We start from the raw sequence: 142,529 nt of genomic DNA on the forward strand, positions 1-142,529 counted from the left end.
CTGAATGAACCAGTGAATATGCTTATAACTTTTATGTTTTCTATCTAAAAAATTACAGGTTTGAATCTTGTGTTTTTTGGGAGTAGGGAAAACCTTCCTCTCAAACTAATTATGAAAATAATTTGGTAAAATTATACATTATAAACAAAACAATTATATTTTCTCTCTATCTGACTCCTCCAGAAATTTGAAACTCTTAGGTTTCCAGTAAGTTTATCAAATGAGCTAGGAAGGTTATCTCACTAACAGGTACAAAAATCTCAAAAAATTTTTGAGACCTTAAAAAGAAAAGAGTTCACCTAGATTTGTTAGGCAAAATCTGTGATAAAGCCTTTGGTGTGAGTTTCCCAGCCCTGTTTTATATTAAAAATTCAGTTTGAGATTCTATAAGTGTTTCAGCAAAATAAAAAGTCTATAATCAATTATGATTATATAAATCATCAGACCAAAATTAGTGAGAACAGACCTATTTTGCAAACAAACTAGCCTTAATTTGGTTATATTTGATAAAAATGAGGGTAACTTTGGGGAGAAAGAGATATTTCAAAAAATGTTAAATCCCAGTTTGTTAATGGAGGTCTGCATGTAGTAAGACTCATTTCTTGGATAGTTCCTTGCTGTTATGTGATATTAATGCAAAATTTAACTGAATTCTTAAACACCCTAGGTTTGTTTCTGAAGCTTATCTCAGTAATCTATCTTTGGATGAAGATCAGATGCCTCATGACCTGCAACCAGGACTGGAAAAAGACATAATTTAAGGGACTGTCTCCAACCTGGATGGAAGGACTTTTTATCAGGTACTCTTAACTAGCTCATGCACAGTGAAACTGAAGGGAAATTAACTCTTAGATTAATTCCCACTTCCAAAGGCCCCTACACTGGATTGGTCTATAGAGAAGACAGCTGACCTGATCTCACCTTAAAATGATGCTCAAACAGGAGAAACTACACTACACCAGGATGAGAAGACAGCGACATCAGAGGTAGACAGCTTGCCCAAGATGCTGGACCTGATTTGTATGATCATTTATAATGTTTTCTTGACTTCTTAGACCTTTGCATATAAATCAAATGCTTTTCTATTATAGGCCTGATCCTATGCTAGTTTTAGAAATCAATGCAATTGTTGGGTTTGTGGCCAATTACCTGTATCTAGTTCTGGGTTACATTAGTAAATTTCTCTACTACAAGGCTCTAACTGGTTGGCCCTGAAAAAATTCACTTAAAAAAAAAATTATAGTCATATTCAGTCACTGTGATATTACTAGATGGGACCCCCTCACCGGTCCAATTAATAATGCCTGCTCTGACTCTGGCCATAAATTTGAGCTTTTTTTTCTATTACTCAAGCTCAATCAGAACGACAAGATAAGTTTCAGCAAAGGGAAAAGAAATCTCCCACAATTATGAGAAAGATTCATATAGATAACACCAGGCTATGATAATTTTGGTTTAACATCTCCTCTGTGTTGGAAACAATTAAATCATACTAAGGATAATCAGTCTAGTAACACTAGAAAACTGGGCTATGTGCCTTATAGACGGTGGTGTGAATGTATAATTTCCCTGAAAGATAAAGATTTGTACAGAGTAGACTAAGTCAGACGACCTGGGATATACTGGGCTACATCTAATGGAAGCTCTTAACTTAAGTCTTACTTGTGACTTTACTAATACTGCTGGCTGTGTTCTTTATATTTCACCTGTTTTACAAAATTGCTGTTTCTTACACTGCCAAATGTGTGACTGAGGCCTCTGATAGAATAATATATAGTTCCCTATGAGATCAATGATGATAACAGTGTAACTCTAGACATGAGAAAAAGCAACAAGAGGGAATGTTTTCCTGGACCAAGAGGCTAGTAAGACAGGTGGTCCAGAGAATTTTGGATACTGTTTTATGGCTTAGTCCAGTAACAGCACATTTTGTGGCCTGTCAACAAAATCTTTGCCAAACCTGAGAATGGACATTCTCAGCACCATGGGATAAAATGGTCATGAAAAGCCCCCCTCAAAATCATGGTCAAGTTTATGAGCAAAAAGGGGCTCTGCCAACTGAAGATTGACACTTGCCATCTACATCTACAGAGATTAAATCATGGCCACTGCAACTGCTGACTTTCAATGGCCCTGAAAGGAGTTCAGGGTGAAAATCAGGAATGAGGCACTCGGTGCTCTGAGAAAAGCTGGCAGAACAGGCCTCCAGATAGTTAGATCTTTTCAGGAGATTTTATGAGTCCCAATTCTTGCATCTTCTCATACCTAGAGAAACACTGACGTCATTAATGGTGACATCTGCTTTGGCTATTGAGGAAAATTTTACAACTAAAAGTCAAAATAGAGTACTCAGCTATGGTTCAGACACCCTGGGAAATAAACAGGTGTTACTATGGGTGTGATTTCAGATCAGACGTTGTACTGCTAAACACTGGAGTTTTCTGAGTCGTGTCAGGCTTAGATGCCACCATTCTCCAAACAATGTCTGCTGAAAGCTAGTAACTTAAATACCTTACTTTTTATAAAACTAGGCAACTGGCCACCTGGCTAAAAGTCTCCCCAAAATGCCAGGTCCAGACTGAGTTTCAGGCCTATTCTTCTAAAAAGGAAGAGATTTATTTTGTCTATTAAAATTCCAGTTATCCCTCCTCCAGCTACTTCTAATTGGGTCTATTACAACAAAATGGCAGACCAAGAGATTGAGATTTTAATCATACAAAGCTCAGATCTAGGACTTGGACCTCTAGAATACTTCCAACTCAGTGTCTCCTCTCCAAGCTGAGGCAGTCCTATGCCCCATTTTGACAGGAAGTTATCACAGTCATAGTTGCCCTGTTCCCTAAATTAAAACTGAGCAGGACTCTGTGGGGTGGCGACTCTGGAGTACAGATCTGCTGTGTGTTCTCCATTTCTCACCTGTAGGATATAGGCTTCATTCAGCCTCCTTGACCTTCCCTGAGCTCCAAAGGGTGGATTCAAACGATTGCTAATCAGGGAAGGGAGGGAATACAGAAACAGAGGAGAAACAATCAAATGGTGGTACAGCCTTGAGACAGGGTCCTGGTTCCTACCCAAAGAAATATGCATAACAATGTCTTTTGAGTTCTTCTACAGAACTGGAGCCCCCACCCAGGTGGAGGATGGTAACTTCAGACTAAACACAAGACTCCTGGAGCACAGCTCTGTTTCTTCACCACCAGCCAATCAAAAAAAAAAAAAAAAAAGTCACAAACCCTGCAGCCCTCACCCCAAATGTTGCCTCCTGTTTCTGGGGACCAGTGATGACCATCCTGTTAGGTCTCCTGTTTGGCCCCTGTCTATTTCTTCTCTGAGAGGCGCCAACAGTTTCAAACTAAATTGCTGTTACTACAAGAGCAAAAGCTGGTTTCAGATGTGGAACACCCCAACTTAGATCAGGTAGAGAGAGACTTCTCCTCTGCTAGGCAGGCCTACGCCCAGGCACAGCAGGAAGAAGTTACAGAAGAAAGAGACCTCCACCCCAATTCCCAAGAAACATCTTGAGTATGAAGTCTCTCAGGGGGGTAGTTGTTAGGGGAAGCACACTGATTGAAACCGCCCACCCTGGCCAGGCACCATAGTAACCATTTGCATGAGTTGTTTTATGACAGGAGATCCTGATAAGGAATACAGAACTAATAAGCCACCACCAACCAAAAGAGTTCAGGAAAGGTCAAAAGGAGACACCGCGTGGCTGTCCACTTCCCAGAATCCTCTTGCTAGCATCCATCTTGGCTGAGCGATGCGTGCACCACCAGGAAAGACTCTGAATTAGAATGATTGGCCAAAGACCACCTGGAAACTAATCCCATCACCATAAAACCCAAGACTGCGAGCCACACGGCAGAGCAGTTCTCCTGGGTTCCCTTACCCCCCTGCTCTCCACTCGGGTGCCCTTTCCCAATAAAACCTCTTGCTTTGTCAGCACATGTGTCCCCTCAGACAATTCATTTCCGAGTGTTAGACAAGAGCCCAGTTTCGGGCCCTGGAAGGGGTCCCCCTTCCTGCAACATTCCTACCTGCTTTACTATGATGAAACAAATTTTCACAAATTGAAGTGAAGTCATTCTGGGGAAGTCATTCTGACTTATATATAAGTTAAGTTGAATTTTCTTTTCTTACCAAATTAGACAAGGAATTTTTATGCTTACACCAAATGAGTCATCCAAAATAACATAATATGATGATGTTTTAAAACTTACAAAATAACTTATAGTACTATCAACACAATTCAATAGGAAATGTGAAAACACACCATATCTGACTAGGTCAAACATCTGCTATTTTGGTAAAGTGCCCACATTGAAAGCAGTTTAAAAAGCAGCCCCTGTTTTTCTAAAGTAAAGTGCATGCATGATAAGTTGCTTCAGTCATGTCCGATCCTTTGCGACCCTATGGACTGCGGCCTGCCAGTCTCCTCTGTCCATGGAACTCTCCAGGGAAGAATTCTGGAGTGTGTTGTAGTACCCTTCTCCAGGAGACCTTCCTAACCCAGGGATCAAACCCTTATATCTCCTGCCTTGGCTGGCGGGTTCTTTACCACTAGTGCCACCTGGGAAGCCCAAAGAAAAGTAATGACAGTGAATAACTCATCATATTCTTTGAATATTACACTGCTTTCACACAAATTCAGGAGAATGATACCCTGAACACAACTTATTTCACATTAGTGAACAAATCTAAAATTTTAATGAAGTTTTGACTTTTGGCCAGGAGATAAACTGTCTAACCTCTTAAACTCTAATTCTAAAAATGGCTCTATGACTTGTCTTTAAGTTTAAAAAAAAAAAGTATGAAAAGCATGAAACACACTTGTATTTATGTCTGAATTCAGAAACTAATGAGAAACTAGTTAACACAGGGAGCTCTACTGAAAGCTTTGTGGTGACCTAAATGGAAAGGAAAGCTAAAAAAGAGGGGATGATGTAGACATGCATTCTTAGTAGTATCCAACTCTTTGCAACCTCATGGACTGTAGCCTGCCAGGCTCCTCTGCCCTGTCCATGTCCTGTATGTATATATACATGTAACTGACTCACTTTGCTGTTACAGTAGAAACTAACACACCATTGTAAAGCAACTCTACCCTATAAAAATCAATTCCAATTTTATGCTAATTAAAATAGCCTGTTCAAGCATACATTGTACGTCTGCTTTAATTATTAAAGAAAAGGGCACACTGCCCAGAGGTAAAGAATGTCTGCCTTAAAAATAAAAATGAAATGTCTCCCTGGAATGCCAATACTGGTACTCCTTCTATGTAAGACTCCCTTCCCAAGTACTAAAGCCATACTGACTCACTATGGATGTGCTGATCTGTTTTTTTGAAAACCTGAAGGACTATATTCCTGACATGTTTGATGTTCTTTGTTCTCACAAGATATAAAACTGTCCTGTAAACCATGCTTCTCCGGAGTAGCTCCTCAGAGTTATCTGAGAATCTGTCATGGGGGCTGTGGACCTCAGTTTGGTGCAAATAAAATTCTTTTCTATTCCAATGACAATTTGCTTATTGATTATTTTTATTGACAAGAAAAATGCAAAAGGAGAGAAATGACTTATTGGTGTTAAAGTTCATAAAAAATGAAGTAGAGGATTTCCATGGTGGTCCGGTAGTTAGGAATCAATCTTGCCAGTGTGGAGGACAAGATTTCAATAGTTGCTCTGGAAAGATAGATCCCACATGCCACAGAGCAACTAAACTCACGTACCACAACTATTGAGTCTGCTCACTCAGGTACGATTCCTCCTGAGGCAAATTGCTCTCCAGCTGTGAGCCTGTGAAACCAACACACTATGTGCTGCCAAAATACAATGATGGGACAGGCATCGGATAGGCAGTCCCATTCCAAAAGGGAAAAATAGGAGTGAAGAAAGAACAGGTCCCACATAAGTGCTCAGCAGTCAGAGAAGCCACCGCAGTGAGTCGCCCGGGCAGATAGAGATAGCTTGTGTGGAGCAGCAAAGACCCAGAGCCGCCACATAAATAAATAAAAATTTTTAATTAAAAAAAAGTAAAACAGGAAGACTTGGAAAACTCTCAGCCTATTTATGTTGTGAAAAATGAGAAAGCAAGATTGAGACAGGCTAAGGGTATAACCCAAAGTGATTGTTTGTTAAGGCGACTGGTATCAGATCAACCATCTGGACAGAAGTCATTCTCGAAGAGAGCCAGAAGAATGAGCCTGAAGGCAGCTCAGAGATCTTTAGGGCCACCTGAACTCTCAGAAGGGCTGAGTACAAAGGCTCTGGAAGTGGAGCAATTTCACCAGGGGTGCCTCCTGCACCTACAGAACCTTGGCATGTTGGGCCCAGTGTGGCCTCACGTCTTAGGTTCACACCTTGCACTTTGGCACCACGCTCTTTGGCCACATTGGGTGTGGGTTCCAGCTGGCAGGGGTAGCTGCCACTCCAAAGGTAGCAAACTCTGGCAACAACTTTCTTCATCAGCAGAGTGCAAGGGCCCAGGGGCATGGCTGCCTCCACCTAGGTTTCAAAGGGCAGGGCCACCGCAGAGAGCCCTCTTCAGGGTCCAGGGGAGTGAGGGTGGGGCACTCCACTGACTTCACACTGGCAGCGTCACCTGCACTTGACCTCAACCAGGAAAAGAGACAGAGTTAGGACTGCAGCCCCGGAGGGCATGGAAGACAGGGCGTACAGCTGAAGAGGATTATTCTTTAGTCTCTAAGGCTTAGTTTTGTTTGATTCATTGGGTTTTAGACTTACCTGGGATCTGTTCTTTCTTCGTCCCTGTTTTTCCCTTTTGGAATGGGACTGTCTATCCTATGTATATATCCATTGTATTTTGGCAGCACATAGCATGTTGGTTTCACAGGCTCACAGCTGGAGAGCAATGTGCCAGAGGAGGAATCATACTTGAGTCTCACTCCTATCTTATTTCAATGGTATATATATGAGACTTTGGATTTTAGATTTCGTACTAAAATAAGTTAAGACTTTCGGCTGTTGGTATGCAATGAAGGTGTTTTTCATGTGAGAGGAACATGAATTGGGAGGGGGCAGGAGTGAAATGCTACAGACTGAATGTGTGTGATCTCTTACACATGACATCAAAAGAATAAACAAACAGAAATACACTTTATCAAAATTTAAAAAGCTTTTGTGCATCAAAGGACACTATCAAGCAAATGAAAAGACAACCCGAAGAATGAGAGAAAGTATTTGCAAATCATATATTGGATGAAAGTCCAGTGTTCAGGCTATATAAAAACTCTGACAGCTCAACAACTAAAAGACAAGTAACTCAATTTAAAAATGGCAAATGGGGACTTCTCTGATGGTCCTGTGACTGAGACTCTGCATTCCCAAAGCAGGTGGCCTGGTTTCAATCCCTGGTCAGGGAACAAGATACCATGTGCCACAACTAAGATCCAGTGCAGCCAAATAAATATTTTAAGATACATAATATACATGTAAATAGAAATGGTCAAAGAACCTTAAGAAAATATACACACACATACACAAAAAGAAAATATACAGATGGTCAATAAGCACAGGGTAGGGTGCTCAGTCATCATTATTAGGAAGTTGCAAATCAAAACCACAATGAGTTGTGGTATGTGAATTATATATTTATAAAGCTGTTAATAAACAAAACTTGTGGACATAAATTCCAGCCCCTCTGAACTTGTCAGCATTATCTTGGCAAGTTACTTGACTTCTCTGAACCTTCCTTTGTAAATTGTAAGTTTTTCTTTCCTTCTCATTTATTCAATGTTTATACACAGTACCCTTCTCAAGGGGGAACTAAAAAGTCAAAGATACACCACAGGCTACACTTGCAACCTAAAGCTATTGGTAAATGATCAAGTGGTTCCTGTTGATAGGGATAGAATAGGATAGTTATACAGGTAGTTGTAGAAATCTCAGTATGGGATTATAGATAGAGAGGGAAACTGAGGGAACTTTGGAAGACCCTTGTAAATTAATGTTTGCTCAAGAAAGCTGTCAGATTATCATGGAACAGTGCAGGCTTGCTTAACTATAATGCCATAAATAAAAGCATGAGATATGCCACATGTCATTAAGTGAAAGAAAAAAATGAAGCCTGATTGTAAAGCAATTATCCTTCAATAAAAAATAAATTAATTTTTAAAAAATGAAGCCTGAGTTATGCTGGTCGAGTTCAGCAAGGTAACAATCCTGAGGATCAAGAATAGAAATTTGAGGGAAAGGTGACATTCCAAAGTAGGAGACCCTCATTATACGGAAGTCTGAGATGATTTAACACACTTTAGTATAAATTACCACCCTTTTGCTAATTTGAATAAGTGCTATGACAGTCCTAGTTTGACCTCATAGGGGCAGACAGTCTCCTGCCCTGTAAGAAGAAGGAGCTAGTGATGTAAGCCTAACAATCTTTTCCTCCTCCCCCACTTATGTGGATTATCAAATTGCAGCCCACTTAATCCTGGGGTTTTGTAGCCCACTTAATCCTGACAGCTTCCCTAGTGGCTCAGATGGTAAAGCGTGTGCCTACAATGCGGGAGACATGGGTTCAATCCCTGGGTCAGGAAGATCTCCTGGAGAAGGAAATGACAACCCACTCCAGTATTCTTGCCTGGAAAATCCCATGGATGGAGGAACCTGGTAGGTTAAAGTCCATGGGGTCACAAAGAGTTGGACACGACTGAGTGACTTCACTTTAATCCTGGGGTAGAGCCCCTTTGCCTGCCTGCTTGCATCTTTCACAAGCATCCTCTATTAATAAATCTACATCTTGTTTACCACTTGGCCTCTCACTGAATTCCTTTTGCACTGAGACACAAAGAACCTGAGCCTCAGTAAGTCCAGACACCAGGTGAGTGATTCTGATTAAAAGACTGCGGGTTCAAGTCCCAATCTGAGTTTAGGCTGGGTGTGAGTCTGGGCATATAGGTTCAAGTCCAGATCGGAAGTGCATGGTTCACTGTCAAACTCTGAAGTATTTGGTTTAATTCAGATTTGACTACAACAGTGGTTTTCGGTTTTGTCTGAGACTCTCGGTCACATCCGCACAGCTTACTATGTACCAAACCCTATTCTGAGCATCTTATGAATACTATCTCATTGAATCTTCATAATAATCACAATAAGATAGATACCATTCTTTTTCCTTTACGGATGAGAACACCGAAACCAAATAGTTATATATCTTCCCCAAAGTGACAGATAGCAGTAAGTAATTAGTTGAGCCAGGATTGAACTTCAGGCCATCTGGCTCCAGAGTCTATTCTCTTAACACTTTGCTCTGCTGCCTCTCAAATAACCAAGTACAAGTAGGCCATACATCCACCACACACACACTCCTACACAGCATCTACCTGCCTACAGAAAACTGAAATAAAAGCTTCACTGGAATACTTACCCAGAAGAATGTCCTATAGTATTTGCTGTAAATAGCCCCTTCCCTGGTGGCACAGTAGTAAAAAAAATCTGCCTGCAATGCAGGAGACACAGCTTCGATCCCTGGGTCAGGAAGATCCCTCGCACAAGGAAATGGCAACCCACTCCAGTATTCTTTCCTGGGAAATCCCATGGACAGAGGAGCCTGGCAGGCTACAGTCAATGGCGTTGGAAAAGAGTCGGACTTCAAACAATTTGCTACAAATATTCTATATATAATATTTTAATGCTAACATGACCCTTTAAATTGATTAGACAACAAAATAACTCCTTGACTCACTAATAGATAGTGGTGCACAACTTATAAAACACAAGATTAGAATAGCAAAACTCTTCCCCAGTTGGTCAGAATTTCCTTTATTCTGCTAAGTTGCTGAAGAAGAAAGTAACCTTGATAACACTGAATGGATTTTAGAAAGTTTAATGATCTTAAACAAAATGGAGCTCACTATTTGAAAATGAGGGCTCTTCTTACATGGATCAACATAATTCTTTTTTCCTGAGTAGATTTAGGAGCAGGATTGAAATAGCCTGCTCCAGTAGCTGCCTGAGTCATACCCACTCTCAGGACAACACAACTCAAATCCAACTTTCTCATAAGTCTTTCTTAACCACTGAAATCAATCTCCCTCTCCCTTGGGGCTTCCCAGGAGGCTCGGTGGTAAAAGAATCCACCTGCCAATGCAGGAGACTCAAGAGATCCCTGGGTCAGGAAGAACCCCTGGGGTAGTAAATGGCACCCGCCCCCCCCAAGTATTCTTGCCTGGAAAATTTCATGGAGCCTGGTGGGCTACAGTCCATGGGGTCGCAAAGAGTCAGACATGACTGAACACACACGCACATGCAAATATTTGCTTCTTTCCTCCAGGGTAACTTACTGGTCTGACCTCTTACTTAGACTGTAGATTGCTAAGGAGATGCCTTTTTCTTTACTTCATATTCCTCACCAGGCCTTGCATATAGGATGTATAATAACATTTACTGAATTGGATTAAATAGAATTGATGTGCTGCGCTTAATTGCTCAGCCGTGTCTGACTCTTAGCAACCCCATGGACTGCCAGGCTCTTCTGTCCGTGGGGATTCTCCAGGCAGAATATGGGAGTGGGTTGCCATGCCCTCCTCCAGAAATAGAATTGATAGTAATTCCTTAATAGTATTTTAGTAGAAAGGAAAAAAGACACTAAAAGAGTCTGTAAAAGACAGCTAAATTGATTAGAAGCATTTGATCTGAGAAATAAAACAGGGTGGGAATTCCCTGGTGCAATGGTTAGGACTCAGCACTTCTCACTGTTGCAGGTCAAGTCCTGCAAGCCTCATAGCTGTGGCCAAAACAAGCAAAAACAAACAAACAAAAAAACCCACTAGCCCAAAACAGTGTAGGACTAGGGACTGTCTTTTTGTTATCTTTCCTGTTGAACCATTTCAAACCAGACATATTCATTACTTTGAATTCATAGATTCAATACTTACTAAAGAAAAAAGATCCAGTTGGATAAGCTAACATCTAAATTCCTCTAGCTCTAAAATTCAGACTTCAGAGCCAGGAGTGAAGGCTTCCATACCAGAATGACAAGATAACTATTGGAAGTACCTCCTTCATCACAACCTAGTCATCATTTCTGCACAGTCCTCCTCAGTAATCTTTAAAGTAACTGGGAACTTTCTTCACTGACCTGTGTAATTACTAAGTTTCATGGCCTTTTGTTTTGAATCCATTAGAACTACTTGAGAAATAGCTGGTATGAGAATACTCTCCTTTCTGTCTTACTGAAAGCAAGACATAAATCTCCCCAGTGAAAGGTACTGTACGATCATAAACTTGTATTTGGCAGCTACAAGAAAAAATCGCAGAGACTTCAGAATTTTCAGGAAATCTATAATGGAATTCTACATTGTGGAATTGTCACTTTATCCCCCATAACAGTGTAGGGGCTGTTTAAATAAGAGGGAGAAATGAATGTGAATTACTTGTGAACTTCCATTATCTGTGATCTCCCTGCCTCTTAAATATAAAGGGTGACCATTAGTGACCCACGTGACAGAAGTGTCTTTCCAAGCACCATAGTGTCTCACAAAAAGCCCCAGTTCATCTACAGTTAAGAACTGAATTGAGGGGCTTCTCTGGTGGCTCAGTGGTAAAGAATCCGTCTGCCAATGCAGGAGACACGGGTTTGATCCCTGATCGGGGAACATCCCACATGTCTCAGAGCAACTAAGCCAGTGTGCCGCAACTATTGCAGCTGTGCTTTATTTATTTTTATTTTTTTTGCAGCTGAGCTTTAGAGCCAGGAGCCGCAGCTACTGAAGCCCACTCACCCGAGAGCCCGTCCACAACAAGAGAAGCCGCACCAACAAGAAGCTCAAGCCCTGCCACTAGAGAAAAACCCACCCAGCAACGAAGACCCAGTGCAGCCAAGAACAAATAAATAAAAATTAATTTTTTTTTAGAAAAAAAGAACTGAAGTGATAGAGAACTAATGAGAACCTACTGTCTGGCTCAGAGAATCCCACTCCGTGCTCTGCGGTAACCTAAATGGGAAGGAAATCCAAAACAGAGCTTTGCTGTACAGTGGAAACCAACACAACATCGTAAAGCAAATGTTCTCCAATAAAAATTAATTTTTAAAAAAAGAACTGATTTTCTTTAAAATACATATAAGGGACATTTATTAAGCTCTTCCTTCACACGAGACCAGAGTTGGGTCCTTTATTTCAATAAACAATATGTAAGATTTTTGTTTACATCACCACTTATATATTGAATACTCACACACATCAGCTACTGAACAAGATTACATAGGTAATCTTTAGGCAAGGTGATCTTCTTCCCACTTTATTATTTATCTGGGGGGGCAATGATGTTTTTAACCTGGATAAAGATACAATAACTAAAGCATAATATATGTTTTTTGCAAGTTCTAATAGATGGAGTGAAAAAAAAAAACAAAAAACTTATCCAAATCCTGTTCTTTCTTGTGGAAACAGTCTCCCCGGATATGATCAGAATTTTCCTGGGGCTTGATTATTGCTGCCCTTGAAAGGACAAAACTTCCTCCTCCTCCAGAAACCATGCAGAGCTCAAACTGAAATCTGATATAGCGTCCTTTTCTCAGCCTGCTGGCCTTCTCCCGAGGTTCCTTTTATACAAGAAACTACATCCGCATCCCTTAACCAGGGTGGGGGAACCATCAAGTTTCAAGAAAGCCTCTGGACTGAGGACACTGCCAGTTAGCCTTGTAACTTTAAAAGGAATTGATCACATTTACCAAAACAAGTGGCAACTAACCCTCCAAGGTCGGCCCGCGAGACCATGAGAAAGTGAGGAAAAGATGAGCCCCGCAGCGCACCCTCAACTAGAAAGCTCCCCTCTCGGCTGGGTTTTTGTCCCTCCCAGATTTCTGAGCTGACGAGCAGTCGTTCCGCACTGCAGCCTGAGCCAATTGCCAAAGACCTAGCCAAGCCCAGCCCAGCGGAAGGAACGGTTTCGGGGTTGTTTGTTTCTCTGAGATAAAGGAGCCTTTCCTTGTTCTCGCTTTTATACTCGCCAGTCTTTGATGGAACAATCTCCCAGAAGCAATTTAGAGTGACTGGTTAAAACGAAATACACCCAAAGCTCGCAGCAACAAAAAAATGATGAAATTCCTTCTGTCCGTCTTCCTGCTTCTGCCCTTTTTGCTCGTCTGCATCGTAGAGTCTCTCCTGAAGCTTTTTATTCCTAAGAAGAGAAAATCAGTCACCGGAGAGATCGTCCTGATTACCGGAGCTGGACACGGAATTGGCAGGCAGACTGCCTACGAATTTGCCAAACTTAAGTGCAAGCTGGTCCTGTGGGATATAAATAAGGTAATAGTGCTTACTGCTTTTTACTTTCTAGTACCTTTCATCTGTGTTGCATTTTGCTGGCAACAGCCCCTTACAGCATCTCTGTTAAGTAAATAGGAAAAAAATTACTAGTATTGCCATTTTATAGAAGGGGGAAAAACATGCATCAATTAATGTGTTGGTGTTCACACTAGTGGCTCAGATGGTAAAGCGTCTGCCTACAATGCAGGAGACCTGGGTTCAACCCCTAGATCAGGAAGATCCCCTGGAGAAGGAAACAGCAACCCACTCCAGTACTCTTGCTTGGAAAATCCCATGGCCAGAGGAGCCTGGTAGGCTACAGTCCATGGGGTCGCAAAGAGTCAGGACACGACTGAGTGACTTCACTTTCACTTTTTTCACGTGATAAGGAACCTAGAGGATGTAAGATTTCCAGTTGTTGCTTATCACTAATTTGACATTGTAAATTTGTCTTCAGTTCAGTTCAGTTGCTCAGTCGTGTCCAGCTCTTTGAACCTGATTTCACTAATCCCTCTGGCTTCTATTTTTTGACTGCTGAGCAGCATGTGGGATCTTCCCCAATCAGGGATGAAACCTGTGCCCTCTACATCGGGAGGGTGGAGTCTTAAATCTTATCCTGTAGGAAAAGTCATGGCTTTAGCTAGAGTGTTAAAAAAGAGGTTTGCACCTATTAAGAGAAAAATCTTGCAGCTACTGAGATAAGTACATTTAAAAGATACCCAACAGAAAGCAACATTACTTTGTCATAGTAATTTCCAAGAGAAATTTTTAAATCACCTTTTAGTTAAAAACAATGGGGAAAAAAAAAAAAAAACAACTTTCAAAGTAATTCCCAGAATAGGTGTACCCTGAGGAAGGGAGAAGAACTTAGACTCTTACCTTTTATTATTTGACCAGTGTTGGATGGACAAAGGGGCTTGGGGGAGCCACACGATGCCAAGAAACACCATCCCTTACACAACATCCAATGCTATAAACAAGAATTCAGAGGGCTGAGGTTGGCTGAGAACTAACCTGGCTTCCCGGGTGACTCAGAGGGAAAGAATCCACCTGAAATGTAGTAGCCGCAGGAGATATGGGTTCAGTCCCTGAGTGGGGAATATCCCTTGGAGGAGGGCATGGCAACCCACCCCAATATTCTTGCCTAGAGAATTCCATGGACGGAGGAGCCTGGCAGGCTACAGTATTTAGGGTCGAAAAGAATCTAACACAACTGAAAGCAACTTAATACACATGTACCAGAGCTACCCAGTGGGTGATTGAGATGCCATCAACAGATACCATTCACTGTCTGTTGCCCAAATATTAAGAACACAGTGGCAAACAAGAGATAGCGTCCCCTGCTCTCAATCTCGTAGGGAAATAAGCATAAATAATTACATGTCAGTGAAAGGTAGAAACTAGGCCCAGCCTCCTCTGGACGTGGTCACAGCAGTAAGTGGCAGGCAGAGTGGTGTGGTCAGATGAACTCCGCACTTCATGGCTAACTTACTCAGCATCGTGGGTAGCTTCCTAGAGCCTTAGGTTCCTTTACTGCAAAATCAATAAGATAAGCATACTTTCCTTAGAGGGATGGGAAATAAATAACTCACCCAAAGCATGTAGTAGTATCTGCCATGTGGTAAACACACCAAGTGTTAGTTATCATTATTCCTTCACAAAATGAAGTTTAAGCTATATGAGTTTGGTTATGCAACTAGATTCGTGACTCCCAGAGCCCAATGCTAGTTTGTACAAACTTTTTTCTGATCTGGAGTGAAGTATATTTGGTGGTGGTGGTTTAGTTGCTAAGTCTTATCCGACTCTTTCGACCACACGGACTGTAGCCTGCCGGGCTCCTCTGTCCATGGGATTCTACAGGCAAGAATACTGGAGTGGGTTGCCATTTCCTTCTCCATTACTCAACAAATACTTATTGAGCACCAACTATCTGCCAGAAACTTCTAATGCAGAACTGAGGATACTGCAGTGAGGAAAACGTTATGAGCTAGGGACAATAAACAGTATATACTAAAATATGTAATTGTTGGATGTTTTTAAGTATAATTGAAAAATAAAACATGAAAGGGGATAGGGACTCTGCCTATACTGTGGGGATGGCAGAGGTGGGAGTATTGATCTTGTACAGAAGGCCTCACCAAGATGGAGGCAGTTGAGTCAAGGTCAGAAGAGGCTGAGGGTACAGTGAGTCTCTGGCTTATCTCTGCAGAGAGGGAGCCACAAAGGCAAAGCCTGGCGTAGAAGGGAGAGAAGTCAAAGAAAGCTCTGTGTTACTGTTGTTTGGGTGCAATAGTAGATATTAGCTACCAGCCACTTGTGGCTGTTTAGTGTTTGAAATGTGACTTGGCAGAATTAGAATGTGCTTGAGGTATGAATGGCTTCCCTGGTGGCTCAGATGGTAAAGAATCTGCCTGTAATACAGGAGACTAGGGTTTAATCCCTGGGTCGGGAAGATCCCCTGAAGAAGGAAATGGCAACCTGCTCCATTATTCTTGCCTGAAGAATTCCATGGACAGAGGAGCCTGGTGGGCTGCAATCTATGGGGTCGCAGAGTCAGACATGACTGAGCAATTAACACTTATGCTTGCTTATAGATATAAATACTCATGGGATTTCAAAGACTTTCTTATTAATTACTTTTACATGGATTGCATGTTGAAATGATTATATTTCCTAATAATAAATATATCAAAACAATAATATTTGGGGCATAATAAGTTATATAAAGGGGATCCCCTGGTGGCTCAGATGGTAAAAGCATCTGCCTGCATTGTGGGGGACCTGGGTTTGATCCCTGGGTCAGGAAGATCCCCTGGAGAAGGAAATGGCAACCCACTCCAGTACTCTTGCCTGAAAAATCCCATGGATGGAGGAGCCTGGTAGCCTACAGTTCATGGGGTGGCAAAGTTATATAAAATGTACTAAATTAAAAAAATTTTAATGTGCTACTAGAACAGTTAAAATTAAATATATGTGGCTCACAATATATTTCTGTGGGATGGCTCTGGCATAGAAACTGAAGGAACAGCAGCTTCAATTATGAAGGTTCCTGTAGGCTGTTTGTGCTTCAGCTTTTACTAAGGAAGCCATGGGAGGGTTTGGAACCAGTTTCTATGAAGAGGTTCCTCTGGCTACTGGGTTGCAGGGAAAGCAGATAGGAGACTATTGTGATAATCCAGGTAAGAGATGGGCTTGCCTGGTGGCTCAGCTGGTAAAGAATCCACCTGCAATGTAGGAGACCTGGGTTCGAGCCCCTGGGTTGGGAAGATGCCCTTGAGAAGGGAACCACTACTCATTCCAGTATTTTGGCCTGGAGAATTCCATGGACTACATAGTCCATGGGGTTGCAAAGAGTCGGACATGACTGAGCAACTTTCACTTCACTTCAGTAGATAACGTCGGCTTGTCAGACCCAGCTGGTAGTAGCAGAAGTGGTCAGAAAATTAAGGATAATATAGGGAGCATGTATTATGTGAAATTCATTTAATTTGAATAATTTATCTTTTACTTTGAGATGATGTTCTTCCTACTCTTTGGTGGATTATATATATAGATATAAATCTATTGTTCAGTTGCTCAGTCATGTCCAACTCTTTGCAACCCCATGGACTGCAGCACTCCAGGCCTCCCTATCCTTCACCATCTCCAGGGGCTTGCTCAAACTCATATCCATTGAGTCGAGGATGCCATCCAACCATCTCGTCCTCTGTCATCCCCTTCTATCTATATATATCTATGTATTTAATGAAATTACAGTGATAGTAAATATAAATAGCTGCTGTGTTAGTTTTTAACGTCTTTAATTGGCTAAATAAAAGTTTGGCAGTCCTAGTTCTGTATATTCACCCGTCTACTTTTCATGGAGCTTACAGATTGTAAAAAGTCTAAGAACCATTAAACCTGACTGGGGAAGAAGAATAGGTGGAAATTTCAACAGTCCAGGCGGCAGAACCTGAAGAGGTAAAACTGGACTGGTAGATCTGTGGAGAATGAGAAAGAATGTGAAGGAGAGCTTAAGATTGTTTTAGAACCCAATTGAAAGGGTAGGAAAGGGCCATATCAAATGCTTTTCACCTAGGGAACAAAGATTGCTCCCGGGGCAATTTCAAGGGTCAACTCAAGTGGCAAGGATAACAATCTCCAGCTCTCCAACAATCTCCAGCTCTCCAACAATCTCCAGCTCTCCAACAATCTCCAGCTCTCCAACAATATCCACCTCAGAATGTGAGGGACAGAGGTCTTCATATTCATCATGAAGTCTACAAAAGAATTTGAATTTAGGGAGGGATTGAGGATGTCTTCTTTTTTTATTCTACTGAGGCTAACGCTGTGATTGATTCGTTCTGTTTTATGCAGATAATCCCATATTTCTTTTTTTTCTTTTGACTGCGCTGCACAGCAAGTGGGATCTTAGTTCCCTGACCAGGGATCCAACCCGCGCTGCCTTAATTGGAAGGTGAAGAGTTTTAGCTAGACCACCAGGGAAGTCCCAATCCATTATTTCCTGACCATTCTCACCCCATGCTTGGTTAGGTGAGCTTGGAAAGATACATTTACAATAAGGAGTGAGCACATAGTATATATTAGACAGCGTATTAAAAAGCAGAGACATCACTTTGCCGACAAAGATCCTTATAGTCAAAACTATAGTTTTTCCAGTGGTCATATACTGATGTGAAAGTTGGACTGTAAAGAAGGTTGAGCACCAAAAAATTGATGCTTTCGAACTGTGGTCCTGGAGAAGACTGTTGAGAGTCCCTTGGACTGCAGTATTCTTGCCTGGAGAGCCCCATGGACAGAAGAGCCTGGCAGGCTACAATCCATGGGGTCACAAGTCAGACACGACTGAAGTGACTCAGTATGTACATGGAATACACACATACATAGAGTCACAGAGTATGACACAACTATGTAAAGCAACTATACTCCAGTAAAAATTAATTTTAAAAAAGTATGTGAAATTCATGAATACACGCTCAGTATTTTAAGACTTTTGTCTTCTTTTGAAAGCTTGCCTTCAATTCAGTTCCAAATAAGAGAAATTCGTTGTAGTACAGAGGGTGAAGTGTGCCTATATCCCTGTCAAAAATGCATTAGTTAAATTCTTGTCCAGTCCTAGACCAGAGAATCTCAATAACCCTTAGGTGTTTTCAGCTGTGTGTATAATCTGCTCATGTCGTTTATCTTGTTCTCCTTGCCCTTCTTGCTTTTTGCAGCATGGACTTGAGGAAACAGCCGCCGAATGCAAGAAACTGGGCGTGAAGGCTCATACGTTTGTGGTAGACTGCAGTAACCGAGAAGATATTTACAATTCTGCGAAGAAGGTAAAATTCTTTTAAATTTGGTTACAATCGTATTGTGCCAAAACTGGGGAGGATTTGGAGATGACCCAGCTATGATGTAGGCAAAGTAAACAGAAGTTCTGTGGTTCCTCCAAGGTTGTCCAGCTAGCCAGTGGCAGACCCTGAACCTGAAACTGAGGCTCCCAGACTGTAGTGTGTTCTGGAGTTTTCCGGGGAACTTGGTCAACTAATTAGCTTGTTAACTAATTACTGTAATGGTAGAAAGGTCGTTTGGACCTGGGAAAATTCTTTAAAATACACATGCCTGGACCTCACCTCTAGACACTCGATTCAATTAAACTCTCAGCCTGCTTTCATTATTAAGAAATGTGAAAGCCCTAGGGTGGGATATTATGTGATGATGAGGAGCTGAAGGATGAAGATAAGGTCAAGAGTGTCATTGGCAATATAAAGCAGTAATTTATATCTTGTCCCTGATGTGTACGTGTGCTCGGTCATGTCTGACTGGACGATGCTCTGGACTATAGCCTGCCAGGCTCCTCTGTCCATGAGATTTCCCAGGAGAGAATACTGGAGTGGGTTGCCATTTCCTTTTCCAAGGGCTCTTTCTGACCCAGGGATCAAACCTGGATCTCCTGCATTGCAAGCAGATTCTTTTTTTTTTTTTTTTTCTTTTTTTTGCAGGCAGATTCTTTACTGTCCAAGCCATGAGGGAAGTCATGAATTTTTATCTTGAGTCCTGTTACTTTGGAGGCATAATGGGCTTCATCAGTTCAACCACACAAAATATCCTCTTCCTATCAGGAACTTAGGGGCATTGTTCTGAACAACAGTTTTTAAATTGTGCTGGAGATGAGGATACAAGTACACAGAGTGTTTGTCAAGGGCCAGACCACTCAGCTTGACCACCCAGTAATTTACATACAACCTGATGAAATTCATTTCTGACTGCTGAGCGTTTAGCAGTGACACACTCATGCCCTTCTGAGTCGGAGCCTTCACTCCGACTTCCTTTCTGTCTGAAGTGGTATGTCTTGGGCTCTGAGGTCAGAGAATCTGGGAGAGTTTCATCTCCGTGTGACCCTAGATATACACGTGACCTTGGGTAAGAAACAGCCCTTCTGTGTTTCATGTTTCTGACCTTTTTAAAATGAGTGTATAAGAGTTACTACTTCATAGAATGGTGAGAATTAAATGGGATAAATAATGCAATCATGTAAAATGCATAGAATAGTGAAAGGCTTTAATGGGCTACATACCACCTCTCCTTCAGTCCCCCAGCTGCTGGGGGGGCTACTGGTCCATGACCTGTTAGGAACCAGGTTGCATAGGAGGTGAGCAGTGGTTGAGCAAGTGAAGCTTCATCTGTATTTACAGCTACTCCCCATTGCTTGCATGACCACCTGGACTCCGCCTCCTATCAGATCAGCAGTGGCATTAGATTCTCATTCTCATTAGATTCTCCCACTGTGAATTGTTGTTTATCTGTCACTGGTTAGGTTTTTGTTAGCCAGATGCCTCTTGGGTTCTAATCATTAGAGAGCAAAGTCAAGAGACTGAATTGCAGAAGAAAATTTCTACCAATTAGACTTACAGGTCGGACAGTTTTGAAATTAAGGACTTAAAAAAATTTTTTTTCCCCACTTGACACACAGGTTACAAAACTACTTTTTTTTCACGTCTAATAGAAAGAGTTATATTTCATTAACAGTTATTGCTTGCAGACCTATTCCCAGACCTCTAAATGTTGCAAATATTTTAATTTTATTTTTGAAGGTGAAGGCAGAAGTTGGAGATGTTAGTATTTTAGTAAATAATGCTGGTGTAGTCTACACATCAGATTTGTTTGCTACACAAGACCCTCAGATTGAAAAGACTTTTGAAGTTAATATCCTTGCACATTTCTGGGTAAGTATGATTTCTTTTACCAAAAACATTCCCTTTTGTGTAACCCAAGGATTAACTTTAAAGTGAAGCTTTCAGCAGACATAAGGTTGAATCAAATCAATTTTCTCCAGATACTGAGAATAGCATTATACAAAGAAATCATTTTACATCCTGTGACCAAATCCTATCAATCATTCTTCTCTTCCCTCAACAAATATGAATAATTTGAATTAATAATAAGAATAAACTAGGTGTTATATATGTTTTAATTCTAAGCTAGATTTTTACATTTCTGCGACTCCTGCTTTCTTTTGGTCTCCATTTGAAAAAAAATTTTTTTTCCAGCCCTTCACTTTTAGTCTGTATGTGTCCCTTGTTTTGAGGTGGGTCTCTTGCAGACAGCATATATAGGGGTCTTATTTTTGTATCCATTCTTCCAGTCTTTGTCTTTTGGTTGGGGCATTCAACCCATTCACATTTAAGGTAATTATTGATAGGTATGGTCCCGTTGCCATTTACTTTGTTGTTTTGGGTTCACATTTATACAACCTTTCTGTGTTTCCTGTCTAGAGAAGATACTTTAGCATTTGTTGAAGAGCTGGTTTGGTGGTGCTGAATTCTCTCAGCTTTTGCTTGTCTGTAAAGCTTTTGAATTCTCCTTCATATCTGAATGAGATCCTTGCTGGGTACAGTAATCTAGGTTGTAGGTTATTCTCTTTCATTACTTTCAGTACGTCCTGCCATTCCCTTCTGGCCTGGAGGGTTTCTATTGATAGATCAGCTGTTATCCTTATGGGAATCCCTTTGTGTGTTATTTGTTGTTTCTCCCTTGCTGCTTTTAAGATTTGTTCTTTGTGTTTGATCTTTGTTAATTTGATTAATATGTGTCTTGGGATGTTTCGCCTTGGGTTTATCCTGTTTGGGACTCTCTGGGTTTCTTGGACCTGTGTAACTATTTCCTTCTCCATTTTACGGAAATTTTCAGCTATTATCTCCTCGAGTATTTTCTCATGGCCTTTCTTTTTGTCTTCTTCTTCTGGGACTCCTATGATTCGAATGTTTGGGCGTTTCACATTGTCCCAGAGGCCCCTGAGGTTGTCCTCGTTTCTTTTGATTCTTTTTTCTTTTTTCCTCTCTGCTTCATTTATTTCCACCATTTTATCGTCTGCCTCACTTATCCTATCTTCTGTCTCCATTATTCTACTGTTGGTTCCCTCCAGAGTGTTTTTTATTTCATTTATTGCATTATTCATTTTTAATTGACTCTTTTTTATTTCTTCTAGGTCCTTATTAAACATTTCTTGCATCTTCTCAATCTTTGTCTCCAGGCTATTTATCTGTAACTCCATTTTGTTTTCAAGATTTTGGATCATTTTTATTATCATTATTCTAAATTCTTTTTCAGGTAGATTCCCTATCTCTTCCTCTTTTGTTTGACTTGGTGGGCATTTTTCATGTTCCTTTACCTGTTGGGTATTTCTCTGCCTTTTCATCTTGTTTAGATTGCTGTGTCTGGAGTGGGCTTTCTGTATTCTGGTGGTCTGTGGTTCTTTTTTATTGTGGAGGTTTCACCCAGTGGGTGGGGTTGGACAATTGGTTTGCCAAGGTTTCCTGGTTAGGGAAGCTTGCGTCGGTGTTCTGGTGCATGGAACTGGATTTCTTCTCTCTGGAGTGCAATGGAGTGTCTAGTAGTGAGTTTTGAGATGGGTCTATGTGTTAGGTATGACTTTGGGCAGCCTGTATGTTGACGCTCAGGGCTATGTTCCTGCGTTGCTGGAGAATTTGCGTGGTATGTCTTGCTCTGGAACTTACTGGCTCTTGGGTGGTGGTTAGTTTCAGTGTAGGTATGGAGGCTTTTGGATGGTCTCTTATTAATGTTCCATGTAGTCAGGAGTCTTCTGGTGTTCTCAGGTTTTGGGCTTAAGTCTCCTGCCTCTGGGTTTCAGTTTTATTCTTCCAGTAGTCTCAAGACTTCTCCAACTATACAGCACTGATAATAAAACTTCTAGGTTAATGGTGAAAAGATTCTCCACCATGAGGGACACCCAGAGAGGTTCACAGAGTTACATGAAGAAGAGGAGAGGGAGGAGGGAGATAGAGATGAGCAGGAGGAGAAAAAGGGGGACTCAAGAGAAGAGAGACAGATCTACGCAGTTGTCTGTTCCCAAAGGGTTCTCCGTAGCCCAGACGCCCACAGAGATTCACAGAATTGGATTGGGAAGAGAAGGGGAGAGGAGGAAATAGAGGTGATCTGAGGGAGAAAACGGAGAGTCAAAAGTGGGAGAGAGTAATCAACACACTCCTGAGTAAAAATGGGAACTGAATATTGGATTCTTAAATGTCCAAAATGGATATCAAATACTCCTTTTGAAGATGATGGGCTGCCTGATGTCTTTTGCTAGCGGTCAGAAGTTGTTTTGTGAAGTTTGCTCAGGGTTCAAATGTTCTTTCAATGAATTTGTAGGGGAGAAAGTGGTCTCCCCGTCCTTTTCCTCCGCCATCTTGGCCCCTCCCCCAGATTTTTACATTTCTGTGTGATCTGTTTAGAGATGAGGGAGGGATTAGAGATTATCTGAGTCATTTTCTGTGATTCTATAAAAGGTGAACCCAGTTTACCTGTTTACTTTCAGAGTCTCATAAGACTCAGGCCTTATATTATTTCCTGGTTCCAAAATTGCAAACTTTATTAGAAACTTCACCATTCAAGATCCATTTTTAAATGGTGAGAGAGAGAGAGAGAATGAGAGAGAGAATCTAAATGTTGGTCAAATAACCATTACATAAAAGAGCCCCTTAAAGATTTCTTGGATGTGAGTTTGGGATGAGTAATCTCAGAATATAAATTGGTATAGTCACTGTAGAAAATAGTATGTAACTGCCTTAAGAAACAAAAAGAGAGCTACCATATGACCCAGCCATCCCACTCCCAGGGACACTTGCAGAAAAAATGAAAACTCTAATTTGGAAAGGTACATACACCCCAGTGTTCATAGAAGCATCACTTACAATAGCCAAGACATGGAAACAACCAAAGTGCCCATCAACATATAATTGAGACTTAGAAGGTGTAGTAAATATGTATACAATGGAAATGTACTCAGCCATAGAAAGAATGAAATATTTCCATTTGCAACAACATGGATGGACCTAGAGAATATATTTAGTGAAGTAGATCAGATGGAGAGAGACAAATATATGATACCCTTTACATATGGAAAATGAAAAATGATACAAATTAATCTATATACAAAATGGAAACAGATGCACAGACACAGAAAAACTTACGGTTACCAAAGGGGAGAGGGAAGGGAAAGGGACAAATTAGGAGTCTGGGATTAACAAACTGCTAGGCATAGAACAGATAAACAACAAGGATCTACTGTATAGCACAGGGAATTATATTTAATACCTCATAATAACCCATAATGGAAAATAATATGAATATATATATGTATATATAAGACTGAATCACTTTGCTGTGTGCACCTGAAACTAATACAGTATTGTAAATCAACTTTACTTCAGTTTAAAAGAAGGGATTTTGGGGTTGATGAAAATGCAGTATTGTTTCATTTTATTAGCTCCAAGTTATTGACATCCACTTTTTATATTTTTATGCCTTAAAAGTTTGTCTTTCTGCCACTCTGAAAATGTATTTTTTTCTGAATCCGCAGCATAGAGTAGGTGCTCAATAAATATTTATTGTATAAAATCATTCAATGACTGTTGCAAGGTGTTTGTCACTTCAGTATTTTGATGACGTAACCAAACTCTTTTCTAACAATTTCACCTTAAATGTAAAATGTTCAATAATTCCAGATATTATACTTGTTCAATATATGAGATGAGAGAAGATGTCAATGATGGAAGGTGGAGGAACTGGAGACATAAGAAATTAACAATTTAATTGAGATGGATTCTCAAAGCTTTCAGTGTTCATTGTTTCACTGAGCTTTTCTAATCTGGGCATCCTAGCTGCATTGTGTTGCCACATTTGTTTTTTTTTCTTTTATGAAAATTAATCTAGGTTTTTTTCATTGATGAAATGTTATGAACAATGTTAACAAAATACACCTTCATTTTGAAATATTCCCACTGGGTTTGCAAATCAGAAATAATTTTTTTTCTCTTAATAAAAACATTTCTAGACTACAAAGGCATTTCTTCCCGAGATGATGAAGAATAATCATGGCCATATTGTCACTGTGGCTTCAGCAGCTGGGCATACTGGGGTCCCCTTCTTACTGGCTTACTGGTATGTAAACATGTGTTTTTTTCATTGGTTCCTGTGCTTAACTTGCATGTGATTTCTTGAGTGTAATGACTATTGTTAACAATGATAGGCTTTCCTGGTGTCTCAGATAAAGAATGCCTGCAGTGCAGGAGACCTGATTTCAATCTCTGGGTCGGGAAGATCCCTTGGAGAAGGGAATGGCAACCCACTCTAGTATTCTTGCCTGGAGAATTCCATGGACAGAGGAGCCTGGCAGTCTTCAGTCCATTGGGGTCGCAAAAGAGTCAGACACAACTGAGCAAGTAACACACAGACTTCCAGTGTTGCTGAAATAAGCAGAAGGAGTTGCAGAAAGTCTCTTGCACAACAGCCTTATCAATCATTAATCCTCTCCTAGGCTGATGATTTGAGAGGTGGCTACAGGGAAATTATGCAATAGGAAGCCAAGTGCTTCAAGCATTTCGCATCCCTTTTAGCAGCGAGGAATTAAAACGAGGGCAGGATTTTTGCAAGATGAGAAAAGTTAATATTAATCGTTTTAATAAAGTAATTTTGTGGAAACTAACCATTATAAAGAGAATATAATCTGGGATTCCAAATTTAAAACATCCAGACAATGAAATTGTTGTAAAAGTGAATTTTAATAGTTCTTCTAAAAACCCATGCTATTATAATAACTAAGAAGTTACTATAACAAGTAGGGCACAGTAATGGTGTGCTCCACCATGTGGAGAATTAATCAGTGAGGTCATCATAGCCATGGTCATCTACTGGTTGCAGGCACCCTGTTAGTTGTCAGCTGTTTCTGTATGTTAGCATCCAAGAAGAAGATATAACAATTATAAATATATATGCACCCAACATAGGAGCACCGCAATATGTACGGCAAACACTAACGAGTATGAAAGAGGAAATTAATAGTAACACAATAATAGTGGGAGACTTTAATACCCCACTCACAACTATGGATAGATCAACTAAACAGAAAATTAACAAGGAAACACAAACCTTAAATGACACAATGGACCAGCTAGACCTAATTGATATCTATAGGACATTTCACCCCAAAACAATCAACTTCACCTTTTTCTCAAGTGCACACGGAACCTTCTCCAGAATAGATCACATCCTGGGCCATAAATCTGGTCTTGGAAAATTCTGTATGTTAGCAAATTATCACCCTTTAATGTTGAATTATGACTATGCAGGTAAATAGATACTGCTCAAATTTGTTTTCGACCAAACAAATGTGCTCTTTTGGAATTAAGTATCTAAATTTTAGAAGTAACACAGATGTAGTTGTAAATGTAGCCATCGATATGTGTATAAATATGGGATTTCCCTGATAGCTCAGTTGGCAAAGAATCCACCTGCAATGCAGGAAACCCTGGTTCAATCCCTGGGTTGGGAAGATGCGATGGAGAAGGGCTAGGCTACCCACGCCAGTATTCTTGGGCTCCCCCTGTGGCTCAGCTGGTAAAGAATCCGCCCGCAATGCGGGAGACCTGGGTTCGATCCCTGAGTTGGGAAGATCCCCTGGAGAAGGAAAGGCTCCCCACTCCCTGGAGAATTTCAGGGACTGTGTAGTCCATGGGGTCACAAAGAGTCAGACACAACTGAACGACTTTCAATTCACTTCACTTCATGTTGGTCCTTTAATGGACCGGAACCTGGTGGTCCGGAGAGTAAGAGAGAGAAAGAGGCTGACATCCCCTGGTTTTTGCGGAAAGCCAATAGAGCCCTGTTCTCACGGCTCGCGCTGCTGCACGTGGGCACCGGGCGCCCTCTCGAGTGGGTGAAGGCACAGTGCGCCTTCTCGAGAGGGTCTTAGAAGCCCGGGCAAGAAAGTGAGCTCAGCGGGCCTCCGCGCTCCAAGGAATTAGCCAGAAATGGAGAGAGAGAGAGAGAGAGAGAAAGAAAGAAAGACAAGGGGACCCAAGCTCTGATGGAGCAAAGGTGTTTTAATCAACATGGCGTGGGCATATATACTGTAGTTATTCTCAGCAAAGACAAAGATTAAAATTCCAGACTTACAAAACATAAGATGTTCCCTATCAGAGAGTTGCAAACAATCACCTTTTACCATATGGCTCATAAAAAGGAAGAGAGTACTTATCGCCGTAATGAGAAATGCCAGGATTCCTCAGCCCCGGGAAAGGCGTGCCTCTCCTCTTAATTCCTGAATATTCAAGAATCAATAAGGGCCAGAGGGTTCCTGACAGATCCAAAACAGCACACAGGAAGCCTTTTGTTAAATGCTTCCTGACAACTTCAGGCTCTGGTGGATAACTTATTTTCTTATGACATATAAACATATGAGCCTAGGAGAAGAATCTGCTGCTTTCAGGTTCTGAAAGCAAGAGAGTGCTTATCTTTCATCAAGAGAGTGCTTATCTTTCATCAAGAGAGTGCTATACACACAAAAATCGAATTAGCGTTTAGGGGCTAATTACTTCAAGAGAGACAGTGTGCAGTCTAGGCACAATAGGTCTGTCCTGTGACTGCTTTAGCAGTATTTCATCTTTTTTTAAAAAACTCAAGTCAAGGTTATATTTATTTCTAAAACTATTAGAAAATAAATATATACCAAGAGAGAAAGAAAGAAAATGTAGGTGAACAAAAAGAACAAAATAAAAATCACTTCTCTTGCCATTACCTAAGAACAATCAACCAGTCTGTGGATGTGGTTAGACTAACTTTGCAAATTTGTTTGTTCTTTTTGTTCATCTGTAAACTCTAGCTGATATATTTTGTCAATTCAAATAGCCAATTTATAAGCATGAAAGTTACCAGTATGGGAAGACATGCCAAAATTGAGCACTAATCATTAGCTTGTAATGAAATGTTATCCAAAAGAATAATTTGGAATAAGAAAATATTAATTGAGGTTATTATTCAATTTAGTGGGCTTTCCTGCTAGCTCAGATGATGATAAAGAATCTGCCTGCAGTGCAGGAGACCTGGGTTCAATCCCTGGGTCAGGAAGATCCATTGGAGAAGGGAATGGCTACCCACTCCAGTATTCTTGCATGGAGAATTCCATGGACAGAGGAGCCTGGTGGGCTATAGTCCATGGGGTCGAAGAGTCAGACACGATTGAGCAAATAATGCTTTCACACACACAAAGTGCAGTAAAAAATCCACTCACATTAGCTTTGAGAGAGAGATATATATATCTAAAAACAAATTCACTCTGACGTTCAAAAATATAAAATTCCTTCAACACGCTCAAGATCATTAACTATGAGTTTTAATATTTATTTCTGCACTTTTGGTTCGCTTCAGAAAAATCAGAAAAAAACAGTTTAGTAGAAGAAAAAATAAGATTATTTATTGGTAATCTCACCACACAGAAATAACCATGATGAGCATTTCTTATCATTTTTTAGGACATTTTTAATGTAGAAATACAGTCATACCTTGAAAAAGATATGCATATATAATTTTTTTATTTAAAGTGAACATTTTGCATGTTAAATATATATATGCAACATCATTTTCAGTTTTTGTTGGGTAATTTATTTTTCCAGATTCTTTCAGTTGCAAGGAACACAAAACTTAAACTGCCTCAGACCAAAAGAGAAGTCTTAGGCAGGCTCTCTGTTGCCAAGATGGCTACCAGCCGTGCTGGAATAATATCTTCTCAACTCCCAAGTCTAGCAGCAGCGGGGAAAAGCCATACCTCCCAGTGTCCGAGTGGAGTTCACTCTTAACTAGACAAACTTGGATCCAACTCTTGTACTGGGGTATAAGCCAGCAAAACCAAAGCCATCTTAGCAAAATGAGGGAACATGAATGCTGACAGGGGCAAAAACAGCCTCTGTCCACTACAGACATTTTCAGCTCTTTCCAACTATTTGCCTTCATGAACTGGATACCCCAGGGACTATCCTTGACTATAAATCTTTAGAAACATGATTGATTATTTCCTTGGGATAAGAAATTAAAAGAAATTACTGGCTCTAAGACTATGCATAGATAGATACATAGATAGTTAGAATTTTTTTTTTTTTTTTTTTGGCTGTTATCTCATGGCATGTGGATCTTTGTTCCCCAGCAGGGGATCAAACCTGCACCCCATGCAGTGGAAGCACAGAGTCTTAACCACTGGACTACCAGAGAAGTCTCAAGCATGGCATATTTTTTTAATGAATTTTATACCTTTTGCCAAATTGTCTTCCAGAAAATGCTGCCAATTAACCTGTACTTTGGAAAACTGCCTATAACCTATACTTTGGAAATTCTGTTGAAAGTTCCCTCACTTTTTTTTTTTTTCCACTTTTTTTCCTTAAAGCTGAGGCATATGACTTAAAAAGATTGCTAGTCCAATTCTATAAAATGAAAGTATTTTGTACATTGAAAACAACTCAAACAAATAAAAACTTTCCTACTATCCTTACTGTTACTCCTAGGCACAACTTTTATCTTTTTTTATTTTGTATTTATATTAATTATCCCTGAAAAGATAAAACATTTCATATACATATATCTATTGGTATTTGGGGGCTTCCCAGATGGCACTAGTGATAAAGAACCTGCCTACCAGTGCAGGATATTTAAGAGATGCATTTGATCCCTGGAAAGATCCCTTGGAGCAGGGCATGACAATCCACTTCAGTATTCTTGCCTGGAGAATCCCCTGGACAGAGTAGCCTGGCAGGCTACAGTCCATAAGGTCACACAGAGTTGGACAGTCGACTGAAGTGACTTAGCACTCATACACATTGATATTTTTATTTTGTAAATTTTCTGCAAATGCCCTTAGGCATTTATCCATTAGAATATTGTCTTATTCATTTGACTTCCTCAGTGGCTCAGTGGTAAAGAACCCACCTGCCAATGCAGGAGATGTGGGTCGATCCCTGAGTTAGGGATCTTCCCCTGAAGGAAATGTCAACCCAATCCATATTCTTGCCTGGAAAATCCCATGGACAGAGGAGCCTGGCAGACTACAGTCCATGGGATCATAAAATGGGTCAGACCTGACTGAGATGTTCATTCATTTATAAAAATTGCCGTTTATTCACCTAATTCTTACGTCACCCTAATCTTTGTCCTATAAGTTTCAAATGCTTTACCCGTTTGTCATTTACCTCTTAACTTGGTTGTTGTTTTTGTTTAGTCACTGAGTCAATTTCCCAGGCAAGAATACTGGAGTGTGTTGTCATTTCCTTCTCCAGAGGGTCTTCCCCACCCAAGGGATCAAACCCGCGTCTCTTACATCTCCTGCATTGGCAGGCAGATTCGTTACCACCTGGGAAGCCCTTAACTTGGTTAGGAACTAATATAAGTTTCGACTATATCATATTAGAGGTCTGATTTGCCACCCAAATATAAAGCCTAATTCCACAATTTCGTTTTGTCTTTAGTCAAGTTCTATAATTCCACCTCTACCTAAGTTTCTTTTTTGGGAAATGGAGATCATAATAGTATCAGTTTCACAGAATTGTTGTAAGGAATTAAATCAAATAATGTATCTGAATAACTGAGGTCAGTGTCTGTCATATAGTAATCAATTTTAGATATAACTATTTTGTTTCTGTTGTGTACGGAAGATTTACATTTTATGTAATTGAATCTAGCAATCTTTCTTTTAAGACTTCAGTAAATGTCTAAACTTCAGGAAAAAAGGATAATAGAGAACTTTCCACAGCTTTCTGTTTTCCAAAGCACAGGTTAAGTAGCAAGAATTTACTTTGTATAATTGCTAATCTGTACAGGCTTAGAGAAAAGCAATCTATCTAGTAATTAATGGTACTGAACTATACACTTAAACATAATTAAAATAGTAAATTTTATATAAAAATATTTTGTATAATTTTTAAAATTAATAAAGTAATATTCTAAAACCTATTGAATTGTATTTCTAAGTGAGTGAATTATATGGTATGTGACTTTATATTTTTCAGTAATGCTACTTTCTCTAAAAGCCTAGTTGGGAAAGTAATGTCCAGTTAAAATATGGTTAATTTCCCTTCTCTTTCCAAATGAAGGCACTATGATGATAAGAATTGCTTTACATTTGATTTATTCACTTGAAAAATATTTACTGAGCACCTATTTTAGGCCAAGCACTGTGCCAGGCCTTGGGGCCTGGGATTCATTGGAGACCAAAACAGTCATAGAGATTATTATAGTGAAGGTATGGGGCCAGACGTTAAAAAAAATTCATCCAAATGAATATTTAATTACAAATTCAAGATGTGCTTCATGGAAAACTGAAGATTACTGTATACTGGGGAAATAATTTAGACTAGGGTTTTGGAAATGCATCTTTAAGGAAGTCAAGCTAAGACTTAAAGGAAGAACAGGACTTACCCAGGAGATTTTCCCAATAAATTCCATGACATGTTGTAGTAAATAATGAACAGCCTATAGTGACACTACATTTTTTAGGGAAACAGCAACAACAAAAATGAACACCCTACCAATTTTCTTAACAAGACATTTAAACCTACTCAGTTCTCTGATAATTGCTGAGATACAGTCAGTGCTTCTTAGACTTTGTTGTTATTTGTTGTTTTAGTTGCTAGTGGTGTCTGACTCTTTTGCAACCCCATGGACTATAGCCCACCAGGCTCCTCTGTCCATGGAATTTTCCAGGCAGGAATACTGGAGTGGGTTGCCATTTCCTTCTCCAGGGGATCTTCCCAACCCAGGGATCGAACCCACGTCTCTTGCATTGGCAGGCGAGTTCTTCAGTGCTGGGCCACCTGGGAAGCCCTCTGAGACTTTACTGTACCTGTCAGTTTGCCCGAGGGTCATCTAGAATGCAGATTCTAATTCAGCAGATCCTGGCCAGGCCTGAGATTCAGATGTGGCTTACGCTCTCTAGCAGAGCACCACACTTACCTAAGGGAAACAGTCTGGGTTAAGTAGATGTAGCTGCTTTCTTGAATTATTTTATGAACTCTGGTTATTTTCAGTTCAAGCAAGTTTGCTGCTGTTGGATTTCATAAAGCTCTGACTGAAGAATTGAGTGCCTTAGAAAGAACTGGAATCAAAACAACATGTCTCTGCCCTAATTTCGTAAACACTGGCTTCATCAAAAACCCAAGTACCAGGTAAGTTGAGGCAAAAAATGGAGACAGAAGGATTGGTGGTTGCTATGAATATCAACCATTCTATAGGTTTTCCTAAGTATTTTCATCCTTAAAACATCTCATATTCGAGGCCCTTAGCGCATCTCAGTTTCAGCTTCTTTAGACTGTGGGAATATATAGAGAGAGACAATGTATATAAACAGATATGAATGACACAGTGAAGTTGCTTAGCCTTCCTTTTTTCTTCCCTTAGGTGGTGGTTCTCAGACTCCAGTACATATACCTTTCTCTAGGAGTACTGGGAACCATGCAGGGGTCCCACCCCCAGAGTTGTGCATTTCTCATTTTGGTCAGGATAGAGTAATGGTGGGGAAGGTAGCCTGAAACTCTGTATATTTAACAAGCATCATAATTAGTTCTTTTTTAATTTTTTAAAAAATATTTATGCATTTGTTTGGCTGTGCTAGATCTTATTTGCGGCACATGGGATCTTCCTCCTTTGTTGCATCATGCCAACTCTTAGCTGCAGGATCTAGTTCCCTGATCCAGGCCCCCTGCATTGGGAATTCAGAGTCTTAGCCACTGGATCTCTAGGAAAGTCCCACATCATACGTAATTCTGATAGAGGTGACCAGTACCACAATGTAAAAAGAAAAAAAAAAACTTTCCTTTGGTAATCTAGAGATAATCCTTCAAATAAGTTCAGTTCAGTTGCTCACTCATGTCCGACTCTTTGGGACCCCATGGACCACAGCACATCAGGCTCCCTGTCCATCACCAACTCACAGAGTTTACTCAAACTCATGTCCATTGAGTCAGTGATGCCATCCAACCATCTCATCCTCTGTCGTCCCCTTCTCTTTCCTCCTTCAATCTTTCCCAGCATCAGGGTCTTTCCCAATGAGTCAGGTCTTCACATCAGGTGGCCAAAGTATTGGAAATTCAGCTTCAACATAGTCCTTCCAATGAATACCCAGGACTGATCTCCTTTAGGATGGACTGGTTGGATCTCCTTGCAGTCTAAGGGACTCTCAAAAGACTTCTCCAACACCACAGTTCAAAAGCATCAATTCTTCAGCGCTCAGCTTTCTTTATAGTCCAACTCTCACATCCATACATGACTACTAGAAAAACCATAGCATTGACTAGACAGACCTTTGTTGACAAAGTAATGGCTCTGCTTTTTAATATGCCATCTAGGTTGATCATAACTTTTCTTCTAAGGAGTAAGCGTGTTTTAATTTCATGGCTGCGGTCACCATCTGCAGGGATTTTGGAGCCCAGAAAAATAAAGTCTGCCTCTGTTTCCACTTTTCCCCATCTATTTGCCATGAAGTGATGGGACTGGATGCCATGATCTTAGTTTTCTGAATGATGAGCTTTAAGCCAACTTTTTCACTCTTCTCTATCATTTTAATCAAGAGGCTCTTTAGTTCTTCACTTTCTGCCATAAGGGTGGTGTCATCTGTATATCTGAGGTTGATATTTCTCCCAGCAATCTGGATTCCAGCTTGTGCATCATCCAGCCCAGCATTTCTCATGATGTACTCTGCATATAAGTTAAATAAGCAGGGTGGCAATGTACAGCCTTGACGTACTCCTTTTCCTATTTGGAAGCAGTCTGTTGTTCCATGTCCAATTCTAACTGTTGCTTCCTGACCTGCATACAGGTTTCTCAAGGGGCAGGTCAGGTGGTCTGGTATTCCCATCTCTTTCAGAATTTTCCACAGTTTATTATGATCCACACAGTCAAAGGATTGGCATAGTCAATAAAGCAGAAATAGATGTTTTTCTGGAACTCTCTTGCTTTTTCGATGATCCAACAGATGTTGGCAATTTGATCTCTGGTTCCTCTGCCTTTTCTAAAACCAGCTTGAACATCTGCAAGTTCACGGTTCACGTATTGCTGAAGCCTGGCTTGGAGAATTTTGAGCATTACTTTACTAGTGTGTGAGATGAGTTCAATTGTGCGGTAGTTTGAGCATTCTTTGGCATTGCCTTTCTTTGGGATTGGAATGAATACTGACCTTTTCCAGTCCTGTGGCCACTGCTGGGTTTTCCAAATTTGGTGACATATTGAGTGCAGCACTTTCACAGCATCATCTTTCAGGATTTGAAAGAGCTCAGTTGGAATTCCATCACCTCCACTAGCTTTGTTCATAGTGATGCTTCCTAAGGCCCACTTGACTTCACATTCCAGGATGTCTGGCTCTAGGTGAGTGATCACACCTTCATGATTATCTGGGTCATGAAGATCTTTTTTGTACAGTTCTTCCGTGTATTCTTGCCACCTCTTCTTAATATCTTCTGCTTCTGTTAGGTCCATACCACTTCTGTCCTTTATCGAACCCATCTTTGCATGAAATGTTCCCTTGGTATCTAAGTTTCTTGAAGAGATATCTAGTCTTTCCTATTCTATTGTTTTCCTCTATTTCTTTTGCAATGATCACTGAGGAAGGCTTTCTTATCTCTCCTTGCTATTCTTTGGAACTCTGCATTCAAATGGGTATATCTTTCCTTTTCTCCTTTGCTTTTTGCTTTTCTTCTTTTCACAGCTATTTGTAAGGCCTCCTCGGACAGCGATTTTGCTTTTTTGCATTTCTTTCTCCTGGGGATGGTCTTGATCCCTGTCTCCTGTACAGTGTCACAAACCTCCGTCCATAGTTCATCAGGCACTCTGTCTATCAGATCTAGTCCCTTAAATCTATTTCTCACTCCCACTGTGTAATTGTAAGGGATTTGATTTAGATCATACCTGAATGGTCTAGTGGTTTTCCTTACTTTCTTCAATTTAAGTCTGAATTTGGCAATAAGGAGTTCATGATCTGATATACAGTGAGCTCCTGGTCTTTTGCTGACTGTATAGAGCTTCTCAATCTTTGGCTGCAAAGAATATAATCAATCTGATTTAGGTGTTGGCCATCTGGTGACGTCTGTGTGTAAAGTCTTCTCTTGTGTTGTTGGAAGAGGGTGTTTGCTATGACCAGTGGGTTCTCTTGGCAAAACTCTACTAGCCTTTGCCCTGCTTCATTCTGTACTCCAAGGCCAAATTTGCCTGTTACTCCAGGTGTTTTTTTTTTTTCTTCTCCCCAGGTGTTTCTTGACTTCCTACTTTTTCATCCCAGTCCCCTATAAAGAAAAGGACATCTTTTTTGGGTGTTAGTTCTAAAAGGTCTTGAAGGCTCCCCTGGTAGCTCAGACCGTAAAGTATCTGCCTGCAATGCGGGAGACCTGGGTTCTATTCCTGGGTCAGGAAGATTCCCTGGAGAAGGAAATGGCAACCCACTCCAGTATTCTTGCCTGGACAATTCCATGGATGGATGAGCCTGGTGGGTTCCAGTCCATGGGGTTGCAAAGAGTCGGACACAACTGAGCGACTTCACTTTCTAAAAGGTCTTGTAGGTCTTCAGAGAACTGTTCAGCTTCAGCTTGTTCAGCATTACTGGTCAGGGCATATACTTGAATTACTGTGATATTAAATGGTTTGCCTTGAAAAGGAACAGAGATCATTCTGTCGTTTTTGAGATTGCATCCAAGTTTTGCATTTCGGACTCTTTTGTTGACCATGATGGCAGCTCAATTTCTTCCAAGGGACTCTTGCCCACAGTAGTAGATATAATGGTCCTCTGAGTTAAATTCACCTATTCCAGTCCATTTCAGTTTGTTGATTCCTAAAATGTCAACGTTCACGCTTGCCATCTCCTGTTTGACCACTTTCAGTTTGCCTTGATTCATGGACCTAACATTCCAGGTTCCTATGCAATATTGCTCTTTACAGCATCGAACCTTGCTTCTATCACCATCACATCCATAACTGGGTGTTGTTTTTGCTTTGGCTCCGTCTCTTCATTCTTTCTGCAATTATTTCTCCACTGATCTCCAGTAGCATATTGGGCACCTACTGACCTGGGGAGTTCATCTTTCAGTGTCCTCTCTTTCTGCCTTTTCATACTGTTCATGGGGTTCTCAAGGCAAGAATACTGAAGTGGTTTGCCATTCCCTTCTCCAGTGGACCAACACTTTGTCAGACCTCTCCACCATGACCCGTCCGTCTCGGGTGGCCCTATGGTCAATGTGATTAGATTGGTTAGTTTTCTGTGATTGTGGTTTCAGTGTTTCTGCCCTCTGATGCCCTCCCTCAGCGCCTACTGTCTTACTGGGGTTTCTCTTACCTTGGACGTGGGGTATCTCTTCATGGCTGCTCCTTACCTTGGACATGGGGTATCTCCTCGCGGCTGCCCCTCCTGACCTTGGATGTGGGGTATCCCCTTTTGGCCACTCCAGTGCTGCACAAAATTAGTAACAGATCAGAATCTTTTCTTGGTTAGAAAATAAAATTACAAAGGATTGGCACTGAGGTTAATTTTTAATGTTTACTGTCTTTGAGAATAGCTTTAATATTTTTGTAAACATGATGGGTACCTTAAAAAAAATTCCAAGATACAGAAAAATACAAATAAATTTTTTTTCCATTTCATTTAAACCCTCTATCCAGTGGAGACTATTTTTAACATTTTGAAGAATAGTCTTTTGGACATCTCTTTGAAAATGAAAGTGATGGTAACTCAGTCATGTCTGACTCTGTGATCCCATGGACTGTAGCCCACCGGGCTTCTTTGTCCATGGGATTCTCCAGGCAAGAATACTGGAGTGGGTTGCCATTTCCTTCTCTAGGGGGTCTTTCTGACACAGGGATTGAACCCAGGTCTTCTGCATTGCAGACAGATTCTTTACCATCTGAGCCACCAGGGAAGCCCAGACATCTCTTTTTGTACAGATTAAATGTCTAAATTTCATATAACTGGCATATATTACACATGAGATTCTAGAAGCAGTAAGTAAACTGTTTGTTCCCTCAGCATTATGATTATAGATGACAAGTTATTAGTGTTGTTTAGCCACTAATTCGTGTCCAACTCTTTGCGACCCCATGGACTGTAGCCTGCCAGGCTTCTTTGTCTATGGGATTCTCCAAGCAAGAATACTGGAGCAGGTTGCCTTTTCCTTCTCCAGGGGATCTCTCAGACCCAGGGATCAAATCCTCATCTCCTGCTTGGCAGGTGGATTCTTTACCACTGAGCCTCCCACGAAGCCCATAGGCAGCAATACTGTATTTAAAAAACTCAAAGTTGCTTAGAAGTTAGATTTAAAATGTTCCCATCACAGAACAGAAATAAATATGTAATGAGATAGAAGTGTTACCTAATGCTAAGGTGGCAGTCATGTGGCAATATATAAATATATAAAATCAACCAGTTGTACACAAATTTATATAATAGGTAAATTATATCTCAAAAGGAATTAATTTTTAAAAGTTCACTGAAACTGAAATGTATTCTCAAAGGAAGAGGAGAGTGTTTTCCCCAAGATAAAATTTGCCAATATTTAGATGATAAGATAATATATTTGAGTCAAGCTTATCACTTAGACTGTCTTTCAGCAGTTAAAAATAGACATTATATATATATATGTATTTATTTATATATATATATTTGTAATTAAATTTTTTACCCTTGCCCCCAGAATGAGCCCGAGGAAAGCTGACATTCATGATGGTAAGGGTGCCCTCTGCTGGCAAAACTCTGCTAGTACAATTAAAAAACAACTGGGGACACTTGCTGTAGAGGGTGGTGAGGGGAAGTCGACCTGACTCTAGCCTGATCAAGAATATAACCTGACTTAGGAAGGGTCTGGAGCTTGTCCTGACACAGGAACCCCTTTGAAGATAAGCTGATGTTAGAATGCCAAAGGTGAAGTTGGGTTTAATGTAGAAACTGAGTTCCAATTCAGTTCAGTTCAGTTCAGTTCAGTCACTCAGTCATGTCTGACTCTTTGCGATACATGGACTGCAGCAGCCAGGCCTCCCTGTCCATCACCAACTCCCAGAGCTTACCCAAATTCATGTCCATTGAGTCAGTGATGCCATCCAACCATCTCATCCTCAGTCATCCCCTTCTCTTCCCACCTTCAATCTTTCCCAGCATCAGGATCTTTTCAAATGAGTCAGTTCTTCCCATCAGGTGGCCAAAGTATTGGAGTTTCAGCTTCAACATCAGTCCTTCCAATGAACACCCAGGACTGATCTCCTTTAGGATGGCCTGGTTGGATATCCTTGCAGTCCAAGGGACTCTCAAGCATCTTCTCCAACACCACAGTTCAAAAGCATCAATTCTTCAGCGCTCAGCTTTCTTTATAGTCCAACTCTCACATCCATACGTGACTACTGGAAAAACCATAGCATTGACTAGACAGACCTTTGTTGACAAAGTAATGGCTCTGCTTTTTAATATGCTGTCTAGGTTGGTCATAACTTTCCTTCCAAGGAGTAAGTGTCTTTTAATTTCCTGGCTGCAGTCACCATCTGCAGGGATTTTGGAGCCCCCCAAAATAAAGTCTGCCACTGTTTCCACTGTTTCCCCATCTATCTGCCATGAAGTGATGGAACCGGATTCCATGAGCTTAGTTTTCTGGATGTTGAGCTTTAAGCCAACTTTTTCACTCTCCTCTTTCACTTTCATCAAGAGGCTCTTTAGTTCTTCACTTTCTGCCATAAGGGTGGTGTCATCTGCATATCTGAGGTTATTGATATTTCTCCTGGCAGTCTTGATTCCAGCTTGTGCATCATCCAGCCCAGCATTTCTCATGATGTACTCTGCATATAAGTTAAATAAGCAGGGTGGCAATGTACAGCCTTGACGTACTCCTTTTCCTATTTGGAAGCAGTCTGTTGTTCCATGTCCAGTTATAAGTGTTGCTTCCTGACCTGCATACAGGTTTCTCAAGAGGCAGGTCAGGTGGTCTGGTATTCCCATCTCTTTCAGAATTTTCCACAGTTTGTTGTGATCCACACAGTCAAAGGCTTTGGCATAGTCAATAAAGCAGAAATAGATGTTTTTCTGGAACTCTCTTGCTTTTTCAATTATCCAGCGCTCTTAATCTTGGCCATTATGATAGGAAGAAACAGTGCTTCTATGTGATAGGATATTTTTGATTATTAGAAAGGCTCACAGTCATCTTTTCATGTTTAATAACTCCTATTATCTTCTCTATTTCACTCTGGTTATACAGATCAGACTGCCTTGTACAAGTGCTTAGAAAAATAAGGTTAAGGAAGTTCCCTTATGTTCCTGGGTTGTTGAGTGATTTTTGTCATGAAAGAGTGTTAGATTTTGTTAAATGCTTATTCTGTGCATTGAGATGGTCTTGTGGGCTTATCCTTCCTTCTATTAATATGGCATATTACATTAACTTATTGCTATATTTGATTTGATGGTATTTTGTTGAGTATATTTGCATCTGTATTCAGAAGAGATTTTGGTAGTAGTTTTCTAGTGTTATCTTTCTCTGGCTTTAGTAACAGGGTTATTCTGGCCTCATAGAATGAGTTGAGAAGAGTTCTCTCCTCTTCTGTCTTTGGAAAGACTTTGAGAAGGACTGATGTTAATTCTTTAAACTCCAGTAGAGTTCATCATGAAGCCCTCTAGTCCTGGTCTTTGCTGGGAGTTTTTTGGTTACTAGTTGAATCTTTTGTTAAAGCGCGACTCAGGTTTTCTATTCCTTCTTGTGTTAGTTTTGGTGCTTTGTGTGTTCCTGGGAATTTGTACATCTAATCTAGCTTATCTAATCTTTGACATATAGTTATTCATCATATTTTCATAGTCCCTTTTATTTCTGTAAGATTAGTAGTAGTGAACTCAGTAATGAGCTCAGTTTTATTCTTGATTTCAGTGGTTTCTCTAATCTCTTTTTTTCTTGGTCAGCAAAAGGCTTGTCAGTCTTGATCTTTTCCAAAGAGCCAGCTTTCGGTTTTATTGACTCTATTGTTATCTGTTCTCTCATTATGTCTGCTTTAATCTTTATTATTTACTTTATTTTGCCTGCTTTAGAGTCAGTTCTTTTTTCTGGATTCTTCAGTTGGGAAGTTAGGTTATTGATTTGAGATTTTTTTTTTTAATTTTTGGCTGCACCCCATGGCTTGTAAGATCATAGTTCCTTGACCAGGGATAGAACCCAGGCCTCTGGCAGCGGAAGCACGGAGTCCCAACTTGCTGATCTTCTGTCCAGTTGTTCAAACCATTGTTGAAAGTCGGATTACTGTCTCCAGCTCTTATCTTTAAACTGTCCATATCTCTCTTCAATTATGTCACTTTTGCTTCATATATTTTGGGGCACTATTATTAGGTATATGAACACTTTTAAATTAAATGCATTTGCCTTAAATATCTTTTTCTTTTCCATTAGTGATATAAACAATGCCATATAATCTGGATTTATTTGTCAAGAATTTTAAAATGTTTTAAAATGTTTAGACATTGTTTTGAAATGTCTACTCTCCTGTGTGTAATATACATAACAAAATTTGTTTTCTCTAAAAATTTAGCTTTTGTGGGTTCCACAGAAAGATTGGGCTCTCCAGGTGGCACTAGTGGTAAAGAACCCGCCTGCCAATGCAGGAGACCTAAGAGACTCAGGTTCAATCCCTAGGTTAGGAAGATCCCCTGGAGGAGGGAATGGCAACCCATTCCAGTATTCTTGCCTGGAGAATCCCATGGCCAGAGGAACCTAGCAGGCTACGGTCCGTAGGGTTGGAAAGAGTCAGACACGACTAAAGCGACTTAGCACACACAGAAAAATAATTAGTTTTTCATTGGCTAGTACCATAAAAGGAGAAGGAAATGGCAACCCACTCCAGTACTCTTGCCTGGAAACTCCCATGGGTGGAGGAGCCTGGTAGGCTACAGTCCATGGGGTCGCAAAGAGTCAGACACAACTGAGCGACTTCAGTTTCACTTTTCACTTTCCTGCATTGAGAAGGAAATGGCAACCACTCCAGTATTCTTGCCGGGAGAATCCCAGGGACAGAGGAGCCTAGTAGGCTGCCGTCTATGGGGTCGCACAGAGTCAGACAGGACTGAAGCAACTTAGCAGCAGCAGCAGCAGTACCATAAAAAAGTTGTTATATAAGAAGGTGACAAGTAACATTTGTATGGTATAACTCTATAAGTATTTATTTGTACATTTTCCATTTAACCATCATATTACCCGTGGAGTGCTGAAGACAACTTATATTCCTTTGGTGACACCATGCTGGTAACTTGAAATTGGCTATGTTGGGAGTTTTCATATCATAGAATATGAAAATGCTACAAAACTGATAACTGTGTCCTTTGCAGAGTCAGTTGGTACCACTGCATTATCTCCTTTTTCCAATTAAGTACAAAACCAAAACATTTTGGAGAGTAGAGATGTCATCCCCCAAATGATTCAGCTACCTAAGTGGTGAAATTAGATAACCACTCAGGTAATTCTTCTACCTGAAAATACTTTCTCCCTAAGTATTCTTAAGATCCCACATGCATTCTTCTTCTCCACCCCAGCAGATAGGCCTGAAGTGTTTTTGAATAGTTTCAACAAAATCCATTATCTATATTTATTTAATAGGATTTGCAACTCTTGTTAACATTAGACTATCGAGGAAAAGGTATTTCCATATACTGACATTTTAATGATTTAGGTTTTATTTTGCCAAGAAACTGAATTTTTTTTGGAAGGCTTTTCTTACAGTCTTTTTAATATCATGCTATTAGACAGTCTTTAAATTCAGTGAAAATTCTTCTGGCAGAGGCTAAGACCTTAGGTAAAGAGATCAAGTAACTAAGAGAGGCTCAGTCAGTCCAACATCACTTGATTGGTAGGTTAGCAAGGCCACAGTGTGAATGAAGACGTGTGCTGTACTGTTCACATAGGTGTTTGTGGGATTTGATGGAGCTTGGGAATGTGGAAGCCTGGTAGCGATATGCTTGAATTTCCCTCTGAACACTTCAAAGCATAAACATCCTTCAGTTTCTAGAATCACCCTGCTTGGCACCGTTTACCTGCTAATCCCACAGGCTAAAGGACTGCTTGGTCTTCTTTAAGTTCTCATTGCTTTTCATTGGTGCCTCTATTGGGCCAAAATCCATCACTTTCATTATTACATTTCCTCTGCATTTCATATGTGATATTGTTGCACCAGGGTCCTGGGGTAAACCCAGGATTCTAATAAATGTCCTGAGAATGAACTTCCTGGTGGCTCAGTGGTAAAGAATCCATCTGCCAGTGCAGGAGACGTGAGTTCCATTCCTGGGTTGGGAAGGTCCCCTGGAGAAGGAAATGGCAACCCACTCCAGTATTCTTGCCTGGGAAATCCCAGGGATAGAGGAGCCCGGCAGGCTACAGTCCATGGGGTCACAAGAGTCTGGACACGACTGAGTGACTAAACAACAAAACAATGCTGAGAGTGAGAAATTATATCACATGTGATTTAAATTCTGTTTTCCTTGATGTATGCAGTTATCATGCTCACTTTTTTTTTTTTTTTTGGGCTGTGCTGGGTCTTTGTCGCTGTGTGAGGGCTTCTCTTGTTGCAGAGCACTGGCCCTAAAGCTCGGCAGCCTGATTGTGGTGTGCTGGCTGGGTTACTCAGAGGCATTTGAGATCTTAACACCCCTACCAGGGATTGAACTCACGTCCCCTGCATCGGAAGGTGGATTCTTAACCACTGGACCATCAGGGAAGTCCCCTCATGTTCACTTTTAAGTACATGCTACACTTTCCAGTTTCCCAGTCTTACTTTAGTGCATCTTCTTTCTGAATGAACTATTCTGTATTTGTTCCTAAAGAATCTCATTCAGTTTGTTTAATTTTGTCCCACTTAACTAGTCACACACATTTAAAATCTGTCCCCCTAAATGTTAGTCATCCAATTTGATGACATTAGCCAATTTAGTGAGTAAATTTGATTATGTATCTTTTTTTTCTAAGTCATTAATAAGATGTTAAAAACTCATGGCCAACTCTGGTGCAACTCCAGCCTAAGTGCACCTATTTTAACATCCAGATAACAGAGGTCACTTTTTAGGGACTACATGCTACTCGGTAGTACATATGCCAGGATGATTACACAGTAAAGATGTAACATGAACTAAGTAACAAAGCTGAAAATTAAAACAAGACTTAATAAATATAAAGATTCCATATGGAGATGAAGGACTTAGAGCTGGGCATAGTCCTATATTTTAATTTTTCTAATTCTTCAGAAATGGTTCACTAAACTGTCTTAATAGAATAATGAAACATATTATGGAATCTAACTTTTTTCCTAAGACTTCTAGAAATTTAAAAATGAAGTTTATCAGTCCTAGTCTAGTTAAATTAATTTGAGTCCTAGTTATTCCTATAGTTCTTATTTGCAGAATAAGGACTCCTAGTATCTCCCCTTTGTAGAGTTGTTGGAAAACTTTAGTGAGATGATCTGTGTAGAATCTTTAACATACTATGCAGAACGTCATAACCGCTGTCTCCCTCTTCACTGAAGCCAGGGTAGGCAAGGTGTGAGCTAGGAAGCTGGAAGAAGATGCGAGGAGCCTTAGGAACTGCAGACATGCTTTATTCCCTAACGGGTGACGCAGCAGCAAGACAGGCATGCTTATTCGCTAATGGCTGATGCAGCCGCTAGGGCTATTCAGATGGTGCTTATATAGATATACGGAACAACGGTGGCATGTGACCAAGCAAGTACATCGTGATGTGTGTGTGCATTGCTATAAATAATCTCAGCTGTTCCATAGCCACGCAGAGTCGTTGTTTACAGGATGTGGGTATGTGAGCAAGAGGGCGGGGAACAAGAGAGACTGACCATTGCCATCTTGGCTAATTGCTATTCCCTTATAAGCACTAAATAAGTGGTTTTGTTTTTGTTATTATTATTGCCAAAATAGATAGCATTTTTGAGCACCTGTGTTGGGCTGGATGCTAACTATAAGTCGGTTATGTAATGGTTTGTATGGTAACTTAACATACTCGTTTAACGCCAAACCAAAGCTGAAGCCTCAGTGAAATGTTTTGGTTCTGAAGACTACTTCTGTTTCAGTTTGGGACCTACCCTGGAACCTGAGGAAGTGGTAAACAAGCTGATAGATGGGATCCTGACTGAGCAGAAAATGATATTTGTTCCATATTCTCTCAGCTTTTTATCACTGGTGGAAAAGTAAGTGACAGTAATATTTGTCCCCATGATAAATTTTTCTATTACATGTTTTTATTCAGATTTAAAGCCAGGCATTTGGTAAAGCACAATTACATGGAATTAAGTTAATAAAGACAATAGGCTTAAGGAAGCCATCCATTTTTAAAACCACATTTGTTAATCATTCAAGCAAGATTGGTATGGGCTTCCCTGATAGCTCAGTTGGTAAAGAATCCACCTGCAATGCAGGAGACCCTGGTTCGATTCCTGGGTCAGGAAGATCCTCTGGAGAAGGGATAGGCTACCCACTCCAGCATTCTTAGGCTTCCCTTGTGACTCAGATGGTAAAGAATCCACTTGTAATGGGGGAGACCTGGGTTCGATCCCTGAGTTGGGAAGATCCCCTGGAGAAGGGAAAGGCTACCCACTCCAGTATTCTGGCCTGGAGAATTCCACAGACTGCATATTCATGGGGTCACAAAGAGTTGGACGTGACTGAGCGACTTTCACTTTCAAGATTGAAATAGCAATTAGGTAATTAATTTCTATAAGTTTTAAAAAAATGTTTTTTTAAGGAAAGAAGTTTGTATATTTTTGGAAGTCCTATCATAAATGAATGCATATGAAGGAGGGTAATTTTTAAGCATTATTACATAATGGAATTATGTGACATTGATATTGGAGGAGATCATAGTCAAGTTTTAGACATTTATTTTAAATATACAACAGATAATCACTGAGCTCTTACTTTGTGCAAAATTATACAGAAGCATATTGCTAAATAGTCTTTTATACTGAAGGAATTGCTGAATTATCTTATAATTTTAGAGACCCTTGAGACTTGCTACTTCAGATTTGACCCATGGACCAGTAGCCTCAGCATCACCTGGAAGTTTGTGTGCAATACAGAATCTCTTGATTCCCTGAATCAGAATTTGCATTTTAGTAAGACCCACAGATGATCTGTATGCATATTCAAATATGAGAAGCATTTCTTTGCAGCAGTAGCTTTCAACTTTGGTGCCATTGGAATTTACCTGGGAGTTTTAAAAAATGCCAACACCTGACACCTGCTCCCAAGATTTTGATCTAAATGGTCTGTAGTGTGGCCTGGTCTCTGAGAGATACAACCTTCCAGCGATTGTACAGTGTACAATTGTACAGTCAATGTACAGCCAAGATTGGAAACTGCTGGTTTAAAGAATGTCTCGTAACACACTGCCCGTTACTTTTCTGGGAAGGCTGTGTGTGATGAGGCTGGTTAAGGGGAAAGTGAAGACATGACTTAGGTCAGAGGGGGAAAAAAAACTCTCTTGCTGCCTGTCCCTAGAGTCAGGCTTCCGTGACAAAGATCACTTGGGAAGTTAGTTTCAAAAATAGATACCTAGATCTTACCTCTAGAGATTTTAATATAAGATGTTTCCGTTGGGATCCAGAAATCTCTTATTTCAACAGGCAGTTGTTGCAGGCATTTGGTTCAAAGATCATACACTGAGAGTTACTGACATAGAGTCAAAACAACAACAAAAAAAATCCACGAGATCAAAAGCACAAGTGGCTTGTGTCAGGTTTTTTGGCCCCTTCTACTAGGAACTATGGTTGAAGCTACCTTAAAGTTTAGGGAGTAAAGCTCAAGGGTCTCTTGATGAATAAATGAGTTAAAACCTGTGAAATGTCTCTCATTACACTTGTATTATGTAAGTGCTCAGTGATCAGTCCTTTAAAATGTAACTCTCTGAGAGAAGGAATTTTGCCTGGTTTTAATCACTGTTTCCTCACACTTTGAAGAGTTAATGGACACGTTTGTTGTTGTTTAACCGCTAGATCGTGTCTGACTCTTTTAAGACCCCATGGACTGCAGTCCTCCAGGCTCCTCTGTCCATGGAATTTCCCAGGCAAGAATACTGGAGTGGGTTGCCGTTTCCTACTCCGAGGATCTTCCCAGCCCAGAGATCGATCTCAAGTCTCTGGCGTCTCCTGCATTGGCAGACGGATTCTTGACCACTGAGCCATCAGAATTAACAAGACAGGTTGTCACATAGGAGGCACCAAAATGTCTGTTTATTGATTAAATAAATAAAGATTACCTAGACCTTTAGCATAGAGATTCACAGTTTGTGTTCTAGAGTTAGATGAAGCTTTGTGTTTATAACTTGCTCACTGCATGAACATGGGTGAGTTATCTAACTTTTTTGAAGCTCCATTTCTTCATCTGTCATATGGAGACAACAAGACTTTGCAGGGCTGTGAGGAATACAGAATAATGCATTTAAAATATCTAGTATATGATAAAAATACATATTTGTATATTGATGCTACTATCATTGTAATTATCACAGCTATTAATATTGCCCTGATTTTCTTCTGACTGTGAATATTTGGTACTCAATTTTCAAACCTTATTTTAATTCCATCTAAGCAGATGTCTGTATATAGTTGCACTGACTTACATATTCTGTTTAGTTTCTCTCAGACTCATTGGAATATGACAAGTTCCTCAGTATTCTTAAATGTAGGGTAGGGAAAAAAAAAATTAAACCTACCATGTGTCCATCACTGTTTAAAGATTGTTATATATATTTATTTTTAATTGGTGGATAATTGCTTGACAGTATTGTGTTGGTTTCTGCCATACACCAACATGAGCCAGCATTTTATGTTAACACATCAATTCTTTACAAGAACGCTGTGGCATAGGTGCTAATTCTTTTGTTTATATAGAAGGAATTTAAGCTCTTCTGTTAAATAAATTGTTCAGTACTATGTTCAAAACTAAGTACATTGTCTGCATTTTCTTTTAGCAATTCTGCTTCTTTGGTATCTTAGTGGAACATTTTAATAGTTTCTGAATTACAAAGTATAAAATTAGTTCCTATTCTTACTTCCTTTCCAATGTCAGGTTTCTTTTTTTAAGAGCCTTTAGCATCTGAACTATTCAGTTCTATATACCTTGTCTTATAGATATTTTTAAAAATATTCCAGTATATTTATTTTGAAGGCTAAATCTTTCAAGTCGCTCTTACCCTAAAGAAGCCTAAACCTCTTCTCTTTTCCTTTTCAAGAGGAATTGTATTTCTTTGGAAAGAACACATAATAGTGACTCAGAGTTAACGTTCTTCATCTTATTTAACATGGGCATGATATGTGATAAATATAAGTATTCTGGTTTTTTTAATATAAGTATTCTTAAAGATATTTTACAAATGTACTTAATATTAATTTCCTAATTATTTTTATGTATCTTTCTTTTAGGATGCTTCCTGAGCGTTTCCAGGCAATTTTAAGACGAAAGATTGATATTAGGTTTGATGCAGTTACTGGATATAAAATGAAAGGAAAATAAGTGCTTAAGTTTCTTAAAAACTGATTTACCAGGTTCAGGTTGATTTCATCTAATATTAGTCAGAATTTTAATGTTTTTAAAAGTATCTGCTTTTCCTAATTGACTTTTTTTTCTTCAATATCACCTTTTGAGGCTCTGGCAGGTCCTAATTTCATGTAATACACAGAAATATATTAGGAACTGATTTTGTGGGGAATTGGAGAAAAAGAGATACAGTTTTATAATAATTTCTAAGATTTTGTGACTCATTGAAGGCTTTGCAAGGTACGTAATGTGAATATTTAAGATATATTTTTATATTTAATTACATTCAACTTTTATATAATTCACATTCCCTTTTCTATTCTACATAAGAAACAGAAATTTCAAGCTTGCTAAATGTAATGAAGGACTGTATCTAATGGCATTTCATAATGAATTTCATGTGATGTAAGAAATACTGCCCAAACATTTTATCCTACACCTTACCACTCTGTTTTCTGAGAAATACCTCATATTCCCATGTCAGACATTTCAGCGCAGGGAAAATGGAGATAAATATGTGTTGCAAGTATAAAAGCATCATTGGGATTTGAGACAAAGAATTGGGAAAATGTATACATAAGTGGAAGCAATAATAAATGAATTGAACTCAGCTTTTGGTGTTTCTGTCTTTTTATTTTGAGCAGAACACAGCTTAACCATCAAATGAAAGGAAAATGGATTATGTAATCACAGTCTTTTATTTATTTTTTTCCTCTTTTTAGTATCTGGGAATTTGTTTAAGGAAAGTTGGAGTGGGTTGCCATTTCCTTCTCCACTAACACACACATACTATAGGTTCTATAACATATAAGGAAATTTCAACTGAGGTATCATTTCTACAATAAATTTCTCCCCCTTTCTCATCAACCAACTTCTTTGAATACAGAGAATCAAAACACAATTACTGTCAAACTATATTTAAAGTATGTTTAATTGATATAAATACACATCTGAATCAAAAATACCTGCTTTCCAGAAACATCATTACTTTTGAATACGGTAACTTAGGGTCATCTCCATACTTTAGCTATACTACAATATCTGTGAACTGGCAGAGTTTATATATTTAATGAGATCCTATCATGTTAACAGAGAAAGACACTAGAAGGTGGAGAGCCTGTTATAGTCATCTAACTCATTTTGAAATCGATTGTTTATTCTTTGGATTACTTGTTCCAGGTTGCCAAGCAGCAGTTTTCAGCAGACTAGGAGAAAGCCTTTACTGAAGTTTCAGTAGAAGAACTGAGGCCCAAAATATACTGTTTCCACTTTCATAATAAACATGCTTTGGCTTTTAACACAAAATTGTCTGAAATTAACCCTTGGATGAATTTTGGCATTGACCACTGTGAGAAATAAATACTACTCGTCGCTTCTGCGGGGTACTTCTTGGATATTATGCTGACAGAGTGGTAATCAGTCCCTTTTATTGAATGCTAGCCACATCCTAGGCACACTTTGCCATTTAATCTCCCAACAATCCTGTGTCATAGGCAGTAGTGAGAAGGTTCCCAGAAGAACCTCAGAGGCTGGAAGGTGAAGGAATGCGGCAGGGGTTCTGAATGTTGTTCCCTGCGTGTTTTTATTTTAAAAGCTTGCTTCGGTTCACCAACATCAGGCAATTACTGCTGTGACTCTAAGTCTGAAGACTTTTCTCTGTTATTTGAGTGAAGTTAGTCCTAACTCTGATGGCCTCCCTGGTGGCTTGGTGGTAAGGAACCCGCCTGCCAATGCAGGAGATGTAAGAGATGCAGGTTCGGTCCCTGGGTCAGGAAGATCCCCCGGAGAAGGAAAGTTGGAGTGGGTTGCCATTTCCTTCTCCACTATCTAATTGTAACCCACTCCAGTATTCTTGCCTGAGAAATCCCACAGACAGAGGAGTCTGATGGGCGACAGTCCATGGGATCACAGAGTCGGATATGACTGAAGCTACTAAAAAGCTTCAGCCCTAACACTGAATCTACTCCTCAACAGTTTAATGGGAAAATCCGTTTCAGCCATCAACCAGGCTACTTGTAAGGGTCATGCCAAAACCCAAAAGGCTTACATTGTCTTGAGATGAAAGGGAAAGACTCCTAATTGTCAACTGTCAGGGCACCCTGTGGTTGTAACTAGGACCTTGGTGACTGACAGCTCTCTCCTTGCAGAGTGCAGAAATCCTGATTGTGCCACGGAACTCCCCTCCCTGGACACCTTTGAGCTCTTGCTGTCATGCTGGGCCCTGCCATGGACAGCTGGGACTCACCAGCCTCTCTCCTATTCCCTTGGAGGATATTCCCATGCTTACTTCATAAGCACTCTTTTTCACTTCCCCCCAAAGCCTTGCCCCCACCCCATACTACCATTCTCACTTGCCAGAAATCTGCACTTCTTAATGAAAATGAGGATTAGAAATAGTAGGGAATCAGGCCAAAGAAAAGGGTTGAGATTGACCCTCAGGACCTCCTCAACATCAATTTGACTGATGAGGAAATGGCTAAGAAGTATCTTACTCAGGGAAGGGGAGCAATTAAGAGCTTCCTCTGTCAGACTGGGTGATAGATTTGCATGTACATGCATGCTAAGTCATGTCTGACATTGTGCAACCCCATGAACTGTAGCCTTCCAGGCTCCTCTGTCTGTGGAATTTTCTAGGCAAGAATACTGGAGTGGGTTGCCATGCCCTCCTCCCGGGGATCTTCCCAACCCAGGGATCAAATCCACATCTCTTCCATGTTCTTCATTGGCAGGCAGATTCTTTACCACTAGCGCTGCCTGGAAAACCCAGTCTACATTGGAATCAAATCCTTCTCCCAAATAGATAGGAATTTCTACGTGATCTGAGAGCCAATCTCACCAAATTTTTTTTTCTTTTTCTTTCTTTGTTTTTTTTTTTTTTTTTTTTGTCTAGGCATGTCTAGGTCAACTTCAGAATTGGAGAGCTGTACCTTTTATAGGCATCCCTGTAATTACAGGCACCTTACTATTGCAAAAAGAGCACTTGGTCCTTCTAATTCAAGCTAGCTATTCTGGAACCTCAGTTTCTTCATCTATAAAAGGATCGACTTAGATAACATAGTTTCCTAGATTATCTCCAATTCCAGTTAAACAGATCTTTAAAATTCAACACATGCAAAACCTAGCCTCCTCTCAACAGTCTGTGTTCCCTAACAAAGAATGACACTTTTAACAAGTGTCCAAGCCCGAAACCTGGTGCTATAGCTGCCTCCTTCCTTTCCCTCACCTTTATCTCTCAAATCCTTATCCCCAGAACTCACATTCAATATCAATCACCATTCCCACATGTATATTTCCAGCCTGAATCTTCCCTCTGAACACCAAAAAGACACCCAAATACCTTCTTGATATCTCTGCCTGTATGGCCAATAAGCGTTTCAAGGTAGCATTACAGTGAGCTTTTCACATGATCCCAAACCTGCTCCAAACCCCATTACTCATTAATCCAGTTACTCAGGCCAAAAAGATTTGCATCATCCTTGACATCCATTTAAAAAAGAACTATTATTTGCTCTACCTTGAAAACACATCCAGAATTCTGTCACCTCTTAGCATCCCTGCTGCTAATTTGCGTACGTGCTCAGTCGTGTCTGACTCTTTGATACCTTATGGGATTTCCCAGGCAAGAATACTGACATGGGTTGCCATTTCCTCCTCCAGGAGACCTTCCTGACCCAGGGAATCAAACCCAAGTCTCCTGCATTGCAGGCGGACTCTTTACCACTGAGTCTCCGGGGAAGAAACAACCCCCACCACTGCTGTCCCCTAACCCAAGTCACCATCACCTCTTGTTCCCCTTTCTGCTAGTCCCATCACAGTAGCCAGATTGATTCTTTAAAATATGAGATCCTGTCATGCTTCAGCTGTAAATCTTTCATTAGCTTCTCATCTGAAACATAAAGCTAAAGTCCTTTCTATGACCAACAAGGCCATCTGTGGTCCAGTCTTCTTACCTGCCCCCTTACTGCCTGATTTGTCAGGGTTCTCCAGACAAGCATAACCAGTGGAAGCTTTACATATGTATACACAAAACTGGCAGAGAGAGGGTGGGGAGGGAGAGAAAGGGTTTCAAGGAATTGAGGGATTGGCTTACATGATGGTGGTAGCTATAAAATCTGAAATTTGTAGGGCAAGCTGGTAGGCTGGAAACTTTAACAGAAGGTTTTTGTTTTGTTTTTTTAATTTTAATGAATTTATCTTATTTTTGACTGCACTAAATCTTTGTTTCTGCCCAAGGGCTTTCTCTAGTTGCAGTGAGCAGGGACTACTCTTGAGCTGTGATGCATGGGCTTCTTTTCACAGTGGCTTCTCTGGTTGTGGAGCACAGGCTTTAAAGGGCATGCAGGCTTTAGTAGTTGTCGTCCACAGGCTTAGTTGTTCTGAGTCATGTGGGATCCTCCCAGACCAGGGATCGAACCCATGGCATCTGCACCGGCAGATAGATTCTTAACCGCTGGACCACCAGGGAAGTTTCTCTTGGGCAGAGGTTGGTGTTGCAGTCTTGAGGCAGCATTTATTCTTACTCAGGATGTGTTCGTTCAGTCTGCTATAACAGACTGCTGCAGACTGAGAGTGAAAAAAGCCGCTCAGTCGTGTCCAACTCTTTGCAACCCTATGGGCTATACGGACCATGAAATTCTCCAGGCCAGAATACTGGAGTGCATAGCCTTTCCGTTCTCCAGGGGATCTTCCCAACCCAGGGATCGAACCCAGGTCTTCCACATTGCAGGCAGATTCTTCACCAACTGAGCTATCAGGGAAGCCCACCACAGACTGGGTGCCTTATAAATAACAGAAAGTTACTGTCTTCCCAATAGTTAAAAAAAAATTCCACCTGCTGGAGATGTGAGTTCAGTCCCTGGGTTGGGAAGATCCCCTGGAGGAGGAAACAGCAACCCACTCCAGTATTCTTGCCTGGAGAATCCCATGGACAGAGGAGCCTGGTGGGCTACAGTCCACGGGGTCGCAAAGAGTCGGACATGACTGAAGCAACTAAGTATGCATGCGCTTTCTTCACAGTTCTGGAACCTGGAAGTCCAAGATCAAGACACCAGCAGATTAGGTGTCTGGTGAGAGCCGGCCTCCTGGTTCTTAGCCAGCCAGCCTGCCTGCCTTCTCTCTGTGTCCTCAAAGGACAGAAGGGGAAGGGGAGCTCTCTGAGGTCTCTTTTGTGAGACACAAATCCCCTTCGTGAGGGCTTTACCTTCCTGACCTAATCACCTCCCCAAGGCCCCAAGATGTGGTGTGAATTCTTTTGTGCTATGATTCCTACTCATCTTGTGTGAAACTTGTAGGATTTAAGCTTTGTTAGGTAGTTCAAAATGGAGTCACAATGGCCAGCGTCAACTTCAGTGTTAATTGTTTTTGAAATGTCCAGTATAGATCTGCAAATGTCTTAGAGGGATAAATTGAGTGTTGCTTTATTTTTCTTAATTATCTATTTATTTATTTGGCTGCACCAAGTCTTAGTTGTGGGGTGCAGAATTTTTTTAGTTGCAGTATGTGGGATCTAGTTCCATGACCAGGAATTGAGCCCGGGCCCCATGCCCTGGGACGCAGAGCCTTAGCCACCAAACCACTAGAGAAGTCCCAAGTGTTACTTTAAATAAGCAAACTGCTGGGCAGTGTCTACAGAAAGGCTTCACTGAAACAGAAGGAGTAACTGATGGAGACAAAACCCCATGGGGTGTAACCATGACACCCCACTGGCAGACTCCTTAAAATAGCCCACTGAGGGACTTCCCTAGTGGTCCAGTGGTTAAGACTCTCCTCTCCCAATGCAGGGAGCTCGGGTTCAATCCCTGCTTAGGGAACTGAGATCCTACATGCTTCGTGGCCAAAAAATAAAAATAAGCCCACTGAGACAAGTGACTGAAGGCTCTTTACCAGGGGACCCAACTCCTCCTGCTAAGAGCTGTTCTAGACGAACAGCCGCTGAAGGCTCCATCGGAAGAGAAGGGAGCTATCTGTTCGCAACCTGTCTGAGGACCAGAGACCACTGCTCATGCTGAGATGACTCCTCCCCAGACTTCTTCTGAGAGTGGCTCTTAACCCCCCTTTCCTATTTTCCCTACCTTGACTAACCTATTGAGGCAGAAGTGGTTAGGTAGTCAGTGTAGGGTTGAGGACCTCGGTTCTTTTCCTTTATTTCAACTTTAATTTCGACTCGTTCTCTCACATAAATGTTTTGCTCCATTAGCCCAAAGCTATATTTGTTGTTCCAGTTTCTAGACATTCAGAGGAATGTCTCCCTGGTCTGGAGGGTCACGAAATGTTCAGACCTGGAACAAGACAATCATTAACTTCTGTCCAGGTTATCAAGGAGAAGAACTCCGGGTGGACCATTAACTCTTAAACATTCTTCTGGTCCCTAAATAATGGTCTGGGGTCTTGAGAAAGGGTCAAGGGATGGCACCACAATGTGGGGGAAACTGAGAAACTGGGAACCAAAAGAAAGGCATAAAAATGATAAACTGGACGTTGCAACAAACTGGTCAGAAATTACATGCATCAGGCCCCAAGCCAACCAAAAACAAACAGCTCAATTCTAAGAAAGATACAAGCTGCTGTTATTCCCACCTTTGGAGGCTCTTCGCCCCGCCTCAGTATCTATGCTGAGCCCTTTGTATCTCTGTCTTCTAAAATAAAACTGCCTATGTGAGTGTATGCAAGTTTTTGAAGTTCATTCCTCAGCTCCATGAGCAGAACTCAGTTTCCTGTTTCACTATTGTGTGCAACACTTGAGTGATTTGTGGATTGATTAATTAATATTGGTTACATTTTGAATAGTCTCAATCCCATGATTTGTCCCTGGCCTTATTGCTGGACTCTGAGATAAACACCCCACTTCCAAATACCATTACACTGGAAATTAGATCGCAACTTGTGAAGCTCATAGGAACATGTACAGTCTACAGCGCAGAGAAAGCTAGTTTTGCTTTCAAAGTTTTGTAACAGATGTGGTGAAGCCCATCCACATTATCAAGAACAGTTTCCTTTTGCTTAAAGACTACTGATTGTAGATGTTAACCACATCTACAAAATACCTTCACGGCAACACCTAGGTTAACATTTGATTGAATAATGGAACTGTAGTCTAACCATGTTGACCTAGAAAACTAACCATCACACTACCCTCACCCTCTTGTAATTCATTCCAGCCACACTGGTTCATTGATGGTTCTCAACCCACAAGACATGTTCCCATTTCAAGACCTTTGTACGTTACTCTTTTCTCTCCAGAATTTCTTCTTCCAGATACTCACACAGCTAACTCCCTGTTTCCTTTATGTCTTTTTCCTTAGGTCTTTTCAGAATTTCTCATGCCATACCTAAATCTGCAACAATGCCTACACTGCCTACTCACATTTCCATTTCTCCTTCTTTTCTCTGATTTTCTTCTTTTCTCTGATTTTCTTCTTGACACTTATCATTATGCCCATGCTACATATGTTGCTTATTTATGTCCTTTTTAAAAATTACTTGTTTATTTGACTGTGCCAGGTTTTAGGTGTATAATGTGGGCTCTTCAGTCTTCATTGTGGTATCTAGTTCCCTGACCAAGCATCAAACCCCAGCCCCCTCCATTGGGAGTGTGGAGTCTTGGCCACTGGACCATATGGGAAATACTATTTATGCTCTTTATTGTCAACATTGCCTCTAGACCATAAGCTTCCCAAGGGAAGTGATTTGTTTTTATGTATTTTGTTCACTGCTGTACTCCCTCCAATGCCTAGAATAGCCCATAAAATATACCAAGTATTTCATGTATACTTATTAAGTGAAGGCATATTTCTTCCATTGTTCTAGCTCCTAAACATCTCCTTTGCTGGCACCCTCATTCAGACCACCATCCTTTCTGGCCTGGATTACTGAAAAGCCTCCTACCCAGTCTCCCTCCATCTCTTCTTGTCCTTTTTCCAGTCCTTTTTCCAGCCTGCAACATTTCTAAATCTGATGATGGCAATCTCCTACTAAAGCCCTCACTGTTGCTAAGACTTTGAGAGACTGGGCCTTTGCTATCTCTCTATCTTCTCTTTACCCCACACTCTGTGCTCCAAGGCAGAACTTCTTGTTCCTTGAATGTGCCATGATCTCTCCCCTCCTGGTTCCTGAACACATGGTTTCCTAGATCTGGATTACTCATCATCCAACCCCTGCTCACCATTTATGGCTCACCGTTCACCCCCATCTTCAGGACTGAATGATTTGCCCTTCCTGTGGGCTCACGTAGCTCCTTATATTAAGAACTGTCACAGCCCTTTGTATCAATACCGAGTGGTACAGTAAAAGTGCAAAACATTTTCATACTCCCAAGGAAATGGGTAGCCAGAAAACAGAGGCAGTCTGTTTAACCTGACAGACATGAAAGACAGGATGGCAAACAGGGATGGGGTGGCCAAAGAGTTCACTGAATATTTTTACAATGGAAGAAATCAAAGTATGTTGAAATCAAAAGAGTCAGGCCCTGTAGGCAGGAAGAGTAGAATAAACAGGAAAAGAATAATGGGAGGAACAAGGAAAGATGGCATGTGTGCTAAGTCATGCTAAGTCACCTCACTCACGTCCAACTCTTTTTGACCCTGTGGACTATAGCCTGTCAGTCTGCTCTGCCCATGGGATTCTCCAGACAAGAATATTGGAGTGGGTTGCCATTTCCTCCTCCAGGGGATCTTCCCAACCCAGGGATCTAACCCATATCTCCTGCACTGGCAGGAGGGTTCTTTGCCACTGAGCCACCTGGGAAAGATGGTGGAGAGGCAAACCACAGTGATCAGGATCATTTCTTTGTTACTATAGGGAAAGAAGCAGGACTGATGTGTAGAGATGAAGTGAAAGGTTTTATAAACCAAAAATATTCTGAGGCTGTATATGAGGTCTGAATTAGGGATTTGTTTGCAGCCTCAAGGTAAGTTTATATGATCTTTAAGACTACCTAATACTGCTTTATCAATTTGGCAGTATACAGAATCCTGGATAATGAACTAATGAACCCTTCCAGAAAAAAAAAAGAAAAGTATTTATTTGAAGAGATTGTATTCTTAAATTTCTACTAAGCAGATTACAATAGCTAGACTAAACAGAGGATTAAAATGATGTACACAGATCTCATAACTTCATTTTATGGCCCCCAAAGAAATAATGGCTTTTAGTGTTAACTTTTCTTATTCATTTATTTGGCTACATTGGGCTTCTCTAGTTGTGACCTATAGGCTTAGTTGCCCGTTGGCATATGTGATCTTAGTTTTCCCACCAAGGATCAAAACAGCATCCCCTGATTCTTAATCACTGGGACCAAGGAAGTCCCTGTTGACCTTTCTTTAGACCACGGTATATCACCTACCTGTCATCAATTACTATATCATATCAACACTTCTGAGCTTTACACAGCACAGATGAAATTCCTCAGCACCCACAGAATGGCTCTGCTCAGAAGGAAAAATCCAACCTGGATGATGCCTCTACCAATCTTCTTTCCACATTCACCTTTCCTTCACTTTCTTTTGCTATGTAAATGCTATGATTAATATTACCATCATTATAATCTGCCTTCCAAATTATAAATATACTAGTTATGCTATTCCACCTTTTCCCCTTTCTGGTATTATTACCTGTGTAAAAATTCATCGCATATCTAAAATGGGAAGTCAGAGGGGTGGCTCTCAAGAGGGATATTCACTGAAGAGGAAAAAGAAAAAAAGCAGACAAAATTCAGAAAATATTTCAGTTTAATAAGAATCTAATTGTTATAGATTGTGTTAGTTTACTCAAGAAAATTTTCCCAAAAACAACTCACCCTAAAATGTAATATGAAGACAAATTAATGATAAACTTGATGTGCCTTCATTCATATCAGTAAGAAAAAAAGAAAACTACTGTAAAACGTGATCAGAGTAAACTAAACATTTTTACTTGCTATGAAAATTCATTGAGATGAAGCCAATGATGTCATAAGACACGCAAAAAAAAAAAAAAAAAATCTCCAAAACTTTAAAAAAAAAGAAGCAAGGGATAGATTCTGTGTTTCTAGCATTGTTGAGAAAGTAGAACCCTTTCTTTGAGGAATATGAACATTCTGACTCAAGATAGGAAAAAATAAATAAAAGGCAGTTTTCCAAGTGATCTCAGACTGAATGAAATTTCTCGGCATCCAAACTATTTGAGCATAATGTGAACTAAGTAACATTAACAAAGTTATTTTCACTTCCTCAAGCCTTCTTAATTCTTGGGTAATACAAACACCCCAGCAGGTAAAAGAATCTAATCTTATTATACATTTTTAATTTGCCTTTCAGAAGTATATTAATAGTATATGAATTTGCACGGTGTGAGTACACTAAGTGAACTTATAGACATTCAACCTGAAAACAGATTCCGGATGTTGTTGTAGCCAGCATTAGGTTTGATTAAATCACTTATGTTGATATTTAAACAAGACTCCATATAAACATCACTTCCCTGGTGCCTCAGATGATAGAGGATCTGCCTGAAATGAGGGAGATCTGGGTTCAATCCCTGGGTCAGAAAGATTCCCTGGAGAAGGAACTGGGTACCCACTCCAGTATTCTTGTCTGGAGAGTTCCATGGACAGAGAAGCCTGGAGGGCTATAGTCCATGGAGTCACAAAGAGTCCAACACGACTGAGCGACTAACCCTTTAATATTTTAAACCGGCATGCAGACTGATAAAGTCAAGTACTCTTTTATGAATACACTCAGGGTTAAAACTTAAGAGTCAGTTGTACTCTCTCCAATGCAATATGGTATAGCCTGGGTCAAGATGTCTGAACCTCAGAACTACGGACACTCGGGGCTGGATAACTCTTTCCTTCAAAGCTCAGGGCTGACTGTGGATTGTATGTTTAGCAGCCTGCCTGGCCTTTACCCACTCAAGGCCACTAGCATGCCTGAGTGTGACAACCAACAATGTCTCCGAGAGTCATGGCAAATTGTCTCCTTTGGGACAAAAGTATCCTTGGTTGAGAATCATTTGACTGATTGGTTATAACTAGTTGGTTTAAGTTAAAAGTCAGGGCTCTGCAATCTGACTTCCTGAGTTTGAATCCTAGTTCAACCCCTCTTTTTATAAAACTTTTATTTTATTTATTTTTTGAAAATTTATTTATATATTTTTCTGGCTGCATGAAGTCTTAGTTTCGGCATGTGGGATCTAGTTCCCTAACCAAGGATTGAACTCGGACCCCTTGCACTGGGAAAGAGCAGAGTCTCAGCCACTGGAGCACCAGAGAAGTCCCTGAACTCAGCCTCTTACTGGTTATGTGACTTTGGCAGTTACTACACTTTTCTTGTCATCAGTTTCCTCATCTATACAGTGCTCATTCTAACAGTGTTGTGACCAAGTCTAAGCTGGTTCTGCTTCCCCCATGACAGGCCAATAAATCCGAGATGAGGTATTGAGTCAACTGGAAAGCCAGCTGACTAAGAAAGTGGCAGGCTAGCGCCTGCCTAAAATGACCCTTTCCCAGGGCCTGGATGCCAGGTTCCTGTATAGATCAGAGATGCGGGAGCAGGGCGGGGAGGTGAGGAAACAAAGGAAAAGACCATATCCAGCACAAGCTGGAATCAAGATTGCCAGGAGAAATATCAATAACCTCAGATATGCAGATGACACCACCCCTATGGCAGAAAGTGAAGAACTAAAGAGCCTCTTGATGAAAGTGAAAGAGGAGAGTGAAAAAGTTGGCTTAAAGCTCAACATTCAGAAAACTAAGATCATGGCATCTGGTTCATGGCAGATAGATGGGGAATCAGTGGAAACAGTGGCTGACTTGATTTTTCTGGACTCCAAAATCCCTGCAGATGGTGACTGCAGCCATGAAATTAAAAGACGCTTACTCCTTGGAAGGAAAGTTATGACCAACCTAGACAGCATATTAAAAAGCAGAGCCATTACTTTGCCAACAAAGGTGCATCTAGTCAAGGCTATGGTTTTTCCAGTCATCACGTATGGATGTGAGAGTTGGACTATAAAGAAAGCTGAGCACCAAAGAATTGATGCTTTTGAACTGTGGTGTTGTAGAAGACACTTGGACTGCAAGGAGATCCAACCAGTCCATCCAAAAGGAGATCAGTCCTGGGTTTTCATTGGAAGGACTGATGTTGAAGCTGAAACTCCAGTACTTTGGCCACCTGATGCAAAGAGCTGACTCATTGGAAAAGACCCTGATGCTGGGAAAGATTGAGAGCAGGAAGAGAAGGGGATGAGAGAGGATGAGATGGCTGGATGGCATCACTGACTCAATGGACATGGGTTTGGGTGGACTCAATGGACATGGGTTTGGGTGGACTCCAGGAGTTGGTGGTGGACAGGGAGGCCTGGCGTGCTGTGGTTCATGGGGTCGCAGAGAGTCAGACACGACTGAGCGACTGAACTGAACTGAACTGTTCATGGTTGGCTCATAGTTTCATCGAATAGACAAGGCTGTGATCCATGTGATCAGCTTGGTTAGTTGTCTGTGATTGTGGTTTTCATTCTGTCTGCCCTCTGATGGATAAGGATAAAAGGCTTATGGAAGCCTCTTGATGGGAGGCATTGGCTGTGGGGAAAACTGGGTCTTGCTCTTATGGGCAAGGCCATGCTCAGTAAATCTTTAATAATTTTTTTCTGCTGATGGGTGGGACTGTGTTCCTTCTCTGTAGGTTGACCTGAGGCCGAACTATGATGGGGTAACAGTGACCTCTTCCAAAAGGACTTATGCCAGCACATCACACCTCCCAGGACTACAGCAGTCAGTGTTCCTGACCCTCCAGCTGACCACTGTCGACACATGCCTCCACCAGAGACTCCTGAACACTCACAGGCAAGTCTGGTTCAGTCTCTTGTGAGGTCACTGCTCTCTGGTTCTCTTGTGAGGTCACTGCTCCTTTCTCCTGGGTCTTGGTGCACATGAGGTTTTGTTTGTACCCTCCAAGAGTCTCTGTTTCCCCAGTCCTGTGGAAGTTCTGTAATCAAATCCCACTGGCCTTCAAAGTCAAATTCTCTGGGGGTTCTCAGTCCTTTTGCCAGATCCCAGGTTGGGAAATCTGTTGTGGGCCCTAGAACTTTTGTAACCATATGAGAACTTTTCAGTTTAATTGTTCTCCAATTTGTGGGTTGAACAGCTGAAGCTGAACCGTTCTGTGAAGACCTACAAGAACTTCTAGAACTAACACCAAAAAAAGATATCGTTTTCATCATAGAGGACTGGAAAGCAAAAGTAGAAAGTCAAGAGATACCTGGAGTCACAGGCAAATTTGGCCTTGGAGGACACAATGAAGCAGGGCAAAGGCTAACAGAGTTTTGCTAAGAAAACACAGTGGTCATAGCAAACACCCTCTTCCAACTACACAAAAGGTGACTCTACACATGGACATCACCAGATGGTCAATACTGAAATCAGCTTGATTATATTCTTTGCAGCCAAAGATGGAGAAGCTGTATATAGGAGCTGACTGTGGCTAAGATCATGAACTCTTTATTGTAAAATTTAGACTTAAATTGAAAAAAGTAGGAAAAACTACTGGGCCATTCAGGTATGACCTAAGTCAAATCCTTTATACAGTGGAAATGACAAATAGATTCAAGGGATTAGATATGAAAGACAGAGTGCCTGAAGAACTATGAATGGAGGTTCGTAACATCGTACCGGAGGCAGGAATCAAAACCATCCCCAAGAAGAAGAAATGCAAAAAGGCAAAATAGTTGTCTGAGGAGGCCTTACAAACAGCTAAGAAAGGAAGAAAAGCGAAAGGCAAAGGAGAGAGAAATCCATCTGAATGCAGAGTTCCAAAGAATAGCAAGGAGAGACAAGAAAGCCTTCCTAAGTGAACAATGGAAAAAAATAGAGGAAAACAGTAGAATGGAAAAGACTAGAGATCTCCTCAAGAAAAAGAGAGATACCAAGGGAACAATTCATGTAAAAATGGACACAGTTAAGGACAGAAATGGTATAGGTCTGATGGAAGCAGAAGGTATTAAGAAAAGGTGGCAAGAATACACAGAATGACTGTACAAAAAAGATCTTAATGACCCAGATATCCCTGATAGTATAATCACTCACCTAGAGCCAGACATCCTGGAGGACAAAGTCAAGTGGGCATGTGGGATCTTGTTCCCCAAACAAGGATCAAACTCAGGCCCTCTGCCCTTGGAACAGAGTCGCAGCTACTGGACCACTTCCTTATATCTTTGGGGAGCCCCTGCTAGCTCAGACAGTAAGGTGTCTGCCCGCAGTGCAGGAGACCCAGGTTTGATCCCTGTGTTGGGAAGATCCCCTGGAGAAGGAAATGGCAACCCACTCCAGTATTCTTGCCTGGAGAATCCCATGATCAGAGGAGCCTAGCAGGCTATAGTCCGTGGGGTTGCAAAGAGTCGGACACGACTGAGGAACTTCACTTTACATCTTTGGAACAGTACTATCTGACAGGCTGTAATGTCAGCCTATAGCCCTCAGTGGACGGTAAAGAACCCACCTGCAATGTGGGAGACCCAGGTTCGATCCCTTGGTCGGGAAGATCCCTTGGAGAAGGGAATGGTGACCCATTCCAGTATTCTTGCCTGAAAAATTCCAAGGACGAAGAAGCCTGGCGGGCTGCAGTTCATGGGATCACAAAGAGTCAGACACGACTGAGCAACTAACACAGACACACACACTCAGCTTTTAGGCTGGGCCTCTTTTGTTTCAATTGACTTGATGAAACAGTACAGAAGTGCTTCTCAGAAAGCAAGTCCAGACAGTACCTTCTCGAGTTTTCTTGTCCCTGTGCCAAGTTTTTATTCTCAATTGGCCCTGCTTCAAAAGCTCAAGGGGTATCTAACCCATTAGAACACGTGACCAAAACCTGCCTACAAATCTTCACTACTTTGGCCAGCCCCAGCAACACCTAGAATACAGCTCATTCCTGAAGCTCTTTGAAGAGGAGGGCACGTTGCTGAGACGACACAGGAACTGAGGCAGAGGAGAAAAGTACAGAGCAGAGCCATGAAGATTATCTTGGATCTCCTTTTGCTTCTGCTCATCATCATTTACTCCTACCTGGAATCCTTGGTGAAGGTTTTCATTCCCCGGAGAAGAAAATCTGTGGCTGGGGAGATTGTTCTCATTACAGGAGCCGGGCATGGAATAGGCAGGCAGACCGCCTATGAATTTGCAAAACGGAAGAGCAGACTGGTTCTGTGGGATATTAATAAGGTACTGGACATCATTTGCCCATCTTTTAAAGTTACCCGCCAGGGAAGGCCCATACAAGTGAGATGGCTGTTTAAAAATTATTTGACTTAGCATTTGCTTATCTTTGTATTTTTCTTTTTCAAAGTGTGTTAACTACATTTCTTAGAGCTTTACACATGCATTAGAATGGTTTGATGTCCTCATATGCAGGTTTGATAACAGATTCAGGAGCCAGGCTACTTCCAAACTGTTTAAATTGAATGGTCACTTAATTTCTCCCAGCCTCAGTTTCCTTCTCTCTGAAATGGGAGTAACAGTTCACAGGATGGGCAAGAACAGGGGTTAACACACTACAGCCAGTGGGCCAAACTTGCTCCCAGAGTAGCCTGTTGAGCTAGGGATGTATTTTTTAAAGGGCTGTCAAGGCAAAAACCAGATGAAAAACAAAGAACATGTAACAGAACCTCTTGGTGCCCAACTCTTGCATGCACAGAATCCTAATATATTTACCATCTGGCTCTTAACAGAAATAAGGACTAAATAAATTCCTATTTAAGTGCTTAAAACAATGCCTGGCTATGGGAAATGTTAGTTATGTTTAATACACTTCCATTAAGAGAGTCAGACTTTTTCCTGGGCATTTTTTTTCTTTTTTGGTACTGATATTTGTAAACTCTAAATTAACTACTCTAAACTGAAATCTTATATCATTTTCCCTAAACTTTTGCTCTGCTTTTATTTTTTAAATTTTTTTGCTGAGCCACATGGTGTGCAGAATTCTAGTTCCCCCACCAGGAACTGAACCCACGCCCCTTGCTTTGGAAGTACTGACTCTTAACCACTGGATGGCAAAGGGTCCAGGGTCTCCTAAACTTATTAATTCTGACTCGACCATGCAAATATTCACAGAAAAAATGCTTACAGAATTTTAGGATTGGAAAAAAATTATCCAGTTTTTTTTTTTTTTTTGAGAGTGTTTCTGCAAATCACAGTGAGATTTTAGTTGCCATATGTTAATGTTCTTTGCCAACATGTCTAATTGGCACCTATTTTCTTAAGACCTTCAGAAATGTCTTTTGAATTTAGAAAACTAGTTCTCTGGTTCTTTCTATTCAGTAAATAATAATACACACAAAAAATTGATATATTTTCATATAACAGATATGAGCACTTATAAATAAGCTGATACACATAAAAGTTATTTGGCATCAGTTTGGTCCTTGAAGAGATTTCAATACACTTTCAAGAAAAGGACAAGAATTTATAAATTGAGAAAATGACTGCTTGCTGTTCTCAGGTGTTTATCAAATAAATAAATAAATAAATAAGTATAAATTCATGAGAAGGGCTTCATGAAATTTAAACTCTGGATCCGTCCAGATGTATATTTGGGAGAAAGATCTGACATTTATTATGCGTTTTTTAAATCCCAATGATAAGAAGTAAAAATGACTTATTTAAGATTCTGTCTGAAGGATGGGTCACCTAGCCTCACAGGGTTTCTTTGAGTCCTTGCATTTTTATGGTTGAATATTTAAGATATTACGTGATTCACTCTAAGGCTGTAAGTGTGACTCACATCTTCTTTAACTATCAAAAACTGCCTTTCTGTTATGCTGGCTTCTTTTGCCTTACACAACAAGTCATGTTAATGGTTTATTCACATTAAATCTGAACCGTGACAAGTGGAGTACATACCACATGCTGGAGCTGAAGCAAGCATTTTGCTTATGAAGACAAGGCTTTACGTCTCACAGTTTTCTAGCTCAGCATCTGCTGAAAATTTAGACTGCTAATAGCTCTCGACTGACCTTGATTCTAGAGACAAAAGAGTGTCATCTTGTAATCTGCAACGAACAAGCTCCCAGCTAAAACCCAAATAGTGAGTCTCCTGACCTCCTTCTTTATACCTCTGAAACGCCTCAGAAATCTGTGAGGGACAATGACCTTGGATGAAGAATATATACTTTTTCCTTCCATACAAACCACTCAACTCTGCCTATTATTATTGCTTCATATTATTAGTCATCCCTACTGGAAAAGGAAAACCACCCAACACTCACTCGGGGACAGCCCCAAATAACCACCACACCACTAACACCCCAACATGCCCAAAGGGCTTTCAAGACATCCTGACTCTTCATCACAGAGAAGAGCTAACAAATTCTGAAGGGAAAAAAGGATAATTTTAAATAGTTTATAATCATCTTTATGAAATTCAACAGATGTCAAAGCTTGAAAAGAATGCTAATTTTCCAGAAATGCAGGTTAAGAAGCATCAGGGTGACTTTATTTTAGGAAAGAGGTCTTTGAATTTAGGCTGAAAATGAGTTCCTCTGTCTCTATGTCCTGGAGTTACATGCAAAGCAGTTACATAGACGAGAATCCATCCCGTGGCCTTTGCCCATTTTCACTCCAGGACACCTGAAGAATATAATCTTATGCCCCTGAGAGTAGTAGCATAGTCTCTCTATGAAAGGTTTGCTCAAAGAAGGATCCTTCTTCCTCCTTCCCTTCTAGAGGATTAAAGCAGAATTGTTGAGAAAAGTCTGATGGGCAGAGGTATATAGTTTAAAATTACCACTTGTTTAGAATTTATGCTTTACTGTCTATTACATAATTGGTGCTCAACAAATATATGGTAAATATACAGTTGATTTTTCTTTTCTTCTCCATACTCAAACATCTCCCTTCATGACACCACAAAGAGCAATATCTTTCAAGCATGTTCTTTAAGCTGTGAGAATACAACAAAACAAGGTGGAAACATGAGACTAATATGAGCCTTCCTTGGCAGAAAAGCCAGGTTACGACCTCTGCAAATTAGTCAAGCAGCGTCTCTCATGAAATTTGCTCACAAACAAGGAGGAAATTCTATTTCAATTTTTTTTTAAAAATTTTGACTGCACAGGCTTTTGTTGCAGCAAGCTTTCTCTAGTTTTGGTGGGGTTTCTCTACTTGTGACACACGGGTTTCATTGCTCCACAGCATGTGGGATCTTAGTTCCCCAACCAGGGATTAAATCTGTGTCCCCTGCATTGGAAGGCAGATTCTTAACCATGGGACCACCAGGGAAGTCCTCTGAATTTTAATCTTTGAAAAAATTTAATCTCAGCTATTTTCTACCTCCCTCTTGTCTACTCACTGACCTACACCTTTCAGAATTTGGTTTTATTTCCCAATTACAGCATGGTGTTGAGGAAACTGCAGCAGAATGCCGAAAACTAGGGGCCACTACACATGTGTTTGTGGTAGACTGCAGTAACAGAGAAGAAATTTACAGCTCTGTAAACCAGGTGAGACTTCAGGGTACAAATTTCTTCCCATGGTTTTATGTCCTTTTCCATGGAATATGAAAATGTTCTTTCTGACAGCCTAATTTAAATTAGATTTTTTTTTTTAGCCTCTGCTAAGTGAGGTAGCTGTGTTTACAAGGAAGGACATACACTTTTTCTTCCATATGATCCACTCAACTCTGCCTATTATTATTGTTTCGTGTTATTAGTCAGTTTCATTCTAATCAGAAGTTCGATCAATAGTACAGAGTGAAAGAACAAAGATTTATCACCAGGGGAAAGGATCATGTTCTAGTCTTCCTTTCAGTCCTATCACCTTTACAGAAGTTCCTCTACTTTTTGCTTTAATTATTTCCTCTTTGGGATTTTATGGGAAAAAATAAATATTAAAGGGTGGAAATGTCTATCAACTTTGATAGACATTTAATTTAATCCCTACAATAACTCTATAAACCTCATTTGACTGATGAGCAAATTGAGATTCAAAGAGGTGAAATCATCCAGTTCTAATTTGCCATCTCTTTGTTCCTGCTGGCTGTCACTTTTGCATTTTGTGATTTTTGGCTATGGTCTGCTCATTTCCCTTGGCACTTTATCTGTGAGAATTTCTTGAGGCCTAAGTTATAGTTGGATTCCTCCAAACTACATTTTTGTTTGTTTAGGCTATTCAGTAGCATTACTGACACGGGATGACTTTACTGTTTTGGGAATTTATTATTATTTAGTGGGAGCATGGATTTGGATTGTAAACTTCTATGATGATGGCCTATTGGCAACAAATTCTTGAATGATATATATTTTTTTCTTTCTTGACTCAGCATAGAATCAATAAATGCAATGAATCAATAAAAAAAAAAAAAAAACAAGGAGGTGAAGTCTGACAAAGGTCATGTAGCTAGTAGGTGGAGAAGCCAAGATTACTCAATTAGCACTTTAAAAATATTTGGTAAGAACTGATATGTCAGACCAAGGTCGTGTAGCCAGTACACATGACCTAGGTGGTGAAACTAGGATTACTCAATTAGCAGTTTTTAAATGTTTGATTAGAACTGATGTATCAGTTAATCAACACAAACACTAATTTCACTTTATTGGTAAGTTTCAAAAAAAAATCTATGATGTACTGGGTACTGAAATTTAGCTGCTAAAAAAAAAAAAAAAAAACAGTTTATCTCAGTTTTATGAGTGTTCCCTTTATAACCACTCTTTGAGCTAATGCTCTTTTCCCCTCGAATTCTGAACGATCTCATCAAATAGAATAAAGAATCTGATCCCTGGATGATATTAGTCCCAAAACTTTGCATTTCTATAATACATCCAATGAACTTTCTATTTCTATTCTATAATGTGCCCAATGACTGTTCTATTTCAAAAGGTAAAGAAAGAAGTTGGTGATGTAACCATCGTGGTGAATAATGCTGGGACAATATACCCAGCTGACCTTCTTAGTGCAAAGGATGAAGAAATCACCAAAACTTTTGAGGTCAACATCTTAGGACATTTTTGGGTGAGTGTGAGTCAGAAACATCCCTAGGTTGTGCATGTCTGACAACTTCTCTTAAGGTACATGAAATTCATAATTGAGTTCACATCCTTCTGGATGGACAACTGCATATCTTTGCCTTAAAACAACAATCATCAAATATTGGTGTCTCTGACAGAAGGCATCCTGGCATGCTGTAGTCCATGGGGTCGCCAAGAGTCAGACACAACTTGGCAACTGAGTAACAACTGACTGAAGGGCATAGGGTTCAAGGAAACACAACTCACCAGAATGTAGGCTAGTTAGTCTGTTTCATCCACCAGTACCTACACAAAGCCTGGCACGTACTAGGCCCTCAAAAAGAATATTGGGTTGGCCAAAATGTTCATACTGGTTTTGCCAGCTGATGGCAAATCTGAATGAACTTTCTGGCCAACCGGATATTTGTGGCGCTTTTCTAAGGATAGGGCTTCCCTGGTAGCTTAAACAGTAAAGAATCTGCCTGCAATGCAGGAGAGCTGGGTTCGATCCCTGGGTTGGAAAGATCCCCTGGAGAAGGAAATGACAACCCACTCCAATATTCTAGCCTGGAGAATCCCATGGACAGAAGAGCCTGGCGAGCTGCCGTCCACGGGATCATAAAGAGCTGGACACGCCTAACACTTAACACGCCTAAACAAGCCTAAACACTTGTTTGTTTTGCTTGCTAAGGATTGTCAGTGTGTGTCTTTTTGGTGCTTTAGAGAAAATACATATTGTGTACATTCCCTTGCGACCTTATGTCACGGAATTGTAGGACAAAGAGCTCCCTACTTGGGTTGTATAAGAGTTGGAGACTATTTTGAAGGGGAATCTGGAACAAGGTCCACATCAGATTGGAGCTTAGGGATACGGCTCTACAGACCTCTTAAAATTGGTTGGTTTTGTGAGAGACGAAAATGTGCCTTTGTAGAGAACATTTATATGAATTAATCTTCCAGAGCCTCAGTGTTAGTCGGGAATCTAGGACAGAGCAGGATTCCAGGAGAGAGAAGGAAAAAAGAGATATGTTTCCTCATTTTCCCAAACCTTTTACATATGCTAATGAGAATGAATTATTATTTCCACTGAACCACAAAGAGAATCCATGCAATCGCTCTCTATAGCTGCACTACAAAACTCAGTGAACTAAAGCAAGAATAAATGTTTACTTTCCTCTCACAGTTTCTGTGGGTCAGGAATTTAGGGGTGCCGTGGTTTAGCAGTTCTGGCTCTATGAATTTGCATAGAGTCTACAGGGTGAACCTATACAATTCTCATAAAATATTATTGATATTTCCCATAAAACAGAAAGCTTTTTGGAGGTAAAGAAAGACTTTTTGTTTCCTATGGCATCAATATACGATGTGCAATATTACAAATAGGAGATCCTAAACCTAATCATGTTGCCTAATGACCGTGGGTCAGTACAGGACTCAACTTTTTCTACTGAAACTGATCCAGGGTTTTAACTCTTCTTGTTAGAAAGCTAAAGTCCCAAACCAAAGAAATCACAAGATATAAGATTACCATCTGGAATTTTTTCAGTTCTGAAAACTCTTTTGAGTTTTTCACTTAATAACATTGTTGGATCCATAAAAGAGAGTTTATGGATTCCCTCTGAAGGGAAGGAAAAGGACATTAGGATGAATTTTTGGCATGTGGTACATGGTACACAGCGCTCAGTGCCAGCTTAAACCAGTCATTCCAATCATTTTTCATTTCTATCACTGATAGAGAAGTAATCATGGAATCTTGGCACATATTTCATTTCATTGTAAAAGTTGTCTCAAAAGACATTTTGTCTTAAAAATAAAACCACCATGGTAACAACAACCCTATATGCAAGGCAGCAAAAGAGACACAGATGCAAAGAACAGATCAAAGAGCTGTGGATTTGATCCCTGGGCTGTGAAGATCCCCTGGAGAAGGGCGTGGCAACCTCTTACAAGTTTAAAAATATGTAATACTTCATATATATATGAAGTGGGAGAAGGTGAGGGTGGGATGATTTGAGAGAATAGCCTTTTCCATATTACCATATGGAAAATAGATGGCCAGTGCAAGTTCGATTCATGAATCAGAGCCACTCAAAACTGGTGCCTTGGGACCACCCAGAGGGATAGGATGGGGAGGGAGGTGGGAGGGAGCTTCAGGATGAGGGGATACATGTGCACCTGTGGCTGATTCATGTCGATATATGGCAAAAACCTTCACAGTTTTGTAAGGTAATTATCCTCCAATTAAAATAAATTAATTAATTAAAAAAAATAAAACTACCTAGTTGAGAAATCTGACACCCGTGTCATTGTTACTTCTCTCTCTGCAATGATTCTGAAGATCACAAAAGCACTTCTTCCATCGATGATAAGGAGAAACCATGGCCACATTGTCACAGTAGCTTCAGTGTGCGGTCACGGAGTGATTCCTTATCTTATTCCATATTGGTAAGTATTACTTTCTAGCAGTGTTATGTATTTTTACACTTGGAAGCATTTGCATGAGTCCATGCTAAGTCGCTTCAGTCCTGTCCAACTCTTTGAGACCCCATGGACTGTAGCCCACCAGGTTCCTCTATCCATGGTATTCTCCAGGCAAGAATATTGAAGTGGGTTGCCATGCCCTCCTCCAGGAGCTCTTCCCAACCCAAGGATCGAACCGGCCGCTCTTTCATCTCCTGCATTGAAAAGCAGCTTCTTTATCACTAGTGCTACCTGAGAAGCCCCTTTAGGGGTTTATTTAGACCTCAGATTCCAATCTGCCTAACAGGTAATTTATTTCATTTTTTAATTCTTTTCAGAGAGCTAGAATTACGTTTTATTCATTTTTGAATCTTCTTACAACAAAAAATCAAATGTCTTGCAAAAAATAAAAACTAAAGAAATTTCCTAGCAGGTAATTTGGATTTATAGAATATATATAGTAATTTGGAATAAACTCTTAAAAATGACTTCTCCTAAAATAATGAAATTCATCATCTTTTAAAATATTTTTAAATTTCTGAAAACTCCTCTGCATAGCAATGAAAGAAAACAGTATTGCCAAGCATGTTTCCATTGTATCCGGGAATGACTAGATGTCCATAAGAGAAATAAGGAATTCACAGGCTAAGAAGCAAAACATACAGATAAGTCCAAATGAACGTAAGTCTGTGCAATGGCCCTTATGCCCAAGAAAAGCTAAACAGAGTGGCCACTGGAACAAAACGTTTTCCAGTGTGCTTGTGTCATGAGAGACTGTGTGTGTGAGAGAGAGAGAGGCAGAGAAAGAGAGAGTAAAATTGAGAGAAAGCCTCTACCATATTGAAAGATGCAGATAGCATAGTCCATGCTCTACCAAGGACACGGGCTTCCCTGGTGGCTCAGTGGTAAAGATCTACCCGCCAATGTAGGAGATGAGGGTCCGATCCTGGGTTGGGAAGATCCCCTGGAGAAGAAAATGGCAACCCACTGCAATATTCTAGTCTGGAAAATCTCATGGACAGAGGAGCCTGGCAGACTACAGTCCACGGGGGTCACAAAGACTTGGACACAACTTAGCGACTAAACAACAAAACAACAAACAACTAGGACATAAAAAGAAGGTAAGAAGCCCCTAAGGATTCACTCTTTGCAAAAAATCTTTTCTTTGTACCTCCTTCAATGGCATCTCATTATCTTTTTCCAGCCTTATATCAACCTCATAGAAAAATTTAACTTGTTAACATGTTTATCAGTGGCTGGGGATGAATAGGTAGATAGTTGGCTTATTGTTTACCTGCGCATCCATGTTCAAGGTTGAATTTAGTCATGAATCAAATTATTTCTGATGCTGAAAATAGTCACAGATGTAGTTGAGTTTCACTGTAGGTTAAGGTGTCCAAGCACATACAAATGTTTATTTCAAGCTGCCTCTACCATCGTAAAACACAGATCAGAATTTCACAGATTAAACATGCAATATTGTTTTAATGTTTAGAAATGTGGAAACCCAATGGAGTAATAGTTTTCCTTTTTTCTTTTCCTTTAAGAAAGCAGTCAGCCTTTAATTTTATTGTTCTTATTGTCATCTGGGTAAAAAATACAATTAACATTACATAGCTCCTTATAGGTAATAAAGTTATTATGCATATTACTTTTAAATAATAGAGTTATTATGCAGTTTAATCCTCAAGACAGTCATGTATTTTATTACCAGCATTTTAAAGATCAGAAACTCAAAGGAAAAAGACAAGGTGATATGTTGAAGGTCGCACACCAAAAGTCTTTTTACTCCAGATGTTCACAGTGAAATTAAGAAGCCAGAGTGAACCTACATTTCAAGAGAGAAACCACTGAGAAAGTAGAGATCCATAGAATCCCACAGAAGCTTGTTAATACAAATATTAGTTATGTAATATTTCTAAACATGTTCTTCTTGATTCATATTTTTCAAAATAAAAATAGCAGTAAAAACTAATTAGAAAAAAAGTTTAAAGGTTGCATGGAAAGCTACATGTAGGGTGGAAAAGTGAGCAGTAATGAAGTTGAAGTTTTGTTAAAATTTGTTCTATTGTTATCACTGCTACAGTCACAATTCAGTGAAACCAGATATGAAAATAGATGACCAAGTGGAAGATTTGGGGGTTTGGCTTTTATCAGTTCTCAAGCAAAGCAAAATCAACATTTTCTCACAGAGAGTTGAAGAATGTGTTTCACTTTTCCTTAGCTAACAGGGATGGATAATTCTTTTACAGTTCCAGCAAATTTGCTGCTGTTGGTTTCCACCGAGCCCTGACATCAGAACTTGAAGCCTTGGGAAAAACTGGTATCAAAACTTCATGCCTCTGCCCAGTTTTTGTGAATACCGGGTTCACCAAAAACCCAAGTACAAGGTGAGGCCAAGATCAAGTTAGCATAGAAATATAGCATGAGAAATTAGTATGAAAATTACATGAGCAATTACTAAGAAAATTACATGAGCAATTACTATGAAAATTACATGAGCAATTACTATGAAAACTACATGAGAAATTCATATAAAATTACATGAGAAATTCCTATGAAAACTACATGAGAAATTCCTATGAAAATTACACGGGAAATTCCTATGAAAATTACGTGAGAAATTTGTAGGTGGGTCAACTGAGAAAATAGGGGGAAAAATGGAAAAGGAAAAACATTTTTTTCTTATTAACGTTACTGAACTGCCTTTATGTTTTCACTTTGAAATTAGATGAACGAAGGGGAAAATGCTTTAGGGACTAGCAGGCGAGATCAGCTGCCAATGAATCGAGGCAATGGGTATCTTTTTTTTTTTCAACATTCAACATTATCACTTTTTATTTTTTTTAAATTGGAGGATAATCGCTTTACAAAGTTGTGCTGGTTTCTGCCACACAACAACCCAAATCAGTCAACCCAAATATATATAGGGGCTTCCCCGGTGGTTCAGCAGTGAAGAATGCACCTGCAATACAGGAGATGCAGGCGACGTGGGTTCAGTCCCTGAGTTGGGAAGGTCCCCTGGAAGAGAGGAATTGGCATCCTACTCCAGTGTTCTTGCCTGGAAAAGCTCATGGGCAGAGGAGCCATGGGGTCGCAAAGAGTCAGACACCACTGAAGTAACTCAGTGCCCATGATATGTACACACACACACACCCCCCCCATGAACCTCTCTCTCCTGCATCACACCCACGCCCCCCTGTCCCCCGCCCCAGGTCATCACAGAATGCTGGGCAGGGCTCCCTGTGTTGTATTGTAACTTCCCACTAATTATCTGTTTTACACATGACAGAGTATATATTCTGATGCTACTTTGTCAATTCGTCCTACCCTTTCCTTCCCCCACTGTGTCCACTCATCCAGCAACGGGTGTTTATTCATGTCCAGGAGAAAGATTCAACACCCACGCAGGTGCTAAGAGGGAGTGAGAATGGGGGTGGGCAGGATGGAGAGGTGCCTTCTCTTGGAACCACACCCCCAACATGAATGATACCTAACATCCCCTTCTCCCCTTCGTGGTTCATCTTCCTCAAATAGAGTATGGAAAAGCACAGGAAGCTGCCTCATTTCCACCATCTTCCTCCCAGCACTGACCACAGGGCTGGCAAAAAGTCCTCCAGCATTTTCCAAACTTGCCTGATCGTAAGAATCATCACCTGTGCTTATATAAAAAGTAAATGTTCTTAGTCTCTCCCTTAGAAATTCTGACTCAGGAAACTGGAACGAGTTCTAAGAATAACGCATTTTGCCTTGTTTTGCTTCCTTTACCACCATATCAGGTAACTCTGGAGACAGGCTTGGAAAACACTGACATAGTAAATATAACCACATGCATTTGGTCACGGTTACCACCCTGTCTTCCTTTAAAATGTAAACATTTCTAGTAACAGCAATACCCTGAGTTTCTAAACCCTTGAAAGTGATATTGTTATTTGCTCAGTCATGTCTGACTCTTTGTGACCCCATGGACTATAGCCCACCACGCCCTTCTGTTCATGGAATTCTCCAGGCAAGAATGCTGGAGTGGGTAGCCATTTCGTTCTCCAGGGAATCGTGACCCAGGGATCAAACCCACATCTTCTGCATTGCAGGCAGATTCTTCACTGTCTGAGCCATAAGGAAAACCGTCAAAATGATCAAGGTGAATTTCTGCAAATATATACTTTGTCTGTGGTAAGGGAGGATCTCAGATCATAAGAGAGGAGAAATTGGCCCTGAAATAAGAGGAAAAAAAGCAGAAAGATGAGGATAAGGACCCTAAAATTAATACACCTGCTTCACAAATTTGCCTCAATTCCAGTATACATTCTGCTACAAGTTAACAAAATATACTAAGCTTGCTAATGTGAAATCAATTTACTACTGAAAGGGAATTAGTCCTAAATATAGTCATTCAAAAGAGTTAACAGGGCTTCCCAGGTGGCTCAGATGGTGAAGAACCCACCTGCCAATGCAGGAGACACAGGTTCAATCCCTGAGTCAGGAAGATCCCCTGGAGGAGAAAATGGCAACCCACTCCAGTATTCTTGCCTGGAGAATCCCATGGACAGAGGAGCCTGCTAGGCTACAGTCCATAGGGTCACAAAGAGTTGAACACAACTGAAGTGCCTTAGCGTGCATGCTCACAATGGAGTTAACAAATTCCCTTTTAAGCTCAGTCTCATTAGAGTCAGATACGACTGAGCATGCACACGCCACATGCCAGATTTGAAGCTACTGACTCTGAAACCCTAAACCTGCTGTGTCATCTCTGGAGCTGGAGCCAGTCCCTGGCAGTTGAATCATTAACTGAGTTAGAACACAGGCATTTAACAAGTACTCAACACCGTATATTAGTGAATACCACGATACAATTGGGACTCTGGGCTCATTTTTCTTAAATAAGAAACTGGGCCCAATAAAAGCCCTCTTAGTAAGCATTCAGGCTCAGTGTGTGCCCAGAGGACCAGGTCTTCAGGTGGAGAAGGCAAAATAGATAGAAGAGTGAGGCTAATGCAACCTCGGGGACTTTCCTGGTAGTTGAGCGGTTTTGACTCCAAGCTCCCAACGCAGGGAGCATGGGTTCAATCCCTGCTGGGGGAATTAAGACCCTGAATGCTGCATGGTACAGCCAACAAACAAACAAAAATAATGTGACCTCAGGTGTGTGGGTTCCTAGGGTGATCCTAAGAGCTGACCCAGGCAATGCTGAAAATTTGGCTCTGGTCCCACCCAGACTCCCTGATTCTGAATTTCCTTGGCAAAGGCTGACTTGTCCATATACTGTCAGGCTTGGCTTAGAGATGGAGTTGATAGAATCAGGTAGGAGAAATCAGGGAGGAAAGAGGCAGCACCCTATACTTCTCAAGAACTCATGTGTACAGTCTTGAGTATAAGAATGGTCACACCTCTCCAGCTGTGACATAATACTCTCCCCACACACCTTGAACTCTCATTAAACTGTAGTACAGGCAAGTCAGTACAAAACAGTCCAGTTTTGTGGGACACCTCCACAAGAAAGCAAGTGTACTTAGTCTGAATTTCTTTTCCTGTAGCTAACGAGCCCTGAAGAAAGACGCCAAGTGTTTTCTTTCTGTCGTATGGTCAATTCTACCCATTAGGCTTCCTTGCCTCCTCTCCTCCTCTTCTATCTAATTCCTCTCCACCATTTTGATGTTTTGACTGAGTGAGCCATGAAACACTGAATGGGATGTGAAAGTAGAAGATTGTGATGATGAGACATCATGGCGTGGGGGAGGGGAGGCAGGTGGCCTTTGTGCAGTGAATTCTGGAAACTTTTAAATCCTAACTGATGAAGAGATCATTTTCCTGCCTTCATTAATTATAAAAAAAATAATAAAAAGAATCCAACTTTTTTTTTTTCATCACAGAATATGGCCTGTGTTGGAGACAGATGAAGTTGTAAGAAGCTTGATAGATGGAATACTTACCGATAAGAAAATGATTTTTGTTCCATCCTATATCAATATCTCCTTAACAATAGAGAGGTAAGTACAACACAAGACACCTAAAATACTAAAACACTGATAGAGCTATCATTATGGAGAGAATTTCAGTTGTGAAAGTTGCCATGGAAACTCTCCATGCCTGGGGAAAACAGTTAAGTTGCCTCTGTTGTTACCTTACCCAGTCTATAAAAAGAGAATGAATCATTTTCTCTACTACATCCACCATCTCCACCCAGTCTTTGCCAGAGACAAGAAAAGACAGTTTAAAGACAATGCAATATGGTGAACTAGCTAAAAATAAAGAAGCCTGTTGGGGTTTTGATTAAGACTGCATTGAATCTATAGATCAACTGCAGAGAATGAACATATTAACATTATTGAATCTTCAAACCCAAGAGCACAAAGAACACAATATATCTCTTCTTTTTATTTTTTTATCTTTTTTAATATGTGAACATATTGAAACTACAGCATCATGTAGTTTTCAGTGTACAAGTCTTAACGCAGTTTTTGTAAGGTTTACCCCAAAGTATTTCAAATCTTTGATGCTATTGCAAATGACATGTTAAAAGATCTCTATTTTCCATTATTTGTTACTAGCATGTGTTTGATTTTTGCATTTTGATCTGTATTTAGCAACCTTGCTGTACTCACTTTTAGTAGCTTTTTTGTAGATTCTAACAGATACTTTTACATAGATGATCATATTGTCTGCAAATCAAGACACTTTGACTTCTTTTTTTTCCCAATCTCTATGTTTTTTATTTCTTGCCTTATCACACTGGCTAGTACCTCCTGTTGCAATGTCAGAGAGGACTGACAAAATCACACATCCAAGTGTTGTCTCTGATCTTAGGAGGAAAGTAGTCACAATTTCACAATTCAGAATGATATCAGCTGTAGATTTTTTTTTTTTTTTTTTTTAGCTGTAGATTTTTTTCATTTGCTCTTTATCAGGTTGAAGAAGTTCCCTTCTATTATTATTTTGATGAGAGTCTTCATCAAGAGTAGATGTGAATTTTGTCAAAAGTTTTACTGAATATATTTAGAGGATTGTTGGTCTTTCCATTTTAGTTTGCTAACATAATGAATTACGCTGAGTCATTCTAAAGATTAAACTAACCCTGCTCTGTAATGTCTTTGACTTTTGGGTCAGCATAATACTTACCTCATAAACTGATTTGAAAAGTATTCTCTCCTCTTCTCCTTTTAGGAATAGCTTTCGTGGAATGGTACTATTTCTTTCTTAAACATTTTATAGAATTCCCAATGAAGTCATCTGAGCAGGTTGCTTAACAAGTTAAACAAGAAGTTCCTCAAAGGCAGTCACTACTTTTAAAGTACCATATTATAGATATGCAGTAAAAACTCAAGAAGTGGAGAAACTCATTAAATGGATTATGGTGCCATTGCTCTGTGAAGTCTTAACATCAGGATTCATTGACATTTACAAATATAAGTCCAGACCTTCATATTTCGGTCTTTACTCACATAAGATTTTAAGCAAGAGTTTATTAATATAAGAAGGTGAGAAGAGTGGTATATATCAGTGCTTTCTTTATATTTGCATAATATTTGAACTGGGAGTATTAAAAGACACACACACACACACACAAAGAGAGAGATAGACAAAGAAAGAAAGGAAGAACAAAAAAAAAATTAAATGCAATCCAGACAACTCTCAGGTTATTTTAACTGACAACAACAATGAACTCTGATGTCCAAGATTTTAAACTGAAAAACATTCATCTTTTCTTTCATACAGATTTCTTCCTGAACGTGCCTTGGCAGCCATAAATCATGTACAGGATGTTCAATTTGAAGCAGTGATTGGCCACAAAATCAAAATGAAATGAATAAATGAGCTCCAGGCTGAGATGTATGCACCTTAATGATATGGAACTAAATTTAGAGTCAATGCTTCAAAGTTCTATTTCACATTTTTCAATGCTGTTAATATTAAAAAAAAACATTGGTTTGGCATTAGCAGTGGTCGAATGAACAAGACTAATTACCTATCTATTTCTCAAGATTATGCATGCAGTTTTAATAGATCCATTTTTCATTCTGTGCCTCTTAAAAACTTGTATGCTTATGTAAACATACTTAAGAGGTCATTTTTCTTTAAGAGATTTCATTTCTTTTCTTTTCATTTAAAGGTGGACAAAGCTACCTCCCTGAGAGTAAATACAAAAAGAACTTATTCACACAGGGACGTTTTAAGACTGTTCTTAAAGTAAATCTGTAGCCTGGCCGCAGAATGTCAGCAAGTACAGAGTGTGAGCTAGCAGTTAGAGACCAAGTTTAAGCAGATGGCTGTACTCCAAAAAAGAGACAGTTTACACCTATGCAAGTCAACATTTGGAAGCTCTCTCCAGCTTCTCCCTTTTTCATCAGCCCGTAACAGTGCTTTCTTAACCTTATTCTGTTCCTGATATAGATTTGATATCCAAGAGTGTGCCCTCCACACTTTCTGCCCTTTCCATAGTCTCTTAAAATACTGTGACATTACAAAAAAGTGACCCTCTCTTGAATCTCAGGATTAAATCTGAAATTTTAACCCCATGGTAACCTCTTTCTTTGTAGTTTACGCTTTCACGTATCATTGGTAACAGAGATATTTAGACAGCTTTGAGCTTCAAAAATGAAAGCTAAGCAGGGATGCTAGGCCGGCTACTTAATACTGTACTGTGGATCTGAGAGATGGAAGGGAAAATAGAGTTGTTGTTGTTGTTGTTTGTAAAATAGAAAAAAAAATCTGACTTCAAGTACATCAAGAATAATCTAGTTTTCTCTGTTTTTCGCTAATGCTATATAGACTGATTTGGCTTATACTATCCTCCTGTTTTATCCTAAGTGAAAGCAAATGATTAAACACAAATCATTAATAAAAACAATATTTTTAAAAAATGAAAAAAAAATGATAAATATGTTGCTGTGCTTTTAAAAAATAACCTCTTGTAGTTATAAAATTAAGAGTTTTGATCTCTAAGCTCTGAGCCTCTGAGCATCTTTCAGGAAGCAAGGACCTGGGTATTATCAAGCAGACAGAGCTTGCAGACGTAGAGAGGGATCAGGGGTTCTGCCATCTCCAGCTTCTTTGACTGTTAGGAGGTTTATACACTGAAACTTACTGAGTCCTTTGTATGTGAGGCACTGCACAGAGTACTATTGTTTTGAGACTTTTTTTTCTTGTTCAGTTCAGTCACTCAGTCGTGTCCGACTCTTTGCAACTCCGTGGACTGCAGCATGCTAGGCTTCCCTGTCCATCACCAACTCCCAGAGCTTGCTCAAACTCATGTCCTTTGAGTCAGTGATGCCATCCAACCATCTCATCCTCTGTTGTCCCCTTCTCCTCCTGCCTTCAATCTCTCCCAGCATCAGGGTCTTTTCCAATGAGTCAGTTCTTCACATCAGGTGGCCAAAATATTGCAGCTTCAGCTTCAGCATCAGTCCTTTAATATTTGTTCATGATTTTTGTTTCAATTGTTTGCCTTAAAATTAAGAACTTTATGAGTGGAAGCTTAAAATGTATTATTATTATTATTTTAATCATTATTTATTTATTTGACCACACCACATGGCATGTGGGATCTAGTTCCCTGACCAGAGATCAAACCTGCGCCCCCTGCATTGGAAGTGCGGAGTCCTAACAACTGGACCACTAGGGAAGTCCTCAAAAGGTATTATCTTAAAAGTATGATTACAAAACTTCAAAAGAGAAATATGTAAAGTAAAAAAATATAAACGTATCCCCCACTGCCCCATTCCCTAGAGGTCAGGCTATTAATGTACATCTTCCCATCTTTTTCTAATGCATGTATGAGCACACATATGACAAACACATTACATTCTTTTACTTCATGTGTGACATTAATTGTTTCAAGATGTGTACTATATCCTGTAACTTGTTTTTTTAGCTTACCAACATATCCCCAAAGCCTTTTCTTTCAGCATATAAAATTTAACCTCATCCTTTTTCATGGGCACATAGTACTAAATGGTACTATATTTAACTGTTCCCTTATAATATAACATTTAGGATGTTTCCAGATTTTCTCAATTTATTTACTTTCTTCTTTACTTAACAAACACTTATTGAGGATCAGCCACAGTTCTAGACTCGGGGAAGCATCAGTGAGTAAAGCAAACTCTTTTCCTTAATGTAGCTCACATGCAGTAGGTAGGACAAACAGCAGACTACATGACAGAGCGTGGAGGATGTGCATATGCCTGTAGCTGATTCACTTGGTTGTAGAGCAGAACCTAACAACGTTGTAAAGCAACTACTCAGCGCATGTGCGCTCAGTCGTGTCCCACTCTTCGCAACTCTATGGGCTGTAGCCCACCAGATTCCTCTGTTCATGGAATTTTCCAGGCAAGAATACTGGAGTGGGTTGCCACTTTCTACTGCAGGGGATCTTCCCAACACAGGGAACCTGTGTCTCCTGCAGTGGCAGGCAAATTCTTTAGCACGGCGCCACCTGGGAAGCCCAAAAGCAACTGTACTCCAATTAAAAAAATAAAATAAAATAGAAGAGTCAAGGAAGAACTCTGAGAACTAACATCTTGGGGTAGAAATACGTGTGAAGTGAAAGCATGGCCCATTCAAATATCTAGGGAAAGGAAAGAGCAAATTCTGACAAAGACACAAACTTATCTGAAGAACTCTATGAAAGTCACTGAAGCCAGAGTGGATGAGCAAGTGGGCAGAACTGTAGGCAACATGCCAAGAGAGATATCAGATTATTGGACGTCACATAGGCCACCATTATAAGTTTTTATTTTTCTGAGGGCAAGAGGAAGGAACTGAGGAATTTGAGCTAGGGACTGACCCAAATAAATTAAATCCCAATGTTAGGTGCCAAAAAAAAAAAACTTTCCTTTTTATTTTTTTTTTTTTCCAGTGGGTTTTGTCATACATTGATATGAATCAGCCATGGATTTACATGTATTCCCAATCCCGATCCCCCCTCCCACCTCCCTCTCCACCCGATTCCTCTGGGTCTTCCCAGTGCACCAGGCCGGAGCACTTGTCTCGTGCATCCCACCTGGGCTGGTGATCTGTTTCGCCATAGATAGTATACATGCTGTTCTTTTGAAATATCCCACCCTCACATTCTCCCACAAAGTTCAAAAGTCTGTTCTGTATTTCTGTGTCTCTTTTTCTGTTCTGCATATAGGGTTATCGTTATCACCTTTCTAAATTCCATATACATGTGTCAGTATGCTGTAATGTTCTTTATCTTTCTGGCTTACTTCACTCTGTATAAGGGGCTCCAGCTTCATCCATCTCATTAGGACTGGTTCAAATGAATTCTTTTTAATGGCTGAGTAATATTCCATGGTGTATATGTACCACAGCTTCCTTATCCATTCATCTGCTGATGGGCATCTAGGTTGCTTCCATGTCCTGGCTATTATAAACAGTGCTGCGATGAACATTGGGGTGCACGTGTCTCTTTCAGATCTGGTTTCCTCAGTGTGTATGCCCAGAAGTAATGCAACTCAATTTTTGGCTTTCAGCTTTTGTGAGTGAAACTCAGAGAAATACCTGGGAACACAAACATTGAGATCTTTTGCCTGTTTTCCCTACATAGTTTGGCTATTGATTCTTTCTTATATGTTCCTTCTGTGCTTTTAAATATTTTACTGTGACAATCTCCATCTCGTAAATCTCCTCAAAGGGCCTCACTCCCACCAAAACCCCAGTTCCAAGGCTACCTCCTGGGTGTGCAGGTCCCTGGGCATACCCAGGCACACTTGTGGGTTCTTGTCTACATAAAGAAGTTGGTTAACAATGTATTACAGGGACTTCCCTGATGGTCTAGTGCTTAAGACTCCGCACTTAGACCGCGGGGTCACTGGTTCAATCTCTGGTCAGGGAATTAAGATCCCACATGCTGCTTGGCCAAAAAAAATATATATATATATATATATATATATATATATAATAAAATTCACGAGTCCATTTAAGTATAGAGATTTATTGATGAAGATTTAGAATAAAAGGGCTTCCCTGATAACTCAGTTGGTAAGAAACTGCCTGCAATGCAAGAGACCCCACTTTAATTCCTGGGTTGGAAAGATCCCCTGGAGAAGGGAACAGCTACCCACTCCAGTATTCTGGCCTGGAGAATTCCATGGATTGTATAGTCCATGGGGTCACAAAAAGTTGGACATAACTGAGTGACTTTTACTTTAGAATAATAAAAATTTTAATGATTGTCCACACAATGCATGTAAAGATTCTTCCTGGTATTTTTTCTTATTTGGTCCAAGAGTCTTTTTTTTTTTTTTCTTTATTTTCAAATGAGTCATGTGTGCATGCTCAGTTGCCTCCGATTCTGCAACCTTCTCCATGGAATTTTCCAGGCAAGGATACTGGAATGGGTTGCCATTTCTTCCTCCAGGGGATTTTCCCGACCCAGGGATTGAAAGTGTGTCTCTTCCATCTCCTGCATTGGCAGGCAGATTCTTTTACCACTGTGCCACCTTGGGTGCCCCAATCAAATGAGCCACTTTTTGCTAATTTCTTATCTTTCAACATAAGAAAGAGGTAGTAATGCTACAATTTCTCATAATACCATGGTGCTTGTAACATGTTTGTATTAAAATAATATGAATCTTCTTGCTTCTAAAATCTCTCCTACCATATATAGTTCATGCTAGTTACATTGTTACTCTTGATTTTGCATTATCCATTGTGCTACTTGTAAATACTAGCTTCCAATCACTCAAAGACTGTTATGGCACTTCTTAGGTAATAACCACAAATTCAAGCCTAACCCAGAGGGTGCAGAAAATGTGAATAATTTGTTTTCTGGTCATGTTAAATGTATCATTTAAGATGTTATAGAATAACACCAAACAGCACATCTTCTAACTAAGTCTTGCCTTGAACTCTTTAGGTAATAATTATTGAGAAAAATGAAAATGTAATCTTTTTGAATACTGACTGTACCTTGTCTCTCATACACCATCACCAGCAGGAAGGGAATTGTAGACATAACAAAATAAATAGCTTCATATATGGAAAGGATGTCTGTTCCTCATCTGGGAGAGCTTAACACTAACCAGGGAGAACATGGCATCACCACATCAATCAGAAGTGTCCATTGGTCAGCCTGGACGGAAGAGGAGTCTGGGGGAGAATGGATACATGTATATTTATGGTTGAGACCCTTTTCTGTTCACCTGAAACTATCCCAACATTGTTAACAAGTCACAAAGAGTCAGACACAATTTAGCAACTGAGCAACAACAATACTCCAATATAAAACAAAAAGCTAAAACATTTTTTTTTAATTTGAAAAATTGGAAAAAGAAGAGTCTGTTGTGATGAAGAATCTTGAAAGCCCTCAGAAGTGATAAGTGTATCCACTCCCAAAGGAATGCTTGATCCATGGTAGAGAAGCTACAAAGGGGATGGGGTAACTGCCCTAAATAACAGTGGCAAGGAGCATAATGACACCTGAGACCACTTGTAGAGCCCGTGGGTGTTTATACAACAAAAGTGGCAACAGTGTTTGCACATAGACAATGAAAGTGGATGCCTGAGCCCACATATATGGCCTGAGCAGTGGACCTTAGCACAGACCCCTAAATTAGATTTAGGTCCAAAATAAATGAGAATCACCCCCATATCAGCATGTCAGCATCACCCCAACTGCCCAACTTCACACAATCTTGCACAAGAAATACTTTGCCAGCCAGCAGCAGTAGTCTGATCACCAGACACTTCTCCTAGAACTGGAATCTGGAGATGAACCCCAGGGTGATGCTGTACATACAAGAGCACCTCAGGACATCTGGTCAACCCCATGTGCAGAGACAGACAGCGCCCCAAACAGAGAGACAGGGCCAGCACCAAAGAGGACTTGGAACATTTCAAAGAAGGCACTTCAAAGAGGCACAGGAGTGGGGCAAGGTACCTGCTTGCCCAGGTCTAAGAGTAATAGTGTCCAGGGACTTCTCTGGTGGTCCAGCGGTTAAGACTCTGCACTTCCAGTGCAGAAGGCATGGGTTCGATTCCTGGTTGGGGAACTAAGATCCCACATGCTGCATGGCATGACCAAAAAATAAATATGTGCAATAGTGCCCGGCTTCTCCAGGTTTATGCATAGCTTAAAGGGGTGCCAAAGTAGATGTATGACTGAAGAAAAATTTTTCAGTTAGTCTCATATCTAAATCTTGTATTATGCCTATAAAAATGTTTGCAAAGATGAGGTAACATCTAACCTTGAAATTCCCACTTATATGGGGCATGATGCCCAAAAACTCATCCAGGCAATGCTCAATTCCCTTGCATCACAACGGTCATGTGAGATCATGTTGCCAATGCAAACTCTCGGGCCCCACCCCAGCTTTGCATAATTAGAGTCTTTATTTTTTTCTCGGTACTTTTATAAAGGACCCCTAGTGATTGATGGAGCTTTCTTGGTGGCTCAGACAGCAAAGAATCTTCCCGCAATGCAGAAGACCTGCCTTCAATCCCTGGGTTGGGAAGATCCCCTGGAGAAGGGAATGGCAACCCACTCCAGTATTCTTGCCTGGAAAATCCCATAGACAGAGGAACCTGTTGGGCTACAGTTCACCAGGTCACAAAAGAATCGGACATGACTGAGCAACTAACACTTTCATTTTTTCATTTCAGGTGATTGATACGTACATTAGACCTTGGGAGACATGCTTTTTAGGACATCAGCTTTGAATTTAGTGTGGCACCAAGTCAGAATTGGGCTGTTCTAAATATATGATAATTACAACAAAACATTCAATAGTTACTGCTGGTCTTGTTTCTTCACAAACTATGTGAGAAAGTACAGGGAGGGAATTCCAACCCCCACCCTAAGGGTCTTTTCATACTTCCTACTTTTTGCTTCCTCTTGTATCTAAAGTTATTAGGTAGCACATCATCTTCAATTTACTTCTTCAAATATGCTAGGTGTTCTAATGAAAATCTCTTCGTCATTTGATTGGGTATGCTACACCCAGTCAAATTTGTCTCTCAACTGCTTGCAACAAGGTTGGGATTGAAGGAAAATCAAGTGACACAAATTTGATGGGAGTTGTCTTAGTCTGTTTAGGCTACTATGACAAAAATACCATAAACTAGGTGGCTTATAAACAACAGAAATTTATCTCTCATCATTCTGGAGTCTGGGAAGTCGAAGATCAAGATGCTAGTGTCGACTAAAAAAAGATGTACAACAAGTTAAATTTTATTTGGGGCAAAATGAGGACTGCAGCCTGGGAGGCAGCATCTCAGATAGCTCTGAGAGATTGTTTCAAAGCAGCAGTGGGAAAAAGTCAATATATGAGGTTTTGGTGAAGAGGGAATTCCATGAAGCACTCACTTGACAAAGGATTTTTTGTTACTCATGAGAATCTGATGTCACCATGAAAGGATGTAGTGTTTCTCTAGATATGAGATGCAAGGATTGAGATCATAAAATCTGTTCCTAAGAACATCCAACTGTCTAAAGACCTGTCCCTCCAGATTCTCTGGAGCACAGAGTGCCTCACTCCACCCTGCACTCCCTCCGGAGTTGTTGAAGGTCAACAGCTGCAGCAGCATGGGTTCAATCTCCATACAGGCAGATGGCAAATGCCTTTGTGGTTCAGTCATTGGCAATATTCTTGGTAAGTGCCAATTTGTAGTTGACACGGGCAAGTTAAATGTTTAGTGAAGGCTTTTTTGCCTGGGTACATGGCAGAAGGGGTGAGAGATTTCTCTAGGATCTCTTTAATAAGGGCACTGAATATAGCACAACTATATTGTAAAGCAACTATACTCCAATAAAAAAATAATAATAATAAGGGCACTAGTCCCATTCACAAGGCTTCTGTCTCCCTGAACTAGTTATCTCCCAATGACCCCATCTCCAAATATCTTTACACTGGGGATTAGGTTTCAACATACACATTTTGGAGGAACACAAAGATTCATTCTATAGCAAGAATCTTTTATAGGAAGAGTAATCATTGGGACTTCTCTGGTGGTCCAGAGGCTAAGACTCCACGTTCCCAATGCACAGGGTCTGAGTTCGATCCCCAGTCAGGGAACTAGATCCCACATGCCACAACTAAGACTCAGTACAATCAAATAAAAAAATATATTTAAACAAAAGCCATAATCACAGTCTGACTTACATAGGATGCAATCATTTCCCATTCAAATTAGCTTTACAAATTCAATGTGCAGGTAAAAAATAGTCATAAATTCACATCAGAAACTTATGAAAAGCCAAATCATTTGCCTATTGCACTCTAGCTACTCTTAAATGTGAAGTATTTAAAAATATGAAGTTAATTTGTGTAAATTAAGATAACTATTTTAGCACAAAGCTCAAAACCTAAGTTGCCTGTTCTAATATCTAGTTCAAAGAGCTAGGATTTTTATTTTGGTTGCTCAATATCTTTTTCATTCTGATGGCTCTTTACTCACTAGTTCTTACTCTGTTGAATTATTTTGGTGCATTTAGCCCTCACTTTCTCCTCCATTATATTCATTCTCTTTTCAGCTTCCCTTTTCCAAGCTCCTACCCACACTTTGATCTGGCCTGAAAACATACCCAATTTTTCAATCATCCAAGTTACACTCTGTGTGAGAGTAAAAAAAGACCTCTCAATATTGAATTCAAGTGGGAATGATATAAATTAAATACTTTAAACAATATTATAGCTTTAGCTTACCTAATAATCTACTAATATTGCAAATTTGAGTGTTCCTTTTCATCTTAGTGAATCCAACATACATAATATCCAACATATAAAATAAACAGATGTAACCAACTTACAGACTATTCTCAAATCAAATAAGTTTTTTTCTATAGTTTATACAAGAAAAGATATTCATTCAGCATGAATTTTCTTTAAAAACTTGATTTTCTTTTAAAAATTGATAGGAAATGGATGATACTAGGCTGTAGAAAAAGCAAAGATTAAGATGTGATTCTTTAAAGAAGATTACAACAGAGTAGGACACCAAGTACCTTATAAATAATTGTTCACAAAAGAAAAGTGGAGTTAGTGCCAATGAAAATTACTAACAAAGTGCTTTGTGAATCGAAAGCATGATCAATTTTGGGTGGGAAGGCCAATCTTTACTGACAAAATGTAGTTTAAGATATTAAATGTTCTTGTGTCAATAACATTAGAGATTAATCCAAAGGCATTTACTGTTTCTCACCAAGCTCACTGAAATCTGACTCCTCAGTGTAAGACTTCTTTGTGGCCAACGACTTAATCCACGGTAAAAGAGACAGACTGCTGCTGATTCTGTCTGAGTTGGACAATTTCTAGACAACATTCTGGCCATTATGCCTCAAGGTCAAGGTGACCTTTGCTGAATGTGGGTAAAGCACACTTTAATTTATTAATTTATTTTTAATTGGAATATAAATGTTTTACAATGTTGTATTGAAGCACACTTTTGACAATCCATATGATTTTTAGAGATGAGTAGTCATTTCCTTCCCCACTATGTCGCCAAGGCCTTCACTTATCACCCCTAAGCCCTGGGAGCTAGTGCACTCTGGTTCCTTTTCTTCTGGTGCTGGTAGTTGTTCTTGAAGGCAATTGCATGCATGTATAGTTGTGTCTAACTCTTTGCAAGCCCATGGACTGTAGCCCACCAGGCTCCTCTGTCCATGGAATTTTCCAGGTAAGAATACTGGAGTGCGTTAGCAGTTCCTACTCCATTGAAGTCTATTAAAGCAGCAGGTTTCAGAGAAATGGACAGAGCAGTCCATTTGACTTGCTTTGATTTGCGATCTCTAGGTCTTACTAACTTTGTAAGAAGAAACTTTCTCTACGAGCCTTAGCCCATTGGCATTTGCACATGAGAGTTTTGAAGCAAAGATTCAACTACTAATAAAATTTTCCTTGCTTATTTTGTCTTCTTTCATATGGCAACTGAATGACTAAATAAAAGAAATTACAACTTATTACATAATAATTTTAAATAAATCATCACAAGTTATTATTACAGTTCTATGAAACAACAAAACACTCTATAAAGGAATTATGTTTTCTTCATTAAAAGAATAGAGTTTAAATCTGAAATGTGTTTATTATTAGTGTAGCTACAGAGAAGGTGTGCTGGATTAAGAAATTTAAGGAAAAGATGACTCTCTTATTGAACTCACCTTACTCAATACCACTGAAAGGAATATTTCATGGAAGTATTAGAGTAATTGCAAAAAATAAATAAGTGAGCAAACACAATAAAACTTTAGTTCCCTGAAAAGTACAAAAGCAGTTAAGTTTATATAAAACATGTATCAATCTTAACATTTTCTTTAACCAAGTTTCTTTTATTGGGGAAAGGAGAAATCATTGGTTGTAAAACTAATAAAATCTGGTGTTAGGTGGTTATTTTCCCTTGGTGAAGATGTGTGTTAATAATTTCAAAGTTGAATAAATAAATTAACTTAAAAAAATAATTTCAAAGTTGATTCAATTTTTAAAAGTTCTTCAAAATTTTCCTTTATGAAGAAATGACTGCTTGCAAAGAGTTGCTTGAATTGAATATATAATCTAAAGCAGTATTTCTCAATCCATTTAAGTCATAGTATCTTTTGAAACCCTGATGAAAGCTTTGGCTTCCCTACTGGGGAAAAAAGCCTATGTATAAACACATAGCTTTGCATTTACAATGCGTAACAGCTAATTTGTAGCTAATTTTAAAAGACTTTTTTGATAAACAAAGGAGTCATTTTCCACATCATGTAAGTATCTGTGCTAAGTCGCTTCAATATCTGACTCTTTGCGACCAATGGACTGTAGCCCTCCAGGCTCCTCTGTGCATGGGATTCTCCACACAAAAATACTGGAGTGGGTTGCCAGGCCCTCCCCCCAGGGATCTTCCTGACCCAGGGATCGAACCCATGTCTCTTATGTCTCCTGCATTGGTAGGCGGGTTCTTTACCACTAGTGCCACTTGGGAAGCCTGACTTTTCCAACACACATTTCAAATTTGTTATTACCTGCTTTTTAATCATTCCAGATTGAATCCAAGGAAAATTCACCTGTCAGTTATAGCAGTGGTCCCCAACAGTTCTGGCACCAGGGACTGGTTTCGGGGAAGAAAATTTTTCCATGGCCCGGGGTAAGGGGGGCGGGCAGGGGGTTGGGCTCAGGATGATTCAAGCACATTACATTTACTGTGCACTTTATTTCTATTATTATTACATCAGCTCCACCCCAGATCATCAGGCAGTAGATCCCAGAGGCTGGGGACCCCTCAGTTAAAGAATGTCTTGGAGGACAGCTTGTCTTTTTGACATGGCCTGAAAATAGATTTGAGGGAAGTAAAATCAAAGATCCCTAGGGCTCTGGGAATCCTGGAAATCCAGGTCTGACTCATTATTCTCATCAGCATGGGAACTGTTAATGTGTTTTATTGACACTTGTGTAACATCGCTCCATGGTGGCTGCACCGTATCAGAGTTTGTGTACTCTTCACACAAGGGGCTGCCCTTTTGTTTCAGAACTTGCTAAATAGCAGAACGTTGAACATTATAAACTTTGGCTGGCAAAGCTTAAACAGAAGCAAACACACCTAACATATTTGGGAGTGGGGTCATTGCAAATGTCAAATCAAACGCTCTTGATTTGCCAAGGCCCCTGCCAAGTGGAGCCCTGATGATTTTGGTGTGAAGAACTTTGTTCAGTCTCAGCAAAACAAAATTCATTGCTGGAACTAAAACATGACCTTTGTTCGCCCAGAAGGTTGTCTTAGTTCAGTCAGTTTGAGAGTGGGCTAATCTAGAGTAGAAACTAGAAAAGAAGTCACAATTCCTACTTTTAGTGGCAGGGGAGGGGGAGCCTGGGGAATGCGAAAAGCTGTTTCATTATTGCTTGCTTGCTTTTCCTATATAATTTTATTTATTTTTTCATTTATTCATTTTTGGCTGTTCTGGGTCTTCATTGCTGCAGCCTGTGGAATCTTCCCAGACCAGGGGCCTAACCCGTGTCCACTGCCCTGGCATGCGAATTCGTAACCTGAATCCTTGAACCACCAGGGAAGTCTGTTATTGCCTGCCTTCCTGGTTTTTAAGGGACAGTAACTTTTTAGAAACAAAGAAATTGTGGAAGGAGAGACGAAAATAAATTTTCATGCATCAGGGACCAAAAAATGTTCTGCCAAGTAGATAAAGGAATATGAGTAGCCTGATAATATTTGTTGTGGTAAAACAAGATACTGGAGCAAATAACCCCACATTTCCAGTGATTAACTAATACAATGAAAGTGTGTTTCTTATTCATATAAAGGACCCGGGCAGGTGTGTCTAGTCAAAGGGCAGCTTTCACACTTATTCCAGGGTGCACGGCTCTTCCGTCTTGTGATTCTGTTTTCTAGAATCTCAGAGTTCTCTGAAGCGGATGGTAAAAGAGAGAATGGAGAAAATAGAGAAGCCTCATCCACTTCTAAGAAATCTGCAGCCTCGTTGGATCCACAGATGAAAATGTGTTACATCCATACCGTGGAATATTATTCAGCCTTTAAAAAGGAAGGAAATTCTCTCACATGCTGCAACGTGGATGAACTTTGAAGACATCATGTTAAGTAAAACAAGCCAGACACAAGAGAGCAAATACTGTATACTTCCGGTTATATGAGGCATCTAGAACAGTCCAATACAGACAGAGTAGAACAGTGGTTATCAGGAGCTTGGGGGAGGAGGACTGGGGACTAAATCTTTAAAAGGTACAGAGTTTTAGTCTGAGAAGGTGAAAAAGCTCTAGAGATGGAGAGTGGTGATGGTTTTACAACAACGTGACTGCACTAAATATCATTGAACTGTACACATAAAATGATGAATTTTACACATTACCATATGTAAAATAATAGCCAGTTGGAATTTACTATATGACTTAGGGAGCTCACACCAGTGCTCTGTGACAAATGAGAAGGGAAGGGTGGGGTGGGTGGGTGGGAGGGAGGTTCAAGAGGGAAGGGACATGTGCATACCTGTGGCTGATTCATGTTGATATGTGGCAGAAACCAGCACAATATTGAAAAGCAATTATCCTCCAGTTAAAAATATAAATTTTTAAAAAGATAAATTTCATGTTAAGCACATTTTATCACAATTAAAAAAAAAAAAAAGGCCTCAGTGTTGAACAAGTCAAGAGCACCTGGAATAAAACAATCTTTGGCTGACCAGTTGCCTTCCGGTGATACCTATACCTAGGAGAGGGAACACAGAATTTGCATGGATACCTAACTTTTTCTGCCACAACTGGGAAGGGAGAGGGGCAAAGCCCTGGAGTATTCCTTATGCTCACTCATCCATGTTCAAATAAAATGTCTTCTGGGTCATTATTTTCTTTCAGTGATAATAGTTTCATCTCACCTTTTTCAAGGTTATCTAGATTTATGTCTATTTAGTGAGTCCTTACCATCCCTAACCTGTGCTATAAATGCTCTCCACATGTTAAATTACTTAACTATCATAAAAACCTTTATGACATAGATGATTTTGTTGTCCTTGCGTGCATGCTAAGTCACTTCAGTCATGTCTGACTCTTGCGACCCTATGAACCCACCAGGCTCCTCTGTCTATGGGATTCTCCAGGCAAGAGTACTGGAGTGGGTTGCATGTCCTCCTCCAGGGAATCTTGCCAACACAGGAATCAAACCTTCATGTCTTATGTCTCCTGCATTGGCAGGCATGTTCATTACCACTAGTGCCAGCTAGGAAGCTCTTTGTCATCCTTATTTTAAGATCAATGACCTGATGTACAGAGAAATTACTAAACAAGGTCAGAATGTACAGTTACTGAGTAACGCACCCAGGACTGGAGGCACTGTCCAATAGAACTCATATTTATTTGTTTATTTATTTGACTGTACCCAGACTTAGTTGGGACATGTGGGATTAGTTCCCTAACCAGGGATGGAACCTGCACACCCTGCAGTGGAAGCGGGGAGTCTTAACCACTAGACCACCAGGAAGTCCCTAGAATGCGTCCATTTTTTTAAACTACTATACCAAACTGCCTCCTGGGAACCTGTGGTATATTGAGATTAATATACGATATATTTCACTAAGACAGTGGTTCAGCTCCTTTTAATACTGGCTTACACAAAAGACCTGGTTTATTTCTCTCTCGTTTAAAAAGTCTAAGCTAGGAACTTCCCTGGTGATCCAGTAGCTGCAACTGTAAGCTCCCAGTGCAGCAGGTCCAGGTTCGATCCCTGGTCAGGGAACTAGTTCCCGTATACTGCAATTAAGACTTGGTGCTGCCAAATAAATAAATAAAAATATTTTTTAAGGTACTAATTTTTAAAAAGCCTAAACTATTAGGAGGTCCAGGAGAAGAGGCCAACCCTCCTCTATAGTGTCATTTAGGGACCCAGACTCATTTTACAATGCTTCTCCATCTGCCCCTATGGTGTGTCCCCTGTCTTTCAGGACATCCTGGTTCCAGCACAAGGGAAGTAGGAAAGAAGAAGTGAAGGGAAAGCAGTTTTCTTCTGAGTATGACTTGGAAGTCACACACACCATTGCCATTCCTATGAAGAGAAGTGAAAGTAGCTCGGTCATGTCCAGCTCTTTGGGATCCCATGGACTATAGCCCTCCAGGCTCCTCTGTCCATGGAATTCTCCAGGCAAGAATACTGGAGTGGGTTGCCATTCCCTTCTCCAGGGGATCTTCCTAACCCAGGTATCAAACCCTGGTCTCCCACATTGCGGGCAGATTCTTTACCATCTGAAGCCACCAGAGAAGTCCCCAGCTCAGACATAACTTCATCACACAGTCTTAACGAGCTATATAAGGAACTGAGAATATAGGGTTCAACAAGGCAGCCATGAGCTCATTGGAAACTCAGAGAAGACTTGATTCTTCGCAATCTCTGCCTCGCTTTTGTCATCTCATAGACATCATGTTCCTAATCATCAGACCACATGTAGTAACTAGGTTGCAGAGATGGAAAGTTATTTTATTTTATTTTTAATTTTAATTTTTTTTATTATTAGTTGGAGGCTAGGAAAGTTATTTTTAAAAATGTATACAGAAAGCAACTCAAAAAAATTCTAGGTGGTAGAGAATAAGTTGAAAAATAGTTTGTACAAATAGGTAAGCACAGTTTGGTAGTAGTAGGATGAACCCCAATTTTAGATTCCATAAGACTCGGGGTCTAATTAGTCTCTGACATTTACTAGTGTGGGAAGGTGGGAAATTTACGTAAATTCTCTCAACTTTGGATTCCTTATCTGTAAAATGAAATTGACAACCAATACTTACTATCAGAATTATTTTGGCAATTAATAAATAAAGTATATAATGTCTAAAAAACATGTCAAGTTTGACATTTCCAACATCAAACTCTCAATATTCTTTCCCAAACCTGCTTTTCTGATAGTCCTCCCTGTCACAGTAGATAGGCAACTTCATCCTTCTATCTTCCCAGGCTAAAATCCTTGGAGTTATCATTGTCATTTTCCATCTTCATATATAAACCATCAATAAATCCTGTCCACTTGCCACACAAACCACACCCATCATTCAACCACTTCTCACCACTTGTCCTGCCGCCACCCTGCTTCCAGTCATCATTTTGCCTTGCCTGGATTATTCCAACAGCCTTTTAAGTGTTCTTTTTGCTTCTTCCTGAGCCTCCTACACTATCTCCTAGCAGGCAAAGTCATCTTTTTAAACATAAGACTGATTATGTTCAGAGCCTTCCTCTGTTGTCTCACAGTAAATCCTTCACAATCTGGCCACCTGTTGACTCTGACCTCATCTCTTATGATTCCCTTGATTTTAAATTCAACTGAAGTCTGAAGACCATAAGTTAATACCTATAAAGCAGTTGGTAAAGTATGGCTTGGATTCATCTATTAATGCTCTTCTCTAGCCAGAGCAATAGGGAGAAGAAATATTAAACATTTCACTGTGTTGAAGTCCAATATTTTAAAAAAGCATTGAAAGAAAAGTGACAGTGAAGTCACTTAGTCATCTCCAACTCTTTGCAACCCCATGGACTATAGCCCACCAGGCTCCTCCATCCATGGAATTTTCCAAGCAAAGTATTGGAGTGGGTTGTCATTTCCTTCTCCAGGGGATCTTCCCAGCCCAGGGATCGAACCCAGGTCTCCCGCATTGCAGGCAGACATTTTACCATCTGAGCCAATATTTTGAAAAATGCTCCTTAAGAATTCCCTGGCAGTCCAGCAGTTTGGACTTTGTTTCCATAGCAGGGGGCACAGGTTCAGTTCCTGGTTGGGGAACTAAGATCCTGCATGCCACGTGGCGTGGTAAAAAAAAAATCTTCTTGTCAAAAGAAGCATTTGGAAAAGCAGCTGAGGCATCATTCAGACCTCAGCTTCAATGGCCATCTCATCTGAATTAGCCTCTTTATCCTGTCATTCGTCACTGTATTGTGACACTTCATAGCACCACCCAGTTCAGTTCAGTCGCTCAGTCATGTCTGACTCTTTGCAACCCCATGAACTGCAGCACGCCAGACTGCCCCTGTCCATCACCAACTCCCAGAGTTTGCTCAAACTCATGTCCATCGAGTCAGTGACACCATCCAACCATCTCATCCTCTGTCGTCCCCTTCTCCTCCCATCGTCAATCTTTCCGAGCATCAGGGTCTTTTCCAATGAATCAGTTCTTCGCATCAGTGGCCAAAGTACTGGAGCTTCACCTTCAGCATCAGTCCTTCCAATAAATACTCAGGACTGATCTCCTTTAGGATGGACTGGTTGGATCTCCTGGCCAAAGTACTGGAGCTTCACCTTCAGCATCAGTCCTTCCAATAAATACTCAGGACTGATCTCCTTTAGGATGGACTGGTTGGACTCCTTGGATCTCCAAGGGACTCTCAAGAGTCTTCTCCAACACCACAGTTCAAAAGCATCAATTCTTCAGAGCTCAGCTTTCTTTATAGTCCAACTCTCACATCCATACATGACTACTGGAAAAACCATAGCCTTGACTAGACAGACCTTTGTTGGCAAAGTAATGTCTCTGTTCTTTAATATGCAGTCTAAGTTGGTCCTAACTTTTCCTGGCTCTGAGTGTTACTTGAGATCAAAACTTTCTGTGCTCCTGCTGCAGCTGCATGACTTGTGGTTTTGTTCTGTTATCTGAAAAACTCAGTATCTTGTTATTGACAGAACAGGATGAGTTCTAGCAAGTCCTGTGGTTACAACATGAAATCCATTCAGGGAACCAAGCTATTCTTATGAGGTTCTGCTCTCCCAGAGGGTTTATCCTGCATTCCACCAACAGAAGGTGAAAAAAGAGACGGAGGTCTTATAGGCTAGGCTTTTAAGTGACTTATATTACTTCCTCTTGCGTTATTTTGGCTACAACTGAGTCAAACAGCTACTTCCAAGCACAGCTTGGGGTTTGTTTGTTTGTTTGCTTGTTTTTTTTTTTTTTTTTTTGGCTGTGCCAGGGCTTAGTTGTGGTACATGGAATCTATTTTCCTGACCAGAGATGGAACCTGGGTCCCCCGCATTGGGAATGCGGAGTCTTAACCACTGGACCACTAGGGAAACCCCACAAAGCTTATTCTGAGCTCCAAGTTGTTGATAGATGGATGAATCAAGTTAGTATTCAGTTCAGTTCAGTTCAGTTCAGTCATTCAGTCGTGTCTGACTCTTTGTGACCCCATGAACTGCAGCATGCCAGGCCTCCCTGTCCATCACCAACTTCTGAAGTTTACCCAAACTCATGTCCATTGAGTCAGTGATGTCATCCAACCATCTCATCCTCTGTCATCCCCTTCTCCTTGTGCCCTCAATCTTTCTCAGCATCAGGGTCTTTTCAAATGAGTCAGTTCTTCGCATCAGGTAGCCAAAGTATTGGAGTTTCAGCTTCAGCATCAGTCCTTCCAATGAACACCCAGGACTAATCTCCTTTAGGATGAACTGGTTGGATCTTCTTGCAGTCTAAGGGACTCTCAAGAGTCTTCTCCAACATCACAGTTCAAAAACATCAATTCTTCGGCACTCAGCTTTCTTTATAGTCCAGTTCTCACATTCATACATGACTACTGGAAAAACCATAGCCTTGACTAGGGGGACTTTTGTTGGCAAAGTAATGTCTCTGCTTTTTAATATGCTGTCTAGGTTGGTTATAGCTTTTCTTCCAAGGATCAAGCATCTTTTAATTTCACGACTGCACTCATCATCTGTAAAGTAATGTCTCTGTTGTTCAATATGCTGTCTAGGTTGGGCATAACTTTCTTTTCAAGGAGTAAGCATCTTTTAATTTCATGGCTGCAATCACCATCTGCAGTGATTTTGGAGCCCAAAAAAATAAAGTCAGCCATTCTTTCCACTGTTTCCCCATCTATTTGCCATGAAGTGATGGGACTGGATGCCATGATCTTAGTTTTCTGAATGTTGAGCTTTAAGCCAACATTTCCACTCTCTTCTTTCACTTTCATCAAGAGGCTGTTTAGTTCTTCTTCACTTTCCACCATAAGGGTGGTGTCATCTGCATATCTGAGGTTACTGATAGTTCTCCTGGCAATCTTGTTAGTATTAGAAGCACCAAATTTATTGTCATGTTCTCAGTGTTCCCAAGGACAACAGATGTTCAATCATGAAAATGTAAGGTAAATTGTTTATATAAAATGCATTCATAACAGAATTAGAATAAATTTATTAATTTTTAATACTTAAGGACGCTATTAGATTCAAACGTTTTCTTTCCAGTAACCCTCTGGTCATATTTTTGTGGGGTGTCCTCAGTGGTTGTATGCTAACTCTTCCCAACTCTTCATTCAGTGACATCACATTGGTAGCATGAAATCTGCCATTGTGGGAGTATTTACAGAAGAAGGGTATTTACAGTATTTAGAGGATAAAGGAAAAGTCGAAAAATCAGATCTCTCCCATCCTGAGAGAGCTAGCTGTTAAACATTTACCATCCCATGGCTGAACTTAACATTTACTAAGTTTACTATATGGAAATATGTATTAAGAGGTATTTTACAAACCTGTTAGGAATTGTGGGAAACTTGAGCCATAAGTTCAAAAACAACTAAGCGAGTAGGAAAAAAATGAAGCAATTCTTATCTGCTGCTATTTCGTCTCCAAGTCACGTCCGACTCAAGTCTCCTGCATTGGCAGGTGGATTCCTTACTACTGAGCCATGAGGGAGGCCTAATTATTATCTCTAGGAAAAGCAAAACATAAAAATATACTATAACTATAATGCGTTATCTGACTCAGCTAGGGGCAAAATCTTACATAATCGTTATAATGAAAGCACTGAGGACTTCTCTGCTGGTCCAGTGACTCAGACTGTGCTCCCAGTGCAGGGGGCCTGCATTCCATCTCTGGTCAGGGAACTAGATCCCACATGACCCAACTAAGAGTTCAAATGCTGCTACTAAAGATCCCTCATGCCACAATAAAGACCCAGTGCAACCAAATAAATGAATAAATATTTTTTAAAAAACAAAAGCACTGCGTGCATGCTGAGTCACTTCAGTCATGTCCAACCCTGTGCACCCTATGAACTGCAGCCTACCAGGTTCCTCTGTCCATGGGATTTCCAGGCAAGCATACTGAAGTGGGTCACCCTGCCCTCCTCCAGGGGATCTTCCCATCCCAGGGATGGAGCCCACATCTGCCTGAGTCTCTTACATTGCATTATGTACGACTAGCACCACCTGGGAAGCTCCAGGTCTCCCGTGTTGAAGGCAGATTCTTTACCATCTGAGCCACCAGGGAAGCCAAAAGCACTGAATATGGATTTAATCAAAACTGGAATATAAATGGATCGGAGGGAAGAAAAGAGGGAAGGAGCTCTGTGTAAGGGAGCTAAGATCTTCACCTGTTGCTTTGGAAGTGGATGACAGGCATGGGACTGTCCCCCTCTCAGACCTCTAGATGCAGGGAGCATGTCTACCCAGTGGGTATAGTTGCTGCACTTTGAAATTGACCACTATATCTATGTGGAGGTCACTCTTCCCATGGGCTGCTCCCAGCCAATGACTGGGAGATAGGGCATCCCTCCAAAGGGTGACTGTGACTCAAGGACTCCCCATTGGCCTTGCTGGCCTTTCCTTAGGGCTGCTCTGTGATCTAAGGTGACTCTACCCCATCTTCTGCCCTTCTCTGTCTCTTGACTTTGTAAGATCTGCAGGCTGTCTAACAGCATTTCCCAACCTTCTTCCAGGTCCCTTTCCATTTTTTCCCACAGGCATGTCCTGGAATAAAGTTTTCTCTTTTGTGTCTGCCTCTTGGAGGCTCTGGACTAACGTAGAAGTCAATTAACAATATCTAAAATGAATGAATCTAATGATTATAGATATATATATTTCTTGAAATGCACATGTAAATATCAGAAGAAGTAGCTAAGCACAGTAAAAGTGCTGAAGGGGCACATATTTTTAACTCTTTAACACTACTTGACTTTTTAATATGTGTTAATATTAACTATTTTTTAACTTTATTTTATATTGGAGTATAGTTGATTAACAATGTTGTCATAGTTTCAGGTGTATAGCAAAGTGACTTAGTTATATGTATACCTGTATCTACTCTTTTTTCAAATTCTTTTTCCATTTAGGTTTATATTAACTATTTTTGGGCTCCCTAGTGCCTCACATGATAAAGAATCCATCTGCAATGCAGGAGACCTGGGTTCGATCCCTGGGTTGGGAAGATCCCCTGGAGAAGGAAATGGCAACCCACTCCAGTATTCTCGCCTGGAGAATTCCATGGACAGAGGAGCCTGGCAGGCTACAGTTCATAGGCTTGCAAATGTCGGACCCAACTGGGTAACTAACTGCACATAACTATTTTTAAGTAAGTTGTTTAAAAAGTTAAAGACCACTGCTCTAGATATTGGTTGCTGCTGATTGTTAAGGGGAAACAAAACTTCATCTACACTTCATCATCTGTTCTTCTAGCCATGACTCCTTTCACTTTCTTTTTGAATTCAACAAACTCCTAGTAAACAGCTCCTCCCAGAGGGAGCAAAATGATGTGCCATCCAAGTCCTTACTCTGGGATGAAAGTGCTAGTGACCATGCCCTTGAGTCTTATTTTTTTCTACATTTAATATATATGAAAGGGTAATTTTTAGAGATGTTTTCTTTTCTTGTCTTCTCCCCACTTCAGGTAGACAAGCCCTCATTATGAGTTTGGTTTGGGGATTTTTGCAAATACCATCAAAAGTTGTATAAACCTACTAGAACTAGGACACCTTTTCAAATAAAAAGGACAGTTTACTGAAACACTGTATTTTACTATCCCAACACAACAATAAGACCATTCACCATCTTCATGATCGGTTCAGTTATGTCTGACTCTTTTCAACCCCACGGACTGCAGCACACCAGGCTGTCCATCACCAACTCCTGGAGTTTGCTCAAATTCATGTCCATTGAGTCGGTGATGCCATCCAGCCATCTCCTCCTCTGTCATCCCCTTCTCTTCCTGCTGTATAGCAAAGTGAATGTGCCACATGTATACATATCATCTTCATGATCATTAAAGAGAGTTTTCCCATGTTGTGCTTGTCTTTATGAAAGTGCCACCTAATCCTAAATCATTTTCATTTTTCACTGAAAAATGTAGTGGGAAATTCTAGTTAAACCGATAGATTAAAACATAAACTTACCACCATTCCCTCTCGTAACTCCTCTAGAATGGCAATGAAGAAACTTTAAAAGATGTAAAGTCACAGGGTAAAAAAAGATTGCAATGGAGAAGAGAATATACAAAGCAGATGGATGAGTGATAAGTAACAGCAGAACAGAGAATCCTGAAACCTAACCCTTAGAGGTCTAAACCTGAAAGAAGCAAATTGACATTTGCATCTAACTTTTGAGGAAATTAAAGTAAAACAAGCAAGCACAGTGCTCACTTCACTGGCACATATACTAAAACTGGGATGATACAGAAAAGATTTGTATGGCCCCTGCACAAGGATGACACTCAAATTCGTGAAGCATTTCATATTTTTTGGATTGAAAGATTGGGACTGACATATATACACTACTATGTAAAAAGCAGATAACCTCTAAGAACTGACTATATAGCACAGGGAACTCTACTCAATGCTCTGGGTGGGTTTCCTTCCTAAATGGGAAGGTAATCAAGGAAGAGGGGATGTATGTACACATGTGGCTGATTCACTTTGCTGTACTAACTAACAGCAGAAACTAACACAACATTGTAAGACAATTATACAACAATTAAAATTTTTTTTAAATATATCCTCTGTTAAATGCCTGATTTGCATGTGCCACAAATTCTGTGGAATATTCTGATATGGGTTTGAACGGTCTTCATTAAAGAAATCTTTATCCAATCTGATTCAACCATTTTTAAGATCCCCTGGAGAAAGAAATGACAACCCACTTCAGTATTCTTGCTTAGAAAATCCCATGGACAGAAGAGCCTAGTGGGCTACAGTCCATGGGGTCAGAAAGAGTCCAACACAATTTAGTGACTAAATCACCACCCATGAGCACTTAAAAAAAAATGCAAATATAATGATATCCTCAAAGATTTAAGACATTGTATAAGATTTAAGATATCCTTAGAACAAAAACAATGTGCTAATGAACTTTTAGAAAATAAAAAGAGAAATCTTGGCAGTTAAGTGTAATACTACAGGTATTAGAAATGCAATAAAAGGTTTAGAAGATAAAGCCAAGGAAATTACACAGAAATTAGAACAAAGAGTGAAAGTGAAGTGGCTCAGTTGTGTCCAACTCTTTGCAATCCCATGGACTGTAGCCTACCAGGCTCCTCGATCGGTCCATGGGATTTTCCAGGCAAGAGTACTGGAGTGGGTTTCCATTTCCTTCTCCAGGGGGATCTTCCTGACCCAGGGATGGAACCCAGGTCTCCCACATTGTCAGCAGACGCTTTTACCATCTGAGCCACCAGGGAAGTCCAGAACAAGAGACAAAGAGTTAAAATAGAAGGAGAGAAAAATTAGAAAACAGGAGAACCAGAGGAGTTCCAGAAGACAAAGCAGAAACAAAGAAGTATAACTGAAAAATCCCCTATGTATTAGTCATGAGTGCACTTGTTCCCTTTTCAGTGCCTTCACTATACCAGACACTATGACAGGTGTGAGAATTTGGCAGTGAACAAGAAAGCAGTAAAATTCCTTATCTCATGGAGCTTACTCAGAAATGAAGGTTGTGACTTCTTAGGTAGAAAGAGCCCAGTGAATATCGTGAAATAAATGAAAAATGTTGACAGTAAGACACACCATCATGAAATGTCAGAACACTAGAGATGATTTAAAAAAAAAAAACCTCCTAAAATTTCCCAGAAAGAGAAAATCTTTTATATACAAAGAATTATGAATGAAAAAAATAGTCTTCTCAACATTCACACTAGGATCTAGAAGACAATAAAACAATGTCTTTAGGATCCCAGGGGAAATTTCCTATCTAGAATTAAATTCCCAACCTAACTATTAATCAATGTGAGGGTGGAATATAGTTATTTTCAGATGTCCCCAACTTTCAAGGTGGCTCAGTGGTTTAAAAAAATAAATAAATAATCCACCTGCCAATGCAGGAGACTCAGATGTGGGTTCAATTTCTGGGTCAGAAACATCCCCTGGGGTAGGAAATGGCAACCCCCTCCAGTATTCTTAACTGGAAAATTCCATAGACAGAGGAGCCAAGCTACAGTCCATGGGGTTGCAAAGAGTTGGACATGACTGAGCACACACACGCAAACTTTCAAGAACTTTATCAATCATATGTCCTTTCTTGGAAATCTACTAGAAGAGGTTCTTCACACAATGGAAAGTGAACCGAAAGAGATGTACGATCTAGAAAATAGAAACTTCAACACAGGAAGGCAAAGAAAATTCCAGGACAGGAGCTGTGTGTTAGACATGATGATGGTGATGCATATGTACTCAGTCATATCTGACTCTGTGCAACTGACCTCATGGACTCTAGCCCACCAGGCTCCTCTGTCCATGGAATTTTCTAGGCAAGAATACTAAAGCAGTTTGCCATTTCCTACTCCAAGGAATCTTCCTGACTCAGGGATCAAACCTGCATCTCCTGTGTCTCCTGCATTGGCAGGCAGATTCTTTACCACTGCACCACCTGAGAAGTCCCTAGAGGGCAAGCAATCTCCATTAGAACAGAAGGTCAGAAAGTTCCAGGGGACAGCTGTTTGAAGCAAGAGGAAGGGGTGGGGATGGGAGTGGGGATGGGTGGGCAGAAAGAAAAGCAAATTACTTAACTGATACATATGTATAACTTAAGAGAAGATTTACCCTGCTCTCAAGAGTTATGAATGAATAAAGGGTAAATGGATAAATAAAGAGTGTCAGGTATACTTCATTTTTTTTTTTAAAGAATATGCCTTCTTTAAAAGGCAATTATTAACTCTTGTGGTGGGGTGACTGTACAGGAAAGGAAATGTACCACAGGCTCATTTGTGAGTAATGCTTACACGGTCATAATAATGTAAACTCTGAATATTAATTTGACTAAAAGGATCAAGAAACCAACACAATATTGTAAAGCAATTACCCTCCAATTAAAAATAAATTTAAATTAAAACAAGGATCATATAACTATATTGGGAGGTTAGATGGTAGAAAATTGGCCCAAGTTTAGAGAAGCTGTTGGAGGTGTAAGATAGTGACTTTGTAGAAAGCAATTGGGACTATGTAAAATGAGAAGGAAAAAAACTTCAAGAAATAGTAGTGTGAGCATATTGTTTAGAAACGGAAGTAAATCCCATGAATAGCTCATTGAAACAAATGTTTCTTCTGATGAAAAGAATGGTGGTAGGGATGAGTGTGGCTGTGGACACTCAAGCCATGTTAAAATCTGAGTATTTATATTTCTCTGATAAAAATTTAAATTATAAAAAGGGAAATGGTTAAAAATTGATGCTGCTTAGAGCAGTTGTGAAAAAGTATGTAGTGAAATATAAAAATAATTGCTCAATAAAGCTATTTTATTTAACAGTAAAAAAGCAGACTTCGGTTAGTTCTGTCGGGGGAGTATGTAATTTCCTCCGTTCTGTCTTCTCACAGCAAGAATTTGAAGCAGTGGACGGACCAGTGTTATAGCTTGGCTTTATTTAGAAAACAATTTAGAAAACATCCTCCAGGCGTGAGGGCAGGCCGAATCAAAAGGCACAAAAAGAAGAGAAGCCCCTGGCTCAATTTTGGCTCCTCTTTTTATATGTATTTTTCTCCTCCACCTGAGCCTGACCTATGCAAATTGGGCTAATCAGAAGGGCTGTTTGTTTTACCTGAGGTCCTCATTCCAATCCTCCCTTTGTTCTATTTTCGAGGGCTTTTCCCTTCTTTGTCTTTTAGCCAGCGCCATTTTGGACTCCTTTTTCCTATTCTAACTACCTAACAGTTCAAACACTCCTCTTTTGAATCTGAAGGAAGAGCAAAGGGAATAAGTCATCTAAAAAAATAAGTACTGGTTCATGACTGGGGAGCAAAAACAAATCAGGAAGGATGCTCACTTTGGCAGCTCATAAATTAAAATTGGAATGACACGGAGAAGATTCACACGGCCCGTTCACAAGGCTAACACAAAAATTTGTGAAGCATTTCACATTTGGGGGGAGTTTGGGGTTGGCAGAGGCAAACTATTACATACAGGATGGATAAACAACAAGGGTCTACCATAAAGCATGTATATCTGGGTCACTGCTGTACAGAAGAAATTAGCACAACAGTGTAAATCAACTATATTTCAGTAAAATAATATTTTTAAAAAAGAAAGAATGAAATCAGAAAGGGCCTCAAGCCATTTGGGTAGTGGGTCTACAGGATATCATTAAATAGGCATAAGGTTCTGTTCTGCCTTTTGTTCACCATTTCTAACTGTCATGGAAGTCTTGTTTGCAAGGGAACTCAGAGACATTTGGCAGGATTTGTACTTGTCATCTCTTCCTTCCTAAAAGGGAAGTGGTGTAAACTTGGTGGTGTCCAAAAAAGGGAGCAGAAGTAATGTTAAATATCTGTAGAGCATTAAAAACAGAGAGAGATGGGAGTTGGAGAGAGAAAGAGAGCGAGAGAGAAAACATGTGCTTTAAACAGAATCTTCTGACTTAGCAATTTTTGTTTTATTATTATATAAATCTTGAGCAAAAAAAAAAACAAAACAAAAAACTCTTTGAAACTCCACTGGAATGAATTTACTACTGGACCAGAAAAATGACTCAGTAAATTCTCTAAGTATTTGAAGCAAAAGAGTACTATCCTTTAAATTCCTTCATCTAAATTTTGACAAAATAAGTAAAAAACAAAAATTCTCCAAGAAAGAGACATAATGGAATAAACAAAAGGAGAAAACCGCCTTTCCTCCCACCAGGGATTAATGATACAAATGAAGAAAAAACTGGATTTCCTTACAATCCATTCTTAGCCTCATATCTCATTAATAGTTTGTCCTCCCTTTCACTTACTGAGTAGAGTTGTATTAGTCAGTCAGTCATGTCCTACTCTTTGCAACCCCATGGACTGTAACCTACCAGGCTCCTCTGTGCTTGGGGTTCTCCAGGCAAGAATACTGGAGTGGGTTTCCTTCTCCAAGAGAAGAAGCCATTTCCTTCTCCAGCGGATCTTCCCAACCTGGAGATCGAACCCAGGTGGCCTGCATGGCAGGCAGATTCTTTACTATCTGAGCTACAGGAACTCAAACTTAATAATGTGCATCAAATGGAGATTTTCTTTCAGAGCCTATGTAACATCCTCTCCCAAAAGAGAAGAGCCTCAGGGTTTCAAATGACCTTTCTAGCAAGAAGGAAATAGCAACAATGATTAAGTAACCCTTTGTCTCCTTCCTCTTCTTTCTTCTTGTATTGAAGTATAATTGTTGTGTTAGTTTCTGCAGTACCATGACCACGTGAATCAGCTCTATCTATTCATATGTCCCCTCCCTCCTGGGCCTTCCTCCCCCTCAGCCCCATCCCACCGCTGAAGGTCACCACAGAGCGCTCAGCTGAGCTCCCGCAGGTTCCCACTAGCTATCTGTTTTACACATGGTAGGGTACATCCCTACCTAATCTAATCCTAATCTCCCAACTGGTTCTATCCTCCTCTTCCCCCTCTGTGTCCACAAGTCCGTTCTGCACATCTGCATCTATATTCCTGCCCTGTAAATATCTTCATCTGTACCATTTTTCTAGATTCCACCTAGCTATCTGAAGCCAGCATCATGTTTTCACATCCTGATCTCCCCATCCTCAGGGCTCACTTTAGGGAATGGCTGCAATCTGATGGCTGCTAGATGGCAGCTTTCTTTCTTTCCTGAGTTCCTGGGGTGCTGCAGTTCTTGGGGTCGCAAAGAGTCAGACATGACTGAGCAACTGAACAACAAATGGCCTTAGAGGCTCAAACAGCAACATTAAATAAACATAAGCAAGATGTGAGGTAAAACAGGTCTTTCTCCAAGGATAAAAATCCACCTAAAACAAGAACTCCAATACTTTGGCCACCTGATGTGAAGAACTGACTCATTGGAAAAGCTCCTGATACTAAGAAAGATTGAAGGCAGGAAGAGAAGAGGACAACAGAGGATGAGATGGTTGGATGGCATCCCTGACTCGATGGACATGAGTTTGAGCAAGCTCTGGGAGCTGGTGATGGACAGGGAAGCCTGGCGTGCTGCAGTCCTTGGGGTCACAAAGAGTCAAACACAACTGAGCAACCGAACTGAACTGAAAACAAGAACACTGGATAAAAATGATTCTAGAATAGTCTCAATTTGTGCCTAACAAATGTAATTATTCATACTTGAACTTTAGCTTTTTCTAGTCCTGTGGCCACTGCTGAGTTTCCCAAATTTGCTGACTGATCCTGAAGCTGAAGCTCTAATACTTTGGCCACCTGATGTGAAGAACCAGCTCATTGGAAAAGACCCTGATGCTGGGAAAGATTGAATGCAAAAGAAGAAGAGGATGGCAGAGGATAAGATGGGTAGATAGCATCACCGACTCAATGGACATGAATTTGAGCAAACTCTGGGAGATAGTATGTGCGTCCTAAGTCACTTCAGTCATGTCTGACTCTTTGCGACCTCGTGGACTATAGCCTGCCAGGCTCTGTCCGTGGGATTCTCCAGGCAAGAACACTGGAGTGGGTTGCTGTGCCCTCTTCCAGGAGATCTTTCCAACTCAGGGATTGAACCTGCGTATCTTATGTCTACCTGCATTAGCAGGAGGGTTCTTTACCACTAGCATCACCTGGGAAGCCGGACAGGTGTCCTGCCGTGCCACTGTCCATGAGGTTGCAAAGAGTCAGACACAACTTATCAACTGAACAACAGCAGCCTACTCTAACTTTCTTCTGTCCTCAAAACAGTTTCAGGATTATTTCTAGAGTCTCTGCTCTCACAGACGAGATGGAGAAAAAGAAAGGATGCTGCTTTCATAGTGCAGTTTATAAAACTGCTGGACTTGAATCAGCTGAAAAGCAGTGATCCAAAACTTTTCAGACTTTGCTCAACAGTACCATCATGTAAAGGAGGTGACTAGGGGAATTGTTACTCTGAGACAAACTCTAACCAATCGGGAGGAATAACTTGGTGAAATGGAAAAGACAAGAATCTTGGGAGAAAATTACATATCGGTATTAGAAATAGAATGAAGAGGCAAGGACTCATGAGGCACACAATTGCTGTCTTTACATATTTGAAGAGCATCCATGTGCAAGAGAGATTTAGACTGTTTTACGTATCCCTAAGAAGCAAAATTGGGTCCAATGAATAGAAACTGCGGGGTAATAAATTTCAGTTATTGTAAAGAAAAACCTTTCAAAAACAGTTCTATTCAGTAAGGTGGACCTACAATAAATTGTATAGAACAACCACACAAATTACATTATCAGTAGTATAGACTGTCATAATTAGACCAGGAACATTATTTTGAATCTGATTAGGTTGATTTTTATAGTTTAATCAAAGTATAATCTCAAAGTCAGGCCCACAACTCTATGTAGTGGAAATGTCTTGAATTTATTTTTAATTTTGGGGGTTATATAACTCACCTATAATATGGCAAGAAAATGTTATTATAAATTAAATAATGGAGTATATATTTTCTGCCAGGGCAATTCTTTTTTTTTTTTTTACAAAACAAAACATCTTTATTTGGTCCGTCGGAGCCTGAGTCTGGAAACACCCATGGGGTCATCCTACGGGGATGGCGCTGACGTTGATAAAATAGTCTGCATCAGAAGAGCTGCAGTATGTACAAGGTTAAAAATACTCACTCACAGCTCAGAGTAAGAGGAGGAGTACAAAGGGGGCAGGGGCGGCGCGGGGGGCGGGGGGGGGGGGGGGGGGGGGCGGTCTAGTGCTTCTCCAGGTGTGAACCCCCCACTCAGAGTAACAGGAGGAGTACAAAGGGGGCCAAGGGTCTAGTGCTTCTCCAGCTGTGAAACTGCCCCTCCCCAACCCCACAGCCCCATGGAAAGCGAGGGACCACGGGCAGGGCCGCTCGCTGCCAGAAGGCTGCCGGGCAGCAAGGCCGGGCACCCAGGAAGCGGCCTTAGTCGTCCCCAGGCAGACAGAGCTCAGGGCTGAGCAGACAGGGAGAACGCTGGCTCGGCAGGAGGGCTGTGGGGCTGGGGCCCACCCTGATTGCGCCTGGACACGGCCCAGGGGACTCTGGGACTCTGCTTCTCCTGCAGGTCAGGTGGTGCCAAGCACGGGGCTGGGCCCAGGCCCACCTGACCACCACCCCAGCCCCGGCCCAGGGCATGGCTTCGATCCTGGCTGGCGCGCCAGGAATTGCATAGTGTCCCTCCCCACCCTGGTTCAGCCCACGGTTGCCAGGCACCTGCCTTCTCGGACCCTACTGGGGCTCTAGGGACCCCTGCTGGCCGCATGAGGGCTTGGGGGTGAGGTGGGATATGGGGGCAAACTGAGGGAAAGGGGGTGGTCCCTACTCTCACCCTGGGATCTTGACCTCTGACCTCCCCGAACTGGAGTGGTCCCTGCTCTCATCCTTGGGCCCTGGCCTTGATCCCCTAAAATAGAGGTGGTCCCTACTTTCACCCTGGGGTCCTGGCCTGACCCAACAAAGGGCTGGTCCTTGCTCATCTCAGGGTCCTGGCCTCTGATCACCAAACGAAAATGGTCCCTGCTCTCAACCTGGAATCCTGACCTCTGACCCCTACGACGACGGTGGTCCCCGCTCTCATTCTGGGGTCTTGGCCTCTGACCTGCCCAGTTTTGGTTTTGGAGCACATGGCTGGCTGCCTGACCGGAGCAGGAGACGCAGGCCCATGGAGAAGGGGCAGCCTCACCCTGATCCTGGAGACTGGAGCCAGACCTCAAGGTGGGCTGGTCAGAGAGGCTGGCACACAGCCCCCCTAGAGCTGGAGGTGGGTCCGAGGTAATCTGCTGGGTGGCTGGGGGGCCCTGGGCAGGAGGGAGGGGCGCGGGGAGGGCCAGGGGAGCTGTGCCCGTGGCTGGAGCTCCCTGGGTGGGGGTCCTGAGATTGTGGTTCAAGCGTCCTGTTGGGGTCTCCCTCATAAAGTGCGTGTGGGGGCAGGGAGGTCACAGCGGCCGGCGGCCGTGCAGGCCAGCGACCTCGGGCGTGAGTGGGGGGCTGTGGCTGCCCTTGGAGGCCGTCCAGTCGCTGAGGAAGGCCTGCGCTGCCTCGCGGTGCGCCAGGCGGTGGGTGATGGAGAAGCCGGCGTTCCCTTCCAGCTGAGACAGGATCACCGGGAGCTGTGCAGGGGCGGCGCGCTGTCCTGGGTGCGCAGGCTGCCGCGCGTGGACACCACGGTGAAGCTGTCGGAGCAGTCGCACGGCACGTGCAGGTGAGGCTTGGGGTGCCGGCTCTCCACAACCAGCCGGGCGTCGGGTAGGAGCAGGTCACGCCCGCGCGGCCCTCGTGCCGTGCGCCCCTGCCCTCGGTGAGCGGGATGATGGCGTCGGCCAGCGTGGTCGGCTGGGCCTCCACGGGCTCCACCATGACGAGCCTCGGGCTGTACACGGCCAGCACGTGGCCGGGCGCCTCCGGGGTGCTGCGCGGGGCCCCCGCTGAGGGGCTGGAGGCCTGCAGAGTGGGTGGGCCTGGTGCAGGGCCCCAGTGGTTGAAGGCACAGCGCACCACGGCGTACTCGCCCGGCTCCAGCATCGCGTCACAGCTGACGAACTTCTTCACAGCGCGCTTGCTGTGGGCTGGCAGGCGGCCCAGGCTCGGGCGACCGTGGGGCAATTCTTATTTGAATACAAGATTGAGTTGTTTGTTTTACAAATTTTTCTCTTGTTTCTTTTGTTCGCAAAGCTTAAGTAAAGGAAAGATGTTTTAAAAAGAAAAAAAAAAAAAAAACTCAGTGCTATTCAAAGATTTCATAACTGCAATTATCAGTGCCAACTTTTGTTTCGTTTTGTTTTGACTTTCATCTCATATTACACAAAAGTAGAGAAAGTTCCTATTACAGGTGAGAAATTCTCTGTTTGCTAGGGGTATCCAAGTCATGACTGGGAGGCCCTGTGGTTAGAACTGATCCTATAAACAAGGGGACATTTAGCTATGTATCAGTATGTAATGAACCACTCCAAAGTTTAATGGCTTAAAAAAGAGATATACCAAGTCCTCTATATACAAACCTTCAAGTTGCAAACTTTCAAAGATTCGAATGTCCTTCCACATGTCCAGTCATGTGAGTTAGTTCACGTGTCTGGCATACATTGTCAGACGCATGCATCCTTTAGAAGTGGCTTTGCTTTTGTGTACTTCACAGAACAGTACTATATAGAGCACAGTAGTACAGTATCTTTATTTCAAGCCTAGGCTGTCCAGAAGCAAGCGTCAAAGACCAGTGATGTAGCTGGTACTGCTAAGAAGCGCCAAGAGGTGACCATAGAAACAAAAGTGAAAATATTTAAGGCTGGAGCTTGCCCTCCCTCTCTTATTGCTGACAATCCTTCAGCTCTGCCATCTCCCACCTCCTCTCCCTCCTCCAGTTAGGAACTCTTCTTGCCTGTTCACTCGATGCCAGTTCTTGTCTGCCAGCTATTGTACTGCACTACTGTAATTTTCAAAGTACTGTACTGTAAGATAAAAAATGTTTTCTTTATTTTTATTCATTTTTATGTATGATTTATGTGAAAAGCATTATCAGCCTATTACAAAATAATACTATATAGCTGATTGTGTTACTTGGGTACCTAAGCTAATTTTGTTAGACTTACAAACAAATTGGACTAACGAATGTGCTCTCAGAACGGAACTTGTTCACATGTAGGGTACTTACTGTTTTTACCTCGCTCATAATTCTGTGTATGAGCGCTTTGGTGTAAATTTAGTTGGACAGTCCTTTCCTGATTATGTTCGCCCATGTGTTTACACAGTAGAGAGGAGGGTCTCAAGAGAGTGCGAGGAAATGTACAAATTACTGGCAGAACACTGCTGCATCTTATTGGCCGAAGCAAGTCACAAGGTCACCCAAGATTCGAGGAGAGGGGAAACAGATTTCACATCTTAATGGGAGGAGCTGAAAAGTCATACTGTAAAGGGCCTGGCTACAAGGAAGATGAAGGATTGTGGTCATTTTCACAATCTTATACAAAAAAACTCCCAGGTGGCGCTAGTGGTAAAGAATTCGCCCGCCAATGCAGGAGATGCAGGTTCAGTCCCTGGATCAGGAAGATCCCTGGAGAAGGAAGTGGCAACCCACTCCAGTATTCTTGTCTGGGAAATCCCATGGACAGAGAAGCTCGGCAGACTAAAGTCCATAGGGTCACAAAGAGTCAGACATGACTGAGGCAACTTAGCATGCACGCATGTACAAAAAAGTCACTCGAGGATCTTCAGCAGTGGAATGTTGCAGTCAAGTAAGTGTCCTAGAATTACCACTCAGGCAATATATTGAGAACCATTTATTTAATATCCCTCAACTTATACTGGTAAGTTATGTGTAAGATGTAAGTTATACGGAAGACAAGTTAGTCTTGTCTTTGCATGGTTCTGATACTCACAAAATTCAGTTACCACAGGATAGCTAGATAACACCATCTCCCAACAACATGGTTTCAAACTCTGTTATCCTGGTACAGTCTGTTGTTGTTGTTCAGTCACTAGTTGTGTCCAACTCTTTGTGATTCTATGGATGGTAGCACACTCTTCTGTCCTCCACTATATCCCAGAATTTGCTCAAATTCATGTCCATTGAGTCAGTGATGGCTATCTTACCATCTCATCCCCTGCCACCCCGCTTCTCCTTTTGCCTTCAATCTTTCCCAGCATCAGGATCTATCCCAATGAGTTGGCTTTTTGCATCAGGTGGCCAAAGTATTGGAGCTTTAGCTTCAGCAACAGTCCTTCCAATGAATATTCAGGGTTGATTTCCTTTAGGGCTGACTGCATTAATCTCCTTGCAGTCCAAGGGAGTCTCAAGAGTCTTCTCCAGCATCCTGGCACAGTAACTGAGTATAATTACATAGAGTACCAACTTTACTGCTTGCTTTTTAGTGCACAAATTACTGTGTAAGTAGCTGATGTACACATGATCAGTGACCAATCACGTCACTTCTTTTGAAGGTTGTCAGTGATTGGCCATTGCATATCTGCAATTCAGTTCGCACTCAAACCGCAAAAATGCAGCTGTGTGATCCTATCTTGTCTCCTAGTGATAAACCCCTGTGACATCTTTCAAAAACACATCTTTGAGAGACGGAATTGGCTAAGAAAGATGGTGGTGGTTTAGTCACTATGTCGTCTCCGACTCTTGCAGTCCCATGGATTGTAGCCTGCCAGGCTCCTCTGTCCGTGGGGTTCTCCAGGCAAGAATACTGGAGTGAGTAGCCATTTCCTTCTCCAGAGGATCTTCCTGACCCAGGAATCGAACCTGGGTCTCCTGCATTGCAGGCATATTCTTTACTGACTGAGCTATGAGGGAAGAAGAAAGATGAAAGTACAACAAATAAACAAAAAGGGATATTGCTAGATATAAAGCTCAAATCGAACATAAATGGAGTTATAAAGAAAGAGTGGGCCATGGGAATGTTGACATTATATATGCAGCCAGAAAAGAAACTTAGTGAAAGCAAACTTATTGACATAAATGAAGAAAGCAGTTGTAATAAAAAGGATAAAGACGTTCCAAGGAGAAAGAAAATAGCAAAAAACTTTACATTAACACAACTCTCAAAGATATTTAACAACACTAACAGCACAAAGAATAAAATTTTGGAAGCTGATCTAAACTTACAAAAATATATGAGAATAAGCCAAAGCACAGAAAAGTAGCTCACTCCATATTGTAAGTTCTGCAATAAGAAGGCAAGCACTATCCAAACGATTTGTGATAGGTTTTTTACAAACATTTAAGTTCTCAATATGCTTAATGTTTTAAATTGCAATGTACTAAATAAATATTAGTTTTACTATTTCTTAATTTTCTTATACATTCATAACCAACAGCAAAATTGTGTTTAATGTTTTGACAGAAAGTCACAGAATACTTGCAGTTCTTCCTATTGAGGATTGCTGTGCCTGGTTTCAGCCAACTTACTCATTTTTATGGTCCCACAGTACCAGGCAGAGAGGATTCCCTGGTACAAGGACGTTCCTTCTCAGTTCACGAGATTGTTCTTTATTTATAGTTACCAGATTTGAAATTGTTTTCATCACATCAGCCCAGGTTGGATGCATGAGACAAGTGCTCGGGCCTGGTGCACTGGGAAGACCCAGAGGGATCAGGTGGAGAGGGAGGTGGGAGTGGGGATCGGGATGGGGAACACATGTAAATCCATGGCTGATTCATGTCACTGTATGACAAAAACCACTACAATATTGTAAAGTAATTAGCCTCCAACTAATAAAAATAAATGGAAAAAAAAAGAAATTGTTTTGATCAGTAAACAAAAAATTAGATATTAGGAAAAACAAATTGAGCTTTAGTAAATAAAAGTATTTTTAATTATAGAACTTATCCCATTGTTGCTGTTCAGTTGCTCAGTCGTGTCCAACTCTTTGCAGCCCCAGGGACTGCAGCACGCCAGGCTCCTCTGTCCTCCACCATCTCTCAGAGTTTTCTCAAACTCATGCCCATTGATTCGGTGATGCCATCCAGCCAGCTCATCCTCTGTCGTCCCCCTATCCCTCTTGCCCCCAGTCTTTTCCAGCATCAGGGTCTTTTCCATACTAGTCCCACAGCTTCAAAAAAAAGATCAAACCACTATCCAATAAAATGTTCCCAGAAAGAGAACTGCTTTTCCCCAAACATGACTTCAGAGCCTATGATAATGATACCTAATGAGCAACAAGCAGATCTTTATCAAGAATCAAAGCTTCCTGCTATAAAGTAGAAATCAGTTATGGCCTCATCTAAAATAAAATGCTTTCAAGCTTAAAAGCACACCAGCTTTTGGTGATGGAGGCTCACTGCCAATCTTGGTCCCAGCGTACTCTGTATTGGTCCCTCTGGTCATCTGAGCTGGAGGAATAAATAAAAGCCCCTCAAAGACCACTTCTTCAGTAACTTTTCCATGCCCTTACTGTTCTTTCCAAAAGTACTGGTGAAAGCATTAAGGCCAAACAGCAAACTATGTGTCCAGTAAAACAAGTTCACGCACCAAGAAAAAGAACATTTGGAAAAGATAAATGATTTAGCGCTCCTCTCCCACAACTAAACGGATCCAAAAAAATATCCTTTTTTTTAAAAAAGAAGAAGAAAATAGGAGAAGTAGTGAAAATGCAAAAGTGAGCATTGATTATATTACAGGTATCTTCTGAGATTCTCTTCATACTGAAACTGAAGTCGCTCAGTCATATCCGACTCTTTACGACCGCATGGACTGTAGCCTGCCAGGCTCCTCCATCCATGGGATTTCCCAGGCACGAGTACTGGAGTGGGTTGCCATTTCCTTCTCCAGGGGATCTTCCCAATCCAGGGATTGAAACCAGGTCTCCCGTATTGCAGGCAGACGCTTTACCATCTGAATAACCAGGGAAGCCCCTCTCTTCATATGAAGTTACCCTTATAATCTAAATATGGAGGTGGGTTTTTTTCAATTTGTTTATTTTTTTTCTCATTCTGGGTCATTGTTGCTTTCTCTAATTGCGATGCACGGGCTTCTCATTGCGGTGGCTTCTTTTGTTGCAGACAACTTCTCATTGCGGCGGCTTCTCTTGTTGCAGACCACAGGCTTTAGGCCCAAGTTCTTCAGTAGATGCAGCATGCAGGCCTCAGTACTCATGGCTTGCAGGCTCTAGAGGGCAGGCTCAGTAGTTGTGGCACACAGGTTTTAGTTGCTCCAAAGTATGTGGAATCTTCCCAGACTAGAGATCAAACTCATGTCCCCTCTATTGGCGGGCAGATTCCTATCCACTGTACCACCGGGGAGGTCCATGGAGTTGTTTTAATGTAATAAGAAAATTGTCACATTTATATATTGAACAAATATCTACATAGATTTTACTATATGCCAGGTGCTGTGCTGAGCACTTAATGAATATTAATTCTGGGAGTCATCTCAACAGCTCTTTTAGGTATTTTTATGTATCTCATTTTAGAGGAAACTGAGGCCCAGAGAGGTTAAGTAACTTGCCCCATATCACATTACTAATGTAGTAAAGCTGGAATTTGAACCCAAGTAGACTGGCAACAGAGACTGTGATCTTCTTTCACTGTGCTGTGAACTGTTATTTTTTCCATCCAATAGTCTAGTTTGATATGTTTTTGTGTCTCTTTTCACATCCCTCCCACTGATCTCTGTTTGTTCTGCTGAAACTTGGAAAGCAATTATTTTCTTTACCTATCTATAGGAACTTGGATCTGATTCCTAATCTATGATTTTCATTCTGCATAACGGTCTATAAACTTTCAATGAGATCACATCGTATATAAGAAAGAGATGTGTCTTTGTTTCCTAAAACGACAGAGGCCTATCTTTATAAAGTGACAGTCTTTGAAGAAATAATTATAGTCATCCAATTCTAGTGTCACCATGTACCAGGCAATGTGCTAGGCAGTTTTTTATGTGCAGGTTTTCCTGTGTCCCACACAACAGCCCTAAGATGTAGGTATTATTATAATTACCATTTTATAGATTGGAAAATTGAGGTTAAAAAAGGTTAAGTAACTTGTTCAAAACAAGATAGCCAAAAAAAAAAAAACAAGATAGCCAGTAGGTTGTGGAGCCTAAATTCAAGGCTTAGGTTTATCTGGCTCTGAAGGTCATTTGTTTTTGTCCATATTTCTATGCCATTTTACACCATTTTATTTCCTTCCAAGGATATTCAAAGGAGTTTGGGAAATTATTGTACGACAGAAACTGTTGTCACTTTAGAGATAAAATTCTTCCTCTATACAATGATAAGCCACACAGATACCCAACGGCTTCCCTGGGGGCTCAGTAGTAAAGAATCTGCTTGCCAATGCAGGATACTTGCAGGAGACGCAGGTTCGATCCCTGGGTAGGAAATACCCTCTGAGTAGGAAATGGCAACCCACTCCAGTATTCTTACCTGGAAAAATCCCACAAACTGTAGCCCAGCAGGCTCCTCTGTCCATGGGTCACAAAAGAGTTGCGCACTCCTGAGGGATTAAACAACAACCTTATATAGTCACCAAGTCATTGATCTATAACCAACCATAATAAGTACTGCGTCATAAAATTAAGGGGAAGTTAAACTATAATGAAAACATACCTTCTAAGATTCTTACCTATTCTAGACCATGTCTCATAAAAAATAAAAAATTCAGACACAGTACAAACACCTTACATAAGTCTTCCACAAAACACTTAACACTATGACATTTCCAAAATAATTACACTTTTCAGAACCTAGACGTCCTTCAAAGTGCTCAACAGTTCCAGTCACAGTTTTCAAAACCACACATTTCTCATTATCAGTGAAGGAACACTTCAAAAAATGTGACATGTACCCTTTCAAGCATCACTTCCTTAGAAAAAGAAATAAAAAGAGAATGCAAAAAGAAGCTGTTTGTTAAATCAATTTTAGATACTGTGTCTAATGTTTTTTCATAACAAACTTGGAGTCTATACTTATTTATGTATAACTTGACTATTTTATATTAAATGATTTAAGTAATAACTCTTCATATTCAGATCATTTTTTCCCTAAAGAATATACTTATTTATTTATTTAAGGGTCCCAGTGGTTGCCAAGCATCTGCCGTGGTCTCATGGTTGGGAAAGGAGGATAGGATTGCCATTTCATTTTACTGCCTACTCAGCAGTTACAAATGGATCCCCTCAGAAGAGTAGTAATTTTAAATATTTATTTATATATTTGGCTGCGCTGGATCTTAGTTGCAGCCTGTAGGATCTTTAATTGAGGCATGTTTACTCTTAGTTGCAGCATGTGGAATCTAGTTCCCTGACCAGAGATGGAACCCAGGCCACCTGCATTGGGAGCACAGTCTTAGCCACTAGGCCTCCAGGGAAATTCCATGAGTAATAGTTTTTGCAAAGTAAAAATTCCATTAATTTTGGAAGAACTTTGGTAATGGTTTTTTTGCATGAATTTACCTATCCCACTGGGAATTTAACAAAATATATTTAAGAAGGCTGAGTGCCGAAGCATTGATGCGTGGGAATTGTGATGCTGGAGCAGACACTTGAGAGTCCCTTTGACTGCAAGGAGATCAAGCCAGTCAGTGCTAAAAGAAATCAACCCTGAATATTCATTGGAAGGACTGATGATGAACCTGAGTCTCCAATAATTTGGCCACCTGATGCAAAGAGCTGACTCATTGGAAAAGACTCTGATAGTAGGAAAGATTGAAGGCAAAAGAAGTAGGTGGCAGAAGATGAGATGGTTAGATATGAATAGCATCATTGACTCAATGAACATGAATTTGAGCAAACCCTGGGAGACAGCGAAGGACAGAGGAGCCTGGAGTGCTGCAGTCCATGTGGTTGCAGAGTTGGACATGACTTAGGAACTGAACAACAACAATATTTGAGAAAAAATAAAAGAAATCTGTTTTTAAATGGGATGTTTCATTAACACTGCCAAGTTAATTACTACTTCATCATATCTTAATTCTCAAAATTTCCTGGCAAGAACTCCTTAGCATTTCTGCCCTACAGGCCCCATATTTTTTTTTTTTAAGTTTGAATTTTCAAGCACAAATATTTTTTGTTTTGAAATTTTTTCCCAAACTTTAAACTTTTTATTTTGTATTGGAGTATAGCCAATTAACAATGTTTTGGTGGTTTCAGGTGAATAGCAAAGGGACTCAGACATACATATACACATATTCATTCTCCCCCAAACCACCTTCCAAATATTTTTAATAAGCAATTTCTTCCATTTTATAGGTGTTGGACAGAGGGGTATAAGAGCTGACCTTGTCGTTTTGCCTGCAAAGCCATGGATCCAGCCTGCCCCGGGAGAAAGAAAGGAGATTGATTCGTATAGAATTTGAGAATGAGGCATGAAATTAAGATGAGTCTGAAGAGAATGAGATACAGTAACAGAAGGAGAATCTTTGCCCTCAAACAGTGGTGAGAAGATAAGCAGTTCATTCAAGGGTAACAGGCAACTCTCAACATTCAATTACACTAATCCACAAATAAAACATTCTGGGCTGATGCTTTTCCCTCAGTCTCTTCCCCAACGCTGGATGTCTAAATCAAGTGCTTTTTATTTGCATCACCTGAAGCTTGAATAAAAGGCTGATGAATTTTTGTACTCTTCCCTGAAAAGCCCATACAATGGTGGCAACGTCTCTCGGAGCTCATTCCTGTAGTTAAATACTTAGGTGCCCAGAGTAACCATAGCTGCTGCAGCAACACCATCCGTCCTTCCACATCACTCCCCCGAGCTCTAGCGTTACAGAGAGTTACTAAGGCTAGACTGAAGGGTTTAGTGAGTGGAAAGATTAAACAAAACAAAAACAAAAGAGCCGTCACAAACTGCAAATTAAGGGATCAGCAACCCCCCTGCTGGTTTAAAAATCCCATTCTACCTTGCCAAGGCACTAATTAATATAATAAAAAGCACAAAGATCTTGCTTAAAATTAAATGAGCAGGCTGCCCACGCAGGGCTCGCTGCCCACTCTCTGAGCAAGCATCTGCTTAGAATGTAACCGATTGTCTCCTTGGGAGGTTAAAGGAAGGGAGGAAAAATTGCTTTGGCAGAGAGTCTAACAGTTAACTATGCCCCCTTTGAAAAGAGAATTCTTATCCTGTTTTTAATGCCAAGCACATACAATGTCAAGTAACTCGGTCTTAATACCAAACATGACAGAACTGCAGCAAAGGGATAAAAGTGCTACTATTTATATTAACAAAAATAGTAGAGGTGTGGATATCATTTATCGCAGTGTTAACCAGTATTTGAAATTTTTCTTCTTTCCAGCTTTCACTCCTCTCTTGTACCTAGCACAGCACCTGCCACATATTGGGCACTCAATAAATACGTGTTTAATAACTATGCTAATTTAAAAGGGCTTCCTTAGTGGCTCAGTGGGCAATGCAGGAGACCCAGGTTCGATCCCTGGGTAGGAAAGATCCCCTGGAGAGGGAAATGACAACCCACTCCAGTACTCTTGCCTGGAGAATTCCATGGACAGAGGAGCCAGGCAGGCTACAGTCCATGGGATCACAGAGAGTTGGACACGACTGTGCAACTTTCACTTTCGCTAATTTAAAAACTATATATTTGTTGATGTCCCACAGACACTGTTAATGTTAGCAGTTCAATATTAGTTCTTTTTTTTAAATTTTATTTTATTGAAGTAGAGTTGACTCAATATAATATTGTGTTAATTTCTGCTGTGCAGCAAGGTGATTCTGCTATACATACATATATGTTCTCATATTTTTTCATTATGATTTATCACAGGATATTGAATATAGTTCTGAGTGCAATACAGCAGGACCTTGTTATTTATTAGTGTTAATTCCAGTGCCCAAACTCAGAGGCGAAACATCTTGTTTTGCTTTATTCAATCAATAATACATTTATTATGTCCATCGCTGTTATAGGCACAATAAATAATATAAAAAAATTAAAGCTTCTTTGAGCAGCAGGTCCTCAAGAGAAAAAAAAAAATGCACAGATAGGAAAATTCATAGTACAGAGAAACAAGAACTGAGTCACTTGTATCAGGAGTAAAGTGCTATCCTTCTATTACTGTTTCTTAATAAATAGTAAAAGATGCCATTTATTAAGTATCTTCTATGTGCTAGATACTGAAGTAGGTGGTTTACGTACATGATTTCATTTAATTCTCACAACTTTGATTCAGATTAGATTTTACAATCCCTGGGAATAAAGAAAAGAAAACAGATACTCAGAGTCACTCAAGATGATGCCAGTAAAAGATGGAGTCAAGGATTCCAGGTGTCTCACTTCAGAGATTACATTCTTTCCAAGATGTCACGCTGTCTCCTGCTTTAAAACTTATGATGTATTTCTGTGCCTCTCCTCAGAGCCACTGAGATGTTTAGGAGGCATAGCTTGCATACTGAAATCCTGGAATTTAGGACATTTTGAGAAGTTTATGGGAAGAAAAATGGTCTAAGAATTTGAGATCTGGATTATCTAGGAAAATTTGTGCTCTGTGTTCACTGAGCATATATAAAGAATGAAAGATTACTTAAAAATTGTGACATTTTATTTATTTATTTATTTATTTTAAATCGTGACATTTTAGTCACGGACATTTCATGAAAGAGATGAGATCTGAGCTATGCCTTCTTCTTCTTGTTTAGTCGCTCAGTCATATACAACTGTTTTACGACCCCATAGACTGTAGCCTGCCAGGCTCCTCTGTCCATGGGATTTCCCAGCTAAGAATACTGGAGTGGGTTACCATTTCCTTCTCCAGGAGATCTTCCCAACTGAGGGATAGAACCCACATCTCCCGCCATTGGTAGGTGGATTCTTTAACGCTGAGTCACCTGGGAATCTCGAGCTATGTCTAGAGGAATTTAAAATTAAGATTCACTCTGGCACTTAAGAAATGAATGGTCAAAGGAGAAAGACATAAATCAATGGACATTTATACAGGATGAAGACACTTCGGAGTGAACTAACTTTTCCTCTACACAATTAAAGCATGGGCTCTGTAGTTACTCATGTTTACTCTTGTGCAAGGCTCTTGCTGATGGCCATGACTCATGTAGAACACATCCTTCATTTTCCTATGACATGAAAACTAGAGTTCTAACTAGAAGGACCAGTGACACTCTACTTTTCAAAACTAAATACAGAATTTGTAATTCAGTTAAATGTCATTTTAAATATATCTTAAAGGTAAAATATTTGTATAAACATAAAATATTCTAGCAATGAAAAATGTATAATGCATAAAGTCCCCACACTCCCCCTTTTCCTACTCCCCCGGAATCCTTCCTTTCATTGACTACTCAACATATATTTTTTGAGTGCCCCAGGGTTCCACAGTGGCACAGTAAAGAAGCCGCCTGCCAATGCTGGAGACATAAGAATCGTGGGTTAAATCCCTGGGTCAGGAAGATACCCTGGAGAAGGGCATGGCAACCCATTCTGAATACTCTTGCCTGGAGAATCCCATGGGCCAGAGGAGCCTGGCAGGATACTGTCCATGGGGTTGCAAAGAGTTGGACACAACTAAAGCAATTTAGCATGTACATATGCCAGGCAATGCCCTAGCTAGATTCTTGTACATCCATGAGCAAAATAAACAAACACTTTTGTTCTCATAGATGTTACATTCCAGAGGGAGAAAGGCAACACATAATAAATATTTATGTGTTTATAGGGCTATGGAGGGGGGAAAAAAGCAAGGAAAACAGGGCAAAGAAGGTTAGGAATGCAAGATGGGTGGGTGCAATTTTAAAGAGGGAGTTCAGGTTAGGCTTCCCTGAGAAGCACCATTCTTCATGCAAATCCTATTAAACACTGACTCATTATTTTCACAACATAAAGTCATATTTTGACATTGCTTTTTTCATTCAAAAATAGATTGTGCGTACAATTCTGTGTCATTATGTATGGATCTGTTTCATTGTTTTTAATCATGGCATGGTATTCCATTACATTTATGAGTATGTGAGCTATGTGCTTAGTCACTGTGTATGCCGTTACTCATTTAACCAACTTTATCTTGAAAGTTACTGAATCTGTTTTGAGTTTTTCCTACTACCACAAATAATGCTGCAATGAACATCTTTTTATATCTATCTGTGTATTTATAGAATTATAATATTTGGGACTGTTCATAAACTAGTTATTGATTTAAAGGGATTCAACCACATTAAAGACTAATGGGAAGAGATATATTTGCTTTTTATTTTATCTCTTCTTGCCACTTCTGGCATTTCTTTCACTCCTGGCTTAAATGTTAGATATGGTTAAGCACCCTGATCTTCTCCTCTAGGTCTCAGGTTCATCCTGAGAACAGGAATATGATCATGTGAAATCAGAATTGGGGTACACAAAAGTAAGGACGGTGCCTAAGTTTTGGAGACAACAAGAATGCTGCCTGTTTCCACTCTTGCCCACTTACAACCCACTGTCTGCACAGTGGTAAGAATGAGAGTGAGGCTAGAAATTTAAAAAAAAAACAAAAACAGATCATAATATTTTGCTTTCCTGATGACTTTCCATTGCCCTTCAAACATAAAGTCCTTACAATGACCTATAAAACCTCACAAGATTTGACCTCTGGTTACATATCTGACCCCCATCTTCTACTTACTTCTCTCCCACAGTGTTGCCACATTCCAGCCAAACTTCTTTCTTTCTGTTTCCCAGAACTTCAAGTCTCTTCATACCCTCACATAAGCATTGTCCTACAGCTCCAGCTCTGAGTTGGTTAGAGAGCATCACCGACTCAATGGAGCAAACTCTGGGAGATAGTGGAGAACAGAGGGGCCAGGCGAGCTGCAGTCCCTGGGGTCACAAAGAGTCGGACATGACTTATTGACTGAAGAACGACAACCAGCTCTTTCCCTGGGTGATCATGTGATAAGATCTTTCATAGCACTTGGGAGGCTATTGATAAATATTAGTTAAATGAATAAAGAGAAAAGGTAAATATTCAAGATGATCATTTATTAATTTATTTGGCTAATACATTTTGATCATCTACTATGTGCTAAGCACTGGTGATACAAAGATGAACACAAGACAAGTTACAACTTTACTTTCTTTTCAGGAGGAAAAGGATTGTTGTTTTAGATGCTTACAGAACTCTTAAAAGTACCAACTCGAAAATACCAACCTTGAACCATGCTTTCTTTTTAACAAAAGTATTTATTTATTTCTTGGCCTCTCTGCATAGTATGTGGGGCCTTAGTTCCTCAACCAGCAATTGAACCCCACCCCCTGCACTGGAAGTGTGGCATCTCAACCACAGAACCACCAGGGAAGTCCTGAAACATGATAGCTAAGTCAAGAGGTAAATTAATATTGGAAACATATTAACAACAAAGCTTAAATTCAAAGATCATTCCTCATTGTGCAAACTGATTTTGTTCTCTTATTGAATTTTTCCAGATGCAATTACCCAAATGTTTTCACCTTTTGGATTGTCTTGTGACTATCTCTGTGTTTGCTATTAAAAGAGAACGTTTTAAGACCTTTCATAAATGTTTGCATATATAAGTATGAGAAGAGATTTTTGTAATGATATACACTTTCTATCGTTGAATTCTGGATTTTGATCCCATCTGAATTATGTTTGAAATGGACAAATATTATACATAGTAGAAGATCAGCCAAATAATAACGATCCAATGTAAAATTTATCCAGGAATGAAGCATGGTAAATATCAAGAAAATTCAGTGAAAGAAATGTTTTCAGAAGGCAAAGAGGAAGCAAGAGATCTCATGCTGGGTGGCCTTGGTCTTCAAAGGTGAAATAGAAGACCTGTCTTCAGTTGGGGTAGAGAAGTCACAAGATCTAAGGGCCTGAGAATGTCACCCACATAAATTTTGGAGAACCTCATGGAAAAAGTTAAAAGATCAAATAGAAATTTGCAGCAATATCAATCAACAGGTTTGGGTTTTTTTTTTAATATTTATTTATTTACTTATTTGGCCACGTTGGGTCTTAGTCACAGCACATGGGATCTTTAAGTGCAGCAGCACAGACTCTCTAGCCGTGGCTCAGTAGTTGAGGTGCATGGGTTTGGTTGCTCCACAACATGTTTCAAACCCGAGTCCCCTGCTTTGCAAGGCAGATTCTTAACCACTGGACCACCAGGGAAGTCCCAACAGGGTTTCTTTAGCTTCAGAATCAGTAAAGAAAACAATGATAGTGTCCTGGGTTTGGAGATAACTAATAGAAATGGCAAGTGGAGGGGACTCTGCACTTTCATTGCAGGGGTCACAAAGCAAGGGTTCAATCCCTGGCCAGAGAACTAAGATCTTACAGACCACATGGCCAGAAAAAAAAAAAAAAAAAGGCAAGTGGACGGGAAAATCAAGGACTGTAGGAAAAGTAGAAAGAATAGCTTAAAAATTCCATGTACTCAACATCCAACTTTAGCAACTATCTCCTCATAGGCAATCTTGTTTTATTTTTACTGCCACACTCCTCCTCAACTCATTAGATTATTTTGAAGACAATCACAGATATAGTACTATTTCACCTGGATTTCAATATCTCTAAAAGTAAGAGCTCTTTAAAAAAAAAAAAAAGAACCCATAATCACAATACCACTATTACAGTTGAAAAATGAACAATTCTTGTACAAATATCCTATCCATGTTCAAGTCACTCCAACTGCCTCATAATTTGTTATAGTTTTATTCAATTCAGAATCCAACCAGAATGCACACATTGCATGCGCTTTATAGGTTTCTTAAGTTTCTTCAAACTTAAAAGTCCTCCCTCCCACTCGCAATTCTTCGCAATTTATTATTGAAGAATCTAGAGTAGGAGATGGACTCAGATATGCATCTAAGGCTAGACTTTGTAGGAATTTACAGGCCATTGTGAAAGCCACTAGGAAAGTAAAATATTGTTGATCTCAATTTTAGAAAGAAGTTTATTTATTTGGCTGTGCTGAGTCTTAGTTGCAGCATATGGGGTCTATTTCCCTAACAGGGATCGAACCCAGGCATTGGGAGCATGGAGTCTTAGCCACTGGACCACCAGGAACTCCCTGATGTCAGTTTTTTTTCTAGCCTCATTCTCATTCTGGCTACCATGTGGACAATGGATAACAGTGGGCAAGAGTGGAAGCAGTCACTCCATCTCCAGCACTTATGCATTGTCCTTACTCCACATCCCTCCGTTACAGCTTCACATGATGATTTTCCTGTTTTCAAGATAAACAGTGACTACACTGGGTATCTGTGAATGTTTTCAATCAAATAGCTCTCTTTAGGACAAAAGACAACCTCCTTTTCAAGATTCTTGATCATGGACATCAGCGAATACACAGCAGATTAATCTTGGCATGGCAGAGAATAAGCCCTCATTTGCTCTGAAGAGCTCCCCTCTGTGCAGAGACAAAATGGACGTTGGCCAGACTCGCCAGTATGAGCTGAATCCCACTGTTAACAGCAGCTTGCAGTACAAGCCTCACTGAGTCTGCTTGAGTTGGCAGCATTAAAAGAAACTTGGCCCTTGTTAACGATCAGAGGCAAATGCCCCATCCTGGGTTTTTTTTTTTTTTTTTTCCAGCTGCCACTTCAAAATAAAGTGAATATTTCAAAGTCTATTGAGTGCTACAAATAGAACTCAAAGATTTAATAAAAACACACATTTCAAAGAGAATTCATATGGAAGCTTTTGAGTGTGCCTGCTACCAATAACATCTGAAGTCTAAGTTCCCGGAAAGGGCTTTCCCTAACCCAGGATACTTAATTATCAAGAAAAATTGTTGTATTCTTCTGTTTAAAATGATTAAAATTTCCAGTAACCTCTAGAAGGTACAATAATATTTGTCATCATGAATTATTTTTTATGAAAGTATTTCCTGTTTACCAGTTCCTTTGGAACTTTGTTGCATAGTGACAATGACAAGTCAAATAATGTACTAGCTGAGTGGATTCCATGTCTACTGCTTGGGTTTGAACCCTAGCTCTGCCCCTTTCTTAATTGTAAAACCTTAGGCAAGTTACTTAACCTCTCTAAGTTCAGGTTTCCTCCTAGTAACAGGACTGTTATAGGCTTGTAATAAGGACTGAATGAGTTAATAGCTATAGTAAATTTTGAACGCTAACAATAGTGTTAGAAAGTGTTAGGTATTATTAGTTACCTTCAAAGTTTTAAAATGTTGTTGAGGCTATGATTCTTATTTTAAATTTTCTAAGTGAACAATTTAGTGGGTTTTAGTATTTTCACATAGTTGTGCCATCATCACAAATATATACTGCCCAGTCATTTTCCACTTCCTGACAATCACTAACCTACTTATAGGCTCTATAGATTTGCCTGTTCTGGCCACCACATTTAAATAGAATCATAGGTTCATTTCAGTCGCTCAGTCATGTCTGATTCTTTACGACCCCATGGACTGCAGCACGCCAGGCTTCCCTGTCCATCACCAACTCCCAAAGCTTGCTCAAACTCATGTCCATCGAGTCAGTGATACCATCCAACCATCTCATCCTCTGTCCCCTTCTCCTCCTACCTTCAACCTTTCCCAGCATTAGGGTCTTTTCCAATGAGTCAGTTCTTCGCATTAGGTGGTCAAAGTAAAGTGAAAGCGTTAGATGCTCAGTGGTGTCCAATCCTTTGCAACCGCATAGTCTGTTCATGGGATTCTCCAAGCAAGAATACTGGAGTGGGTTGCCATTCCCTTCTCCAGGGAATCTGCCCTACCCAGGGATCGAACCTGGTTCTCCTGCATTGCAGGCAGATTCTTTACTGTCTGAGCTACCAGGGGAAGCTACATTTCTTGTTATGGCTGAATAATATTACTTGTATGGACATACTATATTGTGTTTATCCACTAATCAGTTGATGGACATTTGTGTTGTTGCCAGTTTGAGGCTGTTGCAAATAATCCTTCTATGAATATTCATATACAAGTTTTTGTATGGACATACATTTTCAATTCTCTTCGGTAGACACCTGGAGAGGAATTCCTGTGTTACACGATGAAGTGAAAGTCACTCAGTCGTGTCCAACTCTTTGAGACCCCATTAATTATACAGTCCTGGGAATTCTCCAGGCCAGAATACTGGAGTGGGTATAGCCTTTTCCTTGTCCAGGGCATCTTCCCAACCCAGGGATCAAACTCAGGTCTCTCACATTGCAGGCAGATTCTTTACCAGCTGAGCCACAAGGGAAGCCCGTGTTATGTGATAATCCTACTTTTAAATTTTTGAGGAAATGCCAAACTGTTTTCCAAGGTGGTTGCAGCATTTTAATATTCTCACTAGCAACGTATGGGGATTCCAGTTTCTCTACATTCTTGTGGACACTTATTATTCCTTGTTTGTTTTTATTATAGCCATCCTAGTGAGTGTGAAGTGGTATGTCACTGTGGTTTTGATTTGCAATTTTTCTAATGACTAATAATAGCAAGCATTTTTTCATATGCTTATTAGTCACTTACATATCTTTGTTAGAGAAATGTTTATTCAAGTCCTTTGCTCATCTTAAAATGAGATTGTCTTTTTAATTGTTGCATATACATATTTTTAATACATTCTTGATACAGATTCCTAATCAAATATATTATCTGCAAATATTTTCTCCCATTCTGTGAGTTATCTTTTCACTTTCTTGATAGTGTCCTCCTTGAAGTACAAAGGTTTTTAGAGTTGAGGTAACCCAATTTTAAAAATTTTGTCTTTTTTTTTTTAATTTTGTCTTTTATTACTTGTGTTTTTGGTGTTGTATGTTGCATCTAAAAGCCATTGCCTAATCAAAAGCCACAAAGATTTATGCCTAAGTTTTCCTCTAAACAAAGTTTTAGTTTTTACATTTAGATCTTCTATCCATTTTGAGTTAATTTTTGTGTGTAGTACAATATAGGTATCCAAATTCATTCTTCTACATGCAAATACCCAATATGTCTCTTCTTCCACCAGTAACACACTGTCTTGATTATTGTAGCTTTGTAGTAAAGTTTTAAAATTGGGAAATGTGAATTCTCCAACTTTGCTCTTTTTTAAAAGATTCTTTTAGCTATTCTGTGTGCCCTGCATTTCTGTATGAATTTTAGAATCAGCTTTTCACTTTTGCAAAAATGTAGCTGGGATGATGTTGAATTTCTAAATCAATTTGGAAAGTATCATCTTAATGATATGAAATCTTCCAACATGAGATGTTTTTCCATTCATTTAGGTCTTCTTTCATTTCTTTCCTCAAGGTATTATAGCTTTCAATATACAAGTTTTGTATTTCTTTTGATGCTATTGTAAATGGAATTTTCTTAATTTCATTTTTGGATTGTCTATTCTAGTGTATAGAAATACAACTGATTTCTGTGTATTGGTCTTGTATCCTGCAAATTTGCTGAACTCATTTATTAGTGTAACAGTTTGTGTGTGCATGTGTACTCCTTAGATTTTTCTATATAGAAGATCATGTCATCTGTGCACAACATTTTACTTTTTTCTTTCCAGTTTGGATATCTTTTATTTCTCTTTCTCAGCTAATTGTCCTAGGTAAACCTCCAGTACAATGTTGAACAAAAGTGACAAGAGGGAGCATCCTTGTTGCTGACATTAGGGGAAATCTTTGTCTTTCACCATTAAGTGTGATCTAAGCTGTGATTTTTCATACTCTTTAGGATGAGGGAATTCCTAATCCAATTCCTAATTCCTAATTCCAATTCCTAGTTGGCTGTGCATTGTATCATGAAATGGTGTTGGCTCTTGTCAAGTACTTTTTCTGCAACCACTGAGGTGATCATGTAGTTCTTTTTCCATTCATTCTTTAATATGTTATATGAAAATTATTTACATTCATATATTGAATTATCCCTGCATTTCTGAGATAAAATCCCATTTGGTCAAGGTGTACAACCTTTTAAATACAATACTGGCTTCGGTTCACTAGTATTTTGTTGAGGATTTTTGCATCTATATCCATAAGGGATATTGGTCTAAAGACTTTTTATCTTATCATGCCTTTGTTGGTATTAGAGTAATACAAGCTTTATAGAATGAGTTGGGAAGTTGGGGCAAATCTAGGAATTTGCCCATTACACATAGGTTATCTAGAGCTATAATTGGCATGCAATTTTCACAGTATTCCTTCATAATCTTTTTTAAAATTTCTGTAAGGTTCATAGTAATGTCTATGCTTTCATTTGTGATTTTAAAAACTTGAGTCTTCTTTTCTCGGTTAACCTTGCTAAAGTTTTGTCATTTGGTTTATGCTTTTCAAAAAGACAAGTTTATTTTACTTTTATTCATTAATTTTTCTTTTTGTTGTACCACATGCCTTGTGAGATCTTAGTTCCTCAACCAAGGATTGAACCTGTGTCCCTTGTAGTAGAAGATGGAGTCTTAACCACTGGACCACCAGGGAAGCCCAATCAAAAAGACGACTTTAGATTTCTTTGATTTTTTTCCTTCGTTCTTATATTCCCCATTTTATATAATTCTAATCAGCTACCATTTCCTTCCCTCTGCTTGTTTTCAGTTTAATTTTCTCTTCATTTTCTAGTTCCTTAATGTATACAAGTAGGTTATTGATTTAAGATCTTTCTTCTTTTCTAATGTAGGCAGTTCAGTTCAGTCACTCAGTCATGTCCAACTCTTCACACTCCCATAGATTGCAGCATGCCAGGCTTCCCTGTCCATCACCAACTTCCAGAGCCTACTCAAACTCATGTCCATCAAATCAGTGATGCCATTCAACCATCTCATCCTCTGTCATCCCCTTCTCCTCCCACCTTCATTCTTTCCCAGCATCAGGGTCTTTCCAAATGAGTGTCAGTTCTTCATATCAGGAGGCCAAAGTATTGGAGATTCAGCTTTAGCATCAGTCCTTCCAATGAACACCCAGGACTGATCTCCTTTAGGATGGCCTGGTTGGATCTCCTTGCAGTCCAAGGGACTATCAAGAGTCTTCTCCAACACCACAGTTCAAAAGCATCAATTTTTCGGCACTCAGCTTTTTTCACAGTCCAACTCTCACATCCATACATGACCACTGGAAAAACAATAGCCTTGACTAGATGGACCCTTGTTGGCAAAATAATGTCTCTGCTTTTTAATATTCTGTCTAGGTTGGTCATAACTTTCCTTCCAAGGAGCAAGCATCTTTTAATTTCATGGCTGCAGTCACCATCTGCAGTGATTTTAGAGCCCCCCAAAATAAAGTCAGCCACTATTTCCATTGTTTCCCCATCTATTTGCCATTAAGTGATGGAATCGGATGCCATGATCTTAGTTTTCTGAATGTTGAGCTTTAAGCCAACTTTTTCACTCTCCTCTTTCACTTTCATCAAGAGGCTCTTTAGTTCTTCACTTTCTGCCATAAGGGTGGTGTCATCTGCCATAAGGGTTATTGACATTTCTTCCAGCAATCTTGATTCCAGCTTGTGCTTCATCCAGTCTGGCATTTCACAAATGCAGCTATAAATCTTTTGTTCCTGCTCTAAGACTATGCCTATCAAGATATCATTAAAGGCTAAATGTATGAAATATAAGACATAATGCTTAGCATCCAAGCACCTAAATGCATTAACAGTATACAAAATTTTTTTTGAAGGAAGAGCAAAAAGGGGATTTATCATTACTAATGTTAAACTTGTATTATTATATCTAAATTATGAACTGAAAGCTATCAAATCTAACATTATTTTCAGAAGTATGATATAAATGAAAAATATATGACTTACCATCTATCAGTGTATTAATTTCTCCCTCTACATCAGCCAATATTTTCCTTATTCCCATGCTGTTATATTTATCTCAGTCTAGTGATTTATTTATTTAATCAATGATTGCATCACTATGTTGTTTATTAAGCCTTCCAATGAAATTAACTAGAACTAGGCTAACTTTGTGTTTCCCTAATTATCGTGTTTTTAAACAACATTTTTGGATGAGAGCTCCTACTGAGAACAGCTAAATAAACAAAAATTTTAAGAAAAAAAAATGTGTACTGGCAAGTACCTCATACATCAAGTCCCAACTCAAATATAACTTTTCTTTGAAGTTTTTTCTGGTCATCTAGAAAACTATGTGTCCCTACCAACTTCCAATACCTTCTTCTTTTACAGGATTTGCCATGTTTTGTTGTTACTGCTTGTGTTATTATAGTGTCTTCTTCACTAAGCCATTAAATTGTGAATTCTAGGATGATGAGGAGAATGCTTTAGTCATCACCATGTCACCAGGCCTTTACACAGTGCCAGGGACTCGATGCTAATCATCTGCGAGTATGGCTACCAACCAGTCATGGGATTTTAGCCACACAGGGATACGTGACACCTTGGAAGTTTGTTTCACATCTCTTGGCTTCTCACTTACTCTCCATTGTCAAAGAGTTTGGGGTTGTTATCGTCATCTTCACTTTAAAATTAGAGAGACACAGGACAGAGATAAGTGACTTTTCAAAAGTTACATGATGAATAAAAGTCTACTCTATAAATATATTTTCAGTCATCAATGTTCTAAAATGATATTATGCTGTTCCCTGAGGCTGCTCCCCTAACGTGTCAGTTAATGAATCAAGTTGGGCTTCCCTGGGGACTCAATGGCTTCCCTGGTGCCTCAGACGGTAAAGTGTCTGCAATGCGGGAGACCTGGGGGGCTCAGTGGTAAAGAATCTGCCTGCAGTGCAGGGGATGCAGGTTCGATCCCTGGTTCAGGAAGATCCCCTGGAGAAGGAAATGGCAACCCACTCCAGTATTCTTGCCTGGAGAATCCCACGGACAAAGAAGCCTGGTGGGCTGCAGTCCACGGGGTCACAAAGAGTCGGACACGACTGGGCGACTAAACAGCAACAGCGATGAAGCAAGTTAATGCTTTTTGTACTAAGGGGACTATTCCTAACATATCAGGACAAAGGGACAAATTGTACAAAATCAAAACCTTAGAAGAAAGTCTACGGTTGTTTTTAACTTTCCCTTTAACCTGGTGTCAGTGCTAACTTTGAGATTGCTTCCTTTGTTTCCATTTCTTCCTCCTTGGAGGTAGAGCTCTTCCTTCACTGTTGCTCCTTAACCAATATATTCCAGCAGAGGGAGCTCCAAGTGTTTTACAACTAACATTATGGTTTCTCACGTCCTTCCTCTGTGCCTATCCCAAAGACAAGTTTTAGCTTAATTCTGGTGCCAAGTTATTCATGGGTCTGGCCTTCCTCTGAGGATGCATTACAAGCTGGTACGGTTTGAAAAACCTGAAGAGAGAGACTCTGTGTTATAATACATCTCCATATTCCATGAAGGAGGTCATATTTAAAAATACAATATCAGGTATAGAGCATAATTTTTAATGCTTGATTTGCTATAGTATAGAATCCATTTGCAATGCAGGAGACCTGGGTTCGATCCCTGAGTCAGGAAGATCCCCTGGAGAAAGGAACAGCTACCCACTCCAGTATCTTCTCTAGGAAATCCCATGGAGAGACAAGCCTGACAGGCTATGGTCTGTGGGGTCGCAAAAGAGTTGGACACCACTGAGCAACTAAGACTTTCACTTTCATTTAGCAGATCAAATACTTTAAAATACCTCTGTATCTACAATATGGACCCAGAACTCATTCCACTCTAAATCTAGTGGTACATTCAAGAATCAAATGCTGACTGTGGTAAATTGCTGGCTTGCCTGTATTTTAGTAGTTTATGCAATGTCTAAACAATAACAAAGAGTACTTTGTGGGGTGCTTCTAAAAGATTCATGTAGCTTGAAATAAGCATTCTAAAAAAACATGTATTTAAAATAATTAACTAAAGAATAAAAAAAGAAGTGGAAAAATACTAATAATTCTGTAAGCTGTCCATAATGTAGGCATACATGGTAAATTAAAATTTAACTTACCAAAATCAATTCAAGAAGACTAAGGAATTAAATTTAACATGTAAAACTCAAAAGTTGTAGAAGAAAAATTTTTTTGTATCAGGAACAGAAACAAGAAAATATTTATGTGTCAGAAATTTTTATGTTTCTTAAAGAAGATATAAAAAGCTCAAGCCATTAGGGTAAATAAAGATTGATGAATTTACTTACATTCTAATTTAAAACTGGTTATCAAAAGATATCATTAAAAAGTAAGAAGCCAAGCCACAAACTGGAAGGAGATGTTTAATACTCAGATAATAAACAGATTAGTATTAGTATTTAGAATATTAAAGGTTACTCCTAAAAACTCATCAGTAAAAAGAACAAAAATCCACAAGAAAAGGAAAAATTTGAGCAAGAATTCTACAGAAAAGAAAATCTGAATTGGTAATAAACATTTGTTCATTAACATCTCATTCACAGCTATATTAATTCAAATTAAAATCAGGAGGGACTACCCTGGTGGTCCAGTGGTTAAGACTTCGCCTTCCAAAGCAGAGGGTGAAGGATTCATCCCTGGTGGGGTAGCTAAGATCCCACATGCCTCAAGGCCAAAAAACCAAAACATAAAACAGAAGCAATATTGTAACAAATTCAATAAAGATTTTTTAAATGGTCCACATCAAAAACAAAAGTCTAAAAAATAAAAAACCAACAAATTAAAACCAGGAGACACTATTTTATATTTAACAGACTGGCAGAAGTTAGGAAATCTGGCAAAACTAAATGTGGACCAGAATGTGGGACAACTGAAATCCTCAGAAACTTTTCTTAAAAGTGTAAATTGATATAATTGTATAGGAATACAACTTGGCATTATCTAGAAACATCAAGGGGCTTCCCAGGTGGCTCAGTGGTAATGAATCCACCGCCAATGCAGGAGACACAGGAGATTCGGGTTCAGTCCCTGGGTCGGGACCCCTAGAGGAGGAAATGGCAACCACTCCGGTGTTCTTGCCTGGGAAATCCCACAAACAGAGGAAGCTGGCAGGCTACAGTCCATAGGGTTGCAAAGAGTTGGAAAGCACTTAGTGACTGAGTACGTATACACAGTGACATCAAAGTCATGAACACTGTGAAATCAGCAATTCCACCTAGCTCTTGCCTTTGCTATGTAAGCTTATACAAACCACAAGTGTACCTAGCAGCATAGTCTGTAATAGGAAAAAAAAAAAAACCATAAATAACTCAACAGCTATCAACAGAGGAGTTGAGTAAATTATGGTACACACATCCAGTGCAGTATTACACAGTAGTAAAAAATGAATAAACCATCAACAAGAACAAATCTTACATACAATGTTGAGCAAGAAAAGCAAGTTGCAAAAAAAAATATGTATAATATGATATTGCATATTTAAAGGTCAAAAGCATGCAAGCTAAATGCAAGGGTAAAACTGCAAAGCAATATATGGAAATGAAAAACATACATTCAGGATAGTATTTACCTCTGAGAGAGAGAGAAAGGAACGTGTTTGGAAAGGAACCCTCAGAGTAAGACTTTAATTATTCTTTATGTCTTATGTATACACATATACTGCTATGTATAAGATAAATTTAATTATTTTAAAATTATGAAAACTGTGTGTGTGAAGCTCTTTTAGCCCTAAAGGGAGAAGTCCTCCTGACAGAATGCTGCTGCTGCTGCTTAGTCACTTCATTTGTTTCTGACTCTTTGCGACCCCATGGTCCATAGGATTCTCCAGGCAAGAATGGTGGAGTGGGTTGCCATTTTCTTCTCCACTTGACAGAATGTGGTGGGTCTAAATTAGAGTCACAATGGTAGAAATAAAGCTTTAGGAGAAAACCTGTGAAATATTGTGAACAAAGAAACTGCATAGTCATGTTTGATTGCATTTGAATACAAAAAAGAAAAAAGATTAAAAAGAAGTTCTGCTATTTCAAATTTTGGAGTCCAGGAGAGTTTAGATAGAACTGAGAAAGTTGGTGATGGTAACAGATTGGAGTCAGGACTCAACATGCTGAAACTGAATATTGATAGGAAAGCCAATGGAGAGCTGCAGAAAGACTGATGTGGAAAGTCACTGGTACAGGGGTCAGGGTTAAACTTCAGTGTAAATTAGATACCTGAAGCAAGGAGCGGTCAGAGGCCGTTCTTAGACAAGTCTGTTCTTGAAGGTAGAATAACCAACCAATTAACAAAAAGCAATGAGATCATAACCTCAGCGAGTATTACAGCAGCACTGTCTTCCTATAATTGTCTTTGTGTACAGAAGCAAGCCAGATCATTAAAGAAAGAATGGCCAATGGGAATATTTAAAAGTTCATCTTTGATAGTAGGAGAGAAATAAAATTTATTATTGGCAAAGGCTTAAAGAAGAAAATAGAGATGATAGAACTGTCAGGAAGTAGTCTCATACTTTGCAGGTAGGAGCCACTTATGTAAGATGTCAGAAATCTTTTGAATCTATGTGATCTCTTATGTAGCAGTTCCACTTTGGGGAAGTATCTTGATGATTTAGTTACATGTTATACAACCTATAGACAATTTTTTTTGAAAGCTGGAAAACTCAAAATAATTAAAACTGAAAGCTTGATTAGAGGAATAGTAGTAGTAAGTCCATACAATGAAACATCCTGAAATCATTTTTATTTTTTTGCAGGAAATTAGTTCCCTGACCAGGGATTGAACCTGTGCCCCCTGTAGTAGAAGTGGCAAGCCTTAACCACTGGACTGCCAGGAAGTCCTGGCAGTCATTTTGAGTGCTATTAAACATAAGTATTTTTTTTTTTTGACTTGTCAAGTTATTCAACATATATTCTTCAGTGGGGAAAAAAGCAATTAAAAAGACCCACATTTAATTCATGTAAAGAAAATGTTCCAAAAGGGCACATAGCAAGATATTAACAGTCGCTATTTCAGAACAGCGGTATTATTTTCAATAATAAAGATATGCTGCTGTTATAAAAAGATAAGACAATACTAACTTTATTTTTAGTATTTAAAAAATCTGTAATTTTCCTCAGGTGGATCAATAATATGTTTAGATACCATGAAAGCCAAGAAAGAGGAAAATATCAGGACAGAGAAACTATATCAAAAAAAGTGCATCCTTGCATATTCCTACCACAAGTGGGTTGAATATCACTGGTGATGTCACATTATTCTATCTTAGAAGTAAACTTGAAGAATTTAAGTAAGTGTTTCATTTGGGAGGTGTTTCTAGGAAGCACTGGCGGCAGCAGAAAGACAGAAGAAGTAAGGGAAGGAAGCTAATGAAGTGTGAATTTTTATGCAGATCATCCTTGTGGGTCCCAGGGGGTTCTGGGAACCTTCTTAGGAGCTACTTCAGAGTTGCCCCCATCTCCATCATTTCAGTGAGGTTGCTTGATTTTTTAGTCACCAACTCCCTTCAGTCACTATTTGAGACCACTTGGGAGCAGATGAGACAGCAAGCTTCCCCCACACTTTTAGCCTCCCCTGCCCTTGGACTAATGAGGCAGACAGAAAAAAAGATTAAGAGTTGCAGGTGTCTGCTGATGAAAGCCTACCTTTGACCTGTATGCTCCACTATTCAACTTCAGAAACACCCCACATCTCCACTTCTTGTACTTCGTAATGCTGATTTTAAGTATTTTATTTTTTCCTCCTTAGAGTGCCCACAAAATAATGTGATGGTATAAGCAGCTGCTGGGGCAGGTTTCTGCTCAGTCCTTCAGTCGTATCTGATTCTTTTTCGACCCCATGGATACAGCCCACCAGGCTCCTCTGTACATGGGATTTCCCAAGCAAGAATGTTGGACTAGGTTGCCATTTTCCCCTCCAGAGAATCTTCCCAACCCAGGGATTGAACTCACATCTCCTGTACTGGCAGGCAGATTTTTTTTTTTTCCCAACCACTGCACCCCCTGGGAAGCCCCTCTGGGGCAGGTAGAGCGTGGGGATAAAAAAAAAAAAGGGAAAGAAATAAGAAAACTACAATTTGTTTCAACTGGTCTGTGCTGAACACGTGTTAGGTGCTTTGGAGATTGAAAAGGAGCATAACAAATTCTGGTTCCTAGAGCTTACGATTTAATGGACTACTTACATATCTTTGAAACATTTAGTGGCAATAACGGCTGTATATAGTTAAGTGTCAGTGGGAAAGATACAGCTGAAAATGCTAGCCAGGAGAGAGGGATGTCTGTATTTAAAAGTAGGTCATATACTTGAATCCTAGACCATACCAGAGGATTATATGACAACTGAAAATGAGGGCGTTCTAGATGATAAGCCCAGCCTGAGCAAAAAATGTCAGAGCAGGAGGCTGAATATCTTCCAGTTGTCTCTCTAGATCCCTCTTCGTTCTTCTCTATCCAGCTTTGTGCCAGAAAAACTGACGTTGATGAACAAAATTAACAGACTTCCTTGTCCTTTGGCTTCCAGAAGCAGCCTTTGGCAGGCAGTGTCACTGGTAAATCAAAGAGGAGAAGGGGACTTCTTTGGTGGTGCAGTAGTTGACTCTGTATTTCCAAGGCAGGAGATGTGGGTTTGATTCCTGGTTGGGGAACTGAGAGGGACCAAAAAGAAAGGAGAGGGAGATTAGGGTATTTCTGTCCTAGCATCCTTCCTGCAGGGACTCATCAAGGCTTTATTATAGTCAGCAGGTCTCTACACACAGCTTTCCCTCCTCTCTGGGTTCTGGTAGTTTCTTTCTTATTAGCTCAGGAGTACTGCATGGGTCCTTTTAGCTTTTCTTAGAACCTGTTCACACCTTTATTAAATTTGCCTCAAACGGCTCATTAAATGTACTGGGAGTTCTCTGCCAGCAGCCTTCCTGAGAAGGTGAAAGTGGGCTGCTTGGGAGGAGAAAAGAGCAGAACTTTTGGCAGAACTTGAGGGAGAAGGTTCATGTTGAGAAATAGAGGCAGGTAAGCTGGACATTTCTTTTAAAAATTTTCTAAAGAAAAATGGTACTCCAGATTTAAGGGTAATAATCTGAGTGAAGTCTTAAAATTCTTGACTAACATGTAAATAACTTCTTGCCAATGCAGCGCAAAGTAAAGGTGATACCATATCTTCTGTCCCGAGCCCTCTTTGGCCTCATTTGTTTTCTTCTCAACAGCTGTGAGCATATAAAAGCAAGTCTTTTTTGTGGTACCTCCCTCCAGCCAGGCAGGCACAAATCCAGTACCATCTGTGTTTCTGCCTCAGGGCTCAGCTGAAGATCAAGCAGCAACTGAAACTTCCCGGAGAGGCTGAACAACAGACTATTCAATTCTAATAATCCAGTTTTGCCTCTGAGGAAATTGGCTGAAAGGTTTTCTTTTGGTTCTGCTTCCTTGAAAAAGAAGTGCCATTTTAACAATTTCCCTTTTTCAACGTTGGCTGATAAACTCCCAAAGAGACTCACTTAACAAAGAGGGTCTAAAAATGTGAGCTTCATCTAAGCAAGAATTATGAGTGCATGAGTGTGGTAACAGGAGAGCCAGCAACCATTTAGGGGAAAGAATTACATCATTATTACAAGATTGAAACATGATAACCTCCACGCATTGTCTTAAGGTTCTATGCAAAATGGCCAAGGCCTGCTGAAGTAAATTCACATACCCTGTCCGGTTACTCAATCCTAGTTTACCTCTTTCAATCAATGATTTTCATCTGCTCATCTGCTCATCTCTTCGTGGCTCTTGACTGATGAACTTCCTTTCTCCACTGGCCCAGTGAAAGAGTAGTCCTAAATTGCTAATTCATATAGAAAGAAAGCCGATAAGCCTGGGCAGGCCACTGTGCCAGTTCTAACATTTAGAAGGACCCACATTTTGTTTATCACATACAAATATTATCCTTTTCACAACTGGAACTTCCAACCCCAAAAGGCTTGGAGCAGGACTGGTTTGGTGGTTCGGTGGTCATTAAGGACCACTCTTAATGGCTCTTTCTGTCATTTTTCCAGCATCCAATACATGATTGCTACCCTCAAATAACCTCATAGTCTAAAGGAGCTGCTAAAACTCCAGCCATTACTTCCAGTAAGAAGGAAAGAAGCATAAGAGAGGTATCTTCCAGCTGAATCAACTCCCTTTAAGCAGCCATTCCCCCCAAAGTCCCAAGCAACACTTGTACTTATACCTTATGAATAGAACTTAGCCTGTCAGGGAGCCTGACAACCTATTAGCTAGGTACCTAGTCATTCCTTAAAAAAAAAAAAAAAAAAAACGGGCCATTATTAATGAAGAAGGCAAGAAGATACTGTTTAAGCAGCTAGCAGGATCTGTCATTTTGCAACGTAATTTTTTTTAAAAATTAAAAAAAAACCTTTCATAGATTTCTGTGAGAATGTGAAGATGATATCAGAAAACTAATGTAATACAGATCTACAGCAGTTTTCATAGAGATCAGGCACTTGGAATAGTATTGGAACTGAAACACAATTATTACATTTGTATCACTGTGCCACTTTCTACAGCACATACGGATACAACTTGGCCCAGAAGTGTGTTGCACACATTTCAAACATTGGAAAACAAAGTTTCTCTAAATGTGTTTTTCTGATAAAGTCAAGAGGCTTTTGGAGTGTGGCAGTGTGTGTGCGTTTAGCTGCTCAGCCGTGTCCCACTCTTTGTGACGCTTTGGGCTGTAGTCCACCGCGCTTCTCTGTCCATGAGATTTTACAGGCAAGAATACTGGAGTGGGTTGCCATTTCCTTCTCCAGGGAACCTTCCTGACTCAGGGATTGAACCCCTATCTCCTATGTCTCCCGCAGGCAGATTCTTTACAGGCTGAGCCATCAGGAAGCTGGAGTGTGGTAGGATGGAGGCGAACTGTTCCTGTCACTTTAAAGACGATTCCACAGCTCCCCCCAAAGGCAGCTTGAAAGCGTGACCATGTCTAGGCAGGTTCACGGGAAATGGAAAGTGATCCGACTTGGGCAGAATGGAACAGCCAGAGTGAAATGTTAAAAGTGTGTGTGTGTGGTGGGGGGCAGGAGGCAAACCCAAGTTTAAATACTCACCAACACAGATAATTTAAAAAAAAAAAAGTATTTCGTGCCCAACTGGCAGGGGCTATACCAAAGATGCCTTTTGCTTTAGCTCCATCTGTTGACCCACCCACAAATGACCCCAAAATAATCACTCTAAACAAGAACACAGTAGCTGCTGTGTAAACATATTCTCAAGTGATGCCCTCTAGCCGAAGCTGCACCTACCCCCCACCCCAACTCCTTCCATTCAAGTCATTCAAGGAACTCAGATTCCTTATTACATAGATATTATGGAACCACCAGTTAGCCATAGAGAATTAGCCATCATGCTTTAAGAAGCAGAGTTGAGTAGCCACAATAGAGACCTCAAGGTCCACAAGCTAAAATACTTGCTTTACAGAAAATACTTGCAGGATCCTTCTTTTAGCTCATCTGGTAAAGAATCTGCCTGTAATTCAGGAGACCCCAGTTTGACTCTTGGGTCGGGAAGATCCCCTGGAGAAGGGATAGGCTACCCAACTCCAGTATCCTTGGGCTTCCCTGGTGGCTCCGATGGTAAAGAATCCGCCTGCAATGCGGGATATCTGGGTTTGATCCCTGGATTGGGAAGATCCCCTGGAGGAGGGGATGGCAACCCACTGCACTGTTCTGGCCTTGAGAATTCCACGGACAGAGGAGCCTGGTTAGGCTACAGTCCATGGGGTTACAACTGAGCGAGTTTCACTTCCACACTTTCTTTACTACCCAAAGTTGATATGCATCCATTTATTTTCTAAGTATTTGTTAATCAGCCATCTTATATCCAGTACCATATTCCTAATTTCTATTTAGGAAGCTATCAGACAAATGAAAGGCTACCTAATTAAAATGCTCACTGATAAGTGAGAAGCAAAAATAGGTTGTAATGTGAGCATATACAGAAAGCATTAACACAGAACAAAGAGGAGGGGAACTGTAACCAGGATATGCTTCCTGACGAAAACAATACCTGGGTTGATACTGAAAGGCAAGCAGGGCTTTACCAGGCAAAGAGGGAGACAGAAGGCCCAGCAATTTCAAAGGCCCAGAGAGAAATTAGGGAATCTTAAATATCTCAGAGATGAGGGTGGAAAAGATCAGCAAAGGCTTAGAGATACCTATGTCAGATTAAGGGCAAGGGTAATGGATGAAAGGACTGTCATAAAGTAGTTAAAATAGGTTAAGTTAGGCCACTGCACTGAGGCCAGAAAAGGCAACCATGTGTGGGGCAGAATGCAGGACGTGATTGTTGTTAAGTGGAGCTGAAACCCCAGTCAAGATTGGATGAGAAATGGGTGATAAAATATTAATAGGAGTGGAAGGGTAGGAAGAAAGGTCACTGCAAGCCAGTGATTCTGACCTGGACAGGAAGGTGTTGTCTTGCTTGTTCAGGATATTCAAGGAAGTTTTCATAGTCAGACAGCTGTCCAGGGAACTGCCCAGTGACTGAAAGCTTTGCCTCCACTGCAAATGAAAATTAAATGGTCCCCTTCATTAATCTCTCCAGATCGCTTGGCAGGCCACATTTGAAATTCTTTTGGATATTATAAAGCCTTTCATTCCAGATTAGAGATAAAGACTTAAAATGCAAATGTTAATTGAGGTTAAAACATTGTAATTTATTTGGACCAAAGTACAACTGACAGTGAACCAACAGAGGTCAGATCTTTTCCAGTTTTAATTCATGGAATTTTAGAAAAGGAAGGAGTCTCTAATGAGTAAGTCTCTTATTAATTAGGTTATTAAGTAGTTCTGTTAATTCTGAAATGGAGCTAGGGAGGAATGAATAAAGCTAAGAAGATATCTTGGTCATATTTAGGAAATGTGTGATCTTTTCATTCATTGAGGTTGTAGCAGAGGAAAAAGTTTTTCTTGACTCTCCTAGGGTCTCTGAAAATTAAGCAAATAAATGCAGATTAACAGGATAAAAGCATACAAATTTTATCAAATTTTTACATGTATATGGGAGGGCTTCCCTGGTGACTCAGAGGTAAAGAATCTGCCTGCCAATGCAGGTGATTCGGGTTCCATCTTTGGATTTAGAAGATCCCCTAGAGAAGGAAATGGCAACCCACTCCAGTAATTTTGCCTGGGAAATCCTATGGACAGAGGAGCCTGGAGGGCTACAGTTCACAGGGTCTCAAAGAGTCAGACATGATTGAAGGACTAATATTTTCACTTTCCAGACAAATAATAAATTTGTGAAGAATTGACAAGACAGTGGCGTTTGGTCTAGGGTTCGTAAATGGCGAAGGAATTACTAGGAAGAAAAGGGTTAGCTTAAGTATGTTTATACAGATTTCTCAGCCCTAAATTCAATTTCTGGCAATATGAATGTCTATAATTTTCTCCTGATATAGGGAGGGTACCTTTGATATGGGAGTTTGATGACCAGTTTGGGGGAAGAAGATTGGGGGGTTGGAGAGACCTTCCTGCTTTTGCTGTTTTATCAGATTCCTTCAGTTTAGATATTGAAGGATATTGAAGCTATTCAGTATGTCAAGGTGTTATGTTTTGGGGTAGCACGTTCTGAATCCCATCAAGATGTACCTTGTTTAGTAAGATATTATTTTTTAAAATAATTATTTGAGAGCATTGTTGTGGATATATCACATTTAAGGGGAGGATTTCTCCCCAGTTTATTGTTATTTGATTTGAAAATTCCATTGCATTTTTGCCTGACCGCCCTTCTCCCAACAAAAAATTCTAGATTAGTATACCTTATATGCTCCCCACTCCCCTTGCACATGCATGTATGTGCATGCACATGTGCTAAGCTGCTTCAGTCGTGTCTGACTCTTTGTGACCCTGTGGACCATAGCCCTCCAGGCTCCTCTATCCATGGGATTCTCCAGGCAAGAATACTGAAGTAGGTTGTCATGACTTCCTCTAGGGGATCTTCCCTACCCAGGGAGCCAACCCCAGGCCTCTTAATCGTCTCCTGCATTGGCAGGCTGGTTCTTTACCACTAGTGCCACCTGGGAAGCCCAACCCTTTACATACCTTTTTTTAAAAAAAAAATATTTCTTTGGCTGTGTGGGGGCTTTAGTTGCAGAATGCAGAATCTTTCAGTTGCAACATGTGGGATCTAGTGTGCTGACCAGGGATCGAACCTGGGTGCTCTGCAAGGTGAATGCAGAGTCTTAGCCACTGGACCACCAGGGAAGTCCTTGTATCCTTTTTATTTGTCATTATGTGTTTAGTTCTGTCTCTTCCACTAGCTGTTAAGTCTCCACAAGGGTAGGAACTATTCAGTTTCGTTCACTATGTATTTCCCAGTTCTTAACTCAGTGTATGTCATATACTAAGTGCTCACTAAATATTCTTGAAAAAACAAATGGAAACCATATTGAAATACTGTGCTGATTTCTTTGATGTAGTTAGTAAGTACAACCAGTTTTTTATGTCTATTAGATGAAAAAAGAGCAGTTCTATAAGCATTTTTTAGGGGACCCTGAACATGCAATTAAGAAGTTCAAATTATTAAAAAAATATTAGAATATGGCCTTATGAAATACACAGTATTACATTATACTTCCAGACAAATTTTACAATTTCTTTTTGTGTGTGTGTGTACACACTAAAACTGGTCTTGCTCCACTTTTCTTTGTTCGTTCATACTAAAATTTCAAAACATAATGTCCTGAAGAAAAATATTCTGAAGTACTAAGATTTATTTCTATTTCCGCTATTTTAAAATGGAAAAGTGATTTCCGCCCCCCAGAATTGAAATTTCAAATAGTTACCTTGGGGTTTTTACATAAGATGCAATTTTTTTTTCTAAAGGCTCTTTTCTAGCTAAATCAATCGAAACCTATGTATTAATATTTATAAATGTACCAGGATTGAATTTATTCTGAAATAGATTCCTAGGGTTGTGAAGGCTAGAGATTGCTCTAACAAAAGATTTTAGTCTTCAGATTTTTTTTTTCTTTGCTCGCTCATCTACCCCCTCCAACATTTCATTGACTTTATTGAAAGATTAGTTGATTTCAACATCATTTTCACTTGCAATGGTTTTTAGCCGTGAGTCCTCAGGTCGGTCAACTGCTTCCTTGGTCTTACCAACTACTTATGGGTAAGTAGTTACATAAACACCAGGTGTTTTGTATCAATATATCTCTTTTGCAGAGACTGTGGAGAAATTGCCAGGAACAAAAGTAGAGGTCCCTTCTTTCCTTCTTTAAACGACAGAAACCCTAAGGTCCTTCACCACGAGCGAGACGGGACTTCTGGCACA

General features: G+C 40.2%; 2 protein-coding genes and 2 non-coding genes across 5 annotated transcripts; all 4 read left to right on the forward strand.

Annotated features, from left to right (window-relative positions):
• Positions 1 to 12,919: 12,919 nt before the first annotated feature.
• HSD17B11 (hydroxysteroid 17-beta dehydrogenase 11) lies at positions 12,920 to 47,719 on the forward strand. Its single transcript, XM_061145539.1, has 7 exons — positions 12,920 to 13,268; positions 18,485 to 18,592; positions 20,348 to 20,479; positions 24,607 to 24,713; positions 31,619 to 31,756; positions 43,647 to 43,763; positions 46,995 to 47,719. Exons 1-7 carry the CDS (start codon positions 13,056 to 13,058, stop codon positions 47,083 to 47,085), a joined length of 906 nt encoding a protein of 301 aa, XP_061001522.1. The 5' UTR covers positions 12,920 to 13,055; the 3' UTR covers positions 47,086 to 47,719.
• Positions 47,720 to 62,086: 14,367 nt separating this feature from the next.
• Positions 62,087 to 77,369, forward strand: HSD17B13 (hydroxysteroid 17-beta dehydrogenase 13). Of its 2 annotated transcripts, XM_061145175.1 has the most exons (7): positions 62,087 to 62,296; positions 65,464 to 65,571; positions 66,947 to 67,078; positions 69,413 to 69,519; positions 71,787 to 71,924; positions 75,405 to 75,521; positions 77,248 to 77,369. In XM_061145175.1, exons 1-7 carry the CDS (start codon positions 62,087 to 62,089, stop codon positions 77,336 to 77,338), a joined length of 903 nt encoding a protein of 300 aa, XP_061001158.1. In that variant the 3' UTR covers positions 77,339 to 77,369. The 2 variants fall into 2 exon arrangements, with proteins under 2 accessions (XP_061001158.1, XP_061001159.1); XM_061145176.1 differs by lacking the exon at positions 65,464 to 65,571.
• Positions 77,370 to 99,333: 21,964 nt separating this feature from the next.
• LOC133058950 (U6 spliceosomal RNA) lies at positions 99,334 to 99,440 on the forward strand. The gene has a single exon (XR_009693458.1). It is a non-coding gene; the product is annotated as a U6 spliceosomal RNA (small nuclear RNA).
• Positions 99,441 to 102,944: 3,504 nt separating this feature from the next.
• LOC133058908 (U6 spliceosomal RNA) lies at positions 102,945 to 103,051 on the forward strand. Its single transcript, XR_009693421.1, has one exon. It is a non-coding gene; the product is annotated as a U6 spliceosomal RNA (small nuclear RNA).
• Positions 103,052 to 142,529: the final 39,478 nt, after the last annotated feature.

The sequence above is a fragment of the Dama dama genome, chromosome 6 (assembly GCF_033118175.1).
Source record: "Dama dama isolate Ldn47 chromosome 6, ASM3311817v1, whole genome shotgun sequence".
NCBI lineage: Eukaryota > Metazoa > Chordata > Mammalia > Artiodactyla > Cervidae > Dama > Dama dama.

What these genes read in the sequence shown, in the direction of transcription:
- HSD17B13 (XM_061145175.1), top strand. Translation starts at nt 62,087, where the DNA reads ATGAAGATTATCTTGGATCTCCTTTTGCTTCTGCTCATCATCATTTAC. An exon ending in TTTACAGCTCTGTAAACCAG is followed by an intron (nt 65,572 to 66,946) that starts GTGAGACTTCAG and finishes CTATTTCAAAAG; the next exon opens with GTAAAGAAAGAAGTTGGTGA. An exon ending in ACCAAAAACCCAAGTACAAG is followed by an intron (nt 71,925 to 75,404) that starts GTGAGGCCAAGA and finishes TTTTCATCACAG; the next exon opens with AATATGGCCTGTGTTGGAGA.
- HSD17B11 (XM_061145539.1), top strand. Translation starts at nt 13,056, where the DNA reads ATGATGAAATTCCTTCTGTCCGTCTTCCTGCTTCTGCCCTTTTTGCTC. An exon ending in CCCTTCTTACTGGCTTACTG is followed by an intron (nt 24,714 to 31,618) that starts GTATGTAAACAT and finishes GGTTATTTTCAG; the next exon opens with TTCAAGCAAGTTTGCTGCTG. An exon ending in ATCAAAAACCCAAGTACCAG is followed by an intron (nt 31,757 to 43,646) that starts GTAAGTTGAGGC and finishes CTTCTGTTTCAG; the next exon opens with TTTGGGACCTACCCTGGAAC.